Below are 144,179 nucleotides of genomic sequence, written 5' to 3' on the forward strand. Positions count from 1 at the left end.
GCCCTGAGCCTCCTCTTCTCCAGCCCAAACCCCCCCAGTTCCCTCAGCCGCTCCTCACAGGACTTGTGTCCCAGGCCCTTCACCAGCTGTGGGTGCAGAGACAAAGGTATGGGACTAAGCAGGCCAGAGATGCCTTCTGAGAGTTCCTTCTCCTTCCTATGAGGCTGTCATGTATATTTATCCAGCGCTTTGCTCTTGTCCAGAGTGGTAACTGAATGTGTTACAGAGCGAACGCACACCATCTCTGTGGTCTATGGAGTCGGTTTTGCTGGGAATTTGGAAAGGCCAGTAAACCATCGTGCCTTTAAGATCTTCTGCATTTCAAGCTCCAGACCGCTGGATAAATATTTGGTTTACGCTGTGGGCAGCTTCTGGAATGCGGCTGTGAGCTGTGCAGAGATGTGAATGCTTGGGCAGGGTGAGAGGGCACCGCCTCGCTCCGAGGGGGTCTCGTAACCGGAGAATTAACTTCTTGGAACAGCCTTGCCATTGTGGGTTGGCTGTGCTGGGCAGTCCCCAGAGGACGCCCTGGAGGAAATGGCTTTTCTCTAACACAGAAATATGACCGTGCATTCTGGGCTGTGGGTGATGCTCCCTCTGGAAAAAGGGCGATGGGATTTTGAACGAGAAGCTCATGCAAGGAAGGAATATTTTGTCCATTTTCTGGTCATCCGCTCCAGGGTTTGTGGGGCACATCCTGTTTGAAAAGTCCAGTTTTTGTAAGCAAAGAGCTTAATTTCCATTCGAATTGCGGAGGATTTAACGTGTCCCTCCCTGCTTTGCTAGATTTGACAGAAGATTGAGCACGTACTCAGTGTTTTGGTGACTTCAATGAGAAAAAACTTCTGGGGGTCTGCTCAAGTGGTGACTAATTAATTACAGACATACCAATCTAGATGTTTATTCCTGTAGTTTTGAGCCAAAAGCGACTGTCATAATTCTTGCTGCTGACTCTATCTCCACTTCTTTTCCAAATTGATCAAATTAAGTCTGTGAAAGAACAGTTAAAGATTCAAATTTTATTATCTGAAGATAATACCACACCGATTTATTGCATTGCTACATGAAAATTCTAATATTTAGTATTGTGCAACAAACTTTTTAGTGTCAGGGGAAAAAGTGAGTGGCTGAAATGCTCACAAAGTGCTTGGTTTTCTAGCTCTTTATCCAGGGACAGTGTCTGTGTTCGAAGGAACCGGAGCTGCAGGTAGTGCAGGATCTGTATTTAGCAGCTGTATTTCTTTATCTTATCATTTATCACCATCACCTGGTCGATGGTCTAACTTTTATAGGAGTAGACATTTAAAATGAGTTAAATTCATCAGTGATAGAAGAGCACACAGGAATCTGACCACCTAAGTAGGCATTGGGTATCATGCCTTCCCACAAAGTGGTTACCAAATGTGTGACCTATTATTCAAGACTGAAAACAAAAGAGGCAGCAAAAGAGGAAGAGTTGGGGACTTCTCCCTAATGGCAAGACTTTCTCATTGCAACAGTCCTGTTAAAGGGATTGGTATGAGCATCGGAGGAAGCCTATTAATGAAGGAAATTCATCCTATATTGTAGCCCTGGCTCTGAATTGGTATTTATTGTAGCAACTGGTTGCAGACCTCCTCATTTAAGCAATATTCAGTATATACACTGGAATATGGCAAACGAGATGTCTTCTCACAGATTTTGTGGAGCACGCCACAGCTCAGGCTTTCCTCTGAACTTTCTCTTCTCAATTACAGCCTGTGCCACTGCTGATCTAAGTCATCAGATAGGTACATTGTTCAGAACATAGGCTGTGAGAATAAAACAAGATATATTTGTCCCTTTAGTGAACCCAGATTAGAAAAACATACTGGGAATGGCTGAGTGAGCATTATCATGGAACACACATGTTGTTAATTTCCACATATTAGGATGCCATTTAGTTTAGATAAAAGAGCTTAGACCTGTGTAAAAGGCTGCTTATATTTTGTGGTCTGATACCACTTGCTAGAGCCTGCAAGGAAGAAGGGGGATGCCTGTAGGGTGCTCTCTAGGCTGTAGCCTCCTGAGACAGCAGCATGACAGGAGCAGGAGGAGGACAACACACACCAATGTGGAACCTGCATTTTGCATCAGCAAATCTCAAAAACCTGCAAAAAATAAAAATAAAAAATAAAGACTCCTAATCAGCCACCCTTTACAGATGAGCAGGCCAATGAACAAGCACACAAAGAGATGTCCTGAGCATACCTAGCAGAGTACAGCATGGTACCCAATGCACTGTGATGAGCACAAGCCACCCAGCTACCCTGCTCTGCGGTTCTGCAGACAAACAAGTGCTATGATCCCTCTCCCCACCAGCTCAGGACTACGGCCAAAAGCCATAAAAGGCTTTTATTCCATTAAAGGAAATGGACATTTTTAAGGCTGTAAAAAAGCTGAGGTCAGGGTGACCTGAAAGGCTGGACGACATCAGAGTTTTCCCATAGTGCTGTCTTCGGCTTCAGACTTTCTGAGTTTTTCCATCCAGGCTGTACGTCATTTTGCAGATTCTGTGTTACACACATTCACGATATGGCCCCTCCTAACTACCCACACAGGTATGATGCTCTCATTATCTTTGTGCTTCCGTTATTGCAATTTACTCTCACCCTGACAAATACAAAGCAAAGATTTCTTGTCATTCATTAAATCATTTAAAATCATTTTATCCATCTTACCCAACTTTATATTCCTTCATGCATTTCTATTTTTCAGGGTATGCTCAAACACAAGCTGGCTTTCTTACTTTAGATCTCCTCTCAAATTATGCTTATATCTTATATTTTATATCTTCTTCCTTTTGGGGCTAAAAGTTCAGGTCCCATCTACAATAGATCTATTTGCTATGTTTGACCTCTAAAAAAAATGATATTTTTAACTACTTTTACTACTTATGCCTGTTCAGTCCATGTTTGTAGACTGTCTCATACAGCAAAGCCTTCAGATGAAAACCTTAGATGCAGTCTTCAAACACTACTGGAACCTAAAGATAAAGATTTCTCTTGGAAGATCAGTTCTAGATCATCAATAACGTGAGCTATTCTGCTGCAGAAAAGTGTTCAAAGGTACTTTCTGAAATGGAGGTAAGAGTAGATAAACTATAGCAAACAGAGCATGGAGACCCATTCTTGCTGTTGTGTAGGGCTGGAGGAGAGGACCTCAGGCTCCTGAGGTCCTAAGCTTTAAAAGCAAGCTCTGGAAGAAAACAAAATTCCTCGAGCAACAGCAATGGTGTTGCCATTAGCAGTCCAATCACACTGTAGGTGTGGGAGTGTTTTTCATGCCCATTCCAACAACTCAGCAGGAGCAGTTAGCAATTCTGAGCCTGGCGATATTTGGGGTGTATGTATAGTTGTGCTATTTTTTTTTTACTTACATGATTTTTTTCCAGTCATAATCTGATAATCGTAATGTTCTGGGGAAAAAAATAAATAATAGTGGTGCAAACAATTATTGCTCCACGCAGTCAAGATTGTTTTCATTTACTCCATTACAGCACAGACTGGTCGGAAAAGAAGTCTTAGTCATGAATTTAATGCCGCATGAAGGGAAATTCCTGGGGAGTGACTGAAAGCAGCAATCTCTCAATGTCTTTTTCTTTTCTTTTCTTTTCTTTTCTTTTCTTTTCTTTTCTTTTCTTTTCTTTTCTTTTCTTTTCTTTTCTTTTCTTTTCTTTTCTTTTCTTTTCTTTTCTTTTCTTTTCTTTTCTTTTCTTTTCTTTTCTTTTCTTTTCTTTTCTTTTCTTTTCTTTTCTTTTCTTTTCTTCTTTTCTTTTCTTCTTTTCTTTTCTTTTCTTTTCTTTTCTTTTCTTTTCTTTTCTTTTCTTTTCTTTTCTTTTCTTTTCTTTTCTTTTCTTTTCTTTTCTTTTCTTTTCTTTTCTTTTCTTTTCTTTTCTTTTCTTTTCTTTTCTTTTCTTTTCTTTTCTTTTCTTTTCTTTTCTTTTCTTTTCTTTTCTTTTCTTTTCTTTTCTTTTCTTTTTTGGGGGGGGCACTCTATAAGAAATATCTGTTAAACCTTTTTTAATGATTTGTCATAGTTTTAGTCTGAAGTCAGCACTTCACATCCACATTCTGCTCTGCACTGAGTTAGCCTGTACTCACTTTACCTTTCCAGTGTCATGACTAGGTGTATTTTTGCTGGGAGCAGAAAAAGGTCAAGATTTCCTCCCCTACCTAAACAAAGTCAGTATCAGGAGGGAATGTTTCAAAACCTTGTGATGTAGTGATTGCTTTGTAGCTGGACAGGTTCCTGATTTGAGATGGGGGGTGGATTTACCTGTAATAACCTGAATTTACATCTGTTAGCGTGACAGAGAAATTTGGCCAATATAAATAGTGTTAACGAGCCTCAACGTGTCTTATTCCATAGGAAGAAAGGCTTTAAGTTGTTTAAGTAGATCCCAGGAACTTCTGGAAAACACTGCAGGAATTAAATTATCATTAGTGAACTGCAAATAGACCAATGCCCAATCTTTGGTCTTCATTTCCATCTCTGATGCTCAACAAGTGCAAAGGCAGCAAAACACCCCTGGCCAGGTTCTCTGGGGAAACCTGAGAATACGTTTATTGCATGTTTAAGAATAAGAAGTGGGGCTTCCTAAATCTCTCTTGAAGCCTATTTGGAATGATTACAATGGAAACCAGAGTTCAAATACCACTGGAATCTCTTAGATGTGGGCTCCTACAGTTTCATTTTTCATTCTTCTGACTTTTTAAGCACTACCACAAATTGACGAATGCCTAACTGTATGTAACGCATTACATCCCACATTGCATTTCATCACTTCTGAACTCCCCAGGTCCTTCACAGAGAAAAACAACAGCTGCCATTTACAAGTAACGGCTTGCATTCGAGGAACTTGGACATCCACCGAGTGACCACATTGACCCAGGTAAACCCATTTTACAGATATGAAAAAGAGGCACAGACAACAGGACTGGGATCGGTCTGACCAAAATTTTCCCTCTGATTAGGTTTTGAGTCACCCTGGGCTCTCCCTATAACTAAGGGGAGATGCCAGCACTCCTGGGATGCGATTCACCTCCCGTGGAAGCAGACATCTAAAACAAATTACATGAATTGCAACCTAAAAGTGTCTATTTCTCCCTGCTGACTGCAAAGGGAGTCATGGGTGACTGGGTCATATATAGACGGCGACACAGCACACATCTAAAGCTCTGTGTGAGGTATCACATCTAGGGTTTGCCCAAGACCTGACAGCCAGTTAGCTATTGCAGCAAAGTCTGAAGCTCATTTAAAAATGACATTCATTTAATTAGCAAAAAAATAAAATAAGTACTATACTATACTATACTATACTATATTATACTATACTATAATATAATACAATACAATACAGTAAAAAGCTGGTACTCTGGTCTGAGGTCTGATTACTTTAACTGACTCAGAAGTTGTTATTCATCATTTTTAAATCTCTTTAGCAACAGGATGTCAATACATTGTGGACTACAGGATGTGTAGCAACTTTCTGTTGCAATAAGATTGTTGGCCACAATGAAAACTATGGGGGATCTCTGGGGGATGAGCCTCATGCTGTGTGTACAAGGCTTACAGGAGATGCAAGTGATTTCACATCCTACAATGTGTTCCACAAAGCATGGAAGGCTGAAACACCACGACTGGAAAACCTGACCTAAAATATCCTGGAATTTACCTTTTGTGTTACTGTTTATTCTCACAGTTGCTGGTGCACTTCTGAGTTCAAAACAACCGCGGAGCATCTGGACCGCTCTTAGTGCTTCCTCCTGGCAGGAGGAATGGAAATCTGACAAGTCCCCATGGATCTGAGACTTGGGACAAATGTTATCAGCTCCAGGTGCTGAACTCAAAGCACACCCAGCAGTACCAGTGCTACGAGCTGTGGCTTTTAGGAGAAAGTTGGTGGTAACGAAAGCATATTGTCATGTCTAGATGATCCATTGGTCTGTGCTTGGTGGTCTCAGGATATTTCAACAGTGGCCAGGTGCCTGTGGGAAAAATCATCACCCCAGTAGTGTTCATCTTGGGCAGTTGTTTGCACTTGCAAAAGAAAAGAGAAGAACTGCTTGGAGTTGTACCGGTGTCCCTATCTCAGCGACTGGGTTTTAATTCCTTGTTCTAGGGATGGTACCAGCAGGCACTGCATGGAGAGCTGCAAGCAATGAGGGAATTTTCAGTGCCTCTGGAGTGAGACCACCAGAAAGTTTGAAATGGTGGAGCGGTGCCTTCAACTGAAATAAGGTTTCCACCCCAAAGACCCCCAAAGGGTTTTTTTCCTCACCCTAGTACAAGCTCTGTTCTTTGCTGAGTCCCAGCTGAATTCAGACCAGGTTGGGGAGTGGTGCTCCAGTGTTCCCTGTCTTCTGCTATGATTTGTAAAGACTTTATGCCAACCCCCTATGTTACTGGCACACTAAAGAATAAATGAATATAATTCTCCAATATTACTGTCAGTTACCTTTCCTGGAGATGTTTTCGGCACATTTTTTTTTGGTCAAATTCCTTGGTAAACCTTCATTCCTCTATAACGGATCACAACTACCATGCATTTGTTTCACAAGACCCCATAGCATTGCAGTTCACTTCAGTAATTATTTACAGTCTCTGTGTTGGAGACTCAGTTTTACCATGAAATTTTCAGGCAAATGAGTCAAAACTGGGTGCATACAGCCATACTTAGGCTTTCTGAGAAATGTGATCTCATTCAGAGAAGTGTCAAGAATTTTTCTGTGTCAATGGAAAGCAGAGGTGCTCAGCACCTTTGAAATACTTTCAAACTCGAGTGTCTAAATATAGATTTAAAAGCCTAATTTGACAACGTGGTTTTAAAATGTTGGTCTAGAAAATTCTGTGGTTTAAGTTTTCTTCCACTTGCATATCTACAGAATTTAAAAGGTCTGGGGCAATGAACTATGAAATACTTGTGAATATTACATCTCACAAGCAGTTGCATTTCAGTAGGGAATTTGTGGTAAAGACAGTAGAGACTTTTGTTCAAATTAGGTAAGTGTCAGTTAGATGATGGCCCATTTCCCTTGAGGAGGTTCTAAATAATAACAATAAATCATTTTAAATATCCTCTATGTGTAAAAATCCCATGAATTCCTTCAAGACGCAAACTATGTTTTTACTTTTATTGCATAATAAGTCTAGAGTAAACAAATATGTACAAAAATATACACATCCCTTATGCCATTTCCTTTAAAACTAGAGAACATTAATTTGGTTAGAAGTCATTTAACCAAGATTTCTGATGAACTTTCACTGAATTATAGGAATTTACATTATGAATTTGTTTTAACATCTCGTCTGTTTTTGTTGGGAAATATTCAGAAAAGCAGTGGGATCGGATCATCTGGGACAACAAACCCCAAATCTCTCAACGTTGTCACTCTCCTAAAAAGCAACAGATTGAACAAAAGAATGTTTTGCTCACTAAGTTGGTTTTTGATTACAGACTGTGTTTTCTTCTGTATTTGAGTAATAAATCGAAAGAAATGTAGCAAATTTACCAGTTGCTTATTGAAATCTCATTTAAAAGGTTTTACTTGTCATTTATTTCTACTCAATTATTCTTTTATATGGTCATATTACCAGTAGGAAGTTAAAAAGAAAAAAAAATTATCTCATGCATAAATTTAATGATGTCATTTTTAGGATCATCGATACCTTTTAACAAGCAGTTTTAAAAATAACCATGACTTTCATTGCTGGTGTGAGTTTTCACCAGATACCTGCTGAGCTTCTGAGCATCTGCATTATCTTTAGTAAAATGACATGTTTTCCCAGGCTCAGATATTTTAAGACATATTAAGACGTAATTTACAATTTACATCACTCTTTCCAAACAAACTGTCCCATGGAAAGTCCCCAGCTGCAAAGGTTTCACCAAAAAAAAAAAAAAAAAAAAGTGATGAACTGATATTTGGCAACAAACCTGACAGACCATTGTAAAAATTAAACTCAAGAGGAAAAGGGTGGGGGGTGTCCAGTTTAAAAAAAAAAAATAACCAGCTTATATTGCCCCTCCCTGTAAGCCTACGATTTCGCTGCACAACCAGTTCTGTTCTCAAAAGAAAGCTTACTTGGTAACACGGTCCCATACACAAAGACTCACACTGCACATCGCACCTGCGATGATGCATCCTGGGCCCGATCCAGTGCGGGCTGGAGCTGATGGACAGGCTGTGTGTGCCTGGAGACACCAACCCCAACCTCGAAGTCATCCTGAGAAGCACTTTGCAGAGCACCTCTGAACTCCCCAGGGCTCCTAAGGAGACCACAGCCCCCATCTCTGCTCCTCTCCCTAACAGCACGTTGAGTGAAAGTTCAGTTGGTCAGTGAAAGATGTGTTGGTCATCATCTCCAAAGCATCTGGTGGCCTTTCCCAGTGTATCTGAGAGACCTCTGCTCCACAGAGGAAACCCAAGCAGAGCTCTGTGGTTGTGTTTTGGCTGCAGCCGTGCTGTGATTGCATATTACAAGCCAGAGAACAAAACCCAAGGCTGCCTTCCACCCCTTCCTCTCTGGAAAGCCATGCACCCAGTGTTGGCCCAAAACACTTCTGAGATTCCTCATCCACCACCAAGAGATGGTGTGGCTCTTGTAGGAAGGCAGAGGAGGGATCAAACTAAGCACTACACCAAGTCCTGAAGGTCCAAACACCTTTACACCACCAGCAATGCAAACGACTTGCACCTCCAGGGAGTTACAGTGACATCAGAACCGCAAGCAATGAGATGAGTCCTAAGCAACTGAATCTGAAGAATGGAAAGAATTCATGAAAGACTGGAAAAGCAGGAAAAAAATCTAGCTGGAAGTGGTTGGACTTTGTGCAAGAAGTGTGTCTGGCTTGGCTTTCCGTGGTCTTTGCCAATGTGAGGTGAAAGTGTGAGTCAGTGTGGGCTTAGGTGGCCTGCTCTCTTCTGGCCTAGCAGCGGGAGCGCAGCCTAGGGAAGTGTGCTGAGGAGGAACAACTCGGAGAAAGCAAACACTTGCACAAGATGATTTGATTTTTTAATGCTCTGTATTCCCCTATCTGTTAGGCTCTCCCATCAGATGACTCCTACACAGCAGCTGTGTGTCTTTATGTCCAGTTTCAGCTGAATTTGGAACAGCGGCCTAAGAAACCTGAGCTCTCAGCAAAGCCCGATGTGGGTCCATCCCATGCTGGAGGCTGAAAACATCCCTTAGAGATCTTAGGAGTGAAGAACTCAAGTGCTTGTCACCTCCAGGCCTCACCTGTGACCCCATGAGCTTCAGAAGCAGTTAACGGGGTGAGAAGCTGCAGTATTACACTTCAGGCCCTTTTCTGTGAATGAGGACCTAGGCTCCACCAGGCACAGATGTGAGGCGACCTCAGCCATGGTTTGAAACTAGGCGCAGATAAATGTAATTAAAACGAAAGCTGCTCTGCAGACCTGAAGGTTGCCAGATAAGACTGAAAGCAGAATACACCATCAGACCAGAGCAGAGGAAATGAAGAAATGGAAGCAGCCGATGCAATGGGGACCTTACCACTGGAGGAAACATCTTATCATACCTCTCTGACTGCTCGCCTCTAATTTCAGTGCTAGCGTCATTCATCTCGGAGCACAGCAGCAGCAGCACCAGCACCAGCAGGTTTGGGGGATATTTTTTTCCCCCTCCACATCTGCTGGCAGAGGCCATGCCAACCGAGACGGGGTTTGTGAGGCTCGCGATGAACTCTCACTGTGTGCGCAGGCGGCAGCGCGTTGGCAAATACATCCTGCCCTTCTCAGAAATGAATCTCACAAATTGAGTGAAGACATGCTGAAATCCTGCTGAGCTTTCACCAGCTGCAAGTCCTTGTAGTTAACTACAGCTGAGACAACCCCACAGACCTCTGGGCTATAGGAAGACCCATCCTCAGCACTGATGGATGTCCCTCCAGCATTGTTGGAGCTCTTTATAAGCCCAGGTTTTGCCAAGTCCCTACTCTGCCACTCCAACCCTTTTCCACCAAGCCCGCACACCAACAAACAGCAAAACAGTCAACAGCACTGCAGTGATGAGTGAAGTGAAGCCTAAGCATCACAGCTCAGGGACGGTGCTTGGCTCAGGTATGTTCGTGCTTCTCCATCATTCATGGCTCCGTTGACCTGCACAAGAGGGTTTCAGCCCCTGATGTTGTTGCAAGGACCATTGCAGATACCCCTCCAGACACACACCTCATGACTTCAACATGTGCAAGGTGGGGATGTCCCCAGGGGCTGGCTAGGTGGCTGTTTCTGATGAACAGCCTGGAAACCACCACCAACGGAGGTTTCACCTCCGAGGAGGATCTCAGCAGCCTGCCAAGGCAGCAACTCAAGTACGGTGCAGCACAAGGGCACCTCAAAAGGCTGACAGTGGCTGGGCATGGTGCTGAGTCCTTCTGCTCTACAGTCCCCAGGCAGAAGAGGAGCAAGGTCTTTCTGGTACCTTTGGGGTAGAAAATATCAAAATCCGGTCTTTGTGCCCCCCCCTCAGAGGCCTCCTGCTTGTTCCTGTACTTAATGGTACATGAAGTGGTAAATGTGGTGAAAACCAGTGATTTACATACAGCTTTGGAGCCTGAGGCTACTTGCTAAAGGACAAAAAGATCACGTTGACCAGCAACTTTTATGCCTTATTCCCACACACCAGATAAGATTTGTCTTTCAGATTAAAAGACTGTGACATTTACAAACCACCGTGCAGTGTAGGCTTCCGGATAAATAATTATTCAATCCCAATTCACCTGCTGTTCCTGGTCAAAAGTAAACACTCAGAGACAGAGAAAAAGACTCGTGGGACTCTACTACAGTGAGATAGGACTAAAGGGCTGGCAAGAAGAAGGCAATCAATGCACATATATAATTGGGCACAAAGACTTCCATTTACCTTGAGATGTGTGCAGCACTTTAGGTAGAAAGCCAATGAAACAGTGCTAAAAAAAAGAGACAGGTAGCAAAGGTCAGGATTAGCCCTTCCTGCAAAGGTAACACTTAGCTTTGTTCTGCACTGTGCAATAAGAGATAATTAGGTATGGCATTGAACAAAACCCCAAAGCGTGGCTGTTAATAGTCACAGCGATGCTACAAGCAGTTCTCAGATACACTGAAATTGCTCTGGGAAAGAAAACTCCAGGGGCACCGAGATTTCGGTAAATGTCGATGAACCTTGTGTGGCACTGAGTTCCCGGTGAAGTGGAGGAAGAAATCAATTTGCTTAGTCATTAGCGAGGCAGTCATTGCTATCCACAGAGCCACCCCCGTTCATATGTTGAATGACACTGTATCGATTGCATTTTTTTCATGGGGTAACTGGGAGGAGTGGTCAGGGCACCGACTGTCCGTGATTTTCCACCACACTTACTATGATGGAAGTTTTCATCCCTGTGTAATTGTACTGGTGTGAATTTGGGGGAAGGAGGGAAAGAATGACAACCGCTCCGGGAACAAAAGCGCAAAGCACTGAGATTTGACGTGACTTGATAATGGTTTTAATGAATTTCACTGGCATGCAGGATCGGAGCTATGATACATCACTGACTGTATCCCTCTGCTAATTAACAAGAGCCCTGAAGCAATTTTTCCCCGTGTATGTCACTGAAGCACAGCCCGGTCTTTCCTGACTGCCCCAATACACTGATTAATATAATTAACAGTCAGATTTTATGATCACTCCAACCCACTTATTACCAGTCAGCCTGAGCCAAAAATTCACTTCCCTCTTACTGACAAGCCAACTATTTGCATTATTATTTTGTTTCAGACTCTAAACACCCTTCAATTTATACTGGTGAGTCAATCTTCTCTAGCTGTAAACCGCTGGCTGGCAATTTCCCTGGGAAGAAAAAAAAAAAAGAAAAAGAAAAAAAAAAAACAGCTTTCATCTTTCTTAGCATCTTTGTGAGAGGGAATGAAAGCCACCATGCCAAGAGAATCATCCTCTTGATATTTCTCAGCCTCTCTGCCTTGACTCCAAACCTTTATGGGGACAAGAGGTGCCATTGGGGTGTTTCATTGGGATGTTTTGTACACCGAAGTCCCTGGGCAAGTTCCCTCTGCTGTTGGCAAATAGGGGTGAGCATAAAGCTGGGATAAGCGTGAGGCGGTAACATCACAGGGGAGACCCTCCTAGGGACGTCAGGGGGTTTGGGAAAGGAAACCCATGTCCTCCATCAGGGTGGATTCAAGCTGGCTGCAGTCTCCTGGTCCTCTTCCTCCACGTCTGCAGTTCCTGGTAAACCGCCGAGCAACTTGCAGATGGGCTAAAGGCCCAGGAGTATTTTTAAAGCTTTGTTGCCTTTATTTCTTCTGTTTATCTTTCTGTTCCGTGATGACAGCTGAAGTAATCCCAGCCTTTATGAATAAACTCAGCGTTTCACCTGTGTTTAGTTAAAGACCATGAGGTACAACACTTCGCACAAACACAGCCTTGTCAAAGGAGCTATGCATCGCGCATTGTGCTTGAAATTGTATTACCCAATTAATTAATTACCTTATTTCCCATTCTGCCAAGACCTCAGCTGAAAGTTTGCTAAGAGCTGTCCCAGCCCACCTCCTTTCGTTACAGACTAACTGACTCTCAACCTTTTTTTTTTAATTATTATTATTTTCATTAAAAAAAATGCACATGTGACTTGCAAATTGCATTATGGGGTTCTTTGTTTTACTTAAGTTCTGATAATCGATCTAAAAGGCAGAAGCAGATTGTTGCTGGACAACTTTCAACTTGTAAAAAGCAGTAATGCTTCCCCCCCACCCCCTCCAAAAAAAAAAAAAAAGACTCCATAAATTTCCAGTGAAAATGTTACACCTGAGCAAACTACTGGCATCACTTTCTTCTCTGAGATGAATCTTCATCCATCTCCCATTAAGCCCTTTAGCCAAAGCCTTTATTGGCCAAGTACAGTTTCTTCAGTTCAAGCCCTTAACCTCCAGTCCTTCTTTTGCTGGCAGCCCGGAGCCTGAATATTTTGGGACAGATGCTCAGGGCCATGGATCATTAAGAAATAAAGATCATTAAGAAATAGGAGTTTGCTTTCCTCAGAGTTAGTCTGGAACATTTCATTCAACGCTCATTTTCCTGCACGCTGCATTTTTCATTTTCATTTTAATTTTTAACTAAGAGGTCTATTTCCTATTTTCTGGCTGTAAGTGAAATAAACCACAAAGAATCTCTCTTCTCATTAAAAAAAAAAAAAAAAAAGAGAGAGAGAGAGAGAGAAAGAGAGAGACTGTAACAGTGGTCTTCTGTGGATCTCCCAGGAAAAGAGGACATAACAACTACAAAAGGTTCAAGGCAAGAGGAGAGCTCCACACCCTTTGCTCAGGAGACACAGACTGCAGCACTTTGCGTGCCACAATTTGGAGCACCCAGCTGATGCTCTGTGAGGTAGTAGAGATGCACCAAGGTGTTGTTTCTGATAACCTTTTGGGGGATAAAGAGAATAATTTACAGCCTGAATGAAATGGGGGATCCAACAGAAGACTACATTGACTTCATCACTGGATGCCAAAGCTTGATCTCTAATTCCAGGGGAGGTTCAGGTTGGAAATGAGGAGACATTTCTTCTCGGAAAACTTGGCAGGAAAAACTTGGCAAAAAAACAGGCAGAAAACTTGGGTGCGTGTCCTTGGAGGGACCCCAAGTACACTACAGCAGGTCTTGTGGTTGGGGTGATCGGCCCCGAGTTCACATGGAGAGAATCGACTCAGGTAAAGTAACGGATCATCTGCACTTAATGTGACTTTACTTTCCTGTTGTTTCTGAAGTAAACTCAAGTCTTCAGCTTTTCAAATATCTTAGAAGAATTTGCAAGAGGTTTTTGGTTTCTGTCCCAAGCTTGGGTACACCCTGAGATTCCACCTGGGCTGCACCCAACACTCCTGAGTGTCATTAGGAGTTTGTCTCCTGTTTCCACTAAGACCAACAGGAATTAGACTCCCGTTCCACCAGAGGGGCACTTGGGTGGTACAAAATGTGTTGTGATACGTCCCATTGCATGGCCTAAAAGCCAGGAAGCCAGCCTGGGAAGGTTTTGTATTGCCCAGCTGGGCACCCAACTTAGCCATGCATTGCTCCTGAAATGGTGCTTTGTCCGGATCCCCTTCATCAGTCCACTGACACAAGGCAGTTCCATTTCCCCATTGCTCACCCTCCTTACACAAAAAAACATATCCAAGCTCTTCGTGCATTTTATGATGAACCTCCTCTCTGAGGCTCTGGAGCTAGCTTAAACTCACCTTTTCCCAAATGAAAGAGAAACTAGAAGATAAGCACAAGGAGATCAGGCAGAGGAAAACATATAACATGCCGTGAATCCTTTAAAGAAATCTTAGGTCTTTCTCAGCTAGGATGGATGCCTATTTACTCAAGAAAACATCTGAAATGAATATGTGTTTACCTTGTCTACACAGGAAAAAACTAGACCAAATTACTATCATTCTCTGTACATAGTTTTTTGTTTTTCTAGGTTTTTAATGATAATTTTTATATTTGAAAGCTGTAAAAATAAAGCTTTTGTGGTCTCGGAGTATTCTGAGCATCTGCAGAAAAAATAATTTCTCTGGGATTGATTGTCACTCAAACAAGGTAAAATTGATCAAATGCATTCCAGAAAGCCAAAATACTTTGGGGAAAAAAAATATTAACTGAGAGGAACTTCTATCTTACTGAGTGTTGTGCAAGTCGAGGGGGCTTGACCATTCTGGGACGGTAGGTAAGAGAATTGCTGTTCACAATTGCTGATTGTCAGCAGAAATGTACACCTGTCAGAGAACCTAACAGAGATCTGACTTCACAGACAAGTGCCGAAGATTCTGCTTACAAAGTTGTTATCTTCCAGTTTTTGGTAGGAAGTACAGTGTGGTGTGGTGAGGCTGGGTTTCTGACTTGGGTCCATGGGAGAAGAAAGGCAGTAGTCCTCATCTGACTGATGCAGAGCATTATGTGGGCAAATTTGGAAAGAAAAGAAGAAAGAAAGCATGTGAGCTCATTTAATTTTATTAGCTAATTATGGAGTTCACCAAAGAAAATATTGCATAGGTCATTTCTTCCTTCCCTGTCTTCTAGAACTGAAAAATTACATTTTGGAAAGAGCACAACTCTTCTAGGTTGTTTTTATTAGTAAGGGAGCTGTTACAAAGGTAATTGTACACTGAGGGAAAAAGATACTGAGAAATTAGTTAAAATATAGTGGGAAGGGATGATGGTTAATTCTGGAAAGACAAATGGCCCTGTGATCCACCTGACCTTGTAAAAGAGGTTGGGAGCCTAGGAAATGGTTGGTTATGGGTCCAATTTCCATTGGCAGAAATGCTACCACTGGAAGTTTGTGGCTCCCGCAGCACCACAAAACTTCACTTGTCAGCCTTTTATTACCATCATTGGCATTGAAAGGACACAAGGATACCTGCACAAAAAATCACCAAGGGACACGTTCTTTGCCTTACCCTTACAAAAAGCAGGGTTTGCAAGAAAAAAATAAATATGAAAAACAAGTTCCTACACGAGAATATGCCCTGCATCAGAGTTTCTCAAGACATAAAAAGCCACATTCAGTGATGCATAAAAGATCAGGAATTATACCATCTTCATAATATTTTCAGTTTAAAGTTTAATAGAAAGGTGCATCCTGGTCCATATGAAATGTCAAGGACTTTGAAGGTATGTGGTCCAAAATAACTGATGGTCTATTCTCTAGACCAAAATAAACGTGCAAGGACTTTGTGGAATAAAAAAAAAAAAAAAAAAAAAAAAAAAAAGTAGAAAAGTAATATCCAACCCTGCCTAGTCTTTCAGGCATAATCCAGCATAGTAAAATAATCACAAACAGGCTCACAGTCTGCCAGTGTCAGTGCTGCAGAGATATTTCTGCTACACCTCTGTCCTGGACAATCTCTCCCTCTCCTGAAGTGCCACAAAGCACAGTTGGGGAAAATGCACAGAATCTTCTGACACCGTGTTTGGTGGGGACAGTTCTTGTGCAACCTCGACCCCAAAAGAAAGAGAGAGTCCAAATCTATTTCTTGTGTCTTTGGGTAAAGGATTCACAGAAAATGCAACATTTTTAACTAGTTGGGTTGAATATGGAGGTGACATCAGAAGATGTTGAGTAGCTTGCTGCTTCTTACATCAAACAGGATGAATAACATGAGGCCCATCAGCACTCCACTTTTTCCCTGCTTTGCTCTGCAAACACCCCTTTTTGCCGAATTAGAGTTTCAGTTTGGCTGCATAAAGCCAACAGCCAAGGAGGCAAAGGAGTAGTGCTGACATGTTTCAAGCAATTTTGCTTGGGATGAAAAAAAAAACTTGCATGGGCAGAGATGCTACCCCACATATCATGAGTGGAAACTGTTTCCAGCAAAGCCAGCGAGTCGGTGGCAAAGCCAGAAAATAAACTTAGGATTTGAGTCCTAACCTGGTGCCCTGTTGTCTCTACTTGAATACTAAAAGGAAATGAAAAAATCAAGGGAAAAAAATAAAAAGAAAAAAGAAAAGGAAAAGGAAAAGGGAAAAGGAAAAGGAAAAGGAAAAGGAAAAGGAAAAGGAAAAGGAAAAGGAAAAGGAAAAAAAAGGAAAAGGAAAAGGAAAAGGAAAAGGAAAAAGGAAAAGGAAAAGGAAACGGAAAAGGAAAGGGAAAGGGAAAGGGAAAGGGAAAGGGAAAGGGAAAGGGAAAGGGAAAGGGAAAGGGAAAGGGGGAAAAAAAAAAAAACACTAAACAACCAAAAAAGAATAACTCCTGATAACTTTGCATGGAAATGTGGCTGCAGCAGCTATGGATATTTGATAACAATATAGAAACAAAGCAGATGCACTGTGCCGGTATTTGTTGGCAGGAATTGTCCAGCAACTCGACCCAGACTGCTGAAGGCAGGGTGAGATGGGAAGGGAGCCTGCATGTGCTATGCGTCGCTTGTGGTGTTTTTTCCCCCACCTACTCACGCAGTAGGTTTGTGACTTGAATCTGTTTATTTTTAGTGGGAAGCCCGAGTAGGTAAATATGCGCTCTGAGCTGATATTTTAGGCAGGGAGGTTTAATTATGTATGTGTGCTAATTGTTGTTATGTTTCTGAGCGTTATTGATTTTGGACTCACTCCTGCACACCCCTACGCACCAGAAGAGGAGAGGTTGTTTGGCTGCTATCACAAACACTGCTACTGCTGTACAAACTGATCAGGGTGCGGGATTTTTTTTCCCCTGGGTCTTTGCTGGAAAAGTCGGAGCTGTTGGAAGCTGCCAGAAAGGTCTTGGGAAAGAAGCCTCCTGTTTATCTGCAGAGGAGAGGCTCTGGAAAGGCACATCCGCATGTTACACCTGCAAAACACAGCCACCAAGAGGTACAGGTGACACGGGACCGAGACTCTCTTCTTGCTCTGTATTTTCTTCTTTTGCTGCAAGAAGCCATGAGATCAGCTGTGCCAGCACCAAAAATAGCAACGAGCTTTGCCCACCCTGCCAAATTTGTTGATGGCTTACACCTTACCACATCTGATAAGTCAATGAAGCTGATCAGGGATCAGGTCAGTAAGAAATTGAGTCTTTCTCCTGCTCACATGGTAAATCTGCAATCCTTCAAGTGGTTGTGTAAGCGCTTGGCCGTGTTCCAGTCACCCCAAGTCCCACAAGCAGCATGAGATTTCTCTGTTGTGCACAAATATGTCCTAGGGCATCCTTGCATGGGAACTTTTCCTAATGAAAACTTTATAAAATGGAAAATTAACACTGAACATGGGAGCTTCGGGCTAATTTCATTTGGATACCCAATTTCATCCAGACTTTTTGGGTCAAAACCTCTGAGGCCTGTTTTTTCAGAAACACTCCAGTTCAGTCCCAAACCCAATCTACGTTTTTTGGGTAATATCATAAAAATAAAACTTACTATAAACAACCCCAAAAAAACTTAAAGCAGATGGGCAAATAAATTGCAAGGTGTAGTAAAATTACATGATTGTGATTAAAACTGAGCCTGGAAAGGCAAACCAGAGTTTAGACTTTAAATGACCCAGACCAACTTGGACTAGCTGAAGAACTATCTTAATATCACCCATAGCTTTATCTTGTTCCCACTTATTTACTACTCTTTAAACCAAAAAAACTCTAATCACCCTCACCCCAAGCAGATCTCTCTTCTAATCACATTGTCATGACAATACGTCTTTGTAATATTGCAGATGCTCAGGAACATCTTATAAACAGGATGTAAGTGAAATATCTATTAAAAAATTAACTAGATTGCTGCAGTTGCTAAATATTATTAGATGTTTCATAATACTCAGTGTTTTATGGCCAACATATAAACCAGCAGCTGCTGTTAGACAAGTTTATTTTTCCACTCGTAATCAAATTTTGGCTTGTGGAAGGGTGTTATTCTGCTACTCTTATTCTTTTTTTTTTTTTTTTTCTGGGAATTGTTGCACCAAGCACAGACAAACAGAAAAAAAGCTGTTATCTTAACATTTTTTTTCCTGGGTTTCTTCATTTTTGTGTTTAACCCACCCACCTACTCCCCCAACTATTGCTGATAGCTGTCCTGTGTTGCTTTTGTGCTGCTGGGGATGGCTCAGTGTGTCTGCAGCTGCTGCTCGCGGGGTGTTTTCCAGGTCCTACACCTGGGTGGCTGCCCCAAATCCTTCCTGAATCCATGCCATCGCGAAGCTGGGCTGTGTGCTGGCTTTTCCACGTGTGCTGCTTTCCCTACAAAAGAAAACCTGGAGGACACCTGCATGGCAAACATAGCAAACCAGCCTGTGGTTGTATGAGTTTGGAGAGAAGGTTTGGGAGAATCACCGTGTTCGTTACAGGGTATGCACAGAGGAGCGCCTTCCTCCTTCAGCACTCATTGCAAGGGCTCCTCCATCTCATCTTCTCCTGCACGTTGGTGTTCAGCCAAGTCCCAGTTTTGGTCCTCTGTATTTGTTTCCATCCACCTTCTCTCCTGATGTATTTCTACCAGGCTTTGGAATCTCCGCTCCACCCTGGCACTGCTCCTGGCACTCTCTCCACCCCACCGCACACCCAGGACCTGCAACTCAAACACCATTGTTTTTTTTCCAGGAAATAACTCATTTTCCTTCCAGAACCACCTCTCCTCCTCCCATTGACTCCCACACCTTTGACTCTTTTTTCTCCTCTGCTCTCTTTGCTGCAACATGTCACTTGGTCTTTTCTTTGATTCCCAAGTCCACACTTTCCTCCTTGAGACCAAGACCCCACGCAGTATGCAGCCATGCACTTGAAGTTCAACACAGAGCTGTGCAAAGACCTCTTCTTTCCTACCTTCACTGCTCCCTGCCTTTAAAACCTTTGTTTTTCCTGTAAGGGCCAAGATCTAGATAGACCCTCATTTCAAAATGCACTGGCTTATCTCTGTCTTCTCATCTAATTTCTCTTTTCTGTCTCTTCACATTCTTGGCCTTGTGCCTTTGCCCTTTCCCTGTGTTCATCTGTCAAACATTTTCTTTTCTTCAAAGCACTGCTTAAGACTCAGCCCTCCAAGCAGCACTCCTCTTTTCTAATCACTGGTAACCCCAGATAATCCTTACCATGAAATATTTCCCCACGCTCTGTCATGTGTTTAGCTACTTCAAATTTCAAAGTCTCCTAGACAGGGAGTATGTCTTATCTGTAATCTATAAAACACTGTTCACGTCTATGCTACCTTACAAACCTTATCTAACACATGGATTTCACTGCAGTGTGCTGTGATCAGCCACGAAAGGATGAGGAGGACCAACCAAGATGTGAAGTTAACCATTTAGAGCCTAAAACAAAGAACCCAACAACACGAAGAGATTGATTGCACAAGAGATTTTGATTTCTATTGTAAAGAAATTATTATTCACAATTACATTTGAGCAAGGGTTTGCTTTTTTTCCTTTTTTTTTTTTTTTTGGTATGTTTGGGTGTTTTTTGTTTAGTTTGGGTGGTGGTTTTTGTTTGTTGTTTTTTTTTTTTCTTCATTGCTTCCACCCAGGAGGAATTTCCTCTGAACCTGAAGTTTGTGAATAGATACCTCACGTTGCTTTGTTCTGATGGCAACTGCTGTGCTAACACATCAGGTCTGGGCAATCACTGGACCATGCTCAGGACTCTGACCCTGTCTGGCTTATTGGGAGAGTTGTAGACAGTGAAGTGAGGCTGTCGGGAACATGCGTACTGCCAAAAGCCAGGACGGTAGGGAATGAGGCAGAAAAGTTAGAAGTGGTTTTTGAAATCTAAGAAGAACGCAGGGTGACCTTCAGTACTGTTATAGTCCCCAAAGTGGTACCTCCAGACCTCCTACATGCTGAGAAGATCATTTGGGAATAGGGGGAAAGACAACTTTTAACATCGTCCCCCTATTAAATCACCCTTGAGCTCTAAAAACTACCTCACTGCAAACACAGTCAGCAGTTTCCCAGTCACTAGCAGTAGAAGGTTTGGCAGGACACACAGCACCAGCTGCTGTGTCTTGTGTACAAAGTCAACACCTAGATTGCCGTTCCCTTGTAAACTTAAGTTACAACGTGCGGCTGTTGTTAACATTCTCATATTCCACCCAAAGTGAAGTGGCTCAGCAGAAAGACTCTGGCTGACCTGCTGCATTTGTAAGCACGGCCTTGATGCTGAGGCCAGGAGGAAGGAAAATGAATGCTACTGGCAGCTAACAAAGCACAACTGCTGCAAAGCTCCCAGAGCACCTCAGCGTCATCCGTTGCTGACCTGCACAAACCACGGTGGTTCCAGAGGAGAGGAAAGGACGTGCTGTCATTTGCTTTCAGAAAGCAGCACACTTAACCAACCACCAGCTGATGTGTACACCACAAGTATGTTACTCGAAGTTTAGGTTGGATATTAGGAGAAATTTCTTTACCGTAAGGGTTGTGCAGCACTGGGACAGGCTGCCCAAGGAAGTGGTTGAGTCACCAGCCCTGGAGGTCTTCAAGAAACGCGTAGAACTGACTAGCATGGGTTAGTGGTGGACTTTATGACTAGGTTAAAGGTTGGACCAGATGATCTTAAAGGTCTTTTACAACCTGAATGATTCTGCGATTCTAAGCACTGCATACCTAGCTTCTGGCTTCTTGAAAAGTCCAGATTATCCTACAGAGTATATACATGCACAATAAAATTTAAGGCAACAAGTAATTTTCTTCACATTTGAAAAATTAATATCAGCATCTAATTCATCGGAATTGAGGCTTCTAAGCAGGTATGAACTAGTAGTGTAGCTCTCTTGCCATCAGCGTGGGCTGACCGATGTACACACCATTTGAACCCAGCCAAATGCTCTTAATTCAGCCCTGAAAACCACTTTATCTCCTATCAGAACCACAAAAACCTAACCAGCCTCGGACATCACACGTTAATACTTGTATAGTTACAGCCATGACCTCTAAGGATGCATAGGGTACAGGTTCTTTCTGGAAGAAACAATATCTTTCACCGGGTCGGCTATGCAGTCCACAAACGGTAACATTTATGGCACACAGAGCTATCTTCACAGCTGAAACCAGCAGTGGAGAAGGTGAGTTGGATGCTACAGTCCAGAATTTACCCACCTAGCTTAGGCAGTTCATTTTGGCAGCCCCTAAGATATCGTTGATCAAGGGTGCGTAGTTCTCTGCAGCCTGACTCATCATCTTGGCCTGGAATTAGATAGTAAAGATGATATATCTATAACCATATTAGGTAATAAAGATGATATATCTATAACGATTTTAGGTAATAAAGATCATGTATCTATAATAGCAAAATAAGGCTGAAAGTGAGCACTGCTGGTCACTGATGGCACAGGCTTCCTCTGGGGAGCAGATAACACGGGGAGAGCCCTGGATGAGGACAACGGTTGTGTTTTATTGTTCAGGCACCACCCGGGGATGTTGCAGGGAAGAGAGGAAGCAGGCGGGAAGAAAGTGATGAGTTGTCAATTAAAAGTTGCCAATTAAGGAAAGAAGTTGCGGGGCCCTGCAGGGAAGCTGCTGAACGAGGACACCAGATGAGCAGCGAGATCGGCAGCTCAGGATGGCAAACTAGCCCGAGGAAAGACACAGCGGTTGGTTAATTACATGAAGAAGGCTGGGGACCAGAGGGAAGACTCCAGAAGATGCATTTTTCTATTTCTTTTTTTATTTGAGCCAAGGCAAAGAGCAGAACAAGTGATTTATTTGCCTGGGGTCATAGAGACTCTCTAACCCAGATGATGAGAACCCCAGTTCAGCATTTTCACCACAAAGGCGTGCTCCCCCCGAAGGAGGGAAGCTGGTCAGCAACCTGCTGGGGTTTATTTGAGAAGAGAGGCCTGAGGACAAGAAAAACACTAAGAGAGAAGGGACAGAGATTTCTCTCTCACACACGTGCAAATCACCTTATTATTATAGAAGTTTTCCACTGGTAAAAATTATGTGTGTCATTCCCATCTATGCCCACACACTGGAGCAAAACTCACTTTGCACAGCACTGTTGGGTCAGCTCATGAAAGAGATGGGTCCTGGTAAGGGATTATGGACAGCCATGGACCTTTTTTTTTTTTTTTTTTTTCCAAAGTCTGCATAAAAGGGACTTTTGCATCCTTTCTGACATGGAGACTGCAGATTTCCAAGCTGTCCCTTCCACCATCTGAACAGCATGGTGATGGCAGTGCATCTTGCCCAGTGCAGAAGCACTCCCTTGTGGTTTTTAGACTGGTTGTTTAGTACTCAGTACTCATAAAATCACTCAGTGCTGGACGGTTTCCTACTCATTTGGATCCAACATGGTCTTCCTTGCTTCAGCAAACAGCTTTCTTGCTCAGAGGCTCTAATATGAAAGTCCACCTGGATGAGCAGAGTCCAGGAGAGAGGTTACCTCTGCACAAATCAGAATTTATCTTCCTCCACTCCAGGTTTGTGCTCATCTCTGCTGCTCCAGAACTAGGAGCTGTTAATTTTCTCTTCCGTGAGGTTTTTACATTGCCCTCTGAAATGGAAGCTGGGTTGCAGCCCTGGAGATGTAATGAACACCAAGGCACCAACCGTGTCAGCTCCGTGACTCACAGAAAGTTTGTCTTTGGGACCCTGATGGATGCTCCAGTTTTGCCCTTTCCAGGAGTCTCCATTACAGTTTCCACCACCTGTCCCTAGAGACCATTAGAACGTAACAGAAAATGCATTGGACATATCCAGAAATATCATCTTTGCTCAGTTCCATTTCTCAAAGAAAAAAACCATGATGTTCTCCAGGAGAGCTGCCATCCTAAGCAAAGTTTACTTGCATGATGGCTGTATAGAGACAAAATTTAATTATGATTTCAGAGAATAAATTACTGCTCTCATTCTCTCCAACCCTCATTTGTTTCTCTTACACGTGTTTTCCACACAGCCTTCAGTGGTTAACATAAGCACATTATTCCATTACAGGAAACAGCTATCCTTCCTCCTTCTCATAAGGACAAATAACGGAGGATTTCCCACAAATATTTTAATCCATCACAGTTTCTTCAGTTCTGGGCTTCTGAGAACATTCTGTTCAAGATGCTTCTTCTCAAATAATAGCTTTTCTATTCTTATGTAAATTGCTTATATAATGTCACCCATTAAGAGTTGCAGAAAACATATAAAGAACTAAACTGGGCTTGCACCTTTCGTTCACTCTTAGACATCACTTCAAATGTCAAGGAATGAACAGAAGAATAAGAAACTAAATGCAGATTGGTAAAACGCATCACTTCTCTTCCAGCTGAGTCTGGGAAAGAAGTGAAGAATTCATGTCCATAATGCCATGGTACATGGCATGACCAGAGTAGAGGATTTGGGGTTTTTCTGGTAGTAATTTGTTTTGTTTCGTTTTAGAGCCATTTCCTTTGTCAAGTGATCATGAAGGAGACCAGCCTGTTACCAAGCTCAAACTGCAAAATAAAAGAGTGATTAAATATTATTGTTCTTTGCAGGAAACTCTGCATCCCACTGTAAACAGCTTGCGCTGTTCTGGTTTGAGTTCAATGTGAAACATCTGCATAGGGTTGTTTATGCTCCTGCAAAACAGGAGAGAGCTCACAGCATGGCTGGACAAACCTGGCTTCATTCCTACAGGGCTTCATGCAGGTGGCATCTGAGAGAGACAACTATGCCTTTGATTTGTCTTTTACGTCAATAAGTATATGTTCTTAGGGCCATCCTTCCCCCAAAATCATACGTTTAAGACAAAACTCACGTAAGTCATCTGCCAACTCAGCCCTTCAGTATCCAAACACAAGGTCATAAAAAAAAAAAAAGCACATAATATTATGTGCTCATGTTTCAGAATTGAAGTATCCAATTAAACGAGTCAGTCTTTCCCAAGTAGCAACCTTCCTCCTCCTCCATTATAATCAAGTTCTATTATTTTGACAAAACAATTTTATTTTCAATGAAACGATAAATGCTCAGTAGCTGAATCTAAAAGAAAGCAGAGCTTGAAGCAATGTCACAGAAGCCCATGACAATCCAAAATAACACTAGCTTTTAGTTTTGCAGTTTGTCCCATTCATACTACGCACGGCCCTGAGCTCCTCACTGTCATGGACGTCAGAAATCTCATGGACTCCTTGCTTTCATCTTAACACAAGGTAGCAGTATCCTACGTAATTCAGAAGAGAGTGGTATCACCTAAATAGTACTGGAAAATAAAATTGTGTGCTAATACAAGGCTGTAGAGGAGAAGAAACGCGAACAAGTCCCAGAGTCTTCTTCCTTACCCCATCCTATTTCAGCCCTCTACACTGCTCCACCACAACACGGGGTGAGAAGAAAGTAGAACATTCTTTGGTAAACATCCAAAAAGCCTTGATGCTTCGAATCTTGTGAGTCTCCCAGGAATGATGCCACTGATATCCCAGACACCGAGCTTCCTAAAACCAAGCCCTCCTACCAGAAATATCCCATGGTCATTGTCTGAAATCTGCTTATACAGCATACGGGTGCTCACCCCAGTTCTCCTGCAGGGATCTGCCTGACACAGCCAACTTACCCCTAGAGCTGCTTTTTTCCCTGCAACACGGCTTCTAATCATTCCTTGGGTCATTTTGCACCTTCTTTGATTCTTACCAGATATATTCTCTGGACAATTTGCAATCTTGTCCCATCACTGAAGAACTCACCACAGTGAGTCCTCTTTGGTCAGGAAAACCACAGAACTACAGAATAGTTTTGGGTTAGAAGGGACCTTAAAGGTCATGTAATTCCAACCCCCCCTGCCATGGGCAGGGACACCTCCCCCAGCCCAGGCTGCCCCCAGCCCCACCCAGCCTGGCCTTGGGCACTGCCAGGGCTGGGGCACCCCCAGCTCCTCTGGGCAGCCTGGGCCAGGGCCTCAGCGCCCTCAGAGGGAAGAATTTCTTCCCAACGCCTCCCCGAAGCCTCCCCCCTGCCAGGCTCCAGCCGGTGCCCCTCGTCCTGTCCCCCCAGCCCTGACAAAGAGTCCCTCCCCAGCTTCCCTGCCCCCCCTGCAGGCCCTGGCAGGCCGCTGGCAGCTCTCCCCGGGGCCTTCTCTTCCCCAGGCCCACCACCCCCAGCTCTCTCAGCCTGGCCCCACAGCAGAGTCCAGCTTCTCACCCCCCACCACCCCCAGGTCCCTCTCCTCAGGGCTGCTCTCCAGCCATTCCCTGCCCATCCTGGATTTGGGCTTGGCATTGCCCTGGCCCTACTTCAGGACCTTGCACTCGGCCTTGGTGAACCTCATGAGGTTTGATCCATCCATGAAGATGGATCAGCACAAGGCATTAAAAAAAAAAAAAACTTTTCAAAAACAAATAGTGTGTGGAAAGAGAGGATGAATTTGAACACACCGCGACACCACAGTCAGGACACCACAGTCATAAACCGGGAGGAACAAGGCCGTAGCCAAGACACCATACTCAGCATGGAGCTTGTTGCAACAACACAGCTCCGCTGGGTCCCTGCCAAGCCAACCAGAAGGTATCTACACTAAGTCCTCTTGGGTTGGATTATTTATGTTTTGGTATTAAAATCTGACAAATAAACCTAACAATATTTTTGGCAGGACTCCAATGGCAGCAATAGTGTTATGTTAACATAAGTTACTACTTACTGCACTGCAATACGCAACGTGTCTGGCCAAGGGAAGCAGAAGACAAGTCTGCTTGACAAGACACACCAGACAGCATGAATTGCAGGAACAAGACTGCCCCATTTCACTTGACTTTTTTTTTTTTTTTCAGTATTTTCTTCACAATTAGGGATGAACTGTCTAGAACAATGAGTACGATATGGTGAGTGGAACATAATAAATGGAGGACTCAGGTTACAAGCATTTGAATTTTGATAAATCGACCAAAAGAAAAAAAACAGGACAAAGAAATTCTACATCTCCAGGATAAACAATCACCATTTTCCACAGAAACAGAACCTGGGTTACTCAAGTGCATCCCTACTTCCTCACTGCTTTTTATCTTCCAGAGCTCACCAGTGATCTCAAAAACCAACGAAGGAGCTGTCATTACTTAATGGACATTGCCATAGGACATTGTAGCAAATAGGCTGTCCAGGGAAGGTGAATGTTTTTGCATGATGGGCTCATTCATTTACAAAGAACAGTATACTACCGTCAAAGAGCCACAAAAACATGAAGCAAAGAAAGAAGGCATGTTTTGCTCCTTGCAAGTGACTCCATAAGATTTGGAGGAATTTGTATCATTTCTATCCTTGCTATTGTACCATGAAATCTCATTACATCCAGGAGTCTGCTCACATCCCATGAGATAGCGGTAGTAATTGCACAGTTGGTGTCATCACACCTCTCGGTGGCATGATTGACAACCTGCAGTTCCCAAGCCCATGTCTCGGTTCATAATTGACCTGCTGAGCTCACCAGTCCCGGGCTACAAAAGGGGTCCTTAGATGACTCCTCTGTCTCTCACCAGCCCCATCTGGGGGCCTTCATCTACCTGTGGGGTAGTTTATGCGCTCCTCCAAAGATAATGCACATGTGCAACACAACGTCTTGCTTTGTGTCGTGCAAGCAGTGTGCCACGCACACTCCTGCCAGAAGTCCCATCCCACAGCAGCCCCTCTTCTCTGAGGCATGGAGTCCAGGTCTGCTTGGCCTCTGGTGAGGAGGTGGCCTCATGCATTTCTGCAGCTATTTTAATAGTACACGAAACTTCTTGGTGATTTCCAAGGGGAATCTCACCCAGATTCGACCTGAAAACCTCCATTCATTACGTTACAGCCATCCTGCTAATCTCTGTGCTGTAGACATCATTGCAGCATGAACATGACGTCCAGGAAGAAAACGAAGAGAAGAAGGGAAAAGGTAACTGTGAAGTCCCTTGGCAGGCACACAAAGGACATCCTTTCTGCCGGAACCAAGAACCAGGGTGTGATTCAGGATGAAAATAAAGCTCACTCTCTTAAGAAAGTTGTCAGACAGGAAAAGTGATTTTCAGTGGCTTTAAAAACTTCAGAAAATTTATTTTCTAGGGGTGGAAGGTGAGGAGGAATGAGGTAATGGAGTGCTTAGTTCACCTCACTCAGGAATTTGATATCTTTGTTTTACTTTGAGAGCCACTGGAAGCTTTGCAAACAAGCGTGCCACCGCTAAAATCACACATCTGAGTACAAACCAGGACTAACAATGTCTCACCCTAACAGGAGCTGCAGCTCTCCCGGTGGGATTTTAACCATTCCCCTCCAGTTGTCCTGCTGGCATCTGCACTCCATTGCTTCCCACATCCCACTCACCACTTGGCAGGCACCACAAGGCAAGCAAGTGTCCAGATCACTTTTTCTGCTCAACTCTTGTAAGGTAGATAAAGCTTCAGGGTCAGAGTTGTCCATGTGCCTTCTTGTACCTTGCTTGAGAAAATTCAAATGGTCATGGTTATGTTTACCCTCAAGTTCAATGTCTGCAACTGCCTGGCTCCCAGCCCCCCTTTATTTCAGCTTTAGGTTCCTATTTTATTTCCAGACTCGCCTACAATATTGTTCTATAGAGCATCTGTACTAACACTTACGGTAACAGAAGCAACTCTGAGCCCCATGGTACATACAGAGTAGAGCAGCTGATCAGATCAGGAAATTAATCTCCAAATCCATGCACTAGCTAGAATCAGTCTAACTCAATAACAATAATTTGTAATTAAGCCCTATTACATGCTTTCTGTAGTCGGCCATCTCTGTTTTGTAGTTCTTTGTCTTAAGACACTTTTGCAGATCTTCATCGTGATTTTGGTCTCCACAACCCCACCTATTGCAGGAGAACTTGTCCAGCCCTCAGGACAAATTCACAGGAGGTACTGAAGCTGTATCAGCAACCAAATGAGTTTGTATGGCCTCAAGGCAAAGCTAGCCAGGCTCCACCTTGACCAAAATCACTGCTTTACAGGGGAGGCACTCTCTAATTCATACATATGGGCTTGCGTGATGTGCGTTTACATGGTAGGTTAGAGCAAAAGCCATAAATCAGAATAAAACCATATTGTGGTCACCCGTGGATCTATATTTTGTATTTTCACACAAAAAGAGGAAGATGCGTGGTGCTCACTAACAACTATTGCACCCAGTTGTAGATTGATGCAATTGAGAAAACATTTCTGAAGGCCCAAAATCATTGTCCAGACACTTTTTCAATATTAAGGAATACTAGAAAGTAGGAGATCACTACAAAGCTGTGTTAGTTCCTTGCGTCACCGTAGTCCAAATGTGGCTGCAGGGTGTATGCACGAGTAAGAGTCCGGAGAGGAAAACAAATATCCCTATTTCTGGGAACGCTGGAACTACAAAACTTTGTTCTCACTAAACTTGTGCTACTTCCTACTTCTTGTGGTTTGTTCTCAGGCTGTTTTTAACCTCTTCTCAACCCAATATAGTATTTCTATTTCATGTCCAAAACAAACTAAGGAAAAAACAGAAAACACAGCACATATGAAAAACAATTGAACAGAAACCTTTTCATTCCCAAAAGGATTTTGACCACAATTTAGGTCTTTTTTTTTTCTTTCCCCCCTAATGAGTTCACATGTTCCTATTTTAGCTTATTACAAAAGCAGCACTGTAGTGCCTCTAAAAAAAGCGTAGGCTCTATTTTCCTGTTAAATAACAAAATGGACAGTTTTGGAAAAGAAAAAAAAAATCAGCTAAATTTCTCACTGTTTTAAAGGTGACTTTTCCTACCTCTTTACTACAGCCTCATATTAAGAAAAACGGCCAGATGGGATGAGAAGGGGGATGCATCCTACAAGCTCTGAGAACTTGTGAAGCAAGGTATGAAGAGTAAAGATTTTAAGAGCTACTGAGGGGCTTTTCCTTGACCCTTTGTGTTGGATTCTCACATCATCCACAGTGGGATCCTCCATCTGCAGGACCATGAGACGGGTTTAAAATTGAGAAAAGGAGAAGAGGTCCCAAAGGTGCAACTACCACGGGAAGAGCACCTTCTTCAGTCATAGGACAAGCAGAAGGGCAATCCCAACAGCAGCTCCTCACTTTTGGCTCAGGATCCTTATTTCTTTACACAGTCCCGCTGTCCAAAAAGGCACTTCCCTCCCTCACGGTACCCCAAAGTAGCTGTTTATCCTACGGGCTCTGCTTTTACTGCTTATTTCAAAACAAACCTTTGCCATTTCCTGACCAGAAAAGCTGTGCTTTTAATTCTGCGCTAGAGACTTTGAAAGTCGAGGTACTGCTGCTTTCCACTATAAATAGCCCCGGCTCGCTATGACATCTCGCTGTGACATTTAGTTCAAACAAAGAAAGAAATCTTGACAGGAAACAAACAAACAAAAAAGATACAAAAGAAAAAAAAAAAGATACCGGGTTCTGGTATCTCTGGGAGAAATTCATTTCTGGATAAATTCATAGCTTGAACTAGGTTCTGGTTTCCAGCCCTTGGGACACGTACATACCCCATAGAAACTGCCTGAGCCTGCTTCTGGACGAGGCAGACCTTCTCCACGTGACACATGGCAGGAAAAAATTATTCCAACATCTCTCAGTACAATTTCAAAGTATTTCCTGGTATCGTTTTCACACTTCCAAAAACTCATGGTTATTATCCCTCCAAGTTACAACTGCCTTTATTTCCCTGGGCCCTGAGAGCAGTGGATTTTGTACCGTGCAGTTGAAATCCTCCCATCATGTCACGTAAGGGTGGCTGATCACTGGAGCAAGTCATCAAGTTTTGATCCTTGGAAATTTCCAAAAGCCAGCTGGCCGTGGTCCTGAGCAGCCTGCCCCAGCTGGCCCTGCTTTGAGCACAGGGTTGGACGAGATAAACTTGCAAGTTTATCTTCTGAAAAAAAAAGAGGAGCTAGGACAGATCACTGGTGTGAACTAAACTTAGAGGGAAAGCATCTACCTACGAACAAACTCAGAGAATTAGGAAAGCAGAGACCTGAAGCAACCAAAAGCCATCTTGTGTGTTGGCTTGCTTTGCTTTGAAGAAAGGCTGCAGTGCCAAATAGCATTTTAAGGATTAATTATTGACATTTAAGGATTAATTAATCTGCTGGGAAAGCCTGGCCTGATGAAACATCCATCTCAAAGGGTTTACACTGCTGGAGACAGTGGCTATGGTAACAACTACAGGGTGGCAATGACACTCACTGTCATTAATATGTAGAGAAAACCAGCCTGTTCTGCACTGCGTACATGTTAAAAATAAATAATAAATCCTTAATAGCAAATAAACGCCTTTGCACAGAGACTTTCAGAGCCTTCAGTTGGTCTCTGGTAGAGATTGATGTGAAGTCCCAAAGTCCTGGGGTCCTGCGAGCATCCAGGACGGTTCTGGCCAACAGCTGCAAAAAGCTGGTCTTGTTGCAACGAGGCACGGCAGTTCCCGAACAGCATTTGCTGTAACAAGCAGAAAATTAGGCGGGTTCTCCCACTAAGAACTATCAAAGTTTTAGCAAAGGCTCCATCAGAGAGGAGGGTATGTAATTTGGGCAGTTGACTGACAAAACCTCTTCGGAGTTCAAGTCCCACACATTGTCCATGAGGGACTGGCTGATGTGCCCTGCTGCCCTCTGAAGGGTTTCTTGGTAACCCAAGTCCTAATTACCCACCCCAGCTAGGCAATATGAGGTTTTCTTTTGTTTCTTAAACAACAAAACCCACTTAAATGTGGCTACAGAAAATGGGATCCCAGGGAATTCCCGCACTGCTAAGGGAAGTTTACCAACAAATGGAAAGCTGAGAAAAATATTGAGATATTTGTCATTAAATAAAGAAATAATCAGATTTATCAGAAGTGGCCAAATACTGGGCAAAGCCAAAGTTGTATGTAATTTTAAGTAGGAACTGATCTAATATTTATTGACAACTAAGAGTCTCATACTCCAAAAATGATTCAAGTCTACACTATTGTTCTTCAAATAGCCTCCAGTGCTCACATCATTCCAACCCCAAATAATTCAGACTATTTTCTCTAGAAATGCTCTGCTGGAGAACCACCAAGTTCCCAGGTACTCATTTCCAACACCCCATCAACTTTTCACCGCAGCTCAGTGCCACCCAGTGATGGTTTTTCCAGCGTTTAAAGCCTTAAGATGCTCGTGCTGCTGAGCAGAAGGGGTCACTGGATTTCAGCCTGCAGCCCCTGTGCTTGCTGGAGAGCACAAACCCCAAAAAAGTTTTGGGGAGAAAGTGCATGACATCCCCTCGAAGCCCTGGTTCATTTTCCTCAACCTTACTATTCATTGATTTTTGCAGGTTTCCATCTCCATACATGTCTACCAGACTGAAGAGCCACTGCTGACAGTTTCTTCTTGCACGGTAACCCACAAACACATCTGAAAGCACTTCTTTCCTAGCTTTCTCTTTGTTAATTTCATCATATCGACTTCTGAACTTGTCATAAGCTAAGTCTTGCATTCCTACGGGAAGAAACGAGACTCACAAATTGAAGTATTTTAGGACAGATTTTGGTGGAGGGGAAAACAAAGTCCCATGGCCTGGCAGGAAACTGCAGAGGCTGTTTGTTAGCACTCCTGATGGCTTACCTTGAACCTAGGGAAGGGAGTGAGTCCTGAGCCCAGTATGGCCAGACAGGCACTAAACATATGGCCAACGTAGGCAAACCTCTGAGTAGTATGATTCTTCTAGCTCAGTATCCTAAAAATTGTGAACGGCCTTTTCAGTATTGAACACTGCCAAGCTGAAACTGTCTGCCTTTGCTGTGCCCCTATGGTGGATGCAAAACTCGGATGTTTCATCTCTGAAACACGTCTTAGATTTAAGGAGCTGTTCACACACCAGGGGAAAAAAAGTACGGTCTCAAATTTTCCCGACTTTGATTTTTCTAAAGGTCTTTGGTTTTGTTTTTAAATCCTATTTACTCAAGCACTCTGTTCAAAGGGTCCTCCACACATAAGATGACATTCATAACTTCAAGCAGCTTCTGGTTTTCCATTTTGCTCTCAAAAATCCCATTTTGTCAGCAGTAGAAAGACTGAAAATGCATTTATCCCAATGGTCAAATCTTTCCAGGAAACCCTCTGTGACTGCAAGCATCCTTAAACTTCTCCCTTATTTCACTATTTTCTCCAACTTTGTTTCACTGCATCAGATTTTGAGGATTTACATATGTACTATTGCAGTGCCAGAGCACAGTTGTTAAAATGTCGAATTCAAAGCAACTCTTCAATCCTTTTTCACTTGCTCTCCAGCTCAGCCCCAGCTTCCCGCTAAGCTACAAGCCTATTACCTGCCAATTCCCAGGAGCGCAGACTATGATCATCACCACAGCTCACCTTTATTCTGTTCCAAGGACGGTCATCAAATTTATTTCAGGAAGGACGATGCGGCTTATTAGGGATAAGGGATATGCAAATGTTACTGTACGCGCTGATCTTTTATTTTTAGCAGCTCAGTGATATTTATGAGGCTGTGAAGAACGGATGCAGGACTGCAGGGGGATGAAGGAAGGATTTCAGGGACAGGTATGAAAACTCTGCACATCTGCAGGGCAGGACAAGCGCCTGGAATCCATGAAGAGAAGGCCAAATGCCCCAAGCAACATCATGTCTTGTTGCAACTGTTCTCAGAAATCAAGTAACTAGGAAAAAATTAACAACTTGACCCTAACGCTTAGCTCATCTTGTACATTCCTTATTACTAAAGTTATTTATGTGGTTTAAGTGCTAGAACAACAAAGTAAGGGAATCTGAAACATCTCCTTTGTGAAAGAACGGAGAGAGGAATTTCAAGTTAACCTGAATACACTGATTTCAACAGTCCTTTTCCTGAAGGTCTTACACAATCCTTAGATACCCCCCAGCGTGCTTCAATTTGCCAATCTACAAAACAATTACTTCTGGTGGCAACGCTAAAAGCCTACTTGTTTTTCAGGATATTGCTGTCTTCAAGGAAACGTCAAATGTTTCAGTGCAGATCTGCTCATGCCTTTGCTGTAAAGTCATCGTTAAAGGTACAAACGAAATCCTTACATAAAACACGCTCAAAATGCAACAAGGTCCCAGGTGACGATGAAAACTTGATCCAAGCCAGAGGAACTGTGTATGGAAAACTGCAGAGGATGCCTTATGCTGGCACCTGCAAAGCCTAACAGGCTACTTGCCCAGTCTCACTGGCAGCCAAATCTGTATTTAACAGCTTTTCGTCATTCTGTAGTATCGGGGAACTTTCAGGACTTGGATCATAACTTAGTCCCTCTTGTTGGTCGCAGTTATTTCCCTAAAACAAGGGTAACAGCTCCCAAACAGCTACCACAACCTGACCCACCTAGAACGGCATACTGGTAAGGTTATTTTTTTTTTTAACTAGATGAATACCTAAGCTATGTTTCACTTCATATATATCCTCTTCCATCCTAAGTAGCACAGAAATCCAATCGGTACCTATTCCAACATAAAGGTAATGCAAAAAATAAATAGTTTCCTACTCCACCATTTCAGCATGTTGTATTTATCAGGATACCTCTCTACCATAATAAGCTGTATGATTTTAGAACTAATTTTTAGAACTTAAGTTTAGAACTAATCTTTAAAAGGTCTTTAAAAGACGTTTAGATGTAGAACTTAGTGATATGGTTTAGTAGAGGACTTTTTAGTGTTATGTCAGAGATTGGACTAGGTGATCTTGGAGGCCTCTTCCAACCTAGATGATTCTGTGATATTAATGGAAGAGAAAACAGAAGGAAAAAATCTGTATGAAAGTCATAGGAGCTTGCTTTTTCATTTAACTTCGGTTGTTTTATAAAGGAACAGCACCATCTAGGGGATACTGCATGCTCTTATGCACCTGGATACTCAGGACAAGTAAGATGAATATTTTTTTTTTAGGCTTTGTATTTTTTAGTTGGAGAGTTACTCTAGTTGGAATTTAGTCTTAACTACAATATCAACAGTAAAATCACAGCTTAAAAAAAGACTGACGCAAAAAACTGTATTAGACTTTGGATGAAATCTACTTACAGTAGTACTTCAGCACCAAAAAGTGGGCAGTTAGGCTGATAGATGTATATACAATTAAATGATATGTCAAAGTCTTAAAATGCTTAGTTATTTATAATGAAATCTATACAAAACAGTTAAAAACGTGTTTTATATACATTTGAGGAAAAAAAAAAGTATTGTCTTCATTAGCAGAATGTATTAAAACCGGTTCTGTTATCCCATCCGAACCCAAACCTCTCTCTGCGGCTTGTAACTATCACAAAAAACCCAATGTATTGCTTCGACAAGCCAAGTCATAAGGCTAATTTCCGAAACCTACCGCTGTATTACCGATTTAAGCTTTTAAACTCCCAAAAACGGTCACTTTAAAAACAGCATGTAAGAGTAAAATACAGATTTGTAAAAGCCTTAAGCTCACTTCTAAATTCGGAGGTTCAACTTTGAAAGATGCTGAACCGCTTATCCCCCAATTTTGAAAAACTGATTTATAGCAAAATACATCCCCCGCACCTCTTTTGTACTAGAATTTACACACCTGCCTGTTTAACAGGAACTTTTTAAACAACTTGGCCTCACTTTATGTTTCACATTTAAATAAATAATCACAGATTAACTAGAGTAGATGAGCATTTCACGTGCTTATGGCACAGAGAAACACCTCATACACTGTTACCCTAATTCTTGTAAAGCATGAAAACAAAAATCCACTAGCAAAGCCACATTGCTATCAGTTAGTGATTTTGCTTATTTCCAAACATTCACCAACAAGAATTTTAAAAAAATAAACTATATTTTTCGGCTTATGAAAAAATCTTAACTCTAAGTGAGCACAAGTGCAAGAAAGCTAACGAATTCCAAAATTCCTGGGGCTTTTCCAGCACTGTCAGAGACACTTTTTCTCTCACATGCTATTTAAAAATACAAATATTTATTAAACATCTTTTTTTTTGATGGTGTTTTGCTCAACAGCTAACAAAAAGACACAGCAAAATAAAGATCCCTTTTCACTGAAAGCTCTTTCAGTACCTGGGCAAGGGCTTCGATAGCACGAGCTGTAGATTTCGCTGCAGATTTGCTTAACAGGAGTACATTCCACTGTCACAGGTTTCCTATATCTCAGTAACTACATCTTTTTTCTTTTTTTTTTTGGAAACGATTTTTAAGATGCAGCTTTTGCAATACTGTCTTGTTAAAACACACTGATGCTTCAAGGGTCCAATGAACGACTCTAATAGGCAAAGTGCTCTAAGACATCACAATACGAGGGCATCTTGGATACTCAAATCCCAAGATATTTTAAAGTGCACTCCCGTGTCCCAATTCCTTAGGATTGTTCAGCAGAACTTTGCGAGGGGCTGGGCTCGGTGCCGTCCTCGGTGCTACTGTCCACGTCTTGTTCCATCGCCGTCTCCTCATCGTCGAGGCGCTGACTGGTGAAGTTGTTGAGCTCCAGGAGCCCGCTGGGTTCCACTACCACGTTGGAGCTGGAGTGACAAGGGATGGAATATTGTGGGATGGTCTGAAACAAAGAAAGAGATTTAAGTTTTAACTTGCACAGCTTTTGCAGGTAAAGGCGTCTACGCAAGTGCAGGTGCTCATGGAAAGGGGCAATTTGGTTTCCAAGAGCACTCTCCCCTAGCTAAAGCCCGCTGCATCTCACACTATGTTAGCCAAAGCTTCAGAGGACCCTTTCACAGGACTAGGTTGTGAAAGATAAAACCTGAATGCTCTTGCTGGTAAGGCACTGTTCTTGGGCTTAGATCTTCACTACAGGTCTGTGACAGATTTCCAGCAGCTAAACTACCGATATCCACCACCCATCACTCCCCAAATGCAAAGCAGAATACTCTCATCAGCCTTATCTTTCCCTAGCTTTGTTTCAGACTAAGCATTCAGTTTTAAGGACTAGTTATATTTCCTGTACATGATATGACACCAGCTCTGACCCTGTCTCAGAGCTGCAGTAGCACAGAGGCTGAGGAAACAAAATGGATCTAAGCTATTTATTTCTGCTTATGCTTTTGTTGGTTCTAGGATTTAACTCTACATCTTTATACAATTCAAGGTTCTGGGCAGTATTTTGATTTGGAAAAGCTTGTAGCATGCCACAATGATAAACGATACAGATTCTCAAAATACACAGTTTCGAAGTAAAATAGAAATCTACCTTTGTCTATTTAGGGAAATGAGGACTAAGAATTAGTACAAAAACGATTTCTACAAAAGCAAAAAGTTAGCTGCAATAAAGATTTTTACAAAGTAACATGAAAAATTTGAAAGTTCTGTACACAAGTATTTCTTCCCCATCAAAAGCATTTCACTGTAACACGATACACAATAAAACCATTTCAATCCACGCCATTTGTGTAAACACATACAGCGCCAACTTGTCTACAAAGATTCATACTATAACACGGAGTCCTCGGATGACTTAAATACTTCCCCAGTTGACATTTTGACCACGTATTACATCATAAAACATCATATTGAAGACAACAGAATCAATTAAAATATCATTCATCAGGTAGGCAACGATTCAAAGCATTTATAATCATTTTATCTCAAAAGTGGCGAGACTTCAAATGCAAAGTTAACAAACTTTCTTGTGAATCCAGACCTTATTTGCTGAACTCTCCCACCCACATAGCAGAAACCCTCAACTTCATTTTTTGCCCTAATTATTATACTCAGAGGTAACTCTAAAAGGTATCAAAAAATTCTAGATCCAGTTCCACAGTAAGCGGTGATGGTCACACTTTTAACCGTTTCAAAGGGTGGTTTGTAATTGATGAGCTTGTTTTGTTTTCTCAACAGAAAAACAAAGGAAGACACTAGGAACACCGTGAACGACATAGTGCTGGAGAAACTCATTTTAACGAGAGCTACCCACTTTGAAGTAGCAATCCATTGCAAGCATAGGAGTGGAAAAACACAAAAACTGAAGAAAAAAATACTTGAACATCGTTCAGTTGCTATCATCCCATTAGACAAAGCGAGTTTGCTCTGCTCAACCTTTGTCTCATTTGCTCTGGTCTTCTCTTACCTGGATAACAATTTCTGATGAACTCTCTTCAGCTTTCTTTTGTGATATATTCTGAATGTGTATAAACTGCTTTGCTGTAGGCATTCCTTGTGCATCGAGTTTCCTCTCTGTTACAGAAGGACCAACAGCAGGAGGACTTGAACTGGATTCTTTACATGTCTGTTGCTGGGGGGTGGAAGTTGCCGTCATCCCTACTGCAGTCACCCTCGGCACCTGGGTACAAGGTGTCGCCTCTGCTCCGCTAGCGGGTGTACTAGTGGATGTGGCCTTGTTTTGGGGATCCACTATCAGAGTTTCTACGTTTGTATCACCTTCCACCACAGACATTCTCAAAATGTCTGCTACTGCTGTCTTCGTGGATGCCTGCGTGGGAAATAGGCTCGTGACCGGCAGTGCCAGCTGGGGCACAGAACTGCCACCTGCTACCTTTGAAACAGAAGGAGGCTGATGCCCCTCAAAAGTTATCTTTGTAACTGTGGATCCTTGCGTTATAATTGGATGCTGCACCTGAAAATCAAATTTTTGTTGTGCATGTTACAGCTAGACTTTTTTTTTTATTTATTGAAAATCTAATCAATATTTCCAAGGACAGTATGGCACAAACAACATACTTGCTATTAGGAAGACAGTTGAAACTCAGTGTTTTAACAAAGGAATTAGCAAAGATATGGTAACAGTTAATTGAAGCTTGGGGGAAAGCAGCTCTTTGGGCTGCTACGTAAGGATTGTAGCAGTATAATACCACAGCAGCCTCGTTTTCCTTTGGGATTTACATCCCCATGTGATGTTTGTTAACCCTGTTGTTTTCACATGTACTCCTGAAAGGGCCAAAAAAATTTCTGGAGTTAATTTTTTTCTCCATGTTTCTTAGTCTTTTTGTTTTCCCCTCCCAAGGAAAATCAAATTACTCCTGTACATGAAAGACTTTAACTTCAGGAAGATGTAAACTACAAAGGAAGACGTACAATGGAGCCTTAGGAGACTGCAGTGTATTCATCTTTATTTCCACAGAAATAAAAAGTGCTACGGGAACGGAAATTAATAACGTGTCATACCTAAAAAAATAAAAGAAAATAATTAGGGACAAATTCCATGCACCGAAGGTGGCAGAAATTCATAAAAACTGTCCAACAAAACACGTTTGTGAGCTCTATGGATTTTTCCCCTATAACATGTGCTTCTCTTTCCTAGTGTCAACCTTCTGATCGGGTAATTAATACCAGCGGAATGAGGAGTTCTCTCTTGCCAGGACAAAACACTGCTACAGCGACAGGGTTGGTGTTTTGATTTTTCCTTGAATAGCGACGTGTATTTTGCATGCTATCAATATTCCGTTACCTGGCTCGCTGGCTGTTTCTCTGAAGAGGCAGGTAGCTGCATTTGACTCTGGGGGGGTTGGGGTTGCACGTAGATTTTTTGTGCCGTTGGTGCCTGTTGCAGTTTGGGCAGCTGCTGCGTGGTTTTTACTGCAAGCACCTGTACTACAGTTTGCTGTGGCTGTGCCACTAAGGTAGGGAGTTGCCTTTCTTTGGCCATCATGTGGTGGGGGGGGTGCTGTGCATCTGGTTTGGTCTGTGCTTGCTCTTGCGGCAGGGGGGTTAGCTTTTGATGCCTTATGGAAAGCTGGGGCATTTGTGGGAGTTTGTGCTGGATTTGATCGGCCTGCAGGTGGATTGTCTGCTTCTGTTTAGTCTGGAAACACTGCAGAGTTTTCACTTGCAGTTGAGTCTGTTCCAGCTGCGGCTGACTCAGTTTTTGCTGTTTTTGTGCCTGCGATTGTGTCAGGGCAGATCTGTAGAACAGGCCAGTCTGAGGATCTAAGGTGTCCATCTCTTCCACTTCTCCCTCCTCAGTTCCAAGTTGTTCACTGTGTTTGGTAAACGCAGTGTGACTGCTTAAGGCCTTAAGAAGAAGAAGTGAAGAGTGAGTTAGTAAAGAGAAATCCAAATTATAAGGCTGCACAATCTAAAAACAGTTTTAATTCTTCAGCTGTACTACTTCAACTTATTTTACAACTCACGTATGCCCTTATGCAGAATTCATGATTTCTATGCAATCAACAGCTATTTTTAACATCTTAAAATGTGGCAAGTCCCCAGGTGACAACATTAACTACCTGACTAATCCTCAATGGAGATTGGGTAGCCTTTGCTTGCATTAGACAGAGGTTCAAAACCACTAAAACTGCATGGCAGTTGAGTTGGAAGGAGCAGGAATTAGCAGGTGGTTGGATCGGTAGCTACTCAAAACCAGAACATCTTCACAAATTCTTATTGTGCCTCTTGAAAGCCTTGCCACCTACTCTACGATTTCTGCTGCAGCTCCCCATATACCTGTCTATCTATCCATCCTATTTCAGTACAAATCCTGCCTTTTCTTTCCCTCCTCAAAATTTTATTACAATTTTTCTTGGGCATTGCACAAACATTGTTTATTTTTTTGATGGAGCAAGAGATCTATGTTACTGTGCTTTGTATACCATGGTACAGACATACTAACAAGTGACTCTAGCAGGATGAAGCAGCCTACACAAACATCAGTGACAACATCCTCTTTGCAGTGGGTTTATAACCCTAACATGGCACTGCCCTGGTCCACAGCTGAGGCTGCTAGAGGTTAAAGCATCGCAGAGTTGAGCAGCATGCATTCACTGGGTGGTAATCGATTGTACCTGACTGACAAAAACATCAGCTCTTGAATGAAGGCAGCAGCATGGCTTCAGTAATATTTCTCCATAAGCTACCCAGCTTAGGATAAGCTACACAATTGCTTGGGATCCTTACCATAAATGTCTAAATATAATCTTGTTTTTTGATTCAGCAAGAAGAGAAGTTTTCATATAACTCATAAACTAAAGCCCTTGAATCCAAAAGCCACTTGTGCTCTGTGTACTGCTCAGATTCTGCCTCCTCTTTCCCTACACTAACACCAATGTAATCTGAAGAACACAAACCCCTACAAGACAACATATAGAAAAAAATAGCTTACTGCTGTCAAAGAGATGACATACAGAGAGCAAGAACTAATCTAGGAAAATCTTTTCCACAGTGGCTGTGGATAGCTCTTGCTTAACACTCTCAAGTCACCTCATTAACTGTTTCCCTTTTAATAGGGAAAATAACCACCACCCTCCCCATCAAAACAGGCAACATTAAACTGAAGTTACGAATTTGCCCTCATGCTTAGCATTTCCAGTGGCACCAACATGCTCGTTCTGAACAAGCCCTGGTCCCATACAAAATTCACTGTTTATAGACTGCTTGGAAAAGAAAGGGTACAACCTGCTGCATGATATGGGTAATTGCGCCTGTGGAGGATGCGGGGATAGATTTCACCACAACAGAAGTCTGCGTTGCTGTCTGTGACTGCGCCACGTGCTGCAGCAGAGTCCTCTGGGGCTGGGATGACTGCTGGTGGGGCTGGGACCGATGGCTAACTGAAAGTAAAGAGGTCAGTGGCACTTCTCCAGAACTAACTGCAGGAACTTAATTATTTGCTTTGTATCTAACCTTCAGCTGAAAGCATGAGTGAAATAAAAAATCTGCATTTGAAATGCATCTTTTACTGCGTGCTAGCTTCAACCTTTAAGTGCACAGCTATTCTGAGAAGCCTCTTAAAATAGCATCTCAGGGGTTTTGCTTTTGTCTCTGATTCCTAAGTAATTGTGCTTGGTCCAAATCTCCTCTGGTTTCCCTCTCCCAACACAACAACCTCGCATACAGGATCTATATTTTCAGCTGGGTTCGTTTTATGTAACCAGCATACAGCAAATTACAGTGTACAATTACTACAAATTATTCTGTAATCTTTACAGGTGCTTAAAGCACCTGCACAATTGACTGCAATTAAGAACAGCAAGCCTTGCTCACTGAATTTCTATCACTGATAAATCACAATAAATACTCTAGAGCATAGGCTAAATTTGCAAGATTAGCAATTAGAAAATGTTCTGGTATTAAGAAAACAAGCAAGGTTGATAAGAAATCACAGGCAAAAAGTAGAGACCTTGTCTTGGGTCTGTGACTCTTGTTAGAGCAGTTACAACTATGTTCTGGAGCTACAGTTAGGGCTCTGTAATTAAACAGTGGATTGACAGAGAAATGATTTTCTGGTGAGAGAAAAAACCCAAACCATTCTATATTGCAGTCACTGATAAAACATGAATCCAAATTACACGTCTGGCCATACCAATATGTAAATATTTGCTTTAATTAACTTTTTAGTCATACAATACCAAAAAAACAAAGGATAAGAAGTAGTTTATACCCAGTTACAAGATAACTGAAAGTTAGAAGATACTAAAGACCTTGCTGAGAGTTGTAAGAAAGGTCTATTTTTGAATTAATATGACAATTTTACTTTCCCACTCCAGGAGAGGAGTTGGATTATATCAGTACCAGCCTGCATGCTGTGCCAGATCCGTCGTGGATATCCCGCAACAGTTCCTGCACAATTTAAAGCTTCATTTAGAAGTAAAGTTTCTAACCTATATGGTTGTGTAGATATTCTTCCGAATGTGAACCAATACAGTGTTGTCTTCCTGAGTCTGCAGACAGACAAAAATAGTGACACTAAGACGTGTGAACTGCTCCCCTCATCTCACTCGGAAGCACACGTTGAATCCCAGCTCCCAAACAGAATAAAAGGTATCTAAATCCTTTGGTCTAAGCACATGCAGGAGATTTCACACCAGATTATAGCTTGTAGGCTATCTTACGGCTGAATTTTCTAGCAGAAAATACAGCTCCATGGATTACTGATGAATCCTGGGAAGCACAAATTAAAACAAAAGGAAACACTGCATGCCCTGGCAGGTTTTACTTAACCCGAGTGAAAGGGAAGGGGCAAAAACCTGAGAGCAAAATAACCAGTTTTGTGCTCTAACAGAGACTGCTGTTAGTCAACCCACAGTAGCCTGCACTTCCCTGGTAGATTCCTGTAAATCATCTCAAAGTTTAAAAAAATAACACCAAAAAAAAAAAATCAACAACCAGTATTTCAAGCAGTAATCACAGTTTAGGGAAGCATTCAATTTTTGTACTCCATACGGCTTCTAAACTGCAAAAGAGGACCCAAGCCTACAGAGATACTGCCTGTAACTTCCTCTTCTCCCCCCAGCACCCAAAGGGTCCTAATTTGCATCAGCTTTTATAGCAAGATCCAGCAAAAGATGGAACCTTGAATGTCAGTGAACATGACTGACTTGTTAATTGGAGATCAGTTTAACATTATTTATGGTACTTTGGAGTCTCTTTAAACAGGGATCCAAGGGAGCTTGACTCAAACATTCAAAGCTGAAGCCAGATACAGTAAGTGCTATTTAAAAGAATAACACTAGCCCCTCATCCCCAGTTCCACACTACTTAAATTTAGATCATACAAGGGATGAAAGCAAGGGGAGGAGGTGAGAACAGGAAAATGAAAAAAGAAAACATCAGATTGGACATTTAACACTAAGAACACTGAAGTTATGTACAGGCACTTGTTCCTCTTTTCCAATGCTTAGTTTTCAACATTCTTTTCTTCTCCATTTTCCTAACAAACTATGTAGGGAGGCCAATAATGTGGAATTAAGAAATTAAAACAGGAAACACGTAATTTGATCCTCTCATGCATATATGGAAGGTGGCTCCTAACTAGAGTTCTGAGGGTAGAAGAGAGCATCAGAGATGCGTAATACAATTAGAAAGCTGTCCAGTGGAAGGGATTTATTGGGTGAGACAAAAAAGGACAACCAGATAGGAGAAATCAAGAATTAAAAAAAGTTAAGGGTTGATTCCCAACCATAATTCCAGTTTAAATTAGTCATTTGTTTAAAAAGTGCAAATTTAGCAGAACAGATCCTTCCAGCAAACAATGAAGCTGGAATCTACACTACCGTGCTAAATGCCTACCTGGCTGAAAAACCTAGTTAATGCTTGTGATCAAGTAACATTTTGCAAATATGGATGAAACTAACTCAAAATCTGCCTTCTCTCAAAACAATTAGTGCAGTTCCCGTAACTTGGACTCGATGATCCTTATGGGTCCCTTCCAACTTGGGATATTCTATGATTCTATGAACTTCATTCCTACTTTTTCCTTACTAGACATTTTCCCCAATGACAAGCGGAACTACTTTTCCTCACCATCAGATCAGAGGACAGAATATCTGTTCCACTAGGATGTCCTGAAGCAACAACCAGTTGTTTCAGTTAGAAACATTCTCCAGCATGTCCTAATAAGCAGATGCAGGTTCCGCCCCTCTCTGCACAGGTTCTCAGGAATGGAAGAAAACATTCATTTCCTCTATTGAGGATTAGAGTGAAACAAGTAGAAGACAACTCCAGCATAAGAAAACTTCAAATGAAGTCCCCAGACTTCAATTGCAAACCCACAATCATGCTATCTTAAGTCACTTACCAGTTGTGATATATTCGGCAACTAATTCCGACTCTACTACAGCAATTGAAGGGCTTTCTGGAGAATGCCTCTTTTCTTGGGTCATCTGGATTGGGACAGCCATTTGGCTCAAGTCGATGGTTGGCTGCCTTGGCTTCGATTCTAACTTCTCCTTCACTGCTTTAGAAGAAAAGCAGGATGCATTAAAATACATCTCTGACATAAATGCAACGGTTTAATTAAAAATACTGTGAATATTATGTAATTGTTTCAAATGGACTTTTACAGGGTAAAAAGAAAGGAATTAAGGTGATTATAGAATTTATCACAAACTGCTGCTTAAACAGGTGGCAGCTGAGTGCTTTGAAGTGATCTTAAACAACCACATGCGTTTTCACACCTGTTGTCTGCTGAAGTTCTAGCAAAGCTTTTATCGTGGAAGTAGCTGACTGAGACTCATTGGATACATCCTGGTAAATTATTGTAGGGCTTGTGTCCACAGCTATTTCGTGTTCTGACCAATCTTGACTTCTTGAAGCAATCACATGGACTACAGGCTGAGAATCTGTTCACAAGAGAACAAAAGCACATCAGGTTGACATAGAATTGGGTTGGAGGTCTGTCATCCAATCTCTTGCTCAAAGCAGGGGTAAGGTTCAAAAATTAAATCAGGTTAGTCATTATTCATTAGTTCTGAACTTTGACAAGGATGCATCGTCTCATTCTTCATTGCTTTTACATATGCTTTTTTAATTACAAGTGACTCGAAGTAAAACACAGCTAATGTTATCAACAGTTTCCAACAAAAAGATACTGTTTTTTAATTGTTTAAAAAAGGTTTGGTTTGAACAATCAAAGTTCAGTAGGTTTCTTCGTATGTTGAATTCACCTTGAAGCTTTTCAACAAGTTTTAGTGGTTCAGATTATCAACATGTATTCAGCATTCTGAATTTACACATCCTAAGTTTTGTTAAGTTTGTTGAATCCTCAAAAATTTTTAAAAGTTACAGTACAGACCAACAGCTACAGAATTATTAGAAAAAGTGACTGATGGCACATAAATAAGTGCATGTATTTTACTGAGAGTCATTTGCTTTTATTTAATGCAGTGATACACCTTATGGCCACTCCTGACCAAACGCTGGGTGTTAGTTACTTTATAAATAAATCTATTTATTATTTATTCTCCTCTATCACATGAGAAGTTGCACAGAAGAGCAAGTCGGAGGCCAGGAAGAAAACATTATCCCCACTTTTTGCACAGGAAAATGCTGCATGTAGTAAACAGCTCAGAGAAGACAAATAAGTTCATAAGGGCAGCAAATGCTGACACTCACTGCTAAGAGACTGGGTAAAGAACTGTGCTAAAGAGATGCACTGAAACACATGAAACTTGCTGGCATGTTTTGGGAGAAAGTCCATTCATATGTTATGAAACACTAATACATACCTTGAGAGCTCTGGGAGGACTCTGTGGAAGAAGAACTGCTATCAGTGTAGCTTTGTGGTTCTTCTTTCACTTCTGGGAGAGACGAATTTCCTGCGTCTGCTACCCTTGATGCCTGCTGCAACGTTTCAGTTACCAACTGCCTAGTTTGTTCACTCACAACTGTTGCTTGAAACGTCACTGGCTTTGGTTTTATGAGGACCTAGTTAGAAAGACAGATTGCGTACAGTAAGAGCACTCAAGAAAACAGATCTGAGCAATCAGTGAACAGCGTGCCACTAAAACAGATCAAGGTACAAGACTCGTATGATAACTCGCTAAGAGAAATCTACCTGTAAATTCAGCAGCTCTGATTATGAAACCAGTAAATGGCAGTGCACAAGAATGCACTTCTCAGTAATTTGGAGCACTTAACACAACGAAGCATTAAACAGTCATTCTTCATGGCTTGACACAATGGTGTGGACAAGAGAAAGCTACACGAGTGAGCTGGAACATGCACTGCATTGATAAAAACAAGCACCTCTCTTCCTTAGCCCACAACAGTCTCGAATGATCAAGACACGAAATATTATACCTGACATAACTTTAGTTCTTTTATATACAAAGTGCAACCAGAAAAAAAAAGGTTGATACTGTGTCCAGAAACAAGCCAGATTCTCTTTCTACAGCCCCACCAACAATACAAGGCTGCAGGGACAACCTAAACATACATCAGTGATAGAACAGCTTCAATAAAGCTCTCACATTTGACACATGGCCTACGTCCAGTCTCCACATCTTCATTTTTACCAATCTGACCATTAGCTTTAACATTTAAGAGGCATCCAGAGCCATCACCAGATAGCTTAAGTTTCAGCTGTGTAACAGACTTAGCAATTCCTCTCGGCTTGGTCTAGGCCTCCAAGAACAGCTAACGAACGCCAACACTGCGCTCAAGAAGCCAGAATCAAGGCCACCTCAATACTTCCCTAAGTCTCGTTCCCCAGAGACACATTCTGCATATATTCATCTTGCAACAGATGTGGCAACACAGTGAAAAATGATCTATTTCCCGGTAAAATTTAGGGGTACATTTCAAAACAGAAATGGGTCCTCACTGTACCTGCGTTTTCCCTTGCTGACCATAAACAATTTTAGTTGGGATGATTTTGGTGGCTGGCTGGACCGTGGACCCTATTCCTTTTGGCTGTGTAACAATCATTTTTGTGATGGGTCTTGTGGCAGTGATGATAGCAGGTTTTGCTCCTGCTGGCACTGCCTGAATAGTTTTCTCCCCCTGTAGAGAAGCCAAAGTTTACAGGTTAACTGAGTGAAATTGTTCAGAGAGACCCACTTCTCTAAAAAAAATACACAGTTATTGGTGAGTGTGTGTACCACAAAATCAACCTGCCGCTGTTAGAACTAGATGTATTTAATACAAAGAACATTCAAAGACCAAGAACAAAAAACCCTATGGCTTTGAATGGAGAAGCTACCAAAATCCCCTTTTCCATTGCTTTACCTTTTGAGTTGCTCTGAAAGGCTGAGTAAAAAGAGTAACTAAATGACACTGACAAGTTTTTGAAGTTGCTTCAAAGAATTCACCTAAGTTGGAACTTTCTTCAAATCCTTCATAAATGTTTTTTTTAAAACTTCTTGTTTCTATTAACACTGATTTTGGCACAACATCTATGAAACCTGAATTGAGATTCTAAAAATAAATTAAATAGAGATCTTTGTATTATTCTCATGACCAAGACATTAATTATGTCTGGACTTTTTTTTTCCTAAGTAAAATTTCACTTATTAAAAAGAAAAAGCAGATTCACCGCTGTTTCATGGGAAACATTTGATTTTGGAATAGTTCTGACACACGACTAGACTCTTGATAGCTTAAGAAGAGCAAAGAAATTGAGCATGCTTTTTTAGTTCTGCACAGTAACAAACCATACGAGGAACTACGTTAGTTGGCAGTTCTCACAGCACTCCTACTAATTCCCGTCAAGTAGCTGGAAATCCCAAGAGCCATAGATGTTTCAGAAATATCATCACATTCTGGTGTTTCCTACTGTGTAACATCACAGGATTCCCATTTGTGTGAAAACATGGCTTTAGGTTTTGTTCTTATTTAAACTACAAAAGTAGAAATCTTAAAAAAAAAAAAAAAAAAGAGTTTCCTAACAGGTTTAAAAAAAAATCCTACTGAACTCTGCTAGCCAAGTAGATTTTAAAAGATTCCAAGATTAAAGCACTACATCTCACAGTTTTAGCTAGGAATGTAAAAGCAGGTTCATCATTTTTGTTAGCATTTGAAGGAAAACCCAGCTGAAGCTGGAAACTTGATTTTGTTCTTTCTACACATCAGGTTATTCAAAAACTAATTCAGCATTATACAGTACTCTTGAACAGGCAATCAAAGGAGTGAAGGGACAGCTTATTTCTGCCCAAAAGATACACAGGTGGACATGCATGCTTATAACAGGACTGGGGTTCTCATTAGACCACTAACAGGGTAAAATTTTACTTATCTTCTTCTGCTTAAACCCTTCAAGATTACAAAACCATTAACTGTGGAAAAAGGGCAAGCACAAAAGTTTTTATTTTCATTTAACTCTGGAAACAATTCCAGCTTGTTTTAAAGATCTTTCATATCCTATAAAACATACTCACTCTCCAAACACCCCAAACATTAAGGCATGCTGTATCTGTTACTGAGCTCATGCACAATTTGCTTTTAATTGGGATGTTAGCATAAAGAACACAGCAGCTACCACATCCTGTCACTTGGCCAGAGACTTTAGGCTCAAAATTCTTACTTACCCCAGCATTCAACAATGTCGTGACAACATTTTTGCCTGGAAGCCCTTGAATTGTAGTTCCTTTTCCAGTAGTCTTTTGCACGACAATCACATTGGGTTTGGATGTCATTGGAATCGTAGTGATTTTGGTTGTAGTTCCTTAATTTTAAAGGGAAAAGAAGCAGCGTGATGTTTCTCACATGCACATCTCCTTTCATTTTACAAGTTGATAAGCTGCATAGGGGTATTTAAATGTGACAGCACAACAAAACAAAAGACAGCACCTGGAACAGGAATTTATGCCACTCAACTCAACATACAAAGATCAGTTAACCACTCTATGAATCTTTCTTCTAGAGTCAAGATAGGCATGTGCCGGACAAGAGTAATTCATGCTGTGTGAGTACAGTCTGCCCCTTCTCATGAATTACAGAGCAGACTGATGCAAGTTTCTCAGGCTAACATGTCTAACTTTTCAAAGGCTCATGTAAGGGCAACACTAATACTCAAGTCAAGGTCCTATTTGCACAGATAAGTTGACTTAGATGACTTCAGAGCACACAGATAACCTCTGCAGAAGAACTTATGTACCACGAAAGAGAAAAGACATCGCTTTCCAGAACTGAACTGTTGCAATATAAATGACCAATAGTGTACTGGAAAAAAATGCTATTGTTTTAAAAAGCACTTCTTGAAAGTTGAGTTTGTGTTTTTTTCTTATTTATTTTGAAGTGCTGTGTTGAATATTTCTCCTCCTTTCACAATATTTATTAAGTTCCATTCCCCGTATCACGTTACCTACCTACAGCAACAGGTAAATTTAGACAACCTTCCACAATCTACAAGAGTACACACACTCATATTTAAGTCATTAATGTTATCGGACTGCCATTCCAAAGATCTACTCAGACAGCTTTTTACCATCCCTTCCACTTTCTCCCTGCAGAAAGCACCACTCAGTCAGCATAGCTGCAATCCTAAGGATTCCTCTCGCTACCTTCTACCCACTAGACATATCTGCAGATACTTTACTATATATTTCAGATTAATAGTTGTATTAATTCTGAGAAAGGGAAGACTTGCTTGGACAAGACCATCATCTTTTAAGTCTTAGGAATTATCTAGATGGCTAGGAAACTGCACGCACAGCTGAAAAAAAAAAGAATATGAATAACAGCAGTTAAAAAAAAAGCAGACATCCTTTCCAAACTTGTGTTGGAAACTGCCCCAACCACTCACCATACCTGCAACTGGCTCAAGAAGTCCCCTGTTCCCAACAAAGCAATTGTATTAGCCCTAGATACCATTCTGTAGAAATTAGGATCTGAAAAACTGAAGTCTCTCTACCAGACTACGCTCCAGGGTGGGTTTACCAGACAGCCTGTGCCAGGAGCTGGCTGGTGACATGCTAGGTCTCTGCTAAGCACCAACAGTGGGAGCTCTGAGTAATTCGGAGGTATTACTAGACAGGAAGAACAGACCCAGCAAATCCTGCTGCACACCTGCACCCAGCTAGGAAATGAGGCAGATGTTCTCTTCATAAGCACTGTCAAAGTCCAAAGCAGACACTGAGAAATGCAACTAGGGCAAGTGCGCTTGGTCCTGATCCTAAGAAGACCATATGTACTGTGGTTACACTGACAGTGAACGTTGAGGATGGTCAGGAGACTAAAAAAAGACAAGCAACTGGATCTGCACGAAGCTGGGAGGAAAGATGTAAGGATGGTAAGGGAAAGACATTCTGACACTATTAAAAAAGGGAGGGGGGAAGGAAGAGACTGCGTAGCTAACTCTACAAGCTACAAAGTTAATTTTATTCTTTTTTTTCTTTTTTTGGCTGTGCAGTGGAAGAAAAATAGCAGTATCCAGATTACAAAATGTTTTAGACTGGGACTAAGGCAGTTTTCTGATCTTCCAGCCCTCTAACAAGAGACAATATAGCAGTTTTTCTCCACATTTCTCTCTTCTTTCAGGCTTCCCTCACATTAGATGCTTCCACGTTAAATATGAGAATCACTTCAATCCATAGGAGTACTTTTCTTCCATACCTTCCACCTGCTATTTTCATTTTTATCCTTAGCTATTTTTCTTCTGAGTTAACTTCTCCAATAAAGCCCTACAATTTATTTAAGCACATAACCCACAGAAAAGCCCAATTAAAGCAAGTAAAAACTTGCTTGTGACAGAAGTTTTAATATCAAAGAACTCATATGCCTACCAGAAACAATATTACTGCTGATAATCTTGCCTCCCAGCGTAGCCAGTGATTTTGGCACTACCGTAATGATGCTGCCACTTGTGGTTTTCACATACGTTGCAGCCCCTGGAGTTCCAGCCATCCGAGCCCCTATAGAGGGACTAACTGTTGGCCGCGTATATGTTGCTTGAGTTCCTGTTTTGAAGAAAAAACAATAAAGTTTGTTGTTAGAACATGATTCCCCACTAGTATTTATGGGGAAAAATAAGTTAGTCTAAAAGAAAAACACTAGAATTTATTCAGAGAGCTCCTATGCTGAAATTTATCACTACCCTTTACGATCCCACAGGCAGTTTTTAAACCTGCAGAGAAATATTCAAATATATGCCAGCTTTAAAATAGTCTAAGAGTTTCGTAAAATATTATACTGTGTTCTACGACTGCTACATTTTAATTCATATCCTTGTCCCTAAGGTTTTGTTTGTTGTTTTTTTTTTTAAACTGTTCAATAGCTACATAGATTCTACCTGTTGTTTGCCTCTTGCTCTGTCAGATGCTCAAGAATTTTCTGATGAAACTACCAGAATGGATTCCTCTCTCTCTTTACCCATAAGATAAATCATTTAAGAACGCTGACAATGACTGATCTAAATATATCTCTAAGTGAAAAGTGCAATTTAAAACGACAGTGTAATTTTATAGTTTTAGTAGATAGATAAATCCTACCTACTATTTTTCTTACCTACTCCTCAGAATGGAAAGAGATTTGAGTCCACAAAAAAACTTGCTCAAAATAATAGCAGGAATAAATACTTACACTAACACTGCAATTCCACTCTGCTTGTACGTCTGCAGATAACGCTCTACAGACATTAATTGCTACCGATCACACAGTAAAACAACTTGCTTTAATAAGAAAGCTATGTGTTCAAATCCAACTGAGCAGAACACAGGTTTTACCAATTAAATGAACTACAAAACTGCTACAATTTTTATATGGTTGTGGGAAGTATTTCAAGAAGTAAAGTTTAAAAAAGAACGTTAACCGTTTGTTTACGCTACTATTCCCAACTCATGCTAAAAATTCAGCATGCAAATTAATTTGAGTTTTCAGAAAACTAGGATAAAGCTGCCTTGCAATTTTTCCTCATACAAGTTTTATAATCTGCATAGTCTGCATTATTTCTGATCCTCAATCAATAAAACACAAATACAATTAGATCCCCAGAAAAATACTGAGTTTAAAATTCAATTTATAGGCCTTTTTTATAAGTTCACTGCGAGACTATGAGCAAGTCACCTGTCTTATAAACTCCACATATGTAAACTAGGAATGATGATGACCTATCTACTTAAGGCACCTAAAAAAACAGATTAATGTAACTATGTAATACAAGGTGCTACAGAAGTGCAAAGTATTGGTGTAAATTGCAAGAAAACTTCCTTTAAAATAAACCCAATGGGGATGGAATTTTCATGCTTTTGTGAATCAATTTAAAGGGATCATAAGCAAATAGAAGACCACTCAATGCTAAAAATCCTAATCTAGAATAATCATCAAGGTTTGTGAATGCACTGTTGTGCTCACTGTTTATAAGAGAGAAGTGCTTTTTTTTCTTTTTTTACCCTAGTAAAACATGTTTTATTATCTGTACGTCTGGGTTTACCCTCCCTTCCCTTCTCAGAACCATAACTTACCAGTGGGAGTAGTGACCAGTTTAGTTGTCATGATAGTCCCATTACTGCTAACCACCATAATAGGTGAATTGCTACTGCTGGGCAAGGTCGCTGTAACTGGTTTGGGAAGGATTTTACTGGGCTGCACCTGTTGAGTGATTATTTTAACACCTAGGAAAGGAGAAAGGTCACTGTTAAAATACAGGCACGAAAAGTTACTTTCTGAAATGCTTTCTCAGACCAAGCCCTAGTGGGCAAGTAGCCTCACGAGGCTTTTATTCTGAGACCAAATATTCTTGATCCTGAAAAAAGTGTTTTTTTTTTTTTTTTTTTAAGATTGCTTTGAAAATAACAAGACAGTCATCATCTTTGCCTTTCATGTGCCTGTTTCAATTCCTAGCTACTCCCACTGAGGCATGGGATTCCATTCCATCACTGATTTGTTTTATTGATCTTTTCTGGATATTGGCTTTTTTTCATGACTCAGAAAGAAGAACACATTTCCCAGGAACCAACAGGTTACAACCAATACCAAATTGGTTGGTATACAGTGAAGGATCTAAAAATGAAATAGTTCTTCAAGTATTTGGCCTGTAAATTTTAATATGCCTTAAAGAGTATAGTTGAATTTCATCTCTATGAAACAAAAAGCTTCCTGCACATTGAGTACTGACGTGCACAAGGAAGCAACTGTGACACTGGTTACAGAAGGTTGCTTTCAGTAAACTATCATCTCTCCTCTTGAATTACTGGTTATCTTGAAGTTGCAAAGGAATTAGGGTGAAAAACTCTGAGTAGAAGCAGCAAGAACAAAGGCTGGGGACACCTCAGTATGGCAAGGATTCTGCTCGCTTTCTCTCAGTTTGTGTAGAGGAGTAGTGTACGTGTGAGATTCACTTCTCAGTTGCAAACCAAGATTCACATTGTCTTTTCAAAAGTACCTCCAGGCCACTTGCATCTCAAGTGGTGTTTCATGTTGAGATAAATGAAGTCAATTGTGTTGGTCAAATGTCATGAAACACCCGGGCTGAATTAAGCCCATCTAAATGTAGGCATTTATGTTTGTACACTAATATTTCTAGGTGAACAATTTTGTCCATTCAGGACATGAAACATCTTCCAGAGATATTTGCTTCTTTCTACGTTGACTATAAAAGCAGTACAAAGCAAGTAAGCTCCAAACTTAAGTGCCATAATGAAGTTGGGGAGACCAAAGCCTTTGCACCGTCCAGATAAAACTGGATAAAAAGCAAAGTCTCCATGAAAATCTTTCAGGGAGTAGGTATCAGACAGTATTTCCAAAGATACTTTAACTAAAAAACACTCTGAGCCTAAAACTATAGTAGAAGGCACAGAGTAAAGCTCTTATTGCTCAAGTGTTGTCCAGTAACAGGAGGATGGAGGCCTCCTACATTTCTTTATTAGTGAATATTTTTTCCCAAATAATGGTGCTATAATCCAAGAGGAAGTTTATTAAAGGACAGGGGAAGGGTTGCTTGGGTTTTTTTTGTTTGTTTTTTTCATTCTATGGCCTGATAATACAAAATAATAAAATGCTGACCACATGACAAATATAAAAATATGGACATAAAAATACTTTGCACTTTTATAGCACTTCTTGCTTTAGAATTTGGCAACTTTTCAAGCATCAGTTCTTACCACATCTCACTAAGAACTGTGCTTTACAGCAGAGTAAAGCCAAGGCAGAAAGATTATGCGACTTGCCCAAAGTCAAATGAATGAATCAATGTTATAAAAAGAATCAAGTCCAACTCCCAGTCTCAGATCTAATTGTATTTTTGCTTTGACAAATATCTCAGAAACAGATTTCAATTTCTGGACCCAAGAAAATAATTAAAGTGCAGATTAACTTTTTTTTTCCAGTCGATACAGTTGAACAGCTCTTGGATCTTCAGGAAACTGGCGTCTTCAAGTTGCCAACCAAGTTACTTTTCAAGATATTTACGTACCTTTAAGTGTCTAAAGATAAAACATTTATTCCTAAAGCATAGTCTACAATACCTGAGTCAAACAAGAATAATGACGGAACCAAATTCTTCAAGTATTTTTAGCTGAAAACATTAAGACATCCTTTACTATCTATCTGTTTTTGTGTTTAATGCACAATCCAGTACTCAAGCACTTATGCCTTAATGACAGCTCCCCACGTACATTTGCGACAGAATTCAGCCCTGCTTTCTTGAGGTGTGGGGTTAGACCTCATCAATCAGCAATATGAGCGAAGATTAACTCCAACTACCTGATTCCTGCTTGATCTGAATGGTGGGCTTGATGCCAGGTGGCAACTGAGATTGCTGTGGCTGCTGTTGAGCTACAGAAGACTGTGCCAGCTGCTGCTGCTGCTGTTGCTGCTGCTGTTGTTGTTGCTGCTGCTGCTGTTGCTGCTGCTGCTGAGCCTGCTGTATTTGGTGCAGCTGCTGTTTGGGGGACTGCTGATGCTGTTTGGGAAACTGTGCTAAGATCTGTGTTGGATTCCCAACCAAACCTTTTGGGGAAGGTAGTCTGGTAGAGGCAACTTTAATCGCCGATGTAGACACACCTGTAAAAGAGCAAATGGTTTAAGATTGAATAATGTGATATAAAATTACAATTTCTTGTATACTTTTGCATTTAAACTGCCTTTACTACTGAAAGATACAAATAAATATATACATGGGTTAAAAAAAGCTCCTACTTGTATCAGAAATGCTCTGTACAGACTCAAGGGAGCTTTATGCAGATTTTCAGCGTGACAGTAAAACATGTTATGGCAGCTAATGCAAAGACTCAACAGTCTTAGCCTCCCCTTCCTGCACTTTTATTAGTACGCTTTTTGTAGTACAAATAACTCCACTAATCTTTGCAAAGCCAGACTTTAATCTTCAACATAGCAAAATATTTATAGTGAAAAAAAAAAAATCAAGACTGCAACAAGCTAGGGAATTAGGGATGACAAATGTCAAATCTATCAATATAAGGGAGTATCCATTAGTGAACACAATGTCACCATACAAGAATGAATCAAGTAATGGCATGTAATTTAGAAAATTGTGGAACATATTTTTTCTGCTGGTAGGGTAAACAATCTTACAAGTAATAAAGAAAAGCAATAGGATACAAAAACAAGACTCCCAAATACATGAATACTTAGGTCTTGCACTGTTGTCACAACATTTCCAATAAATTTTGTCTTTATCTAAGCTGCATATCCATAAGCACCAAAAAAGACAAAGTCCATGTCTTATACTGGCAAGGGCTTGGTTAAAAACTGTCTAAGTGGAACATTGAAAGAAAATCTTTTACTTCTCCTCTACATTTATAGATGGCAGTGATAGTGCTAACAGTCATAATAAGCTACAATTTTGGCAATCTAAATAAGCAGCCTTCTTCTCACTACATCACCTAAGACAGATTCTCAGTTTTCTTGGTCAGCTGTTTTCATTCACAAATTTCACTTGCTTCACAGGGGAAATGATTATTTATTTGTCACAATGGTTCATCAGTATTTTCTGTAATGACATTGAATCTTTAACTGCATAGGTTACTTTAGAACTGCAGCTGTCTCTTCCAAGATCAAATCCAACTAAAAATCCACACTTCAAATATTATTAAAAGTTCTGTTGTAAGCTTTTGTGCTCTGTAAATTGATGATCTACCTTTCGGACCTAATAAATAAAATAGGGAATGCAGAATACCTCCTGAGCCTGGATTTAATTGCCCAGCTTTTTGTGGAATGGAACAAGAATGGAAAATATGGACCAAGAAAAATTGGTGTGTAACATTTGTCATTTTCAGCCACAGTAAGTGCTGGTCACTGAGGTCCTTTCATTCTTCCACAGCTTCCCAGCCAAACAGTTAGCTAGTGCCTGTACAGTTGAATCAGTCAAGCTAGCACATAGATGGAACTAGAAATCAGAAAACCAGGAATTTTAAATTCGGGCCCACTCAGGTATTAATTTTAAGGACCTGAAATTTAAGATGCTGAGAAAATACACAGATAAAAAAGCGTAAGAACTTCTCTACATTTCAGAATTGTCACCTGGATTGGTTACCACAAGAAGTGTTCTGAAGACTGGGCATGTCAAACACAAATTTCAGTTAGTTGGTGTTAATTTTGCATATGTACAGAAATTAGGTATTAAAGGAAGCGATCACCTACAAATGATATTGGAAATACCCATTCTTTGTCCATCAGATAGAGTTCTCAAAAGCCACTTTTTTGTTTGTTTTCTTATGTTTTAATGCCACAAGAATTTTTTTCCCAAACTAAATAAAAAGCTGTGCCACACTATCTCACCAGATTCTCTTTAAGAACTGGATTTGCACATCGGTTGTTGAAGAGGGAAAGAGCCATGTCCAACAAGACCTTTCGTGGAGTACTTTGGATTAGTTTCCTCAGATTTCTTTCACGTCTCCTGTTCTTTACTCAGCACGTGTGAACACAAAGCACATCTCTACGCTGTTCTCAAAGTCTTACTCAGCAGTGAAAGAGTTTTTACACACACAGAGTTACTGCCATACCTTGTGCTACTGTTGACATAACGACAGACGGCGTTGATGATACTACAGCAGTCACTGCAATAGTATTTGCAGTACAGGAGGGAGTGGAACAGCTACTGCTGCTGCTGCTACTGACCAAAGAGGACTGAGAAGCAGTTATAACCACCGGTTGCTTCTGAGTAGTCGAGGCAATGACTGACGTCGGGACAAGTTTCGTAACCGCTGCATAGTTGTGGGACTTGGACAGGATGTTGGGTACAAAAGTTGAGCTTGGAGAGGTGGTTACTATTATCACCTGAAAGGAGAAAAAAACAACAACAAGAAATTCATTTGTTCTTTGCACTTGTTTCAAAGCATAAAACTGCAGCAACATATTAGTGTATGAGTGTTTAGTTTTACGGATATATGTTTTTCAAGACCATTTGAGACTGGCAAACATTTGCTGGCAATAAAAAAATTCCCTTGGTTTGAAAAAATGCTAATAAAATATTACCATAAAATTACAAGTCTTTTTGAAAAAAATCACAATTGCTATTAAAGTAGAATTATCTTACATTCGAAGACAAACAGACAGAAATGAACTGCTTGGATTCATTTAACTGGGCCAGGTAGTCTGAAGCCCATTTTGAAAACAAAACCAACAGCAACACAGCAGGGATTTCAAGCAAGTTTTAAACACCATTCTCCCAAACCTTGCACTTATATCAAGAAATGGCAATGAAGAGAATTAAGAGATGTCTTTTTCTCTTTAACAAACAGTTGCTGAGTCAGTAATGGGAAATATTTTGGATCCATAATACTGTAAACAACAATATTTCATCACTGAAAAGCCTGGTTTAGTTTCAGAAACAATTTCTGCTTTAATTAGTGCTCTAAGTAACAGAAATTCTTTCGTATCTGTCTGAGAAACATTTGTCTGAAGACAATAAAAGTTACTCCTAGTGCGAGTTACAATTCCAACCCCATGAATCTGATCTGACATTGAAACACATAGAATCCATTATAACATTGGAACAAGTCTGCTCTTACGCAACTGACCTAGAAAGCTAACCATTTCCTACATTTTTAATACAGGGACTGCTTATGTAAGGAGGTTTGCTTTATTCTGTTTACCCGTACCTCCTTGTACTTACAGACACAGTTAAGATAGAAAGACACTGGACAGAAATGCAGCACATTCAGTTTACCACGCAAAAACTTCAAGAAATGGTTTCAATAACGCAATTATCCCAATAAAAGTGTCATTTAGTAAAATCCTAGAACTTCAAAACCTATTCATGATTCCACATAACAAAATCAAATTGAAAAAAAAGGTTACGTAAGGAAGAAAGAAAAGTTTGGTCAGCTCAAATTGAAAATCTTACACTACTACCCCAGGACTACTGAAACGCTGCCTGACACAGAAAAAGAAATAATGTGATAATGGGACCAGAAATAGACTTAAGTGATAAACCAAAGAGGAAGAGATTAAGAGTTTAAATTTTGTTTAAAAAAATTAAAAAAAAAAGATAACCACATGGATGGAATAAAAGCAGCAAATTTCACCCCCCATGGTTGCCTCTGGCTCCCCTTTCTCCCTGCTGTGCCTAGTTTTATGGCCCCTGCTACTTAGCTAAGCCTTTCGCATCTCAGTCTGAGGAAAACCAAAACTTTATTACCTCCATGAGTAATAGCAGGCTGACCACACCTCACCACTGCCTGAAGGACAAGATTTCCATATCTGCTGCTCTACCACTTTATTGCTTACTCCTGGAAGAACGTTTCTGCTGTGTCACTCTTCTTTTTGCCTTCTGCCTAACCTCGATTTAATCAAAACACTTCCGAAATTGCTCTTAGGCTATGGCCAAACACACAAGCTGAGCACTGCACAGCTCCAATCTGGCACTAATCCTGCAGGTGAAAAGATCCTATGATGTGCCTCTGGAGTTTCATGCTGTTTCTTAAATGGTCCCTTAACACTAGAAATACTTCCCAAGTTCTTGAATTTTTGGGCCAGCTCCATTCCACCTAGGATAAGCGATTGAGGAATACAAAGGACAAGTTGCAGTTAACAAAGGCAAGAGTTAACCTTCCTACAAAACTCTGAGTGCAACAGGACAACTTCAGCATCTCCCCGAAGTACAGACATGCAGGATGCCTCCGGGCATAATCACAGCTCCTGAACAGCTTTGTTCTTCATTCAAAGCCAGAGATAAACCACCCAGTCCGAAATTATCGCTTAATAACACTTTGTTTAATCATGTAAGGAGAAAAGCTTGTAAAGTGTTATATATTCAACACTGATTGCTGTCCTGTGACTAAGAAGGTTGGGATCTGTATGTTCTGTTGCTGTCATTTTTAGAGAAGAAATAGAATAAAGATTAGTGATCTTCACGTGTGAACATATCCAGAAAGCAGAATTTTCTGATGAAAAATTTACAAACAGTAAAGCTCGAGTCACAACAAAGACATTTTTGAAATACTATTTTCAAGTCAAAAAATTAAAAGTAAACTAGTCACTGGTACCGAAATTGCATCACATCTTTCCACATTAAAAAGACTGACTAGTGTCTTAACAGCAAGTTGCCTGTTCTGTTGTTGTTGATTTTAACTGTTAAATTAAAAATTAAAAAATAAAATAAAAAAAAAAATCAATTCCTTACATACACTGAGGTTTGTCCCACCAGCTCTATTTTGAGAAATATCAAAACCTAGTTTCTGGAGAAACAAACACACTACATGGCCAGAAGCTTCAATTACTTGTTTCCTTCTGAGTCCTAGACAGAGGACTTTAATTTTAGGAGAATCCAGAAATTGGAGCTGTGACATTATTAGTTGTTACGACAAATCTTCCTCCAACCTACTGAGATGTCAAAACAATTCTGAAAGCTGGCATGCAGAAGCTAAGGATTTCATTCACATCCAAGATCTTCACTCATACCCAACTGCACTTCTTTAAAATAGTACGTTTCCAATTTGAGTCTAACAAGTCTGTCATTTAATTTGAAACTCCTAAGAGGGATCTCTCTCACCAAAATTATCCGGTGACGTATTTTACCATACCCAAACACAACGAAAGAGGGCAGTGTGACAAGCTCAGACAAGCGCTGCTATGGCTCCCTAATGAAACAAACGATTTTCCTATCAGCAGATTAGCAAGAGAGTCAAATAATACTACACAAACCAAAACCTAAAATCTCCATGTCAGAACAAGCAGAGGCACAACTGCAGAAGACCCTATCAACAGTCCGTTCTCTTCCTTTTACAGCTTTAGCACCCTCCACCTTTAACTACCACAATATACAACATGCATATTTAATGCAATACTACAGACATTTAAGGCAAAAAAAAATCTTCTTGCACAGAAGATGAACCTAAGAAGAGCACCAGGACAGACATGTTAAACTCTAACCTAGCTGTGTGTTTGCTGCAGTGAACACAGGACATTTTATCTGATGATGTATACTCCCTGACAAATTTCTATGCATGTCTTCTGAGATGAGTTTTGATTAAGGACGCTGTTAAAGCACAGTGAATCAAATGAAAACAAAGAGCTCCGAAGTGGGAAGAGGCCAGAAAGCAAGCTCTTTGTTCCACAGTACTTCAGGTAAATCCTCTCCTTGTTTTTAAAGTTTCCAAAATCAGGACATGGGAACTCTGCTAATCCAAACAGAGCCATAAAACAATTAACAAGACTAATAGAACAAATAGTGTGTGAAGGTTTGAGCTCAAGAGTCAAACTCTCATGGTTGGAAAAAAATGCTTGTTAGCAGCCAGCCTACAATCAGTCTGTCGGTATCAACGCCAAATTCATTTTTTTTCCTCTCCCAAGTCTGCCTTAATTAATAACTGCCCCAAGAATTAACTTGGTCTGAAGCATTAATCTTTTTTAAACCTCAAGGACAAAAAAGCAGAGACATCTGAAGTGCATTGTAAAGCATGGGAAAACAGCCATGCCATAGATCAGGCACATAAAATCCGAGTCCAGTACAAAATTTCGCTATGGAAAACCTCTTCCACACACTGTACTCTGCATTCTCATGAAGCCTGGGCACACTGAGCTCATGAAATTGCTTTTGACCACAACAATACTGTTAATGTAGAATGAGAAATGGCACACTAGAACTGAAAGGAAAATAAAGCCCACCCCCTGTCTTTGATCAGCTCCAAGAATAAGCCTTACAGACCCCCAGAAAGTAGTCTCTAGACAAAAGGAATGACAAGGGAAAGTCCATGCCACCTCTCCTGGAATTCTACTGCTGCAAAGAATAATTATAAATAAGGAAAATAGAAATAAGAAAGATTACCTTTGACCAATAGTTGTTACCATCTGAAGGCTGTTCAGTGGCCTATGTGATCCAGTTCTCAGTGGACTAGTGTCCATATCACAAAACCCAACACCACAAATGGTACTAACTGGCAACCTTGTTGGCAGTCTCACCAGAGAGGCCAAGAATTGAATGAGCATGGAGACTGAATCCCCTCTCATCCCTAGAAGTGGTCCCTTCAGGTCAGGGTTGAGGCACATTGGTGGGGCAGTCTGGGGGAAGCTTGCACTCCCGCTGCCTGTGCTGTACCTGTTCTGTGGATAAAAAGAGGGCTTCAGTCTCCACGGCTGTCAATCCAGGTCCCTTCACACACAGGTGAACTAAATTCATACAAGAGTTCGGTTTTCTCTTTGTTCTTTTTAAAGAGGGATTACCTTATCCCCAGCGCAATCCTTAAAAAAACAGCTAGACAGTTCACAGAAAGGAAGAGTCAAACATCACATCTTATTCATTGATAAAACCAGAATAAAGGAACATTTGGCAGCTTCCCCCACATACCTTCTGTGTTGTCGTGTTTGTTGTCTGTGTTGAGGGCTTAGTGAAGGTTATTTTCACAGGCGACATGTGCGGTGGTAAGGAGTTGGCAATGCTCTGCATTATATTACTCATCTTGGGGCTGCCACTTACAGGCACTGTGATAGTTTTAGTGACAGGAGTCACTGCCTTCGGGACTTCTTTCAGGAGAACAGGGGAAGAACTAGAAGAATTAGTTCGCCGTCTTTTGCGGGGCTTTTCATCATCATCTGAGCAGCTGACACCTGGAAGAGAAGTGCTTTGCTAAATTATATTTTGCCCATCTGTAGCTCCCAGTGCTTTCTAAAACACTTCAGACTTGCTGAGTCTTGCACACACTTTCAAGTAAGAGAAAAAGAAATATAAATTACATCTTATGGTCACAACTAACCCGTAACACACCGCAGATGGTCTTAGTCCTTAATATAGACCACACTTACAGTGCCAGAAAGCAAAGAATCAACCCCTCAGAACGCGAGCTAGTCAGCCACTGGGTTACTGTGTTCTTTTTAAGATTAAAAGAACACAAGAGCCAGTATACGAGTTTCATTCTGTCTCCAGAAGTTTGTCTAATGAGACTGTACACACACAGCATTTGGCATAACGTCATGCCTGTTTCAGTTTAAAGCTTCACCCTACCTTGAAGTTATTGATTACGTTTTACTGGACAACTAAAGTTTATCCTCCTGCAGTTTTCTCTGATTTCAACCTTTGCACCTACTTCCATGCCGTGCTTATTATTACAGTAACCTTCTTTTCACCTCAACACAGCATCTAATTTTTTTTTTCATAACATACAACTGTGAAGGTCAAACCTCACTTTATAAGCTTCTGCTTTGTTTGGTGCATTGTGTGGAGCAGTAAAACATCACCTAACATGCAATCATGGAAAACAAGACAAGTCTGGCCTCAAAGTAGTTCATTCATCCCCACAATCACTTTCTGCACATGTAGAAACAAATCTGTTGTAACATTCCGCTGAGCAACAGACACCTCTTTAGACAGCATGATCTAGGGATCGTAAACTCATATTCAACTTTTCTAAGTAGGCAAGGGGTTCATAAATTGGTATACATTAGAGAAAGACACAGTTTAACTACCTTGAAAATCTCCTACAGTTATTAGGTAGCATTTATGTTTACCATCACCCAGGAATAAACAATTAAAAAAACATAGATCTGCAGGAAAGACTCAGTCCCCCCTATACAGAACAAGACTGAAGACTTTGTTTTGTATGCCTGTGGCTTACAGACAGAAAATGCTGCCGTGGTAAAAAGCAGTCTTGCTGGTAACCCAAGCAAATTTGGTTGGCAGTCAACTTCTAATTAGGGTCAGGATCTAATTACGGTCAATCTCTAATTAAAATAACTAAATATGCTGGCATTCAGAAAGTAAAAATGCAGGAATTAATGCGGACAAGAAAATGCCTAGCGGCACAGCACGTGAAAAATTAAAGTTTCAAAACATGGCATTCTGTATTAGACTATGAACAGCTCATCTGCAGGTACGCTTCTGAGGCTGAAGGTTGTATCATGAAACTGAACTACAGAAGAGAAGCCAAGGCTCTACTTTGAGCTTGCTTTCAGCTTCAAAAAATAGTTTTAGCGCACTGTAGCAGTATGGATTACGTGCAGACGAGTTAAAGCTCTAATCAACAGTTTCCTTTATGGGGCTAAACAAGCCTAGAGGCAATCCCCATCCACAAAGCAGAGACTCAGCTGCAGGACTAAGGTGTATTAAGGACAGGCTCCAAGTATACTGTGAGTGCACTTGGTAAACTTGTAACCACACGGCCACTGATGGCATTGAAAACGTGCAGGAGCTTCAGCATCCGAGTATCCACCTGAATTAGGAATCCACATGCAGCTTGGCTGTTACTTCGGTGGGTTACAAAGAAATACTAAAGGTAAGAAGTATTTGTACGCATCCTCTCCCACAAAACAGGAGAAGCAGCAAATTAAGCTAGCTGAATATTTATCTTTTGTTCTTAGGTACAGCTCGTTTCATTCCTTGTTTTCACTGCTGGGGTTTTGTAACGATGTTATTCCTGTAATTTCATGGCAGAAATTGTCCTTGAGCCAAATATTCCACAGGCACTTAGCTAAAAAGGTAACAGAGCTGGGCTGTAGCTCACACTGGGCAGGCAAGGAAGCAGAGGCACGGAGGGGTTAATGGCTCAATCAGACTGTGACATGAATGAGGTCAGACAACAACCCTAACCCTAACTCAGGTCTCCTGAGTTTGCTCTTAACCAAATTGGTTAAAATGCGACTGGTAACAACACGCTCTGAAAGATGCACAATTATGTTAAAAAAATAGAATAAAGCACTTCAAGTGTGTGCATGTGTGTGGGGAGGAAATCTAGGAATGGATGGAATAAAAATGAGAACCTTTCATCCCTCTATTGTGCGTCTAGACTGGTTTTATACTCATTACCATGTAATCATTCAATAGAAGTCTAAATTAAATTTTTAAGAGGTTAAGAACATTTTCCCCAGAATCTTCAAACTAAAGCCAAATGATTAGTGCAATAAATCAGAAAAATGAAAAATCTTACTGTAATGGCTTCTGTGGGTTGATACAGCCGACACAGATGATGGTTTGCAGTTAACATTGGGTTTATGTGCAATTTGACACTCCTGGCTAGCTAGAAGTTTATACAAACATGCACATACAGCACTAAGATTAATATTTATAATTTTAAATATTAACTGTCCTCAACATCAACAAAAATAGCAAATAGCACTTCTGATCAACTTCACTATTAATCTCTTTTTCTTTTATCATTTCCATTTTAATAGGCACCAAAATTCAAATAATGACAGGATAATACATTTTTAATTATTAGATAAAACTATCTTGGATGAGCTGAACATATTTATGAGGACGTAATCTGCTTTTGGAACTAGCTGATTTATTAGACAAGAAATTAAAAAAATAAATCAAACAACACAATGTGAAGGAAGACTGATTCTAAACGTTACACCCTGGGTTTCCAAACCCAGTAAATAAAAAGATATGCGAAGATGAGTATCTGATGGGATTTCATATCTAATGGGATTTTCATAATTGCCTAGGTATGCAAACTTCACTAAAATCCGATCCCAAATAAATCACAAAGTGACTTGACTTATAAATATTGTAATTTGCTCAAACACAACACAGAAATCTCTGTATTCTCTCAAGCTTCTAGCTGCATACAGTATGCAAAGAGCCAAATCCTTAACCAGCACAAGGCTAGATTTGGTCACCTGGGGAACAGCCCAATACCTGAATCTCTAACTAAAATAAGGGCACGCATATTTTCCAAACTACTGCGTTCTGAAAAAGTCTAGGTCAACTGTGAAAAGGGGAAGGAGGGACCTTTACTAACTCAACTAAGTGACCACCATGCATTACTTAAGCAGGAGAGGGAAGAAGGGAGTCCTCTGAAGAACATGCAGTGTCACCTTGGAGACAACTTCTGACCAAACTGGATTAGAAATCCACTGAAATATAGCAATGCCTGTATTTCACCTTCAAAACACTTTCCAGTCTTGCTGTCCTTGCCATTACTGCTTCCTGCAACATTTTACAGTCAATGGATTTATCCTGAACACAATTTCTCTGAGAAAGGGAACCAATTTATTCAGTCTTTAGACTGAACTAAGGCATAAAGGCATTAAATGACTTGCCCAAGGCCAGAGTGTCTAACTTGCTCCATGCTTCAGCCACAAGGTTGTCCTTTTCTTTCCCTTTTGTTAATCAGTTACTAGCATCACTTACTTTTGACGTAAAGAGTACTTCCACTTGGCAAGGCGACTACATTGGAGGCTGGACTGGCGGGTCTGGGGGACTTCACTGTTGCTACACTGCCACTTGGAACAGGGGTAGATGTTGGGGTTGAAGTGGTACTTGTGTAGGAATAGCAAACCACCACTGAAGAGGAGAAAAGACACCTTCCATATAACTGAAGTGCAGGATCCTGTAATTCTATCACTAGCTTAGCAACTGAAACGGAAGCCAAAGACTTATTGGGTCATTATCCACATTTTTGCCTCTGCAATCCTGTTACTGTTGAAAAATCCCAGGTTTGACCTAAGCATGGCCATGCAATTAACTGCCTTCGGAGGTAGAAATCTAACCTCCTCTCCTCCCATGCCCAGAAATTTGTGCTGACAATTCTATGGTACGTTTCCTTCTTTTTCTTTACCATAATCAGATGTTTTACATTCCAGCTTGATTTATTTAAATTTTAGTATTAATTCAATATTTGATCTTTGCTTTTCTATAAATGACCTACAATCTAGACTGTTAACTGATAGAAAATAGTTTGTGCCTCTTCTTCAACTGATGTACCATTAAGGAACCAAAACATCCCTTCAATAATGAACAAGTAATGGTTTTGGTAATCGGCTTAAAAAAAAAGTTGCTTGCATGTAATAGTACAGTGGTCCAACAGTTCTCAGAAAAACAGAAAAAAAGCAGCCTATTTCAAGAAGTGTTACACATTCTCTAGTTGCTTTCAAGCCCATCCAGCCAAGTCAGATGGAATGTGTACTAACATTATTTAAAAGGCATAGGGAAAAGCGGAAATCAATCTTTTAACTTGGTCCATTTAAAAAAAAAAAAAAGAAAATCAACAAAATTTTCTTGACTTTCACCAAGACCTACAGATATCTATACCTACCTTCTTAAAATGAAATGTTCTGAACTATTTTTCACCACTTACAGAACTTTACAAAACCTTAAACCATCAATCTAAGGCTTTATACTTTACAGAGCTTAACAAGTTAACCAGTGAATTTCCTCCCCAGTTTGTGGCATTTTTTTAAAATTCCGGTAGTGTGCATTCCAGGAACTAACACAAAGCTGTCAGATTTACACTGCAGATGCTACAAAGGTATATTTAAAAGAAAAAATCATATTTCTACAAATATTGTGCAATAAAAAAGATACATGTTTTTCTTCAACATCTAACACTAAAAAAACAATTTATACTGTGACATTGTTTTTATATTCCCATAGTTTGTGGCAGAATCTCCGCATTCTCTCACCTTCTTTGTTTCCAGTTTCTGCAGGAACTGGAAGAGATGCGTTGTGCTGAACAGCTGCATTGGCAACAGCATTGGCTGTAACAGTAAAAGCTGTTTGCGGAACGAGTCGTGGCATCAGCGGCACCAGTCGACGACCTTCTATAGACCATTCCGAAGAGCTATTTGGTCCAGACATACTGAACAGAAATGCACATTCTTTAAGTATTCTGCTGACCTTCCAAAACGCTCAGTACTCTTATTTAACTTCCTTTTGCAACAGTGAAAATTTAAAAGGCTGTTGCTAAAGACATACCAGAGAAATCACCTAAAACCTTCTTCATTTCTTGAAAGCCCTTACACATTTTTCCCAATTTATGTCAAAATCCTCCCATAGCAAACCTAAGGGTTGCTGCTTCTTTTAATGTTATGTTTTACAAAGCCCTTAATGGGCTAGAGATCTGTGGATGTCACGTTCAAAAACCCCCCAACAGATTATCTACTATTCAGGTAGAATTAATATACTCTCTATTTCTGGACGACAGCAATACCTAGACATCCAATAGATTTCATAAAATTTTACGCAAACTGATCACATTACAGGAGAAAACCCGCAGCTTCTAATGCAAATCTTATTTTACCTCAGCAGAATTTTCTCAGACTTATTAACGTAGTCCCAAAGTAAAAGGACATGAAATGACTTAGGTACCTGTGCATCTTCCTCAACAAAAACCAACCTGCTGCTCTCATTTTCTCTTAACCTTAGTACTTACACACAAACTAGAATGCTTCCCCAAAGTGCTGTTCTTGTCTAGATAGAGAGATGTTTGTTTACGACTGTTTTACACCAGTCATTTGTTAAATCAGCAAAACTCGAATTACAGATTATTTTTCAATGCTGTTATGTCGTTCTTAAACAAACCAACCCGTTTAATGTATTAATATATTCTGAAAACCAGCTTCCCACATGAACTATTGCAAGCAAGTTGCAGCAAAATCTACCACAAATTAGTTCGTAAAATGCAGAGGATCTGCTCCGTGGTTAAATTCTGATACGCTTCAGCATTCTTCATACATATTCACATCGAATAAGCAGAGCTGCATCAGCTGAGGTAAAAATACATTTTTTTAAATCAAAAATAAGACTACAAATGCTGCACATAGCAAAGCTAGCAAAGACTGCTTTCCTAGTGAGTTAGAGAATTATTTAAATCAAATACTATATTACCAACCATCACTTACAAAGAATTTACCAGAGGAAAAATAAAGAGATGCAGCACTTTATAGTTGCACCTTGTCTGGATTATAATATCTCATCCGTTTGAAGTTCGATACATCAGGACAAACTGTACGCTTGTTCTGTAAAATGCTAAAAACAGAACTACTACTTAAAAAGGATACTTGATTCAAGAAAATAATCCAGATTTGACAATTAAGTACTTATTTTTTTATTATTTGTTCTCTTTCGCTAAAGAAGGTGGGATTTTTGTTTGGTAAACAGCAAATTGTAACTCTTTAACCATAAGCATTAAGACACTAAAATGTTAAGTGTCCTTCTGCAGCACTACAGAGGCATGCTGATTCTGGCAAGTCTCAGTTCTGACAACTGCTAACTCCAAGCAGCCTGCTACTTGCCCAATTTCCTTGTTTTCCTCCCCATAACACCTAAGCTACAGGAGTCAAATTCAAAATCGATGGTTATAACACAGAAGAAAATAAGGAAAAACAAACACTCTTAAAATCCCTTGCTTTTCAAGCACGCTTCTTAAAGGTAAGGCTATTAACTACCTATAGAGATATGCAAACTCTTGCCCCCCTTGCTCCTCTCTACCTCTCAAAATCACATGAAGCTTGAGAAAGCAAACGCAAGGAGGAACCAGCCCAGCTGATGCTAGCAGAGCAGCTGCATCAAGCCAGGAGCAGTGGACACTGATGTCATCAGACAGCTTGCTGCAGGGTGTTTTCTTTTTCTCCACTCTGACCATTTTTCCCCCTCTATGCTGATAGATTGTTTTCCACTGCTCTCTCCCACCTCTTCCCCTCCCTTTGTCTTTCTACAGTTAAGTCTCCTTTAACATAACGTTTTCAAATGGATATAAATAAAATCAAATCTAAAAAATAAGTATAAAACAAAGATGAAATTTGCACACAAGAAACTGTTCATGCTATTTGTTTTCACTCTATTCTCTATTCTTCTGGTTTATTTTACAGAAAGCTCCTCATGACAAAGGACTGTCTCCTAAATTGTGCTTGTGCAGCAAATGAGAAGCCTTGAGATCCAAACTGCAAGAGTACTAAATAATCCTTTCCAGCACCCTGATCTCAATCAGATACAGTAATTCCTTTGGCCATATACTGTTCTAACTACTGTTCTTTAAACTACCGTCAATTTTGAAAGTTCTATCATTCAGCTAATAACATAATGGGTACCTTTGGAAATTGTGTATAAAATAACCTAGAACTTACTTGTGTGCAATAGTCGTTAATCGTTCATCATTTACTGCTCTCCGAACTTCGGCACGATGTCTCTCCGTTGAGATACTGTTAAAAAAAAAAAAGCCAATATATTTTAGTCAGAGGGAGACATGAACATTTATCTAAAACTTCCAGCTAAAATGAAACTTATGAATAATCCAGTCAGGGAGACGAAAGGGAACAGGCAGTTACATTTAAGAGATTGTCACTTAATTTTTGCTATCACAGCGAGAAAGAACGAATGCATTATTGTCCAAAAAGTATTACTGAAGAATGAAGAGAACATTACTGTTCACTGGGTACTGCTGCAAAACAGTGCAATAAATTTAAAGCACACGGTACAAAAAAATGCAGCAAACATGCAGCGTTATTCCTTGCTGCAACCTGGGCCTGAAGATCTTCAAATCTTACCTGGAATAAAATCCGAGCCAGCAAGCACTCACGAGCTAGCTGTGATGCTTCTAATGCTAGATATCTCCAAAAGCATTGACAAAACAGTAAATCTTCAACTGGAGAGGAACAGCTGTTTTCCTTACTCACAGCCAAACTGGAATCAAAGCTCCACAAGATGGAGAATTACTTCTCTAAATTAAGATTTGCTTTAGGATGCGAGTGATAAAAAAAGCACGTAATACCTTCAAAGAGAACGGGTCGCTTGTTCTTATTTTAAAAAGGTCAGGATTACCTAAGCACTTTTGAGAGCTCTCCAAGAAGATCCTTCTTCTCTTTCGTAAGGTCTCCTTGTGCACGTAAGGCACTGATGACACCCGCATATGCCTCCAGTTCTGAGGAATTAGAGCAAATAGTATTTCTATTTAATGCTCGCAGCAAAGGAAAAACATTATTTTCAGTATTACTGACAGTTTTCCATTAATTTTCAAAGTCATTAAAAGGAACATGTCTTTCAATTATTTAGTGCTTTTCAAAAGAGATTGATGGTTTAGAACTCTCTCAGTCAATTACTCCGCAGCGGACAGTTTTTCTATGAAACAATTGTATCATCACAGAGGATTATCTAGTTTATACACCCAACCGAACATTTCGAGCTCTGAGTTGGCAGTTCAAGTCAGAAACCTTGAAGAAACAGTCCCCAAACCCGGACAGTACTTTAGAATTCTCTAGAAACAACAGAAGAAGAAACTTAATGAATTAACTTTTAATAATAAGTTTGATGGAAGTGCCTGGCTTGCAGAAGAAATACACTATCAAAAGAGCTAATGAATTTTTCCTAACACTGCTCCTTCATTATCACGAAGAACATACATTCTGCTTTGTTAAATATGCTCACCATTATCTTTTATGCCCATTTATCCGATACGTACAACAGCTTGAATCTGAAAACAACGCACTGCGACTGAATTAAACCTGTCCAGTGCATGAAAGAAACGAGCAGCTACTCTTACACGTAGAAACATTGTGAGGATCAGCAGGCAAAAACATAATTCTGATGGAACAAATCGATTACGCCAGGTGATTCATGGAAATATTCCATCAGTGTTTTCAAAAATTAATAGTTCTAAAGCCCACTGGAATTTCTGGATTTTGTCCTGTTAAGAAGGGTGAAAACACACCTAGTGCAAGTAATGCTGGAGTCTGCCAGATTCCCAGAGAATGACTTGCTGTTCTAAGCTTAGCGTTAACGTTTTAAGAAAATGTTCCTGGGAACCATGCTGTGAACCAGCAGGACAAATTCTTTTACTACGTGACTTTTACCAGATGACTTTCATTCAGCACCCCTTTTCTGCAGCCAACCGACCTAACCCCACAACAGAACCCAGTTAACCAAAAACACAAATCAAAGGGTGCAGGCCACAAGAGCCCGAAAACACATCGGAACTTTCCTGCCGAATAAAGAAGAGGATGCTGCTCTGAAAAGCTTTCAGATTAGGATTCCAAAGAGCTCATTTACAAATCAAATTGAGGAACTGTGTTGAAAAGAAGCCCTGCTCTCCTGTCCCGATTAAGCAGACAGAACCCAAAGCAGTCGCTTTGGCTAACTACGCAGCCTGCACAGGGATGCTGAGTGACCTAGAGAAGCATTTACAGCTTCGGTTATAAAACATTCGCTAATTAATGCAACGGTTATTACTAATATCAACGTTTATTTAGACAACCATGTTACAATATTTAAGATACTAATTATTTTCCTCTATTAACGTAAAGTAATCCCCACATACAACCATATAATTACTTAGCAAGGACAGATTTTTTTTTTCCTCCTTTTTGCAATTTCAATAGAGAGGCTCTGCACAAAATCTTTCAAACGCACGTTCCAGCTTTTGGGAAGTTGTTAAACTAAGTAAATTATAGAGCAGGTATAACCAGCTTCCTCACCCTTCTGTCTTACACAGGGGTCATGAACCGGTGCACTCTCTTTTCAAGATGAGACACATCAAACAGGCAGAAAAAAGCTTCAAAAATTTGCTTTTACAAATAAATACCATTACTTCAGGTGCAAAATTACGAAGTAAGGACACCACTAGGTATTGCACACCTCGGGGATGTATTTCAGCCTCACCTACACCCTGGCATTGAGGAACGGCCAACCAAACAAGATGCTGTGTGGAGCTGGCGAGGCAGCGCTCTGCATCCAGCTCTATCGATCTGCTGCACCGCTGTCAGACAGCTATTCACTCCCACTGCCCGTGCTCCTTCCCCCCTCCTGTCTCCTGGCGTGTCTGGATAAACTGAGAGCTTCCCTACCCTCGAAGAGCCACGGCTGCTACAAGGCTGCGATCCTCTGTTATGCTGGCAGGGCCCCCTTGTGGGGACACAGCTCATGCCAGCAAAGAAAAAAAAAAAGCTTTTTTTTTTATTTTTTTTTTTCCTGTCAGCCTAGGTTATGTCATTGAAGGAGGTGTAGCTGCAGTTCTGTTTGGCTCAGCTGCACCAGCAGGGTTCTGCCAGCACACCGCCATCAGCTGGGGTGGAAGTTGTTTTTTTTTTTTTTCCACGCTTCTAGCCAGCAGATCTACGTGAACATAATTCAGTAGCACAGATCCGGTCTGAATTTTTTGGCATCCTGCACTTTCTCCTAGTTCTCGTACTCCTTGAGCCTTGCTTAAGACGCGGAGCTGTCACCTTAACGGACGTATAGCTTAGTTTTTGGTATCGTGCACAACATCTGTGCCAATGTCTGTTTCAACAGAATGCAAATCCCAAATTCCCAAGAAAAGAAATAAAGGGTAATCAAGAAAAAATAACTTCTAATTTCTCAGAAAATAAACTCAATGGCTTCATAACATCTGAGAACCTTTGCACAGAGAAGGAGTACAGCACACAATCTTTTAACTTCCAAGTAAAATACAAACAAGAAGCTAAGTGACTCAACTGTCACAGGAAGTTTGTGGCAGTCTCAGCTTTCCTCCTGACATCACCTCCTATATTATGCTCCTCAGAAGACAGTCTTCCCTTCTAATCCCATGCATCATTTAACTGGGGAAAAAAAACTAACTAAATACAAAAATCCAGTTCCTTAAGAATGCGAAAAGCACATTGCTGGGTCAAATCATTGATCTAACAAAAGATCTCCTCCCCTGTGACACCCAAAGGTGTGTGTGTGTGTTGGAAACAGCAAATATTTTTATTAGCTTCCAAAATACAGCGGTATATCTCCTCGTACACGTTTATTTACAAGCATGAAGCATGAAAAACCTCACAATATATTTATTTACCTGTTGGGCAAGGTACTCAGATGTTGAGCTAGATTTGAAACAATGCCAAAAGCTCCTGCTGTTTATGACAGTGAAGTGATAACATTGTTTTCACGTTTCCCTGACAATCCATGTACCTGAAGGCTGAAAAATCACAACTTATCACGCAGGTTGTTGGGTTCTTGTTTCAGGTCTTTACACCAGAACCTTTGCTACTTGAAGTCAACCTCACTATATCAACTGAACCAGGATTCCATGATTTTGGGGTACAAATAAAGAATTGAAAAGCAAATGAAGACCTACTCTGAGATGTTAATAGTTATGAAAAATACAGCCCTGCAACATCAACGCAGAGATGGACCAGGACATCCACGAGAGATTCAGCCAAACCAAACTAAATCCGTTCTATTGCTTTTGCTCAGGCAGAGCATCTGCCAACCATCATTTTAAGCCCGGGCTGTCAAACCAATGACACATGCAAAATGCAGGAAATGACTTGTAAGTTGCCTGTAGACGTATTAAAGTATTTCGCGAAAGCAGCGGGCAGGCAAACCTGGAAAGGGCAAACATACAGACCCACAGACTGTATCTTACTGTACCCAGTTTGCGAAGGATCCTCTTGCATTCATCTCTGCTGAGGTCCAGAAGAGTTGGCCACACCACAGGCATCTTTCCCTCACCTCTGTGCTCCCCCAGAGCTCAGCCTCGCTGAAAAGGAATACAAATGCAGTAAACGCGAGTCCACCATTTATCAATTTCCCAAGCTGATTAATGCGAACTCTCCTGCCTGCTCACAACTCCACCAACACATTCGCTGCCATTCCGGCTCCAGCTTTTGTGCTGGCATGTGTTACCGTGCAGGAATCCAGCAGCTCCGCAAGGGCACAGGCTTCTTATCCTCCCTTCCTCAGATCCACCAGCCAAGCCTTTCTCCCGAGTTTCCCCATCTCCTGCTCAAGCCCTTTTTCACGCCGAAACGCTCCCCGAATCGATGCTCCAGTCTCCTCCCTCCCTTTATGCACAGAGCACCTATTATAGGAACTCTTCCAGCTAACCGCACGCCCCCCCCCCCCCCCGCCTTTTCCCCTCGGGAAACACATTTAGCACGAGCCTCTCCTATGCCAGAAAAGCAAAAACACCGTGAAATTCTCCTCCCGCCGACGCCAGCCCCCCCAAAAACGGGAACACCCCCTTTCCCCACGGCATGACAGCGAGGTTTTAGGGGGCACAGGGAAAGAAAGGGGGGCACATCTCCCCGTTATAACGGTGAAAAGAAACGGGGAAAAAAAGGACCGGAGGGGAGCTGGGGGAGCCGCTCGCTGCCTGCCAGCACGGCGGGAGGCGGGCACCGGGAACAAAAGCCCCGGCTCCACCGCAGCTCCCAACGCCTGGCTGGCTCTCCTCAGGGGGCAGCCGCCACCGGGGACCCCCCGCCCGCCTTTCCCCGGTACCGGGGCTCACGGAAGAGGACCGGAGGGGATGGAAAAGGGGCTGGGGGGGGTGCAGGCTGAGCCCTGAAGGCCCCCTCAGGGAGCAACCAGCAGCCTGGGAACGCGGCGCCGCCGCCGGGCCGGGCCCTGAGGTGAGGCGGCGGAGGGAACCGGTAGCCCCGGGCACCGGGGAGCTGCCCCGGAGCCCCGGCGAGCAGGACCCACCTGCCCGGCCGTGCCCGGCACATCGAAGGGGGCTCCTCGGCGGCAGGGCCCGGCCTCGGCCTCCTCCTCCCTTCCCCACCCCCCCTCCCTCCGCCCCCTCCCGCTGCCGCGCTCCGGTTTGTTTGGCGGCGGCGGCGGCAGCGCTTCCACCGGGCCAAGATGGCGGCGCACCGCACTGCCCATGCGCCGCCGCCGCGGGGCACGCTGGGAGTTGTAGTCCCCGCCCCCCCGGCCCCTTGACCGGTTGAGATGGGAGAAGCGGGTGGCAAGATGGAGACAGGGTGCCCGCGCGCGTGCGCGGCGCCGCAGGGTGTTCATGGGAGTTGTAGGCTTCCCCCCCCCGCTGTTGTGGACGCAGTGCTGGCCGTCCCGCCATTGCCCGGCGGCCGGGTACGGGTGGCGAGAGGGGACAAAAAGCCCGCGCGCGTTGCTCGCCGGGCTGAGGTGCTGCGGGATGCTCACCGCCGAGCACCGGGAGCCGCGGCGGCCCCACAGCCGTGCCCTGTGGCGGCGGCAGGCGGGATGGTGCGGGCTGTGGGCTCGTCACACCCCGCAAAGTTCGGGTTTTAACCGCCGACCGCTGTTTGTGCGAGGAAACGTGGCGAGGTGGAGGGTTATCCAGCCGTTTTCTGGCTTAAAATCGCCACCGTTTTGGTGTGGCGACAGCAGTCACCCCTATTCTGTGAAAATAAAGTGATAGTAAAATAATAATAATACGGTGTGTGTCCCAAAACCACCCACAACACGGCTTCGTTTCACCTGCCCTGCAGCCCAAAGCTGTGAGGGATGGATCCGGAGGCCTGAGGCCTGGCAGCACCCCTGGTCATGTCCTCCGTGGTTTTCACAGAAAAATAAATAAATAGGTAAATAAATAAATAAATAAATAATGTCTTCTAAACAGTCCTTAGATCAGATTAGAAATAGGAAAGAAACCATCTCCGGGGTGCAGCTGACGTTTGAAGGCGATGTGGTGTCGGTTTGCAGCTGCCGTGTCACGGCAAGAAAGGAAAAAAAAAAAAAAGCCTCTTTGGAAAACAGCAAGAAAACAAACAAACAACAAAAAAAAGCCTGTTCACAAAACTTTCTGTGAGGTGATCGCTGAAAAAACACACAACTGGGATGAGTTTGGGCCCCCAGGGCTTCGTTTTTGCCACGTGCACTTGTTTTTCCGCCCTTCATCTCGCACGCTTTCTGATTTTACGAAGGAAACGTGCACCCTGGGGCTGGATGAAGAGGAGGGAAGGTGTCCCGCCTCGTGGCATCCATCCCGTGGGTGTTCCTGCTTGCATAAATCTCCTGGTTTCAGGTCCACACCTGCACTAAACACATCCGTGCCCCGATTGCCTTACGGAAATTCGTTACCAGCTGCCTCACCCGCGGCGTCTTTTAACAGGAAATCACGTAAAACGAAAGGAATCGAGCCTTTTTTTTTCTTTTCCCTATATAATTTGAAAGCTCCAGTGTGCGGAGGCTTCTGCTGGAAATGCCAGCAGGAGAAACTCCCTTTGTTCCTGTCTAGACGTTTGACTGGGAAGTCTATAATGCAGTCCTCAGGAAGCTGGTGGCTCGCTCGAGAGAGGAGGGCTCATTGGTATGCTTCACAGCGCTGCAAGGAAGGATTCTCGGTGTCAATGGCCACAAGGTAAATGCTGGCTACGGTGTCTTCCGTAGTTTGCCAGGAAAAAAAAAAAAATCCTAGAAATGAGCAATCTCTGAGGCTCAGCCCAAATCTAGATTTCGCCTGCATTTTGTAGTGAGAAAATAAGAAAATCTTATTTTATAGTTTGCTTTCAGAGGGCCAGAAACAGCTGGAAGCTTTCCGAGGTGAAGACAAGGCGAATGGTGCACTTTGATCAGCAACACCTATTTTCAGATCTGCAAGTGCTATTATTTCCACCTAACTACAGAAAAAAAAAAATGTTTCTTCCCTGTGATCATTGATGAACGTTTTCTCACTTGCAATTTCCTATTGTTCTCCACAGCGGTATAAATCTCAAGTACCTGAAAATAATTATGCTGAATGGTACAGAAGAGCTAGAACAATTTTCTTTCTCCTTTTTTTCTTTTTTTTTTTTTTTTTTAATGCCTTCTTAAACAAGAACTGGCTGAAGGCAAATAGTATCATCCCTGCAGAATATTACCTAACAAAACCAAATGCCATAAGCTTTGCACAAAGCTGAGGAAGACGCAGAGAAGGATGGTGCTGGAACTTGCACCTTTCCTTTGCAGGTCAGAGGCTCCACTGCAAACCTGTCATGAAACGTGACTTTTAGTACAATTATTCTGTTCAGTATGAACAGTGCTTCCCAGAATAATATAGCCCTTTTGAGGTTTACTCATCAGTCATAACTGTGATGCTCTAGCAGAGAATCATTTTTATTGCATAAGGTGTTTAACAGCTGTCCCTTAAGTTTGTAGAGTAAATTGTTCCCTGAGCAAGAAACTACTTAAACTTTTTTTTTTAACAAAATATCTCTACTAAGTTGTAAGATGGATGTTTTCTTGAAGTTTGTGTGTTTATGAATGCACTCTGTCCTCATACACGCTCTACAGTGAAATTTCTGCTAACAACACAGCTCACCCTTTCTCAGAGAAAGCAATAATAATAAGTTTTCTCAGCCTGGATCAGCAGTTTCATTAAACTTAATGAGATTGCTTAGGTAATTTTTTTTTTTAATCTTTAATTTTCTTCCAGATGAGGATTAAACTGGCCAATGGTATCGGGTTATTACAGGTGAGGTAGACAGATGCACAGCAACACTCACATGAATACATATGTATGTGCTCAGGAAAATCATACACGCTTCATTTCCTTCTGTGCACAGAACAAAAGAGATGTAAAACCTGAGCCAGTTATGTATGAACTGTTTGAAGCTGTGACTGCCGTGTTTTCACAGATGTCGTAACACGATTTCCAAGAATACTTCTTATTTTCATTAAGAATAAAGACCCAGACACAGAAGTATGCAGGAGAGGTCCAGAAAGTCTGAAAGCCAAATTCTGCCTGTAGTTACAGCAGCACAGTTGCCATTTACTTCAGACCCACCTACTCAGCTACAATCAATTGTCCATTACCTGTAACAATGGGGGGCTGAGATACTGTGGGCAAGGAAGAAAAGAAAACATAAATAATGAATCCTGAAAAGCATAAGAGGCTACCCTGACTCAGAATAACTGCACGGAGGCAGACAGGGTATTTTAGCAATCCAGGGAGGCCGCCCAAATGAGACCAATACTTGACGGCATTTCTTTACGTCTGATAAACAAAATGTCAAGAGTCTTCCAATTATATACTAAAAAAATGAAAATAAAGACAGGGTGGTTTAGACTTCATTAGCACAGAAACATGGCTAAATGTCTCATGGGTGAAATTTTCTCAGTAAATTCATATGAAATAGACTCATTCATTGTGGGTAAAAGAAGAAAATGCAGAATGTGAAAATGCTAGCATTTTTATATATATATATTCTTAGTTGCCTTCCAAATGTTAATCACAGAACCATTAATTTTGGAAAAGACCTCCAAAATAATCTGGTCCAAATGTCCCCCAACCACCAATGTCACCCATCAAACCATGTCCCCAAGCACCATGTCCAGACTTTTCTTGAACACCCCCAGGGACAGGGACTCCACCACCTCCCTGGGCAACCCGTCCCAATGCCTGACCGCTCTTGCTGAGAAGAAATGTCTCCTCATTTCCAACCCGAACCTCCCCTGGCACAACTTGAGGCCATTCCCTCTGGTCCTATCCCTGGTTACCTGTGAGCAGAGGCCGACCCCCAGCTCCCCACCCCTTCCTTTCAGGCAGTTGCAGAGAGCAATAAGGCCTGCCCTGAGCCTCCTCTTCTCCAGCCCAAACCCCCCCAGGTCCCTCAGCCGCTCCTCACAGGACTTGTGTCCCAGGCCCTTCCCCAGCTTCGGAGCCCTTCTCTGGACACGCTCCAGGGCCTCGATGTTCTTCTGGTAGCGAGGGGCCCAAAGCTGAACCCGGCACTCGAGGTGCGGCCTCACCAGAGCAGAGCCCAGGGGGACGAGCACCTCCCTGGCCCTGCTGGCTGCACTACTCCTGACACAGGCCAGGATGCCGTTGGCCTTCTTGGCCGCCTGGGCACACTGCTGGCTCATGTTCAGGAGAGCATCAATCAGCAGTGCAGGACCCGGCACTTGGCCATGTTGTACCTCATCCCACTTGCCTCTGCCCATCAATCCAACCTCTCCAGGTCCCTCTGCAGGGCCTCCCTACCCTCTGACAGATCGACGCTTCCCCCCAACTTGGTGTCATCTGCAAACTTACTGGGGGTGCAGTCAATTCCCTCATCCAAGTCATCAATAAAGATATTAAAGAGGACGGGCCCCAACACTGACTGGGGAACACCACTGGTGACCGGTCACCAGCTGGATTTCACTCCGTTCACCACCACTCTCTGGGCCCAGCCATCCAGCCAGTTTTTAACCCAGCAAAGCGTGTACCTGTCCAAGCCATGGACTTCCAGCTTCTCCAGGGGATTACTATAGGAGACCGTGTCAAAGGCCTTGCTGAAGTCTAGGTAGACTACGTCAACAGGCTTTCCCTCGTCGTTCATAGAAGAGTCACCCGTTCATAGAAGGAGATGAGGTTGGTCAGGCAGGACTTGCCTTTCACGAACCCCTACTGGCTGGGCCGGATCCCCTGGTTATCTTGCACACGTGTGATTGCACTCAAGATGACCTGTTCCACAAAGATGATCTGTTCTATGAATCACTTTCTTAGTTCTCATTACCTACATCCTCTGTTACTGACTGAGTCACCAGTTAAGGAGACCCAAAATTACAGAGCACTTTCTGATTTTTCCAAAAGGAAACCGACAGAGAAACTTGTTGACAGCAGCTCCATTTCACCTTATTTCCTAATCTTGCAAGACTCATGCAACTGTGCTGCCTGCCAGTTCTGCCCCAGGATAAGCAGTAAATCTACTGACTGTCCAACCAAATTCAACAAGTGACTCAGGAGCTGGTCATACAAAATTGGTTCCTTAGGTATAAATGTGTCAACAACAGCTTGCTGTTAGCTTTCCTATTACAGCCAACTGACACAGATAAAACCGGAGCTCATTAGGACCTGGAGTATTCTTCCTCTGATGGGGACCCACCGACAAGTTGTTTCACCTTTCTGTTTCCCACTTTTATAAAGAATTTAAAAACCTAATGGCAGACTGATATACAAGAGCCATGCATTATCATTGATAACTGCAAACTGCCAGTCTTTTAAAGAAATTGCTCAATTATATGTATTTAAGCATAATTTGTTCCCCCTAAGCAACAGTTCCAGTAAGAAATATAGTGACCATCAAGAACTCCTTTGTTTCATATTCTCCAGGACCTAACAACCTCAGATCCCCTATTAGTTTAAATAATTTGATTCTCATCAATTACAGGCACTGGTCTAATTAATTACAGACTTTCTGGGAGCTTACATAATAATCTGTGTTTCACTGCACTTCCCTCTAGCATGTAAGGCAATGGAAGGGAGAAAACAACGCGTTGTAGTTACGGGGCGCCGGCAGTGAGATGGCACAGCTCAAGGGAGAAATGGTGATTTTCACTTGGAGAATGCAATTTGTATGCAGCCCAGGCCACCAGCAGCAAAGCTGTTCCTCTCAGCTCTTTGGGGGCTCATACGAAACGAGCACAGCAGCCTCACTGCAGCTCTTGCTGGATTATTAACTACACCTCGACTCACGCCGCTACAAACTCCATTCTCATTGTGGCACACAGCTGACAGACTCGCATTGATCCAAGCTAGAACCGGAGTCCTACAAACTCTGAAACACCCTTTTTCTTCAGAGCAGTCTTCCGAGGGTAGAGCAGAAGCAAATCAGCTTGCTACTACAAGACAAACACACACAGCTACTGCAGCTGCTGCTTTTCTGCTGTAAATTGCAAATTTTCAACTTTCAAGTTTCACGCTGGTAAGTTCAAAAGTAAAATTGGAAAACCAAGAAAATAGTTTTATTAGTCTGTTAGCAACCAAAAACCCGCTACACTCTTATATTAAGATAAATGCAACATCATGGAGAATTTAAAATTTTAGGGAATTTAAAGATGTTTTAAAATATCTTCTATATTTTGTATAGGGGAGGAACAGTCAGCCCAGGTTCTAACAAAAGTGAAATCCTTTCTTGGTCAATTTTGTTTCCACATTAAACGGCCTAGCCAACAGTTTGCGCTTCTCCTAAGAGATTATTTAGTGACTTGATACATTTTCCTGACACAAGCATCTCCATTTTAGTTTTATTCCCTCACCCTTAGACTCCTAAACTCTTTCTTCTTCCTTAAACCCTTTCCCGTCACATTTTTCTCCCGGCTAAGATAAGAACAGAAGCCTCAGCAACATTCAGGCACTGGCAGCTTGCCAGAGGAGTCCTTTTATACACAGCCTTGTCAGATGCAGGGACTGTCACTGTGGGCCCAGGACTTGATGTACTTAAATCCGTAACAATATTTCACCTTCTTTCACTGAAGGTAGTTGTGCATTGCCAGTTAATAGAGATTTTTGCTTATTTTAAGTAAGACATGTTGTATTCAATACATATATTTATTTTGCAAATCGTAAGTCTTAAGAACTTCAGTGCTGAAAGCAGCTAAATTCAGCAAGATTTAAATCCATCCAAATGCCACCTTGCATTAAGTTAAGCACCCATTTAAACACTTCGCTACACTGAGCCAAAAACTTGGTTATATAACCTAAAATAACATAAAAAAATAACTTCATTGTGTCACTCTGCAGCATGTCAAAGAGCAGATTAAAGTCAGTGCCCTCTGCAATCTAGAGAGATGGATGCTTATCTCCATTGTTAAGAATGTATAAAGGAGCAAAGGCAATTCTCAAGAGAGAAAGCATGGGAAAAATAGAAGTATTAAAGTTATTGGTACAGTGTAACTTGTGTCCTTACCTATGGCCACATACACCTGCTGCAATCTATGGGTAACACAGCTGCAATTTAGGGAATTTAACCCAGATTAGTATGCAGCAGAATTCAGCCACTATAGCAACTGATCTGCGTTGTATTTTAGGTAAGCTTGCACCTTCTCTCCAGTTGCACTTTTCACCCAGCACACTTGGCATTGCTTCTAAGCTGAAGTCAACTCGTGATTGAATGACTTGTTCCCAGTTTAGACATAAATATTTTTGCAAGGCTAGATGCGCTAAAAATGAATGCTGGAGAAGCAAGGGATTGTATCCACCGTAAAGGATATATTCGATCACGTTACAGAGACTGGACAACAAAAGCAGATCCATTGACAATAGGAGAAATAGTTAAAGAGTGCAAAACCTAATGGCTAATGACACCAGGCATTTCTTTATCTGGACAGCCACTGTCCTTATTTTTCCTAGCAATATGATCGCTTATAAACTGTTTATAAGCAATTTTGAAGGATCCCATGCCAGAACACCTTCCAAGTGAAAGTTTACTTAAACACACGGTATTGTTTCAAGATAAAAACAGCCATGGAAAAGAAATCACGTTGGTGCAGAGTCTGCAAACCAGGATGATACAAAATTTCTCTGTCACTATGTACTCGGCACCGAAATTTTGGGAGAAGCATTTAGTTTTTAAGAGGATGGTCTTAACACCGTCAGATAGCAAGCCTTCTGCACGCAGCTAGACAGACTGCCTGCCGCTCCGGGGCTGGGGCAAGCAAACAGGGAAAATAAAAGATGACTTGCATTATCGCACTGCATGCTGATAGAAATGACGGTGGTATAAACGGAAATGAAATATATATCTAAGTCCTTCATGCTGATATAGAAAAGAACTTGGCCAAATGGCAACATACGTTGTGGTACACATATTAAACACACTTCGAACAGTGCCCGATTAGCTAATATTTGTTTTGGAAGTTTTTCTGTCTCTGTGTACTCATATCAATATATTGTGCAATCAAGACAATGTATTGAGGAAACAAGGGCTGTAAATTAAGGTTAGCATCAACAATTAAAAACGGATGCCTCCGCACAGGGGCAGATGGGCAGGGATTTGCTTGGTTGCTGCTTTGTGCATCTCTGCCAGGAAGCTAGATACGGCTCCGCCAGCGTGCGCTGCCCACAGAGCAGCACAGAACGTTGCAATCATCTGCTTTGGCTGGAGGAGCGCTTCAGAAATTGCAGCAGCTGAGGTGGAAGTGAAGACTGAGCACAGAGCAGCTCATATAACCGAGAAGGCTGCTTCCTACGTGGGGAAGAATAGCCGTAGTGCAGAATACAGGCAGCTTGGAGTAAATAGCTTAGTACAGGTCATCTGGAAAGCTTTGCCAGCACACAAAATCGCATTATTTTGGCAGACCCTTACTGACACAGACTGCACCCTCGCTTAAAAGTTGAGTGGCACAAAGCCAATCACCCTCTGTATTTTCTCATATCAAAGACTTGATACAAAACCCAGCGTTCTTTGAATCAGCCACAACTTCCATGAAATAGATTCCAGTAAAACAGGGAAAATGCAATGGGAGATGGGTCTGATGACCTAAAATGTCATCATAGATATTGTAACTATCATTTGTAAAAAGCTAAGCATGATAATGGGGCCAGGATACTGCATTACTCCAATTTACAGTTGCAGTTATATTGCATGTACGTCACCAGGTTGGTCTCAGAGGTCCTCTTGTATGTAAGAATTGGGTTATTCCCCACCTTTGCCTTCCAGTTCTCCAAAATCATAAGCAAGCCCTAGACACGAGGATCTTGTTTTTCATCCTGCCATTGCAAATTTCAGCGTGTCTCAAAGGGAGCACAGATACATCTATGGGATTGACCCGATGTCTCTTCAGTTCTTACAGACAGGTCATCCCAACAATGCGGCTGTAGGGCTTGTGACAGATTATGTAACAAAGAATCATTAAAGCAAATCAGACCAAAATATTCTGTTGCAAATAATTTTAAAACTTTTATTAACAGGAAGCCTGCAGAACACCACAATCACACTTGAGTGGTATTATTAGAAAATAAAGGCATACTAAGCTTCGCCTTGTCAAAGAGACATCCAGCTCATTTCCAGAAATACATTAAAGAGATTCTTTTGCAACTGCTGTAATGTTACATGGAGTGCTGGATTTAAGACACAGCTGACTTTTAAACAGAGGAGAAACAAAGCAATTAAAAATCAGTATGCACACAATTCCTTTAATAATTTATCCAGATGATACAGATTATCTGCATAACACTACTAATACAGTACATAATTTCTATTCAGTGTGAACAGAATATAGAGACAAGGTTGGAAATGTAATTGCGAACAACACTGGAATAATCTAGAGGTTTAAAAAAATCATCAGCATACAAATTATGTACGTAGTCTTCAAAGGCTACTCAGAAAAGGTCAGTGATGTCTGTACTCTATAACAGAAACTAATTTTTGGAACTTCCAACTAAGTAGTAATGTAAACTAATTTGACTTTAAGAGAATGTACTTTGAGTAATATTTTCTTTTTGAAAACAATTGATTTTTGTTTCCATTCAATGGAAATCACTTAAAAAATTACTCTCCTTATAAAAGCACCATCCAGCAAACTTCAGTAAGTTAACTTTAAGCATAAGCCATTCCATCCATTTAATTAGGAAATCCTATATACATATACATACACATTCAGAACGTAACAGCTACAAGATGCTTCTATGGTGACTGAAATGATAGAATATCAACTGAAGTTTTGATGAGAAGTAGCCATTTAGAAATACATGCCAGGATTAATTTCTTTTTAATGCGGTCACTATAATCTTCTAGTTTGGCTTTTCAGAATCCTCAGGAGGTTCTGCACACAATTCCTTTGTTTGGTAAATCAATTTGAAGGGAAAAAAGCCCTTTGCTCTTGGGTAAAATAAACTAACAATTTTGTTATTAATTAACGGTGAAGAATTATTTTTTCATACTGAAACAAGTATTAAAAGCGTTTTTAAATTAGGGAGCTTCACCTTAACATTATACATTCATGTTCCTAAACTATTACTGCAACCAAAAATGATCCTGCTCTCTCCTGTGCATTTCCCTGCATAAGCAAGAACATTCATGCAACCTACACAGGAAATCAAAGAACAAATTTACCTCAATTAAAACTGACCTATCAAAGATAAATGAGTGTATTTTTAAAAGTTACTTCTCACCTGATTAATTCTCTTACAATGTTCACTGTATATGCATGTTGTGATTGTCTAGAGAAGCGAGAGCAATTAGGTGCAGCTAAATGTATCTTTAGCATCAGCTTAAATTGACTACTCAAAACTACTCAAAACGAACGATCAGAGCTAAGCTAGAATTCTGGCAAAGAATTAACACACCAATAAATTCATGCTACTGAAATTAGTTGGACAAGATATGTTTTTATATTCCTAGTTTGAAGAGTATTTTGAAGGTTTCCTTACCTAAAAGACAATTTTTCTCCTACTCACAGTAACAAAATAAGCTGAAAGGTTTTGAGGCTGTCCAAAAGGAATCAAATGTTTTTTTCTTTTTTTTGTCTTTTTAACTTCATTCGCTGTTTTGAAAGACACATTCTTTGCCAATTTCATATATTTAGATTATGCTTCCATAATCCCACTAAGTCTCCTTGCCAGGATTCTTCTTACGTGACTTTAAAGGTATGTAAGAGACGTCTACATCGAACTGAACTCTTGCAGAACAGTACTACTGTGTCTGAAAACAACTCATGTTTGACATCACCATTTATACATTTCAGAGCTTCTGGGTCTACTTCCTCAAATTACCAGCAGGCTATACTTGGTGAATGAGTCTCTTCTAACTGTCTAGTTTTCTATTTCCTGTTTTTTTTTTTTTCCTCTCAGCTGTTTCATTTTTGCCTGAGAGAGAGCTGATGAAGCATTCACAGTAGGTATACTCCCTGTTTTATATACTTTATTACTTATAACACTCTTTGTCAGCTCTTGGCTCCTCTCAATATCCGTCCAGGCTGTGGATTAACACCTCCCTAAAAGACAAAACAGGATACACAAGAGAAAAAGGTTATGAGCTCATTCTGCAACTTAAGTTCATTTTTCAGGGTAAACTTACTCAATATTACACATAAACAATATTTATGTTAACTGAGTATTACTTACATTGTCTGTACAGTTTGTGTTTGTAAACTATAAACTAGCTAAAACTATAATAAAGTAGCTTGTTTATCTAGTATCAAGTGCAGATTTCTTGATTTTAAGCGTTGTGATTCTTGAAGGCACCGGAGTTAAGTGAGTGCAGGAGTTAATTAATTAAATTGCCTCCCACGGAAAGCAGGCTGTGCCAGCCAATGGAAGGGGCTTGGAAGCAAGAGTAACCAGGATTAGCTAACTGACCACCACCAACTCTTTCAGTGTTAAAAGTCACTTTTATGACTTTAATGGATGAATTCCGTTAGTGAGATAAACCTCAGGAGCCCAACTTTATTGTTAATGAGAAATTAACCCACTAGAGCCCGTTGTTCCTCAGCAGTCCGGTTAGTTTTAGGTCCTCCTCAGCCTACACACTCTCGGAGCAGCAAGATGTGGTACGCAAGCCAGCCTACGGCGTTAATTAATGACAGATGAAGCGTTAATTAGCGCTTTAACCCCTTCCCGCGCACCGCCACACTAGCCTTGCCCTCACCCTGCCCTCCCCTTGCCTTCACCCGCGCTCTCTGCGCATGCGCCGCGCCCCTTCCGCGCAACGTCCCCCCCGCGCAGGCGCGCGGCGCGGCGGGAAGCGCCCCGCCGGCGCGGGGCCTTGTGGGAAGGAGGCGGCCCCGTCGCGCCCCGTCCCGGCGGTGAATCCTCCCGGCCGCTCACAGCAGTGTGGAGCCGCTACCCCCCCCCCCCTCCTCCTCCCCCCCCCGCCCCCCTCCTCCACCTCCTCCTCCGCCCCCCCCCCCCCGGATTTAAAGGGGCCGCCGCCCCTCCTCTATCGCCGTGGGGTTGTTTGGTTTTTTTTTGTTTGTTTTTGTTTTATTTTATTTATTTTTTGCCATGCCGAACTTCTGCGCGGCCCCCAACTGCACCCGCAAGAGCACGCAGTCCGACCTCGCCTTCTTCCGCTTCCCCCGGGACCCCGTCAGGTGAGGGGATGGGGAGCGGGGGGCGGCCTCGCCTCCTTTTCCCCCCTCACGGCCCGGCCTCCTCCTCCTTCTCCTCCTCTTCACCTCAGCGGGAGGAAAAGGGGGGGGGGGTTAAAGAAATAAAAAGGGGGCTGTGAGGGGCCGTGGGCTCCCGGCGGAGGCCGCCCGCGGTGTGGTGCCCGGGGCGGGGCGCTGCGGGACCCCCCTGGCCTGGGGAGGGAGGGGGAGGGCGGCTGCGCATGCGCCGGGGCGGCCGCTGTACCCCCCCCCCCCCCCCCCCCCGACGTGAGGGGAGAGGGGGTGAGGGGATCTGAGGGGGGGGGTCTGGGATTTGGGGGGCGCTGAGGGTGTGGGGGAGGCTGAGGGTGTATGGGGGGGTCTGGGGGGAGCTGAAGGTGCGAGGGGGGGGGTCTGGGGGGAGCTCAGGCTTGGGGGGGGGAGCTGAGGGTGTGAAGGGGGGTCTGAGGGGCGATGAGGGTGTTGGGGGGGGGGTCCTGGGGGGAGTTAAGGCTCTGTGGGGCGTTGTAGGGGGAGTTGAGGTTTGGGGGGGAAACTGAGAATGTGAGGGGGGGGCCTGGGGCGAGCTGAGGCTGTGGGGGGGGGTGTAGGGGGAGCTGAGGGTACGGGAGGGGGGCTGAGGGTGGTGGGGGGCCTAGGGGGTGCTGAGGCTGTGTGGGGGGGGGGTCTGTGAAGGGGGTGTTTGGGTGTCAGGGGGTGCCTGGACATGGGGTCTGAGGGGACAGACGTGTGGGTGCGATGGGGTGCAGGAACAGGGCCAGCACTGCGCCAGGTGGTGGAAGCCCCTCGGTGCCCTGAGGTGGCGGCACGTGGTGAGGATGGTCCACATGAGGTGGGCTGGTACGGTGTGTGAGAGGAGTGGGGCACGTGCAGGAAATAAATCCTGCATTTAGGTGTAGAAATTCCGAGGCAGAAGCTCACCATGTCTAGCTGACACCTCTTGACTTCGCTTGCTTCTCACGCTTTCAGAAGGTGCGTCCTCCTAAAACAGCGTCAGTTCTCTCTAACAGCAGGCAATTAAGGCTGAACTTCCCAGTGACTGATACGTGACACTCGCTGGTTTCCTCGAGGTGCTTGACACGTGTGAAGCACTTCAGAAGTTGTGAGCTGTGGGTACATAACTGCTCTGAAACTGTCCCCTATTTAAGTGATTTCACAAGAAGGCACAAAAAGTCATACAGGTAGTAGCTGGTTATAAAACCTGTGGGTTCGAAGACATTGTCAAGCTCTCCTGAGTGGATTCAGTGCCTTGTGCTAAACCTCTTATGATGCCTGTACGCTGCAAGGCTTCATAGTACAATCCACATTGCACATGTTTATGCTTTTAATGAAAACTGAAATCAACATGGTTGATTGCCTACTCTTAACCTTTCACTTGTATGGTTTACTCCTAGCATTTTCTGTTTCAACTCTCCATCCTTTAAGAGCCACAGGTTCTTACACAGTCAAAGGAATGACTACAGGCTGTGCAGAACTGAAGAGTTTTGGTGCTGTCTGAACTCCAGGCTTAATTTGCAAGGAGTCCTTCCTGCAAAATCTGAGGAATGTCAAGTTGGGCAAAATTGGCTGATAAATAAGTTTATTGTATGAAGAAAATATCTCCTGCAGCTCATAATATTTGTACTGAAAGGCACTTAGAACGTTTTCTGTGGTAGTGTGACAGAAATATATCCAAAAGTGTGCATCACCTACATTGAGTTGAACAACATAAATTAATGAAGTGGATAGAAGTGGATCACAGACGTGGTTTTAGGAAGGATGTGCTGGCATACGTTTCTACAATGGCATTGGTACGGGTAGGCATGCTTTCTGTTTTCAGGACTACTTTATAATCCCCATGAAGTAGTTCAGGCTAAAAAGATTAACATTCCTGTAAGGGAGTAGTAGAAAATAGATAAAATCGACGCTGAAGGACGATCTAGACCATTTCTTTCCAAAGGAAGGAGAAGCTATATCTAAGCTCTTTCCAGCATTTTTTGTCTGCTGTGCTCTTAAAAACATGCAGTGGCACAGGTGATGCTCTTTCAATGCTATCTACAGTTTTTTCCCTAATATCTTATACTTTTCTCATTCAAACCTGTAGTAAAATGTCCAAAATGATCATATATTGGATTTACTAACTATTACCATTGAAAGACTGATAAACCCTGTTAACATTCTGTCTTTGTAGGCTGGAGGAAGGCAGTGGTTTATTTGCCTACGTGAACTACAGCACTGCTCTGCAATTAACTGTAAATGTCAGGCGATGTTACTGCTGTGGCCTTCCAGTGCTGCTTGCTGTCGTGGAGACCTCTTATCCTTGTAGGTCAAACTGGAAGGGGGAGCAAAGTAGTTCGTGCCAAAAATGTGTTGTTTGCTCTTGGCAGCTTACAGCGAGAATGGTGGGCATAACAGAATTAAAATACATCTTTGAAACTTTTAATTAAAAAAAATCATGGATAAGAAATACATAATCCTAGGTGAATCGTCTGTACTACCTTACTGCTTTCATTTTTTTTTGTTACAGTAACTGAGTAATTGCCTTTACTTCTTTCCAATTCAGTGCTAAGCAGCTCTAATCATAGAATCATTAGGGTTGGAAAAGCCCTCCAGGATCACCTGGTCCAACCACCCCCCTACCACCAATGTCACCCACCAAACCATGTCCCCAAGCACCACGTCCAACCTTGCCTTGAACACCCCCAGGGACGGTGACTCCACCACCTTCCTGGGCAACCCGTCCCAATGCCTGACCGCTCTTGCTGAGAAGAAATGTCTCCTCATTTCTAACCAGGTCAGATCTCTGGAGCATTAGCAGGTCTGTGAGAGCTAGCCAGTCATTTAAGACTGGCTTCACTGATTGTGGCTGTCTGAGAAAAGCAAGAGCAGGTGCACAGGCTAGGCTTTGGAAAGGAACCAACTGCATTTAATGGATTGTGTGTAGCATTTTCACATCAAACATGAATGTAAGTAAGTAAGTAGCCTCTGTTATGCCAATAAGGATGGGTATTTTATCATTTCATGCAGCCCAGGCAGACAGTAGGATCTGTGTTTAACCGCCACCTGTGATTCTGAGTCTTCATGGTGGCAGGTTGAGGTGAGGTATATTTGGAACAAAATGTAAGATACTTTCTAACACAGCAGAGATACTGTTCTGCTGTCGTTGACCGATGCCAGGGTAATATAAGTGAATTACTCTATCTGCACCTAAATAAAATGCCATTTGAGCTTCTACCAGGTGTCAGCAGATCTCTGAATATAATGTTAAATTTATTTAAATTTGTAATTGAAGGAAACCTCCTTAAATTTGTGATTGAAGGAAACCTCCATAAAACTGATGAATGGTATCTAAGCAGTGGTGCAAAATATTGCATTGAAATGCATCTTAATTTTTGCCAAAATATTTTGCAACTAAAGCGTTCACACCCCAGCGTACAACGTGCGTTAGTTGAACGCTTAAACAGTGAAGAAAGTTTTGTACCTAATTTTATTCTCAAATCTTTCTAAGTGCTGTTTGGATAATACCATGCACAGCTACGCTGCGTCTTTTCAGGCATCTGACCTCCTTTTTCTTTGTTCTTCTGCTCCTTATTCTTCGGAGAGAATTTGCTGAGGAGCCAAATACGTAATGTGACTGAGGTGCCAAATTCTTGGGTCCAGTCATATATCCTCCACCATCTCCTTTTCGTCCTGTGGCTACCTGAGAAAACATCAGCACTCCAGCCTTTGCCAGTAAAGTTTCCTGGACATCTGGAGCTCCATTTACTGATCTTCTGCTCCAGTGGGGTGAGGAGCCTGGTGCCTGTGCCTGACCAGGATCCGCAGGCTCAGGCTGTACGTGCCGAGGCTTCTTTGGGACTCTGTGCTCGGAGTTGACTTCAGCCCAGAAGGCAGCAGCCACAGCTGCTCTAATGTCACTGGAGAAGTCAGGAAGGGAGAGGTGTATTTGGAGGTTGATTTTATCTTTGCGAAACTCATTTCCTGAGACCCCTTTGAGGAGTTTTTGGTATCTTTTACCATCGGTCACGAGCCTGATCTGGTGCCTAGCTGCTACTAGCAGCTACTTAACTTGTTTTCTGAATAGCAGTGACATTGGAGGCGAAGGGATTCGGGCTGACTTTGTCCACAACAACTACGTGTCAGTTCTGGTATGCGTGCTGTAGACACACTGTCGCTGCCACCAGTTTGTTGCCGTGGGTTTGCCAGGAGGTGATTCAGAGGAGTAGTTGTAACGTGAGGAGCTTTGACTTTGCTCCCTGGTGGTCTTCCACGGCTTCCCTGAGTCCGTGGAGAGAGGCAGGTAAAAGATCTGCCAAGGTGAAGCTCTTGTTCTGGACACCAACCGCTCTGGACTGAAGCCTTCACCACTGACTATAGGAAGGTTCATCAGCCTGTGTGGCAGCCCAGTGTGATTACTTTTAATTACCTGGCTCGTAATTGGAGCAACTGCTCAGAAAGTACTAGAGCCAGATTCGGTATAACCTGCACTTTAAAGGTGTCCCATGTGAGAGGACCGTGGTTATGCTGCTTGGTGAAAAGAAGAATGCAAGAGTGCAAGGTCTGTGCTGCCAAAAGGCTGAGCAAGAAAATATATTTTCCTTTTAAGCCATAATTCAGGATATTATGTGTAGATCTAATAACAATCTATTAAAAGTTATCCCTGTTTTATGGTACTTGTACAGTATTATTTTTATGTTTTGCATGAACTAAAGTTACAATGCACAAACAGTGCAGGGATCAGGATCCAAGATTCCTTTTTCACTTGCACAGTTGTCCTTTAGTTACTCAGTTAAAGTAGATGTGATCGTGAATCCACGCAGAGCTATGGGTTTCTTCATTTGGGCCGCCCAGCAAAACACCTGGAGAAACATCCTTCATCCCTAAACTGTTGAAAAATCACTTATTACTGTTCCCCTTCCTTGCTCCTGTGAGCAATAATTCCAAGTTTGCAGCGGAAAAGGGTAACAGATTTACTTTCTCATAGCTTCTATTAATTTCTTAGCTAAGAACCCTTCTTTTTAAGAGTAATTTTTTGTTTTTAAGTGGATTAAATAACTTAAATACCTTGTGCAGTTTCATGAATTTCAGCGATGACTGGGTTATAGGAAGATCTCCCCCACTTTGCCCTGCTGAAATAGCACTGTTTGTGTGACTTCTCTGAGCGGGTTCCTGGAACTTTGTGGACATTGCCAATGTGTACCAATTAAAAATATATAAAATATGGGAAATTTGAGTTGAAAAGCTGAAAAGTATGTAGCCAAGAGATGTGTTGTAAAGTACAGTAAGAATATAATGAAAATTCCTCGCTTTTACTGTAGCGTTATTGTGATAGCATCATGATTCTTTACAATGTAGCTGTCCCTGGCCTTCCTGAGTTTGACTGAGGGGAGATTTAGCCTAGAAGGAAAAGGAGCTTGTGCGACCTCATTACACAGTTAGAACAATGGGCAAATCATCAGTTACATTCATGTGAAGGTTTTAATCATCTGTGTTTTCAGCTTTGTTTCCTTATGTGCTGTCGCGGTCGATCTGTGATGCCACAAGGTCTGTAACGTGACAATAACGCCCCTTCAGAGAATGATTTTTGCAGGATGGAAATGAGTGGGTTTATCTTTTAAATACCAAGATATTAATGGCTGCTGGAATCTTGTTAATTTATGTGTGTATGTATGCTGCACAGATAAAATAGATGAGTTGTACTGGAGTAGCTGTACAGAGTCAGTTTGTGCATGGTGTTGCTCAGAGGTAACTGTGCAGACCCCCTTGGGGGCAATATAAACTGGTTAATACACTTGCATCAATTACTGAAAGTCGTTTACTCACCAGAGGAAATATTATCTTGCATATCTAAAAGGAGCCCTATTACTTGGTAAAATGTTCCTTTAGCTTTGTGTTGTATCTCAGAGAACTAATCTAAAGCAGAAATAAACGTCATAAAAATCTAATGAAAACTTACTTCAGACTTTGCTGTCTGTAGAATGGTTGCTTTTGAATTTTTATTATTTCACCTTTTGAAAATCACCTCTAAATTCCCAGATGATCAGGATAGAAAAGGAAAAAATCATTTTTTTGAAAGGTAGGTAGAGAAGGTAACTTTTCATAGTGGTATTAAAAAGCTATGGCTGTATCTATCTAGTCTAAAAGCTTTTTTTGAATATAATTCTTGTCAAGAATTAGATGGCTGGTTTTCGTGAGCAATTGCATTGCAATGTTGTATGTATGAGGCAAAGGCAAGAGGGAAAAGATTCATGACTTTGTTGGGTGGTGTTAAATGGTGAATAAAAGGAGAAAAGCAGATTTTTAAAAAGATGTCATGGTACTTTCCAGGGGAAGGTGCACAAAGCTTTCCTCAGCCCTGCGTGAAGGGCAGGGATCGCTGCACTCCAGTTGTGAGTAAGGTTTGAAATTGTAGGGCGTTCTGTTTAAACTAAAAACTTTTTTCTTTTTGCTTACTTGCAGATGTCAAAGATGGGTGGAGAACTGTCGAAGGGCAGATTTGGAAGATAAAACGCCAGATCAACTCAACAAGCACTACAGACTGTGCGCTAAACATTTTGAGACTTCTATGATATGTAGAAGTGTAAGTAAAACCAAGCATTTGTTTATTGCACCTTGCAAAATGTAATTAGGGTTTTTAATCAGAATGCTGCGTTTTATCTTTGATCCCTTGGGTAAGTGGTCCCTGGGAAAATGAATCTCCTAGTCTTAATTGACATCGTTGTCATGGTCCAGGGCACCGCACAGACTCACAGATGTTTGTACTGGCCCAAAGGATGAGGTGGAAATGAGCAGTTTGGGAAGAGAAACTGTTTGTGCTGGTTTAATGTGTTTGTGGCCTTTATTGCAGTTCTTTCCTCTTGCAAAACCATGCTCATTTTGTTTACTGTCACTAGATGTTACAACATTATATAATGTATTCAGTGCAAGAATGTATGTTTGCATACCCCTAATTATTTAAAATCACTAATGTGCTGTTACTGAAGTGTGTATGTGGTGTAATTCAGTTAAATTGCACTCGGTTTTGGCCAAGAGGTTTAGACACACCGTATGTTTGTCAAGCTTCTGGTTCCTGCTATATTTTATCCAGTTAAGTCATGTTGCTGTTTCCTGTTAATGAAATAATAGCTTCCAATTCTTCTTGTTAAAATGATGCTGATTTTAATAGCTTGCTTAGCAGTAGGAAACGATGGATTTGTGGCTTTGTACCAAGTCTTGATTTCTAGGCTGAAAGACACAAAGTCAGTTCTGTGGGGTAATTAAAATACGTAAGTCAAACTTGGAGCTCCTGTCGGTATTACACATGACAGGGTCTCTGGTTAGCCAGCTTCCCAGAAACAAACCAACAGATGAATATTGGAAGAAATTCCGAATCTGAAATGAAGCTTTGTGAAACTCTGTTTGAAATCTACTTCAGTCTAATGACATGTAGAAACACGATCAGTCAAAGGTCTGTACTTGATGGAAATGGTCCAGTTTAGACGACGCAAGTTCACAGCATATTCAAATACATTTTATTTAAAACACTTTTAACTGTTAGAAACGTTTACATGACCACCTGGAAGCCTTCCTGCTACTCATTTGACAGATGTGTTTTCCTTCAATATGGTCATTCACTGTAGTTTTTTGTGGATATGCATAATTTGACGTAAAGAAGCAGTTGAATGTTTTCATTGGTGAAATGCTTGTGTGATTGTTTCTAGAACTGTGAATCAAGTAATGATAAACAAAGCGCTAGTAATAAAATGTTTCCTTTCTGATGCATAGGTGCCTGTATATCCCGAATATTTATTTTTTAGAAAATCATAATATTCAAGTAAATTGAAATTATGGCATTGGGGATCTGTGATATGAATACAAAGGGGAAGAAAAAGTAGTAGTGCTTTGGTTTTTTTTTTTTTTTAATCTCTTCTCATTTTCAGTGTTCTCTTTAAATCCCTGAAATGTGAATTGCATAGCACAACTTCCTGTTTGTTCTGATGCATCAGCAAGTAAAAATAATAAACAGGAAAAAAATTCTGTGTACCCACAGAATTTCATAGGCCATGCTCTTTGTACGCACTGCACAAAAAACATGAAATTACACAGCGGCCTAGTTTTTTTTTTTTGCACATGCTGTCTGAAAAACACAGAATTTCAGAGGCCATGCTCATTTCCTAAAGGCATCGCTAATCTAGATGTCTCTTCACAGAGCCCTTACAGAACAGTTTTACGGGATAATGCCGTGCCAACTATATTTGATCTTACAAGTCACCTGAACAATCCCCACAGCAGACATAGAAAAAGGATAAAAGAGCTGGTAAGTTTTTAATGTACGATTTTTATGTTAAAACAGTGAAGGCAAGTAAGTTCATATGAACCTACATAATGTCTAATAATACGTAGCACTTGGGTGTTTGCAGTTTCTGTGCTGCTGTTCTAGTATAATTTTGCTGATAGTAAGTTAAATACCCAAATATTACACTGGTAGAACTCTTATCTACTCAGAAAAGTTTAATGAAATAATCTGGAAAATGAGAGCTAATCCTGTCTTTGAAAGTAAGCGTATAACTTCCTTTTACTTGCTAATGCAGTGCTAACTGAATACAACTTAGGCATGCTACCCTGAAATTCTTGCTATATGTTGACTCTGATCTTCAGTTTGCCTGATTCTCTTCTGAAGTCTGCAGTAATTCAGACATACATGTTTTAGCTTATTGTTCTCAAAAGATGATCCATGTATAAAACCAAGATCAAGCAGTTTCTCGTGGAATTGTGACTTGTCAATGGCTGTTTTGTGTCATTTACACAAAACGTCTGTAGATCTCTGGATTTAAGTGTATTGAAAATTAAGAGGAATTCAGTTCCTAAACTCAGCTTGTATGTCGGAGAAATGCAATTTCTAAATATTACTTCATGAATGTAATAAGTCTGTTGTTTAACTGAATCTTAGGAAACATTTAAGACAGTTCTTTCTGTTGGCATAGTGTGTGTTCCTACTGAAATAGAATTCTCTAATGAAATTGATTTGCTCATAATGCAGATTCAACAAACTCCTAATGCAAGTATGGGAAGCTTAGTAGTAGCAACAAAGTATTCCCATGTATTTAGTAGTTATGTTGTGACAGCAATAAACTAGCTAAAGAGCCTCCTTCTCTTAGACCTTCTAGCACTTTTAAAATAAGTATTAAAAACCTGAAAATGGTCTCATCTACAATGTTTGTATCTGACCTTGATGTGTTTTAGTATCTTAAGGTCATGTGGTAGACATTGACATCAATTTTATCTTTTTTTTAAGAGTGAAGATGAAATAAGAACACTGAAGCAGCAAAAGAGTAAGTGAGCAAAATAACTGTTTGAAAAACTTTATGTTGAAAAACTTAAGGCTGATAAGGTAACGTAGAATATGTAACCGTAAGTTTATGTATAGCAGGAGGATAATTGAGTTGCTGCTTGATTCAAGTAGCCAGTCTAAACTTATTCCAAGTTACTCACTTTTAAACTGGAAACATACTCTGAACTCCAGTAACTTAATGGTAATGTGGATAGTAGGGAAAAGCAAATATGATGTTATAGTGATGTTATCTTAACACTTACGGTATTTTACGTTTTGTAGTTGATGAAGCTTTTGAACGGGAGCAGGCAACCCAAGAACTGAATGAAAGCAATGCACAAAACACTGTCTCAGAGGAAGGCGGGGAAGAGCAAGAAGAAGAAGCCACTCCTTTAACACTGGAAGAAAGAGAAAACAAAGACTACCTTAAGTCTTTGTTTGAAATTTTGATCCTAATGGGTAAACAAAATATTCCCCTGGATGGCCATAATGCTGATGAGCTTCCAGAAGGTATTTTTGCCTCAGATAACTTTCAGGCTCTGCTGGAATGTAGAATAAATGCTGGAGATGAAGTTCTGAGGAAACGGTTTGAGATGACCGCAGTCAATCTGGAGTATTGTTCAAAAACTCAGCAGAAACAAATGCTTGAGATCTGTGAGAGCTGTATTAGAGAAGAGACACTGAGGGAAGTAAGAGACTCGCACTTCTTTTCTATTGTTACTGACGAAGTGGTAGACATAGCAGGAGAGGAACACTTGCCAGTCTTGGTGAGATTTGTTGATGATTCTCATAATCTACGAGAAGAATTCATTGGGTTTTTACCTTATGAGGCTGATCCTGACATTTTAGCTGTTAAGTTCCATACGACTATTACTGAAAAGTGGGGACTAAACATGGAGTACTGTCGAGGTCAAGCCTACATTGTCTCCAGCGGGTTTGCTTCTAAAATGAAAGTTGTGGCTACAAGACTCTTGGAGAAGTATCCGCAAGCTGTGTATACGCTGTGTTCTTCTTGTGCCTTAAACATCTGGTTGGCAAAATCCGTTCCTGTTGTTGGAGTTTCCGCGGCACTGGGAACAATCGAGGAAGTTTGTTGTCTTTTTCGTCAGTCCCCGCAATTGCTGGAAGAACTGGACAATACAATTTCTGTTCTTTTTCAGAACAATAAGGAGAAGAGCAATGAGCTGAAAGAGATCTGCCGTTCTCAGTGGACAGGCAGGCACGATACTTTTGAGGTTTTAGTGGACCTCATACAAGCGTTGGTGCTGTGTTTGGATGCGATAAACAGTGACTCGTCTGTCAGGTGGAACAACTTTATTGCTGGTCGAGCATTTGTACTTTCAAGCGCAATAACGGATTTTGACTTCATTGTGACTATTGTAATTCTGAAAAATGCTCTGTCTTTTACGAGAGCATTTGGAAGAAATCTCCAGGGGCAAACGTCAGATGTGTTCTTTGCAGCTAGCAGCTTGACAGCCGTGTTGCATTCGCTGAATGAAGTGGTGGAGAATATTGACGTTTATCATGAATTTTGGTTTGAGGAAGCAACAAATTTGGCTGCAAAACTGGACGTACAAATTAAACTCCCAGGAAAATTTCGCAGAGCACAACAAGGTAACTTGGACTCTGAGATAACATCAGAGAATTACTACAAGGAGATCCTTAGTATCCCCACATTGGAACATATAATTCAAGAATTAAAAGATATATTCTCAGAACAGCATTTAAAAGCTCTTAAATGTTTATCGTTAGTGCCCTCAGTCATGGGTCAGCTCAAATTCAATACGTCTGAGGAGCATCACGCTGACATGTACAAAAATGACTTACCTAATCCGGACACTCTTTCTGCTGAACTTCATTGTTGGAGAATCAAGTGGAAGCACCGAGGGAAAGATATTGAACTTCCATCTACTATTTATGAAGCACTTCACCTGCCTGACATAAAGTTTTTCCCTAACGTATACGCGTTGCTTAAAGTCTTGTCCATACTTCCAGTGATGAAGGTGGAGAATGAGAAATACGAAGTAGGACGGAAGCGCTTAAAGGCATACCTGAAAAACACCTTGACAGAGCAAAGGTCAAGCAACCTAGCTTTGTTAAACATAAACTTTGATATAAAACATGACCTAGATTTAATGGTGGACACCTACATTAAACTCTATCCAGATAAAGTTGAATTTCAAGAAGACTTTATTCCCTCAAACAACTCCGAAGTAACAAAAGATGCTTAATTTTTTAAGCTCTAACCAGTCTGGTGAAACAGCTTTTTGCTCATTGAGTTTCAAGGCTGAAGAAAAAAAGACTTTGAAATCCCAATAAATAAACACACAAATAAATAAATTACTGCAAATGTATTTCCATTTTAGGTCTCAGATTTAAGAAGGTGTGGTCTGTGACCCAAATTATGTTTTGTTAGTCTGCATTAAATATGTGATGTGAACAAACAAGCCTGAGAATAAGCCCATGCTCTTAGCAGAAGTGCTTTCTGCATTTGATTGACTTAACTAGGTACTTACTTCGTTGCATCTTGGCAGAAGTACGTTGTGGTGATTGTAGGTCCGATGGGGCTGTTACGTATTTGCTCATGAATTAGGGTAAGAAAAAACTGAAAATGTTAAAAGTATAATCCATTTCACTTCTGTTACTTAGAATTATTATTATTTTTTTTTTTTTGGTAAACTCGTCTTTAACTGATGTGTATTCAGTTGGCATTTTGGAGAGTGAATTCAGCAACCGCACAAGCCTCGTGCTGTGGACTGTTCTTTGCGTAAAGTGAATGTTGGTGGTACAGAGGTACGTTTAAGGTTTCACTGGAAGAGTCAACCTCTTTAATCTCTTGACTGTTTACATTCCTTTGTGTGAGACACACAACCTTTTTCTTTAGGCTTTTAACAGGCATGGCAAGAGTAATGAAATTCCTTAAAGACACTAAAAATCAAGATTATTCCAAAAAAAAAATCATTGAAGTCTGTTTGTTCAATGCAAAAAATGTGCATCTTATTGTTTGTTTAATTGTAAACTCACCCAGGAAAGAATAAAATAAGAGTTTGCTGTTTGTCTAGAAGTAAGATTGAAAATATTGCTGTTATTTTTGGCAAGAATAAAACATTTTTGTACAGTTTAATGCAATTTAAATAAAATGTGAATTGCTTTTTACGTAGTATTGAATTTATTAGTGAAGTAGTGCCTTTTTAAGAATGCCTATGCTTTTGTAAGGTACCTTTTAGTTTTGACTGTTTTTGCAATCCTAGTGAGTGACATTATCTTAAGACACAGGAAAAAATGTGTAATAGTGCTTATGATCTGTTTGTTCTGCTGAAGGTTTTTTTGAACTGTTTTGAGATGGTTCTAAATACAGAGCTTTTAATTGTGGAAATTTTGTCCAACTGAAACACTGACAGGTGGAAATGGCTTACATTTGAAATGGCTGAGCAGTTAGCAGTTTTGCAGCTATCCTGATGCGTGCCAATTTTATAACTTAGTTGTCCTTTTATGTACTTTCTTTCCCGTTACAGTGGAGAAAAACCCCAGCAACAGGAAACTGATTGTAGAGGCTTGGATAAAATGCAACTCTTAGGCTATTAGCGCAGTCAAACAATAAGAATAAATTTAAAGAAAAGAAAACAAAACACTTCAGTTACAGTAAACTTAGATATTAAAGTGGCTGCGTACATCTTAAGAAATGCTTTCAGGAGCTTTTATTTACATGGCAGTAGTTAAAAATTACTCTTTAAAAGCGTTATCTTTTCTCCCCCTGCTATTTGTATTTGCTTTCTAACTACCATGCTTTCCTGTTAATGCAACTGTTGCCTCAACCAGTAAAAAGTGTCCTAACTAATAGCTCGTCCTTTTCCTTTGACTATATGAAAATAGACAAAATCTGTCACTTCTATTAAAAAGAGAATTTTAAATTAGAATTCAGACAGAAGATTGTGTTGTTTTTTAAAAAAGAACATCTCAATTACAATTTTAATTAAAATAATAATAACAAAAAAAAAAAGCTTTTCCATCCTGGGAGTGTTTGAGTTCCTCTGCTGAATGAACACCGCAGTGTGAGATGGTCGTGGCCTCTGAGATACGAGATGGTGAGCCTCACCGGTCCTCTCCAAGGGTGATCTCTGGTTTGTTCTGATTGTGTTTGTTCCAGTTTGTCTACTTTTCATCACTGATGATGCAGAGACAACAAATATTGCAGTGCAGCTGGTAAGGTCAGGCTGGATGAGTCCGGACTTAGGGGGTGTAGTCAGAGAAGGCAAATTGATACCCAGTGCAATCTACTTGGCCAAAGGAGCTGAAGACTCTGTGTAAATGAGACCTTTTTGACTGATGCATTGAGACAAATTAAAGAAGAGAAATGCTGTACAACGCCCCTTTTATCTACCAAAATCTTCTGGAGCCAAATTGTGGCTAGCTTTGCTAATTAGCTGGCTCCAAGTGCCCCGATTGCTTGCTGCGCTTGATCATTGCGCTGCCTTTCACAGAGATGTTTAGGCTGCTGTAATCAATCAAAAGCTCCTTACTTAGGCCTCTTGAATTGTCCTTTTGCTGTTGAATGCCTTTTTTTTTTTTTTTCATGCATTTCTGTGCATCACTTAACCTGTAGCAGGAAGTCTGAATAGTGGTGGCTTTGCATGATGCAAAGGACTAGCAGATTGCAATGGTAGGTACCCCTCTAACTTAGGAGAACTGTGTGGAAGAAAACCATTCACCAAAAATATAGTGGCTCCCACCTTATTGCTGAGGGTGCAAATAAAGGTTGTGACTCAAGGAGAATCCAATAATACGATTTGAAAGAGAACATGAATGCCAGAAGAGGCCAGAGATTGATAGAGAAGTATCTGCAAATGGGACAAATAATCACTGAAAATAATTTTTGGTTCCATTTTATAACAGATTCTTGAGACAGATGGAATTGTCCTCTTAAATATCCAACCAATACAGGGCAGTGTCTATTTCCAAGATGCATCTGAGGTATTTACTTTGCTTTGACCTTGCTTTTTGGACTATTCCATGTGATGAAGCAATATATCTGCTTTAAATTATTTTAAGTATCCTTGCCGAGAGACTGATAGATTTTAGTGAAAGTGGATAGTGGATTTTCCTCAGCTGATGGTGTTTTGTGAAAACAATGCTTGTCTTAAAACTACACAAATTCTTTCCTTTTCCCATGCACAAAATTCCTGTACTACTGCTTTGAAAAGTAGCCTGTAGCTTTGTCTCCTGCAGTGCTTTTTCTATCACTGGCTGTAGAAATCCTATAACTTCTTGTCTGGCTGCCAAGGTTTTGCTGTGAGGAAGCAGAGGACCAGAACCGCTTAATGATTCTGGATGCAGCTATCCTGTTCCCCCTGCACCCTGTTTCTGTGAAACACTGCAAATCTCAGCGTTGCCAGAAACATCCAAATTACCCTGAAAAGATGAAAATGAATCTCTTTGCTGGATCGGTTTCAGGAAACAGTTCCTAACCTTAGCATAACAATAGGTGTTATCCCAAAGTAGGCTTAGCATTCAATAATATCCAGACCTCTAATGCTCCCTAGCTTCCCTAAGAAAAAAAACCTTACAGAATAGTATTCTCCCCACTGTTGTGCATGTATATATGTAGTGAGGCATCAGCACAAATAACAGAGCTGGAAATTACTGTAGACACCTACAGCAGTTACAAAATATGTGCGTGTTCCTTGTAAGCTGCCCTTGTTGTGCACAATAATGTTGTGTTAATCAAATGGAAGTCTATGGGCTTGTTCCGTAGCACAGTAATTGTTTGCTGCTTTATTGCCCTAGTTGTCCGTTTCTTCTATTATTTATTTTCATGTAGCAAGCTTGTGTGTCTTCTGTTTTAGCTGATAACACGGTTACCTCTGGAAGTGCCTTTGTAGGAAGGTGCTAGTAGGATTTATTGGGTGATAGTGCCCTATTCCTCTCTTTTGCAGTTAAAAAAAATCAAAGTTAAAAGTGTCATCGAGTAAGCCAGCCATGTGAATGCCCAAGTGGTCTTACAGTAAATGTCAATGCTCTTGTGCTGCAGAGGCAACTGTTCTGCAAAAGGTTCCCAACCACTTCGTGGTGCTTGGGGTACAGACTACAGGATGGTCTCAAAGCTGCCTTCACGGCCATATGCTCCATGAGCCACCCTATAACAAAAATTTGCAGGGATGGCAAAGGATCGATCCTTCTTACTAAAAAGCCATGCCGCGAGCCCCAAGGCGTGCCCGAAAATCCAGCTTCTGTCACTGCTGCTTCAGCCAGCAAACATCTCTGGATCTGGGAAAGGACTTCATTTCCTTACTCCTGGAAGAACACCAGGAAGGTCGGCTGGGTGAGATGAGACCTCTGGCACGGCCCCAGAACCTCAGTGAGATTTTCTGGTAGGTAGATTCTGGCTGGTAGGAGGCCTCAGCATCTACCATCAATGGGATGTCGTGTTTGAGGGGGAAGAACTTAACATCAGCAGCTTGCTTTTTTGTCCCCTCTGATTTCCAGAACCAAGGAATTTCAAGCTTCATGGCTGGTTCCTAGTGGAGCAACAGGACGCTTCCGTATGGTGAGAATTTACATCGTTGTCTTTCTCACTAACAGCTACTTGTGGTGCTTTGTGTCATGACTGTGGACTGCAGTTCACCTCCAGCTGAATTTCATCCTCGTCAGGCACATGTAGCCATTAAGAACACATCTCAGAGCCTTCTATACCTTTTCCTGAGTTCTTTCCCAAAATCTGTGAGATGGAGAGTGCCTACTTCTCGGCATAAAGTTGGCTGCAACAAGGACAACGTGCCAGTGCTGCAGATGGAGGACAGTCCCACGGAGGTCTCTCAAGAATCCCTGGAGTTGTTGTTCACCACCTACGTGATACAAAGCCTACAGAGCACAGAGTACAGAGTGAAATATCTTTCGCAGCAGGTCCAGCACAGCTCTGGACCAGTGAAGGTAGCCTGTAATGGCTTAATGCATCCAAGACTAGTCTATCCTGCTGGCCCATCTCCCTTAGTATTGTGCTTGAACTGATAAGGATGTTTGAGGGGGGCTGGAGGAACAAAGAAACATCTTTATTTGTGTGTAGAAAAGATTTCCTAGATGATCCCTTCACAGTCACAGAATGGTTGGGATTGGAAGGCGCCTCTGGGTCCCTCTGGTCCAACCCCTGCCCAGAGCAGGTTGTCCAGGACCACATCCAGGTGGCTCTCCAATATCTCCAAGGAGGCGTTTATTTCTGAGAAATAAAGATGCGAGGCACCAGTACAAGGTCACCCCCCAGTGGCCTCTTCCCAGCACGTGCCTTCATCTCCGTGTGGATGCACAGCTGATAGGAAATGCTCCTTGTTGTATTACAAGACTCACCTCAATTTTACCCTGCATCCTTCAGCTCCTGCGTCAGATGCTTGTAGGATGTGTCCAGGAGCTGGTTCCTATCAAAAACCTCTTTAGGCCAGTGGTCTGAAGGTACATTTCTTCTGCTGGACTTCTGTTATGTTGATTGTGTCTCTTTGGGAACAGCTGGTTTGAGGAGTGAGGAGGAAGCCAGGTTTGGGGAACAGGGCAGTATGCGGTATGTCTCGAGGCTCCAGGCAGAACTGACCCTTATCTTTTCTTCCACAGTTAAACCCGGTGGGAAGAGCCCAGCTCTGGCTGCTCGGAGGCTGACTGCAGCGCTCACCAGACCCCGAAGCAGCAGGCTGCCTGGCTAAGGTCTGTAACGACACCCAAGGGGGATTAAGGAAGAGCTCTTGGCCAAAGTGGGCAGGCCTGAGAGACATCCTTAGGGAGATCCAGGGGTGGGAGGGATCAGGGATGAGTTGGCTTAAGCCCTCATTTTTTGGTTATTTGGTCAAATTCCCAATCTGGAGCCTCTCAGACAGCAACCAAGGCCGTGAGTAGTGTAACGATGGGTGGGAATACATAATGAGGAGGGAAACAGGGAAAACGCATTTGCAGGATCCTCTTTCTTGCATCCCACCAGGCAAATGTTCTTGCAGGCATCCTTATTAACTTCTCTTTATGCCTTCTTTACATTTACCAAGTTTGGGAGACGGGGGTGGCAAAACTCCTTGCCCTGTTCATGCTGGAAGCTCTGATTTGTATCTTCGAGGCTTGTTGTGGCTTTTTCTGCTTTCTCTCCCCTAACCAACAGCCGTACACCTGGAACAACAACATGCATGGGCAAAATTCAGCCAGGATCCAGCATGCATGGGCATCCTCAGGAGAGCACGTCTGGAGGGGAGAGGGCAGGAGGAAGGGACCACAGCTAAACAGGCAGTGCCTTCAGGAAAGAAGCTGCTTGGGAAACTGGCTTTGCAGTCCCTTAACTTCTAGTGTAAAGGGAGGTGGACTGGTGGTGGTGAGGAAGGATGTTTATGAGCTGCTGGGGAGGAGGGAGCATGGGTTTGGGTCATGGAGAAAGCAGGAGAAGGGTTGGTACATGAGAGAACTGATTGAGGGCATTGGTTAGCTGGTGTATGGCATGCAGGCTTGGAGCACCACACAAGTCCGGATGGGGTCCTGGACTTCTCCACCCCATCCACCAGCCTGGCAGTGGTGTCAGGCAGCTCAGAACTGGGCTGGAGAGCTTTGGAAAGCTCCCTCACACAAAGCATCTTAGAGGCAAACGGCTGCGACGAGGCTGACGGTGCTGGAGCAGTTAAACCCGGAGTAGTTAAACCCTTATTCCTTCCCCATGGATCCACCGTCGAGCAGGCAGCCAACCGAAGGCACACTTGACCTAAGCTGGGGGACTTAACAAGCTGAAGGTGAATCATCTCTTTTATTAAATCGGAGGCCACTTCAAGGACCGCAGCCCAATTATGCCACATGTTGTACATATCCTGAAAAGAATATTCGTGGAGAAATGGGATCCATATGGGCTGATCCTTACTGGTAAGCACGTCCCGCTGAAGAACAGCCTTGGGTATCTGCCCGCACAGATCAGCTTAACAGGATTCAGGCCTTAACTCTTAATTTATAGCGTTGAACAGCTCTCAAGAAGAGGGAGGGATCTCTAGGAGGCACGGTATTAAGTGGACGGCGCTGTGACATGCATTTCCCCTCCAAGGATTGAGGCTTGCTGCCTTCACTTTGGTGTAAGGCTCTGTGCTCCAGAAATAAGCAGGAATATCACGGTCTGGCCTGAATTCCTCTCTTGAGGAAAGAGACAGATGATATCATTGTTGGAGTTGCTTGGACATCATAAAGGTACTTATCGAAATGAGAAAAATATGGTTTTAATTCCTTTTTTTTTAATAATAAAAAAGTAACAGAAAGCTACGAGTGCCAGGAACCTCGCTGAGAAAAGAGTCTTTGCACCCTGGAGAACTTTGCCTAATGAATAAGCACTTCTAAGTCACTTCTTAGTTCATTTTTGTCTGTATACATATATATATATATATATATCTAAAATATACAAAGCCAGATGTAAAGAAGTTACTCGTTTATCTTGCAGATGTCAACGTTGTTGAGCTGCTATGATTAAGAAGAAGCAAGCCCGCAGTGAAGTGCTCACAGCTCATTCCTGCAAGGCTTTGTCCACGCTATGCACAGCTCCTCCTGAACCCTGCACCCTGAGATCCAAGCAGACAACAATTAGCAAAGCACGTGAGCCTAAACATTAATTATCACATAGTTTCCGCTCTGATGGAAGAGACGAAGTGAGCAATGAGTACGTTTTCAGGTACGCCATGCAGAACTACACCTTCCAAATGTCACGCATAAGGCAGGGTGCCCTGTTCAATGTCAGCAGAGAAGCTGTCAGTGTCAAGCAGTAAGCTTGAAGGAATTACTCCTTGGCAGGTGAGCAGAGCTTTCCCCATTTAGCTGTTGGTATAAACTTTAATCCTGTAAGTGTATCATCATTGTAGAAGATGTGATTATTGAGAGACCCGTGGTTTCAGTATGGTTTTTAGTGTATGTAAAAGTGCCCTTCTGAATTACTACACAAGTTGGATTTGGAAAGTACTTGTAGTATGTACAATTTGACTTCAGGTATTCCCACGCTTTCCAGACTGTTTCACATTCTCATTGTAACAAAGGGAATAACGGAGCAGGTTTGCAGCTCTGATCCCGAGTCTTTGCACCTTTCAGGCAGGACAAAAAAGAGAGAGCCTGGACGTAATGGCCCAGCTGGGAGCACACCACTGCTCCTGCGAAGCTCTTCAAGGGCAAGAAGAATGCTGACCCAGCCATTTCCTGCACTATTTGCTTCTGCAAGGAATGCTTAAGGTACCACTCTTCTTTCCTCCCAACGCTGACATGCAAAGAGCTGCAAGGAGGACAGGTCTCTCCAGAGCCAGGTGCAATTTTTCTGCCCATGTAGCCTGTGGTTTTAGGCCTAAACTGCTATCCTTTAAAGTCATGCTTTTTCAAAAGTGTGTTCCTGCATGCCTGAACTTTAGATTTCTCAACTGGAGGCTGTGATTTTTAGAAAGTGGTTAGCATTACTCTGCTCTGCGAAAAGAAGCTTTAAAACAATGTCAGGCTGGCCACACACAGTTCACGGCACTGAAATGCACAGATTTTGAGAATCTTGGTATAGGAAGAAAATTCAGCATCTGAGTGGAGCGCTGGGTCTGTATTTGTTTTGCTACCTTGGTATTATGTTGCATTCCCCAGGTGGTTTTCAGTAGATGCTGTGACAACAAAATCTTTCCCCCAAAATTCAAAATTTGCATTTTTTTAATACATCTTCTCATTTTAATTATGGTTTGGAGAATAGAAGAACTTCACTGAATTCCATTTTTGCTGTTAAATATTGCATGTACTATTCTTTGCTTCATTTACTACATTTTACTTTACTTTTCTTCACTTACTCCTTTTATTTATTACACTTACTTCATTTACTTTCTCCTTCCCAAATCTTCTCCTTTCCTTCATGCTTTTCGTTCATGAAGTTGCATTCTCTTCTCAGTTCTAATTCAAGTTAGTTGTTGCTTCTGATCTTTACTGAACCTTTTATTCTAACCATGATAAAATTGCGAGTTGATGAGCAATACATAAGTTTTTTTTGTACAAAGGTAATTTCCTTTTAGAGGGTGTATTTACTTTATGATGGTTGCTAGATGAGCTGCTAACAACTAAAGAGATATAAACACATTTCTTGGATCTCTTGGATATGGCTAGTAACTAGGAAGGGAGATGAAAAAGTAGCTGAATCTCCAACAAATTGTATCCTTAAAAATGTATATGCAACTTCAAGAGGAAGCGATATGACCAAAATCTACAAGAAAATTCCCTTGCTCCAGATCCTGTTGTGTCTCTCTCCACAGCAACCACGTTCAGCCCTGTCAGAGCAAGTCTTGTGCTCAACTCTTAAGTTGTGTAGCTGGGAATTTGCACTGCCTGTTGAAAACACTACATATTTCTAGTGCTGGCTTTTACTAAGTGCTATTCACTCCTTTCAGCTTGGTTTTATGAGACGTTATAGACTTCACAGAAGAGGCAGACATTAAGTACTCCTCATCTTTAGTGCTTGAATGTGCTCTCATTTCTTCCCAGCTCTGAAAATTCTGGTTAGAGTCACCTTTTAAACAAACAAAATCACCCATTTTCTCACCTAGCCTCCTGTTTTTCCCACATCCTAAACCACTGCTTTTACAGATCACACTTTTAGAAAAGCAGCAAGTTCCCCTTCATTTTTCTTCCAGTACCAGCCATAAAGATTTGTGCTTTCCTTCTGTACCTTGGCTGTGTAGCGAGGCCAGCCAAGAGACTGACTCTTACACTTCTCTGGGAAAAGGTGCCCTTCAGACAACTAGGACTGGTGAATAAAGCTTCTAGGCTTTACACTGGAATGTCTCCTATGTGAATCCTCCACTGTGAGTACAGCAAAGTATTACGTATTAATCAGTAAACTACAATCCTAAATAGCATAAACCCCAAGGGATGCTTTGCCCACTGACTGTGGCAACCTGTTCAGCCTGGATTTACTTGGAGCACTTAGTTATTTTGTTTGCTTCTTCTTGGGTTTACCACCATGTTGTTTGTAATTACCTGTTGTTTAAATTAAAGACATAGCAAGCCCTCACAAATGGCCTTTTAGCAATTTAGCAGCTTTTTAGTTGCTCCATTTCTCTGCTTCTTTGCTCAAAGATCAAGAATGTTATGAGGTGTTGCAGAGTATTGACCACTCTGGTTACACAGTCAACATGCGGAGGGGAAGGTATTATAGCAATGAGGTTTGGGGTTAGATATCACATCCTATGGATCCATACACTTTGCTGTTTGCGCTTTATCATCTCCATGCTGACTCTCAACTTCTAAAATGTTGATTTGTGTCATCATGTTCCACATCCTACTCCTCTGCATAAATCGTGAATCTCGCTGTGCTTGGCCTGCACTCTTGTGCAGGTCTCTGGTCTTTGTGGGCAGGTTTCATTCACCCCGTGCTCTGCCCACACTCCAGGCAAACTAGAAATCAGGAAGCTCCAGGACTGCTGGTTGGCTGGAGACACAGTTGAACTCATTTTCTTTCGTATACAAAAAACCATATACATATAATCATGGACATTCATACGACTTCCATTCCTGGGATGTTTTCCATGTCATTGAACTATTTATTTGCATAAAATTCCTGGGATATAAGGCCCAGTTATCAGATATCTGAAGTTATTATTGTCTACATCGTTGTCACATGAAAAAATGTCAGTGAATCAGGACACTAAATTAAGGTTTCCCTAAATCTTGACTAGTGCTATAATACAATGTCTCTAGTCCAGGAGGCTTACAGATACGACACGATGAGAGACGGTGAAAACAAGACGAAGTATAAAGCAGAAGGCGCAGCAGGGAAATTAGTTTGGGGTAAATGAACGTACAATCCATGTTATTCATAGAAGATGACAATCCCTCCTAACACTGGTATCATTTTGGATTCAAGCTCAGTGCTGGACAAGGAAGGATCACCAGCAGAGGGTGAATATTTGAATCTTTCTCCATGTGGTTTTGGTTATGTAGGCATCTTTGCCTCCCATGGCAGCACCGTCTCCTCTTACAGTGACAGCGGTTTATGAATGGTTCCACTTCACATCTTCCTCACTGCACTGACGCTCTCGTCCTAATACTGAGCATCTCTGCCAAAGTGAAGGTGGGAACAGGTTAGAGACAGGAACGTGAGTGTAGGAAAGGAGCACGGGTTGGTAACATCCATTCAAAACATTAAATACCCACAGCTGCCTCAGAAACCTACCTCCTGTGTTTATCTAATTACAAAAAAATTAATATGGTCATTTCTTCATTTTCAGCAAATCAGCATTTCCTGAAGTATTGTGATACTTTCCCTGAGCTCAGCGTAACTCCGCTGGGATTTTCATTTACAGACATGCTGGTAATATCTTATTACATGTAAGAGTTGTGCTAGGTCAGATAAAAATGTGTCTTGCATTCCTTGCTTGTCCCAGAGCTGCTGCATGGTCAATGTTTGAATGTGCTAAAGACACAAAGAGTTACAAGTCTGAAGTTTTTCTCTCTTTCTTTTTTTATTTAGGGGTATCTGACTTTATCATAGCCATCACAGAGTGATGACTTTTGGCCTGGGAGAAAGTTTAGGAACCGAGTTATAAAATAGTCCATATTTTTGATTCAACAATAACCATGAATAATTAAAAATGGTGTCTTTTAAATAAACAGTCATAATCTGGTGTGAAACATCATTTTATAATTTTTAGTTCTATCAAGATTAAATTGAAGGCATATTAGAACAAACTTGTGTGGTTGGATATAATCAAAATAAAATAATTCAGCTCAAAAGCATTGAGTTTCATTTATACGTGAACTGTTCAGGAAAACAGAGCAATTCACGGATCATTTTCTAAGTTCACTGAAAGTTTCAGCTGAAAACCTGGGATAATTGCTGTGTAAAATCACGTCTGTGCTGCCCAAATCCACCTCATTTTCATAATGAGTGAAGAATCACAGAATCATTAAGGTTGGAAAAGCCCTCCAAGATCATCTGGTCCAACCACCCCCCTACCACCAATGTCACCCACCAAACCATGTCCCCAAGCACCACGTCCAACCTGTCCTTGAACACCCCGAGGGACGGGGACTCCACCACCTCCCTGGGCAACCCGTCCCAACACCTGACCGCTCTTTCTGAGAAGAAATGTCTCCTCGTTTCCAACCTGAACCTCCCCTGGCACAACTTGAGGCCGTTCCCTCTGGTCCTGTCCCTGGTTACCTGTGAGCAGAGGCCGACCCCCAGCTCCCCACCCCTTCCTTTCAGGCAGTTGCAGAGAGCAATAAGGCCTGCCCTGAGCCTCCTCTTCTCCAGCCCAAACCCCCCCAGGTCCCTCAGCCGCTCCTCACAGGACTTGTGTCCCAGGCCCTTCCCCAGCTTCGGAGCCCTTCTCTGGACACGCTCCAGGGCCTCGATGTCCTTCTGGTAGTGAGGGGCCCAAAAAAGATTAAAGATATTTGTAAAGACAAATGTAATCTTCCTTTTGTGTTGTTTTGCTTTTCAATTTATTAGACTGCTCATCTCGTTAGAGGGAGCGCATGGCAGAGCAGTGAGCAAATCTTTTGTCTGAGGTTGGGTTTTTCTTTTCTTTTGACATAGTTTATTCATAAATATGTTACAAGTGATGGATGGGGCACTCGTTGGATAAGGAATTGGCTGGATGGGTGCACTCAAAGAGTCAATGGCTTGATGTCGAAGTGGAGACCATTGACAAGTGCTGATCCTCAGGGGTTGGTGTTGGGACTGGTGCTGTTATATATCTTTGTCAGAGAGATGGGCGGTGGGATTGAGGGACTCTGTCAGGGCTGGGGGGGGCAGGACGAGGGGCACCGGCTGGAGCCTGGCAGGGGGGAGGCTTCGGGGAGGCGTTGGGAAGAAATTCTTCCCTCTGAGGGCGCTGAGGCCCTGGCCCAGGCTGCCCAGAGGAGCTGGGGGTGCCCCAGCCCAAGGCCAGGCTGGGTGGGGCTGGGGGCAGCCTGGGCTGGGGGCAGGGGGCCCTGACCATGGCAGGGGGTTAGAATCAGGTTGAAGATCCCTTCTTTAAGGTCCCTTCTAACCCAAACCTTTTTGTGATCCTACGATTCTGAGTGTTACTGCATCAGGGTGGGGGGAAAGACCATTTGTTGGTATTTGTACAGCTTGGCCTTCCATTTCCACGTGGAATGAAAACACGTGTTTTATTACAGAACAGCCACCTTAGACCTGACATTCTTATGCTTCATTCCTATATTAAAAAAGCAAAGAAGGAAAATTGTATATTAGGAAAAAAGACGGCAACAACAATTTCTCAGTAGGAATGCAATGGGCAAATTAGCTTTGCTTCCCACGCAGGTGAGATCCAAGGTAAATACGAAGTGGTTGTGTGTGCAGATTTCCTGGAGTCCTTGAAACGAGCGCGTTTCAGCACAGACTTTCCAGATGCTGCAATTAAATCCTGAAAGTCGTTCTGTAAAGTTATACCACGTTTCTGGTTCTGTACAAGGGGGTGCAAATCAGCAGAACCGAGTGGCAAACGGCAGCTTTTTCCTGTGCTCTCAGCACTTTGCTACGCTCGTGTCTACTGCATAAAAACGATGTGCGTATCTTCACTGTGTGGCGTTATTTCATTGCCACTTCCTAATACACGATTCAGCTCAAAGATTTGGCTGTTCCTGAACGTGCCAACTCACATTGCAGTGTAGGGAATTATTAAAATAAAGCCCTCGCTGCGTTACAAAAGACGTTTTAGTGATCAAGACCAGTTGCTTCTACAAACGTTTCAAAAGGACATGTATTTTGCAGCAACTTTTAAAGTTTTGCAGTGCTTTAAAGTACCCCAGGCACTACACAACTGTGGCAATCGAAGGCAAAGCAAGCAGCACTGTGTTCAACAGGACCCTTTCCAGCTCTTTCTTGGATCTGTTTGCTTTTACTTCATGGAGTAAGTGTGCCCATATCCCCCTGTGGATAAGAATTACTGGCGAGTCCCTTTGTTCTTTGCAAAGTGTCATCACAAGGGGCCAGGGGAAGAAATGGGAAGGGAGATAGGGCCTTAGTTAGTTGGGTAAGGGCAGGATTTTGCTGTGGTAGTGATCACAGGGAACGTCAGCAGAGCCCTTCCCTGTTTTCCTTTTTTCTGTCTCCTAAACCTCCAGGATCCCATTTTATGTGTGGCTTTTCCATCAGGCACTCCAACAGAGTCACTTTCATCCTGCCTACTGGGAAGATGACCCACGGATCTTAAAACCTGTTTGCTCAGGTGTGTCCCCTTTTATTTTTTCCACAAAACGCTTCTTTTCTCAGACTTCTTCTTAAGGAGAAAGATTCGTCAAATGAATTTCCACAGCGGGTTTTATTTGGCTCCAATATTGACTCAATTGTGGTGCTGCCGATGCTATTTTTTTCCTCCTGCAGGGTAGTTGTGACAGGTTGGAGCACCTCATTTGTGCAAGCAGGCTGCCCAGAAAACGAGGAAAATGCAGCAGCTGGAGACAGCCAGCTCCAACAGCTGGAACGGTTTCCTTCTGCAGATTTCCCCCAAATCGCAGCTAAGAAGGGGCACAGCTCGCGGGGAAAATGTGTGCCCTGTAAAATAAAAGGATTAGGAAACCACTTTATGGCTTGTTAGATTTATGGATTCAGAACAAACGCCTGTAGCTCGCTTGGCCTGCGGCTCTTGAGGAGGCCAAAACAAACTGCTTTTAAAGCTTTGGTTCAAAAGGGAGGCTCAGGTCCCCCCTTAGGTGGGTTTTGTGAACGATGGGAACACTGGAAAGAGCCTCATGTGTCCTGTGGCACCTCCAAGCCACCCCTTCATGTTGCCTGAATGCAGCAATATTGGAAGGCAAATTCATTCCCAGTGTTCCAACACGGTGGAAACGTCGACCTGGAAACCCAGCGGTGAAGTAGAGATCAAAAAAATGTCATTTACCAGGGGAGAGAGTGAAGAGAAAATGTGTGACGGGAGTTTTTTTCTCTCTCTCAGAGAAACGCAAGCACAAGCCACGGCATCACCTCGCTCTGCGGAAAAGAACTGAAGTTCTGGGATTAGCAGAGCCAAAGCAGCCTCATTTCGCCTTGACTTGTGTTTCTGAGTGGAGCATGGCTTTGTGGATTCTCTGCTGTCTTATAAAGGGTGAGCCCACATCCAGCTGTTTCCTATAGTGAAGGGAAATTTAGGATCCCTGTGCTCTCCCTTGTGGCTCTGCAGGACCTGTCTTCTCTCACTATATTTGTCTGAAAGTAGCCATTATTTGGAACAAGCAGCTCAAGTTAAATATATTCTAACATACTCAGTCTTCCAACCCAGTTACACGAGGACTCGCTGTAGCATGACCAGAGGTACAGGGCTCTTTGTCCCTGCCTGCTTGTTCCAAATTCATTCTCGATGCTGGGAGCCCAACAGGACTCCCAGGCTGCTGACAACGTGTATCAAGCCCAGCTGCTGGAAGGATGCTGATCGTAGGCAGCCCCTAGTATGTCACGGGGAAAACATTTCCTTCTGCTACGCTTTCCAAGTCACTGATGGCCTTCTGTGCAAACAGAGACAACTCCGAATTCCTCCTTGGCAGCCTTCAGCGTGGCTCCACGGAGCTGTCTGCCTACCACAGAGAGCCACCTGCAGTTAAACACATTCACCTTCTTTGCATTAATCGAAATGTGCTCAGCAGCAGCGGGGATGCTCTAGGCAAGCCAGGAAGAATAGCATCTGCCACGGGCAAACGCATCCAGACTTCCTAATGAGACTGGTGACCGTGGATACCTCGGATTTAAGCTGCTTGTTTTGCAGCCCTTGCTGAAAGGTTTTCTCTCTGTATGTTTGTGGCTACTGCTTTTGACATTGGGTGCCATCAAAATACGTTTTTTTTTTTCATGTGTGTTCAGATTTCTGAGGATTCCAGCCATTCTGAGAAGTCACAGCACTGGGACACCACCAAAGGGACTTACAGATAGTAGTAGTGGGGTTTACTGGGTTAGAAATTAGAATAAAATTCTTGCTTACTCACTGTTCAATGAGTGATTGTATGCTTTGGTACCCAAATCTAAATCCTTAGAGAAATGGCCTGATTTTGAGGGTTCAGAGATTGTCTGCCAGCTCTCTCTTTGCCTGTCTTTAGGGACTGATTGCTAAAACTGGTTCGAGATTAATGCATTAGAAATAACATCAAATTTCTCTAAATTTGTCTCTGAATGGCAATTTTACAGCTTAGCATTAGGAAATGTTGTGACACTGTTTTTTTGTTTATATTTTTGGCACGTGCCTAAATGAAAGGTAGCTTAACAAACCAAACCAAACAAACAAAAGACCCACAATAACAAACCAACCCTTGGCTGTGCTGTGCAAACAGTCTCTAAACGTAAAGTAATACAGCAAGCAGCTGGAGACAGGCTGGCATAACGAGGTGCAAGCAGTCTCAGAATGGGAAAAAACTTGTACAAGCAGGGTCCCTGCTCCTGGGATGGAGGGCAGCATGGTTTTGTCCTTGCTTTCTGACACTTTCCAGGCTGGCGTGGTTGAAACCACTGTGTTTTGGTGAGTATTCGGGTGCTTGGATGTGGGCTGTGCTGTGCAAATGCTCTTCCAAGCCAGAAAACAGTTGCTGAACCATCTCAGCTACTAGAAGAGGTGTAGGCACCAATAATATGTGGCTCTGAGCTTCAGAGACCCTATTCTAGGATTACTACCTACAGAGAAATCCTGCTGGAATTAGCAGGCTTGGGGACAAGGACTCGGTGGGGAAGGCAGCAGCGTTCATGCAGTGGTTTACTAGATCAGAATATTCGATAGAATACCTGTGAGCATGGCTGAAAGCTTTCAAGTGATTTTAAAACGGTCTTCATCATTTGCTTAGTGGATTTGATGTGGATGCTACTCATAAAAGTGATGCTTTTCTTTGAAAATTAACGTCAGCAATCACTACCAAAAATACCCACCGAGCCTCCAAAGAAATTGCTACCAAAGTTGAAGGGGTAACTCAAAAAATAAATCACATTTTGCCTTCATTTTCCACTGAATCCTCCAAACCTTTTAATGTTTCACAGCTGGTATGGAATCAAATCAAATATCTGGTCTCAACTGCTTTGGAGATCCCTAACTCTCTCTTTGGCCCAACCAGCAGGAGATTAGGTGTTACAGAGTCTGACTTCGCAATGCCTAATTGACTTCAGAGCCTGAATTTGGTTTTCAAAACTGATTTACTCATGGGAGAGCCTGCAGGTGATTGGCATTCGATGAGCTAAGACCTGAAACTCTGTACGTGGGTCGGGGAAGGACCACACGCGCAGTTGGGTGCTGGAGCCCAGGTGATGAACAGAGGTTTGCTAAGCAGGCTGCTCGGTCAATTCCTTTAGCTTGTGGTTGCTTACGATCATATCTTCACTCCCTGATGTTCCCAAATCCTCCAGGCACTGCAGAAACGTGGCTACGTATCCATAAACATCAGGGTCTTGATTTTCTCTTGCCTTGTCTTACTGTCACAGCAATGATCTCCCATCATTGGCCAAATGTCTTTCATGAGCTGTACCTGAAATATGCAAATTCATCATAAAATTTATACCTAGACTGGCAGGTTACGTTCACGTGTTTCATCATTTGCAGCCTTATGTTTTAATCCGTTTTCTGTGACTGTAAAATAAATTTAGACTAAGGACCACAGGCTTTAATGAAGATTGGCCACATTTTCAGTGCAGGTAAATTGGCTGTAATACCTGTTCCACTAAGAAGTTGAATTTTGCCATTGCTTATTACACTCATAATGTTCCTTTTTGTTCTTTTTTTTCCTTTTTTTTTTAAAAAAAAAAAAGAAAAAAAGTTGCCATAGCTGAATAGTGGCTGGTTTGTGTCCAGTGCAGAACAGACTGGGACTAAATGGAACAGCTGCACAAAGATGTTCAACATAATAGGTAATGTGAGTCTTTAAACAAAACCCAGTGCCATCAAAGCCAAAATCTGAAAAGCTCTTAACAAAAAACATATTTGTGAAGAACAGATGGAAAAAAAATTGTTCTGCGAGGGATAACAAGATCACATCAATCAGCCCAGCAGCAATGGCATACAGAAACCTTCACACATGAGCAAAGAACATAACCAGAACCAGACACAATAGCTCCAAGCTCCTCCAAAAGCAAGAGAGGATCGGGGCGAGCAACGTTCTGGGAGACTGAGGATAGACAGGAAGCACAGTAGTTGTAGAGGTGTTTTATCTCCATAAAGTTGGGGTTTGGGAGAATTAGGAAAGCATCGTTCCAATACATTTTTCAACAGATCAGTTAAAAATACAGCCTCGAGCCCTCAGCCGGTCTTTTTTATGTGTCCTGGAAAGCTGGTGATAATCGAGCTGTCGGTGAGATGAAGCAAGCACTCCCGTATTTTCCCCTGCACATCTTCATGTTATTTTTGCCACTAGATGTCCCTGCTGGCTTCACAGTGCACTGCATGAGTCAGAGAGAGACCAAAGTGGAAATCAAGCCGTGACCAAACCTACTTGTCACTACAGTTTGTAGGGTTTTGGTTCTCATTAATAATATCTCCTGTTGAAGACAGAGATAGCCCTTGCCTTGTAAGTCCAGGTGAACTTTCTCAGCTACCTCCCTTTTTTTCAGCTGTCACAGTGGGAATAAAATTCTCGCTGTCATCCATCCTTGCTCCAGTTTTGGAGCGTTAGTTGACTATTCTGACGTTTTGACTCTCATCCCCATCCCATCTCCCTGATGGTCTCTTGTTTTTTTTTTTTTTCCAGGGGGTTGTTCTCCTCGGATCTCATGCACACTCAACGTGTGCTGCGGATTAAGAGCAGCAAGTCTTTCAAAGCACCTTGCGGCCAGCACAAAGGGCTGTGGGATGTCGTATAGAGCTCAGGGTGTCCGAGCAAGGCACCGTTTTGATAGGTGCTAACAGACTTGGGAATGAGGAATATCGTAGAAACAGCTCGTATGATTGAGGAAGGTGTTGGCTCAAAGCTCCCGTACTCAGGATTTGAAACCTGGTCCAAAATGGCTTTTTTTTCCCCCCCATTGATATCACTATAGGGACTGGTCCCTACCCTAAGAGTCCGTCTCCCCTCTAGGACAGGCAGGAGCATGCCCCACATAGGCTTTGTGGGGGAACTTGAATTCTCAGGGTTACAATCTCTTCGCCATTACAATAAGCTCAGCAAAGGGCTTCAACAAATCCTCACCACTTTTCGTTTTTTTTCAGCTCACTGCTCTGCGTTTCCATTCCTTCCCGACCAAGCTGGGAAGCTTTCCACCCAAACGACACCTTCCCAATTTCACCCTGTTCCCACGACAGCTCAGGGCAGTGGCCAAGTGCAGGGAAATTCCAAGGATGCTCTGAGGCATATCTCAGGGGAGGAGCTTGGAAGAAAATATCAGCGAGCTCCTGTTTTGACAGGCTGCCCTCGAGATAACGGTGAGAATTAAGGAGCTTTGCCCCCTTTCCATTATTTCGCTCCGTGTATCTGCAGCTGTTATCAGAAGGGAAGTGCTGCACGGGATAGGTGGGGCTTTGCCAAACAACTGTGGGATATCAGCTCTGGGGCTGGCAGATGTGGTCGGTGTATCTCCTGAGCTCACACAGCACATTCAATCTGAGTTTAAAACCCGTGACTGCAGGAAGAGAAGGTGGGATCCAGAGCTTGGGCTGGTCCCCGAGTCTGATATCGCAGCTCCGAATAACAGACCTGAGAAAGGGAGCCAGCGCGCCTCTTCCTTCTCTTCATCTACTCCCACTAACAGACAAGCTGCACCTAAAACTGGTGTGGTTTTAAGACCAAATTCCCTTTCTCCTTTCGCCATTTATGATTAGGGTCAGCAAAAAAATTGGTATAATACTGAGTGCAGTTCTGGCTTGCAAAAGGGTTCACTCCTGCTCTGCTGTCAAGCTGCTGTGTGATGCAGGGAACCCACTTAGCATCCCTGTTCCTCCATTTGTCCATCTTAAAACAGAGAATAGCAATATTGACTGAAAGGGATTGGGATATTTAAACGTGTGGTAAGTCCTGGGGGACGGGATGCTGAGCTGCATGAGCTCCCGTGGCACACTGAAGAAGAAAATTAGTAAGGTTATGGGTGCAGATCATGCTCCAGCAAGGAGACTATTTCCAGGAATTACATAATCAATCTCATAACAAAGAAAAAAGGAAAAAAAAAGAAAAAAGGAAAAAAGAAAAAAAAAAGAAAAAAGGAAAAAAGGAAAAAAAAAAGAAAAAAGGAAAAAGAAAAAAAAAAAGAAAAAAGGAAACAAAGAAGAAAAGGAAAAAAGAAAAAAGAAAAAAGAAAAAAGAAAAAAGAAAAAAGAAAAAAGAAAAAAGAAAAAAGAAAAAAGAAAAAAGAAAAAAGAAAAAAGAAAAAAGAAAAAAGAAAAAAGAAAGAAAAAAGAAAAAAGAAAAAAGAAAAGAAAAAGGAAAAAAGGAAAAAAATAAAAAAGAAAAAAATAAAAATGAAAGAAAAAATGGAAAAAGAAAAAAAGAAAAAAGAAAAAAGAAAGAAGAAAGAAGAAAGAAGAAAGGAAAAAAGAAAAAAGATAAATGAAAGAAAAAAAGAAAAAAGGAAAAAGAAAAAAGAAAAAAAGAAAAAATAAAAAAGAAAAGAAGAGAAAGAAAGAGAAAGAAAAAAGAAAAAAGGAAAAAAGAAAAAAGAAAAAGAAAAAAAAAGAAAAAAGAAAGAAAAAGAAAAAAGAAAAAGGAAAAAGAAAAAAAGAAAAGGAAAAAAGAAAAGAAAAAAAAGAAAAAAGAAACAAGAAACAAGAAAAAAGAGGAAAAAAAGAAAAAAGAAAAAAGACAACTTGTGTTTGTAACTACTAGCATTAGTGGCATTATCTGGGATTTGCCATAGTGAGCTGATAATTACCCTAGAATTTAAAAGGTGTTATGTAGGGACTTTTTCCTTTTGAAGGCTAGATGTGTCTGGCTTAATTAGCTAGCCTGATTAATTCATCATGCAGATCGCTGGCTTTCATTCCATGGTTCTTACAACACGCTCCAAATCCCGCAGTGCCTGGACCACTTGGATCACGGATGGAGCCAGGGTGTTAAAGCCACAGGTATGAAGAAGCCAAATTAGCTCATTACTTCATTAAATTAAGGCAGGGGGGAACGCTGGGACCCAAATGGGGATGTGTCACAGCCTTTTACTTGTCCCTGTTGGTCATCCACCCAGCAGCTGCCACCTCTCCCACCGACAGCAGCAGACTCCGTGCAGGATGGTCTGATGCCTGGTTATTGACAGCAGTAATTGCTCAAAAAAAGGCCAATAATAGCAGTGTAAAGGGAAAAAGGGGAGCGACCAAGCTGGTTTTGTGGGTTTGGTTGTTTTTTTTTGCTTGTTTTGTGTGCTGTTGTTGTTTGGCACAGACCCTTCCTTCTCACCTGGCCATGGAGCCAGGGAAGAGGCATCGGTGGTGCTCATTCTGCTGGCACAGGAACAACTGAGATACTTCAGTGTCTGCTCTAGGTGTTCTGGTACAATGAGCCACACAGATCACAACATTTCAGCTTTCTATGGGTTCGTTCAGCGCTGTCCCTCGTCACATATGAAGTGCATTCGGGAGCTTGATCCTCGGGCTGGCAGGGGAAGAGATGGGGAGGGTGCGGAGCAGCTTTTGCTGGATCACTTTCACCCAGGCGGATGTCTGCAGCTTTCCAAGGAAGCCCTGCATCTCACGGCTTCGCCGAAGCATGAAGTCAAGCAGCTTGGCAGCAGCCAAGCAATCAGCCACTCCTGTCTGCCTCCAATTTTTCCCAAATTCTTTGTTCCGGGCAGAACCACTGAACTCAAAGCAGAAGATCCTACCCAGGGTGCATGCTGAAGGCGAGGATGCAAAAGAGATTTTTCCTAAATGGCACGAAATAAGTTCCCTTGGCTGCATTGCAGTTGTTTCCCCGACTCATCCATCCATTTCCTTGTACACCGTTTGTACAGAAGGAAAGCTACTTTGTTAGCTAGGATTTTGTCCTGGTTCTGTACCACATTTTGGGGCAAGCCAGAGATCAGATTTCCGGACCACAAATAAATCACATCTTTTAATATTTTGCCCTGTTAGGAAGAGCTTCTTACCTGCTGATTACTGGGGCAGCATTTCCAGACAAAACAGGAAAAAATCCCTTTCCCTGAGCCGAATCCCCTGTGTCGAAGAGCTGCCTCCACCCCTGGGCAGCTGCAGCATCACATCTGAGCCCAGCATCCAGCTCCCACCGAGATGCGGTGCTCCCTGAAAGCAGGCAGGCACCAGCAGAAAAAGGGGAGATGGGGAAAGGGGATGGGGAAAACGAGGCAGAAAGATAATAAAGGGCTCCGAGTCCATTGCAAAATTGCTTCTGGTGCAAATCCCAGCTTCTCCCCAAAGTCCTTCTTTTAAGAACAGATGCTGGAGGGGAAGGTTTAAAAAAAAATAATAGCCGTATCTAGATTTAGGACGCAGTAAATCTCCAAAACGTTTGCTATTCTGCCTGCACTTTAAATTAAATGGGTTTTACAGTGCCAGGCTCTACCCATGCCAGCAAGAGCCAGCCATGGGCACACAGCGTGTGTAACTTTGTCATAAATAACCAGTGACCTTTATGGTTATCTCCCTGCAGACAAGGACTGCTCCTGCATCAGCTTGGCAAGTGGAAGCTGTCTCCGCAGCATGAATAAAGCACCAGAAAGATGCAGACGAGTGGAAAAGGTGCAGGTGCTCATTACTGAGGATACCAGGAGGCAGATAGGATGCATTTAATCTGGGATTCAGGTCTGCTTTAGCTATCTAAGGGCTTCAAATAGGCATAGGGACAGGCCCCTCTCTGTCCTAAATGGCAAGCAAGGTATTTCCAGAGGGCAGTTATCCATCCAGGGGCTTGCTTAGCCCCTGTGATGCCCCTCTCTCCCTTTTCACTGTGGGAGAGCAGTAGGTGACTATCTTGTGCTTGTCTCAAGTCAGTGAAAAAAAAAAAAAAAAAACACCCAACCCTCCAATGGAGGAAAAAACAGAGGAAAATCCAGGCGTGACTGCCCGAGTGACAGCTCATAAGGGACACAATCAGCTGCGAGTGTGAGCAGGACGAGAACAGGAGGCTGAAAGAAGGGCTGCCTGGGGTGCCAAGCGAGAGAGAGATTACGTGGAGTGGATCAAAGGAAACGGAAGCAGGACGTGATAATGTGGGACAGCCCTTCTCCAGGATGGGATGTAATGGGATGTAAGCTCACGTCTGCGGGGGAGCAGCAGGAATCCCAGGGAGCAGGACTCTGAAAGCAGGACCAGAGGAAGAAGCAGTGCGTACCCTCCAGGGAACAATCCCAGCGTTTGTATCGAAAGACATCCCTAGCTCTTATTTTTTGTCATCGTTTTAGAAGGAACAGTGGTTAATTTGGAGACTACAGGGGCTACTGTCAAAATAAGGCAGTAATCCAAAGAGCAAATCCCCACCTGGCTTTACTAAAGGAGGTGAATAAAGCTGCTGCAGCTCTTGAAGGATGCTTTCTGGTGAAGCCCACACCACTTCTGCAAGTCCCAGTCCCATTTCTGCACTGTTTGGCTCTGGGGACCATGAGGTGGCGCAGTTACCCCGAATATCAGCCCACAGCTGGCTGCACCCCGGCCAGGTATCCTCCCCAAATACATGTCCTCTCCCCAGCTGCATGCCTACTACCGTGTGTTAAGGAGCTGCTGCTTTATACGCTGTAGCTGCATCACCTAACCTCCTTCTTTTTCCCCTTCCCGGGGAATAACTGAGGTTCTGCGGGACGAAAATGAGCAATCAAGCACAGTGTGCGCTGCTATCACCAAGTGTGTTGCTTGCAGACATCCCTTTCCTCTCCTTTTTTTTCGTACAGGGCTTAAAAAAAAAAAATAAACCCACATCAAATGCATTTTCTGTTTCCCCCTGGAAAGCACTACAAGGACATCAGTTGTTTTACTGGAGGGGTGGCAGGATCCAAAATACCAGACCCAGACCGCATGGCAGAGGGTGGTGGTGGTAGCATCACGTTCCCCATCCCCAGGAGAGGGAAAAAAAGGTCTGAGAGCTGTGCCCTGTTTGCAGACAGTGCTCAGTGCCAGCTGTTTTAGGGTCCTTTGGGGGCATGTGAAGGGGTGCCAGCGCCAGTTTCATGGCTGTTTTTGAGGCAGAGGGATTGTGTTGAACCTCCCTCAGGTTCTCCCTCGGTTTGCACAGGATCCCGGATTTTTTCCTGCTTCCCCTGCCGAGCAGCTGGGTCGTCTAGCTGTGTGCTCGCAGACTGCCCCCCCCCCCAAAAAAAAACTTGCGGCAGAAACTGCAGCTGCTCCTGAACTGAGACACTTATCCCTGTGCAGAGAGGCCAGCTGGAGTCCTGAGCTTCACACGGGCTCCATCCTGAGGATAAAGCTTTGGAATACGAAAAGCATTTCATCCCCTGGAGACTTTTTGCTCGTGCAATGGCAGCAGCAGCTTCACCCAGCCTGGAGTTTGCCTTCGATGCTCTGGTGAAGCTAAGGCAGGTAGGTCCTGCTGGCCAGCAGCTCGCTGGGGAGCACGGCCATGGTGTGTAAGCACCCCTGTGGGCACACTCCCCGCCAGGAGGTTTTTGGTATTCGTTCCCTAGAGCATCGCCGATCCCCGGCGCGATACGGTGCGAACTCACCCTCCTGCTCCACAGGGGCGTTTCGCTCTGTCTGTAAATGCCCTCCCCATGGGTCAGGCCCTGATTCTTATCACCTGCAAGCTTGAGGGATCAAAAGAGCCATGGGAAAGGTTTCTTCCAGTGCAGGAGAGGTGCCCCGTGCTGCTCCGTGCTGGCACCCACTACTCCCCTGGCAAAAAGTGCAGACCACCACTGCCCCGAAAGCCCAGCGGGTACAGACACTGCCTTTGAAGAGAAGGGACAAATACACTATGTACAGCATGCCTACCTCTTCCAAACTGCTTTTGCAATCTCTTTCCAAGCTCAGCACAGCTTCTACCACATCCCACCTCAAACAGGACCAGCATTTGGGCAAGGGAAAGCACAGAAAAGCCCTTCAGCAGCATAGCTTCACCCTACAAGTGCTGTGCTAAATAGGAACCTACTTAAAGCTCCATGAGACCCAAATCTCCCTTCAGGGGTGCCCTTCTCCATCCTCCGGGTGCCCAAGACTCCTGACTGAACACCCTTCAGATAGCAATTAACAGTATTTAATATCTTTGCCTCCCAATGTTGCCTGCCAGCTTCCCCCAGCGGTTTGTGTGATGCTGATTCCTGGACCAGCTCCCCTGAACCCGCTGGGTGCTGAGACCTGGAGACACAATGGTATCGCCCATTGGGATCAAGGGCGGGCCAAGTGCTACAGCAGGGCCCTGGGCACCTTTGGGATCTCCAGTTGGGTTGCTCTTGAGTTCTCCCCATGCTCCTTCCCCGTTGCCCGATGGAGGCGACGCAGCCACGCCTGCTGCCAACTCCTGGTTGCGAGCCGAGCCCTGCAAACCTCCACATTCCTCCTTGCTTACACACCACAAGCTTTATTTGTTTTAATCAAAGGGGCCCCTGATAATTATTAACATATTTAATTATTTTTACTCTGAGTCACTCGGCTTGGGTGGGGAGTGATCCCAAGGATTGCTCTACCACTAAGCCCGGAGCATTCGCAGCACCGAGCTCCCGCTGATGCCTGCCCCGAGCCCACCTTCCCTCCCACTTTGAGCTGCTTTTCTCTAAATCCTGACGTGGAAAGGAGCAAAACCGGGCACATCCAGACAATTTGCAGGGCTCTGGGTTTGCACAAAGAGGTAGGAGCCCGGGGCAGAGCTGGTAGGGAGTTAGGTTCATCCGAGCTGTCCAGCTCCTGGCCGGTGGTTAGTCTGTCTGTCCCCATGAACAGTGTCCCTTCGCCATGCTCTGGGCTTGACAACATCTAAACACGTTACGTGGCCTCTCAGCAGCAATCAGAGCTCTGCAATTAGCCCTGTTCGTCCCAGGAAACTCCTTACTCCTCATTTCCACATGATTTATGAGGTTCCCGGGCTGCGATCGTTCCTAGCCCTGGCGGTTCACGGTGAGGCTGCCCGGGGTTTTCCATCCCCATGGTCCATCACGACTTAGCAGGGCCAGAACCATTTCTCCAGGGCAGCTTAGTGCCCCCCACCCCATCACTGTGATGTCCTTCTGCCACCCAGGCTGCACCCCAAACCTGTGGGGGGACACGGGATGGAGTCTGCAAAAGTATTAACGCAACCCTCACCGTGCAGAGCCAAACGACCTCCATCTGCTCCATCCTGGGTGGGCTTGGTTCCTCCTCCGTGCCCAAGGGATTTCCCCAAAATAAGACGGGACCAGGATCATGGTTCCTACAGGACTGACTCGTCCTGAGCTGCCAACATCCAGACAGTTGCTGTGGCTGGTGGGCAGCAATTGCTGCAACTCTGTCCTGCCAACGGAGCGGGGTTGCGACAGCCAAATCTGTAAAACTGAGAATGAGAAATGCAAGGATGCACAAATGAGGCCTTGGCAGGGCTGGGAATTGAGCAAAAATCTTCAGACACCTTAAGAAAATGTTGGCTCTTTTTGAAATCCGTATTTGAGAATAAGTTTTTGGTTAAATGCACATATAAATATTTATACAGCGAGAGAGAGCGAAAGAGGTGGAAAGCAAGAAGCTTCACAAAGCAAAAACTGCACAATTTTAAACAAATCAAATCTTTTAATAAAAACCAGAACACTGATGCTACTTTAAAAAGACATAAGATAAGGGCTGCTCTGTGCTTTTCCGGGAGGGGAAAGGTTGGAAAATAGTGATCAGGCTGTTCCTACTAAGGTTGGGCTCTTGCTCAGAAAGCCCTTTTTTGTGTGTGTGTATGTGTGTCTGAAGCATTTTATCAGCATTTTTATTCACTCTAATAATAGCAGCACTTCTTTTGTCTTGGCTGTTTTCACTGCAGACTCTGGGAAGCAGAACTGGTGTCCCAGCATGGAAAGGCTTGTGCTCACCAAAGCCAATTTCCAGTCCCACGGAGGACCCCAAAGTTCTTGTAATTTTGGTGTTTTGGTCTCATCCCTCTGAAGCCTTTGTGTGTGTGCAAGCAGCCCCCAGTGCAGGGAGGAGCTGGCTTTGGGAATGAAGAATAATTGTGCAATGTGGCTTCCTCCTCTTGCTTAGAGATGCTGCAAGCTGGGGTGAGTGATGAAGGGGAGAGTGGTGCCCAGCCCTACATGCTGATGCTGCCACGAGGAAAAGGGACTGCCCCAAAGCAGCAGGGGCCAGAAAATGCCACAGGATGCTGCAGAGAAGCAAGGGCAGGAAAGAAAAGCAGGAGGTGGAATGAAGCATCTCTCCTGCTTGCTCCCATCAGACAAACTCCTGTTGAAATGTAAGTGTGCGGGAAGCAGAGCATCATCTCAGGGCATCTCGGGATCTTGAAATCTCTGTGTTACCCGAGCCTGGGTTATTTTTGATCCAGTTGGGCTGTCTGAGCTAATCCCTAGGTTTCACAAGCAACTGTTCTGGGAAAATGGAGAGGGGAGGATGAAAGGCCCGGGGCAGTGACTGATCGCTGCTGCTGCTGCTGGGAGCAGGTTTGTGCCATCGCAGCCTCGTCCCAGCCCCTCCACAAGGCACCAGACAAAGCTCCTTTATTGCAAGGCCAGAGCAGGGAGGGGAAACACAGGACCATTAAAGACGAGACTATATTAAGCCATGGAAAACCACAAAAATAAGTGCCTGCAATCCCAGCCGCGCTCAACCTGTCCGCTGACTTCCTCCCCGAAACCGATCTCAACCTGACCCAGGTGGGAAAACGCCTGTGGTCGTGACCATCCCCCTCCGAAAACACAAAGCCAGGCATTTATCTGAGTGTTTGATTGCAAAGCTCTGCGCTGCAATTTGCTCCGCTCTGCAAAATAACAAAGCCAAGACGCTGCAGGTAACAGCCAGGCCAAGAAGTCTGCGAGTTTCATTCCCTACAAGTGAGTTTTGGCACAGTAGCTACTTCACACCCAATTAATTACTTCAGCACCAGATTATACTTGCAGGCTCCAATAGAAGTGATAATAGGAACCAATTAAATTAATTTATATTTACTTTGTAAGCATATTTTCCTTTGGTAAATCTTTGCTTTAATTTGACAGATTGGACTCCAGCATTTTGTTTTTGTTACGAGATACGGTCCTAAATCCAGAGGAACAAATCCAAACCTGTAAAGCCAAGAAGTCTTTCCCTTTCAGGTTCAAAAACATGTAGGACAGGGATCTTTTTTTTTTTTTTTTAAAAAAAAAAAGAATGTATGCACGTGCCTGGACTAATAAAAACATACCATGAAATGTGCGGGGAGGTGCTGGCACAAGTGTCTTCCTAGGAGAACAAAATCATCATTAAATCGGTGCAGATGAGAGATGAGGAGCCTGGGTTATGCTGAGATCCTTTTCCTGAGTCCTCGACATGCACCTGGGGACTGGTTCACAGGATCCCAGGATCACGGAGTGGCTGGTGGTGTCGGGCAGCTGAAGGTCCCTGTGGTGTCAGCCCTGCCCCAGCAGGGCCACCCCAAGCAGATGGCCCAGCCCCACGTCCAGGCAGCTGCTGGAGATCTTCATTCTCGTGCTATCACATCCTGGAGTCTTTCCTTATCCTAGGAAAGTCTCCAGGACTGGAGAAAATGCTGTCCCCAGGCGGTTCGGTAGGAAGGGGTGTGCTGAGATGCTCCTGCTTCCAGGGGTGGGCACTTTTAGCCTCCACTAGCGGAGGGAAAGCTGGGTTGGGTGGTGGTTGTTTGGTGAGATGGCTGTGGCAGCGCTTGGAATGGATAAAACTTCCATTTCACAGCAGTGAGGCTCACTAAACAGCTGGCATGGGAGGGATCTGTGTCCCACTGTCAGGGAAATGACTTGCTAACTGCAAATGGTTAAACTGGGATGGTCCCAGGGACACTGTATGGGATGGTCTCAGGGACTTTTGGCAGAAGCCTGAAGAAGTTAAATGCCTTTGTGTCACAGTAGCGTATGAAAAAGTTGCTGAAGAAATGTCTGCTCCCTTTGTACCCAGTTTGGATGTCTCTACAGCACATTCTTCGAGAATAGTTTAAGGCCTTCGTTTCTTTAGTGAACTCCATCTAGGATGACCCAGAAGTGAACAATTTACAAACCTTTGCAATATCTCATCCATATCTCAGGGATCAACCCCAGTAAAGCAGGGTTTCTTCCTCTCCTTCATACCTCTGGCCAGCATCCAAGTGTTCACAAAGTGAAGAAGTTCTTGTCACTCCAGTGAAACCACTCCTGAAGTGTTTAGGCACGTTCTAACCTTTCTTGTCTATTCTCTCTTGAGCTCCAGCCCCAGGAAAGTGCAGCTCTAGCAAGAGCATCCTAGTAAAGCAAAATCTGGGGATCTATCAGAGCACTCTGCTGCTGGTCCTCTATTAGAGAGGCTGGTCTTCTGTTCTCCCACAAGCTTCATGCAACAGACTGGGAATTGCAATGTGAACCACGTTGTCCCTTGTTAAAAAACTGAATCAAGGTTGGTAAAGTATTGTGGTTTCCACTGATGGTATTAAAATATGGACCCTTATTAAATTAAGGATGTGATTGGTGACAGCCAGCATGGCTTCACTGAGGGCAGATAATGCCTGACAAATTCGATGGGGACAAATTCTACAGTGGGGTTACAGTACTGGTGGATAGAGGAAGAGCAACTGATGCCATCTACCTGGACTTGTGCAAAGCATTTGACACTGTCCTGCATGATATCCTTGTCTCTAAATTGGAGAGACGTGGATTTGACAGATGGATCACTCACTCAGTGTGTAAAGAATTGGCTGGATGACCGCCAAGCCAAGCGTGCCCTGGGCTGCAGCAGCAGCAGCGTGGCAGCAGGGCGAGGGAGGGGATTGTCCCCCTGGGCCCCGCTCTCGGGAGGCCCCCCCTGCAGCGCCGCGTTCAGCTCTGGGCCCAGCACAAGGACACGGAGCTGCTGGAGCGGGCCCGGAGGAGGCCGCGAGGACGCTCAGGGGCTGGAGCAGCTCTGCTGTGGGGCCAGGCTGAGAGAGCTGGGGGTGCTGGGCCTGGGGAAGAGAAGGCCCCGGGGAGAGCTGCCAGCGGCCTGCCAGGGCCTGCAGGGGGGGCAGGGAAGCTGGGGAGGGACTCTTTGTCAGGGCTGGGGGGACAGGACGAGGGGCACCGGCTGGAGCCTGGCAGGGGGGAGGCTTCGGGGAGGCGTTGGGAAGAAATTCTTCCCTCTGAGGGCGCTGAGGCCCTGGCCCAGGCTGCCCAGAGGAGCTGGGGGTGCCCCAGCCCTGGCAGTGCCCAAGGCCAGGCTGGGTGGGGCTGGGGGCAGCCTGCACGGGAGGACATGTCCCTGATCATGGCAGGGGTTAGAGTGAGATGACTTCTGAGGTCCCTTCCAACCCAAACCATTCTGTGATTCTTTGATAAAGGTAGCAGAGCTAGAGACACCCAAGATGACAGCATGGTCTTGCAACTAAGGATCAAGAGAGAAACCTCTAGCTGAGCTCTGAATAAGGGGCCATTGTGCCGGTCACAGTGGGCTGGATGTCTTCAGGGTGGGTGTAAATACACGGCCCTCCTGGCCCCTCAGTTTGTCTGCATGGAGAGGATCTGGGCTAAAGCCTCCGCCTTCCCCTGTGCTCGCAGCAATAGGGACACGATGGGGAAAACCTATGGGACAAAATTCAGGCAGCTCACCAAAGTTGCCAAAGAGGCTTTGGGGACACTTTAATGCCTTTGGAAAGCAGTTGAGCTCCTTTCGGGCTCTGGAAATTTGCTACTTCCAATGTTGCTATTTCCTCAGCCTAGCATAGCACGTGGATTTTACGGCCATAGAGTTGCTACTCATTTTTCACCCTCTGGATGGTGATTTATGGCTTCTGGAACAAAGGTTAAACCCTCTTCCTCTCCTTGTTAGTGCTGTTTCACACACTTCACACAGCTCAGGGCCATTGCACACAGAAGTGTTCCTTGGCCAAAGTCCCATAAAATCCAATTTTCTCTTCGTTTTGGATCTCCCATGCTTTAAGTCTGGGAGATGTGTGGGTATCTCATCTCAGCAGACCCATGACCACAAAATCTCTGGTTCGATGAAGTGGAGAAGGATCCAAAAAAAAAAAATGTCTACAGCACAAGTACTCCTACCTCCTCTGGCATATGCTAGTGAGGCAATAATATCTGGCTGCCACAAAGTGCTGGCCAGATCCCTCTTTGCTCTGCACATGAAAAGGTACGTTGCCCACTCAACAACATGCTCGTGAAGATAGACATGCACTTGGCAGGTCAGCAACATTGTTTGCCTCCCTTCAACTCTCCTGGAAAATAAAAAAATCAAAACAGGGAAATAAAACCATTGTGTTAAGTGAAGGGCATTCTACATACTTGTAGATTGCAACTAGAAGTAATTTTAGCTAATTTCCCTTTTCTGACTCACATTTTTCCATTTTAAGGTTCAGCTTGCTTTCTGTTGATGACTGCAATGGATAACTACATGCGCATTAGCTGCTGCATTCCCACAGGGCTGAGCTGAAGATCGCCGGATATCACATGCTGGTCGTGAGCTGAAGGCACCAGTACTGGCTTGTGCAGTCCAGGACCCATCCACTGATGGCCCATGACGAGGAGGCGGCTGCGGGTGGTCAATGTCCTGAACCCAGAGGAAGGTGCGGTTCTTCATCCACAGTGAGACACTTTGCTTTACCACCACGCCCCAAGAGCCATTGTTGTACTTGGCTTATTCTTCCACCAGATGCAAGTTTTCTGTTTTAAAGGAAAACTTAAGAATGAAAACTATGCAAGCAGAGATTTATGGGCTGAGTTACCATTGAGCTCAGCACTGAGAGCCTTCAGAGCTGAAATAAGTCTGCACAGATATGCAAGTTCTGCTTTTCACCCTCTGTGAACTCACAGGTTGACTGAACATCATCCATACTCACCTGTCTACTGCAGTTATATTTGGACATTCTTTAGAACAAGAGATGAGACCTGGCCAGGCTGTTCTGGAAGAACCCCAGAAGGGAAACTGCATGAGCCACCATTTACATGGGTGCCCGTGCACATGTGGAAACACACATCTACACATCCTTTCCTTCTAGGTATTGGATAATGCAGCAATGGCAATGGACAAGTTGCTCCTGCAGCTTGGAGAAGAGTGAACTATGCATTGCGTGCTCTTGCCCACCTGAAGAAAAGGGAAACAGATATGCTCTCTTGCTCCTCATGCTGATCCCCCTCTACCTGACTCCATCTGGGACCTTGTAAGAGAAACGTTCACACTCCCCAAACAATCACCTGAAACTTCAAAGCAGGTTCATGCCTGATCATGCCTTGCCCTGAAGTCTTGTTGCCTGCTTGGTCTGTGTGGCATCACCCATGAGGTGTCTCTGAGACACGTGCAGCAAGCCATGAGGATATCACATTCTCAGTTCTGTGCCTTCACCAGCACTTCCCCATCCTCAGTGGAAGCCTCTTATGAGTCCTGAATATGTCCCTGCTTATTCCTCTGACTTCCTCTGGAAAGCTAGTTTCTACCTTAACAGTTTTAGGAGATGAGATGATGTTATCAAAAATCACGAACATTTTAACACTGTCAAGGGCCCACATCAGACTCAGAAACAAGACTCTTGGGTTGTTTGAATTCTTGCCTCTTCACCCTTCTCCCTGCTTAGGTCCCCTCATGTGCATTGACTGTACCAATAAAAAATGGTTTGTGTGTTGTCCAAACTATTGTTATGTCATCATATTTTGAAAAGCTCCCCCCAAGAAATGTGAAAAGTTAAAAAAGTTCAAAAGTCAAGGAAAAACATGGCTCATGATAGATCTCCACCTGCTTCCTTTACCAGGAGAAGGTCAAAAGAAAGCTCAAGAGGGTCAGAAGTTCTTTCTCAGGAGAAAACACCCAGAGGTAACAGAGCCTTGTAGTCTACCAGAGGTCCAAGGCTGGAACCTAAAAGCAGACATATTTCATTTCAAAATGAGGCCCAGTGCTTTAACAGTGGGAATGATTAAGTGTTGAGACAAAATACCAATGAAAGTAGTAGATTCTTCCTCTTCAGATATTTTCAAATTGTGAGCAGATGCCTGCTGGAACAGAGGTTTTAGCCAAGCACAAGTTATTGGGTTCCTGATTGGAGTATGCAATTTTATGGTCCATATTATATGGAGCTCAGAATAGATGATCTTATGGCCCACTGTGACTTTAAAATCTATGTAACAGGTAGTTCTGGATTGAAAGGAGCCAGGTTTCCTCTGGATTTGTGTCTTGAGGCTAACTGACTTTGCTGCCTAAGAAGACATGAAATATGATTGAAGTTTTTCTCATTTAACAGGCGTGCTGTTAAAAACACAGACTTTATTTCCAAGCCGAATTTGTCTGGCTTTGGTGTGGTTATGGGTCTGCCTCTCTTTTCTTGACTGGCTAGAAAGTCTTGCTCTCATGGGGATGCCAAGCAAAGTCTCTTCGGCCTCTACTTTCCAACAAGCGTGGTTGAGTTTGGCCAACGCAGTCAGATGCTCCAGTGGAGGGAATGGACAGATGAGCACACCACACCCACATTCTGACAGAGAGGACATTGCAATAGCTTCGTTTTCTTCAGGCTAAAAATAGAGGATAGTAAAGGTTAGCATTAAATGAAATGAAAATGTATTTCTTAAGATGGAGGTGGATATGCTGAATAACATCCTTAGTCAAAGCCTCTGATAGTGGGGCATTGAGTTAGATGGCTCCAAAGATCTTGTCATGTCTTTCGGAGTTACAGACTAAATATTCGTGTCAGTCTGACTCTATTTATTCTTGGATTTCTAAAATGTGAGAGTCATTCAGTGCAGAAATCTGGTCCCTGCTCAGTTTTCATGAGGGATTGGCAGCTCACCTTCTAAAAATAAAAGCTCAAGACGTGTTCACTGCCCACATCATCTGAACTGGTTAGGATTCAATTAAGAGCATTTCTAGGCTGTATTTTAGGAGTTAGTGTCTGTCAAGATTTTACCTTGGGGTTCTTGGGTTAAACCTTCCTGTCTCGGTGTCATGCTGGGTGGAATAGCTTTGCTCTCTGAAGGAATCCATCTCCTTGTCTTCTCACCCCCCACCCTCCCACAGGCATGAGGAATAGCTGATTTTTGCTATGGAGTAATAACAATTTGTCAGGATGCCAAGTTCAAAGCCTCTAACCTGCTGCCAGTGCGGAGCCCAAGAGTGAGGTCACGACTAATCTCAGCCTCCTGACCTCCCAGTCACATCCACCATTACTGGATCAGAGGAGAGAAGTGCAAGGGCTTATTTTGAAAGGTTTTAGATTTCAGGTGAGGTCAACAAAAGATTTGCCCAGATGGAAGAAATCAAGGGGATAGTATGGAGCATATTAGGAAAGATGAAAGGCATCATGTAAAGCAATCTCCTCCATAGCCTAGAAAAAGAAATTCTAACTACCAGGGTAACCTTCTGGTAATGACAAATAGGTTTTAGCCATCAGAAATTGTAGCAGAAACCAGGCTTTGTCCTGGAGAAAGTAAAGCAAGCTGAAAGATTCAGAGTGATGCTGCTGGGATTTTCTAAAGCTCCCAGAGAAGGCTTCAACCTGTTAATCCAAAGCCTAGACACTTCTGAAAATCCTGCGAGGCCTCTCTGCGCTTTGAGGAACCTGCATAACATGGTAAACCCATCCTGTGGGCTCGATGTGCCAAAACGTTTTGCAAAATATGAGCCACATTGAAATAAAAAAGTATTTGCAGACTCTGCCTAGAAGAACCAGGTCATTCATGCAGCATCCAGACCCGTGTCCAGCCCAGTAGACACCTAATGGCCAGGCATTGCTGGTCACAGAGGTTTGCTCACAGCTGTACTGGGAGCTTTTGATAGACTTGGGAATGGAAAAAAGTTTCCTGCCTGCAGCTGTGAGCCGTCGATAAAATGGAAGAGGGACCAACAGAATAGATCTCAATTTCTGGAGCTGCTCTTTGCTTCCATATACTTTCCTGCAGCCCACTTCCACCCAGGTTTGCCCCAGTCCCAGTGTCCTGGAGGTGCTGGAGCACCAGTGAGACCAGCACTGGGGACAGGGCACTCTGATTAGAGGTGGGTTCTGTTGGTGTTCATGTCTATTTTTCATCTGTTAACAAGATTACGTTAATAGAAGATTACTTTTGGGGCTAATAAGATAAATTGCACAGAAAACAAAACATAACCATAGCACATTTGTTATAAGAGTAAGACAGGAGTTTTGTTAATCCAAGGTAGCTGAGATGTGTGAGCACTGGTGCACATGCAGATCTCTGGGTTCATTGGAAGGGGATCCCAGCCCTGAACTCCATTTGTTGCTCTATCCAAGGCACTCTGAAAGGACTTCTATGAGAGGTCCATTTTCCATTCCTTGGACACATTTGTTAGTGTTTTAGACACAGACAAATAAGGGGAGATGGTGCTGTCACTTTGAACGTGGTCTTATCTGGGGTTCTCTGGTCCATTTTCAGAGCAGAGCCAGATAACTGCTCTTTATGGGCAGTTATCATATATGTTTTCCCTTTATTACTATAAACACGAGTGTTGTTACAGGCATAAATCAAATTACAGTTTAGACTTTTCCATGCAAGTTCAAACGCGTATCATAGTCAGCCTCATAACTAACTCAGTTGTTTCCTGGAGTTTTCACAGGTCTGGGCTAGAAAATAAATCAAACCTTGTAACAGACAGAACAGGGCACGCGAAGACTGCAGACATCTCCCAGCTCATCCCCGTGAAAGCTGCTTTTAGCACCTCTTCCTTGACTCGTTGTGGAGCAGCCTCCAGAGGGGCGAAGGCTGGGATGCCTCCTGCATGAAAATAGTCATTCATCAGCAAAGAGCATCGCAGTTTCTCTGCTGAACAACGCGCTCTCCCCGATAGATGAGCCTCCTGCACCTCAGGCAGGTGACCACTGGACCTCCACCAGCAAGATAAGCATTTTTGCTATTGCAGTCCAAGGAACCTTCAACCCATTGTAGAAACAGGGCTATAAATTATCATGGCAATGAGTTTTAGCAGGAAATGTGGGTTGCTGTGTCCAAATATAACAGTAACAGCGCTGTAAAAACAGAGAGCTTGATAGGAGGGGAGTATTATTCAAGCTGTGGATTTTTGAATCCCATTTTACTCATCTTATTGGATTTCAGTGGGAACATTAGCTGTGTGAGGCACAGTTTGTCTTCAGGAACAGCCTGAAGAGCCATCTGAGCCTCAAAGGTTTTCCCTCCCAACGGCACACAGTCATCCTTCTTACATATCTAGTATTAGCAATGAAAAAGGCACATTTTTTCATGGAAGAGTTCAACTGCTTTGTCTGAATACATTTCTGAGGAAGAAATTGTGTATCGCACTTACATGAAGTGCAGTAAAAGGATGGTCCCTTCCATCACTAAGTCTTGGCATCCTATTGCATATGAATTCACTCTTCATTAAAAAGACAACAGCTAGTCTTTATACTCTCCCCACTGCCAAACTGATGTTTGCTAAAATATTGTTGGCCTCTGAAATGATAATCATAACAGCATAATGGCAGATGGGGGAAAAAGTCCAGTTACAGATAATAATCCAACTAAAATCCCAGCATAGAGAAAGATCAGCAGTTGATATTCCCCTGAAGTTATGACCCAAATCTTCAGTGGTCATTCTCCTTTTCTTCCTGCTTTAATCACTTAAACCATTTAACATATTAATATTTCTTTTACCATTTAAGATTAAGAGGAAAATATAAGATCTTCTCCATCCCAGCTGTGTATGCCTGAATTGATTTTGCTCAGGAAAATTTATTTTTCTCAGTGATTTTGCACTGTTTTTAGAACTGCAAGCAGGGAGAGATTTAGGTTTTCCCATTAAGAAAATCGAGGCGTATTACTGAGTTGTAATAAACGCCTAACTTGAGTTTTAAGCAGAACAGAGCAGAAATTAGGAGCTGTCTGTTTTCTTCTGCCTCAGATCTGATGAAAGATGGAACTGACAAAGTAGATGTAAAAAAGATCTGATACGATACAATAGAAATGCTTTTGGAACCAATCCTCAGTCATGCTGGTTACTTTGCAAACATCTTTAACGCTATGAAAAAAAAAAAAAAAAGACTCCCACTTTTTCACGTTCTAAAATGTTAATAGAAAAAGTTAACCATAAGTGCCATTATTCAACCAATTCATCTCCGTGGGAAACTTGAGCAACTCAATTGACTTTGTCAAGTACCAGTTTTGGAATCCATAAAATCACATTTCTCCACCTCAGAGCAAAGAGCTGGGCTGAAAAACAAAATAATTTCCAACTCTTGAAAAACACAATTTAGGGACTATTGTTGAATCCAGATCCATCTTTAAAATGAAAGTGCTTGGAGCAATACTACTAAGCTCAGATCGCTCCAGAGATACCAGGGTGGGAAGGACTGTGAGAAGTGTGCTCAGTTCTGCGTTACCATCTGTCTGCCCCCAGTGACGGCTCAATTTATAAAGGTAAAATTACTCATCCAGTAGCAATATATTTGGCACGAGCACGAGAAACTCACGCTTCTGTAACCAAATGCCCTGGCAGGCAGCAAAGGCATTGGGAAGGCTCGGCTGAGTGATTTTTGCTTGGCTTCACTTTGGCACCCATCTCCAGCTCATGCTGAGCCCGCATTAAATGGAGCACAAAATCAAACTGTTTCGTACCCGTGGCGTGTTTCAAAGGAGGCAAGTTTTCACAGCTCCCGGGTCATTTCTAACAAGCTGTGCCTACATCTAGCTCCCTTCTGAGCCTGGCACAATTGCCTGTCAGCTCCTCTACCGAAACCCAGTAGCCCATGACTGATGGTGTCTAAAATGAAAGGTTGCTCACTCTTTTCCTTGGTTCTCCTTGCTGAATGTGAGGCTGGCTGTAGGTCCTTTTGTTGGGAAAGAATAGAGATTAATAATTTTTAAAACGAAAGGAAGAGGTTCAGCAGAATTTGAAAGTCACCCTTGGAGATAGCAAAGATGATTGTGGGGTGGGCTGCAGGAGTGGTGGGCAAACGGTCTGATGATTTTTTCTTCTTTTTTTTTTTTTTTTTTGTCTTTTCCCATGGCTATTTGCTTTTAGTCTATGAAGCAGACACTAGGGACCGTACATCTCAGCCAGGCTGAAATTTTCACCAACTGAATATGATGTTGTGTCTGCTGAGGGTCAGTGTACAGCATTGCCACCATGCATTTCACAGCACATTAATTAATCTGGAGATCCAATCAATACACCTTGCCATCCTGACAGTGCTGCGGTATCATGCTCTGGCCATCTGAACATTAACTTGCCAGAATAAACTGCATGATGCTTTAGCTCCCTGCATCATTTCAGGCTTTCCAGTAAGTGTTTGTGCTTCACAAGTGCAGTGGTTTGATACCTCAAGTGACTTCTTCATATAAAACACTAGGTCATGGGAGGAGTATTTTAGAAGTAGAACACCACAAGCAAAGCACAGAGCCACACTGATTTCCCAACTGATGAGCAGGTCCAATGCAATCTGACATTTAATGCAATCCATTTAATGCAACGTAGATAAAATAGACAGTGGTGAAGTCTGTCATGACTGACACAGCTCCAAGGAACCCCAAAATATCTTCATAGCTGAGATCTGCATTTCCTGCCAGTCTTTATATCTGCTGCTGCCTGGTTGGCCTTACCTGCAGCTTGGGCAGAGCATCCAGCAGCCTGTCCCTGTATTGTGGAAGGTATTTCCCATTCCCACTGTGCATCCGTGTTACCTCAGGTTAATACCAACAGATCAAATCCTTCCTTTCTTTTTGCTTGGTCCCTCCGAGGAGTGGATGAACCGATGTGGCTGACCCATCTGGTGACCATAATAATCACTGTCTTATTATTTCTTCTTAGCCCCCAGTTTGTGGAAGGAAAAAAGCTTCAATAAACCAAATTTGTTTCTCCTCCCGCTCATCTTTTGGATTTTTCATACATGAAGCTCCGTCCCCTGCTGGGGTGGGACCAATTCGTGGGAAGTTTTGGACTTCACCCCGAAGAGTGATTCAGCCTTTCCAATCCCAGACCAAACAGCTGCAGCCTTCTGTGCCAGCAGTGTTAGCTCCCCTCAACCAACCTCCCACCTCCAACGACCAGCAATGAAAAACAATGGAAGTTCCTGATAAAAAAAAAAAAAAGTATTAAAATATCTCTCAGAACTATAAAGAGCTGTGTTATCATCCTTTAAAAGCAGTGATGGGAGCTGCAAGCTTTTTAAACACTTCCCCATATGCAAAAGTCAAAACCTTTCACAGCCTACAGCTATTGTGAAAGCCAAATATCGGGCAGCTAACTATACAAATAATGCCATTTAAATCATAGTTTATGCCATTTAAATCATAGTTTAAGATTTTCCTAGACCTCAGTACTGTGGTGGTGATGCCAAGGTGTCCACGTTGGCCGTGGCTATATTTGTACCAGCCGTGGGTGTTATGTTCATGGAGAGTTCAGAGGTTAATGGCACAGACACAGGGCACAGAGTTCCGTGGGAATTTGATGAAATCTGAAAACTATTACACATATTTGGGCTCTACACCATTTGGCCACACACAGGCCTATTTAATGCCTTCATGGACCAGTCTGCTGTGGGGACAACCCCGCAGAGACGGCTGGCGTGGCTCGAGGTCTACGGTTGCATAACCAAGATCCAAGCCTGGAGGCAGTGATCTAATCTTTCACATTTTGGGTGTAAATGACCTTAAGAAATGTGAAGTAACAGCTAAGTGTGGCCATTGGAGGTTTTTATGTGAAAATAAGGAAGACAAAAAAAGTACAGGAGGAGCAAAATTATTGCTCTGAAATGGCCTACCTCGAGTGTTGGCTGAGCGCACACATCCATACTCTGCAGTGCCAACTCCTTCCCTTCGTGCAGTTGTATTTCACTTTGGCCTTGTTCCCCCACGTAAATCAGGCCACAGTCTGGCTTAGTCCTGGTGTCAGGTATCTGCCCGGTGCTTGGTTTCAGCCCAGCTCCTGGAAGTTTACCATAAATAAAGATGGAGTGGTGTGGGGAAGCAGCAGGTGGATGGTATTTCTCTCCCAGACCTTTGGCAGCTACCTGGGATTCATGTGATAAGTCCTTCAAATGCTGTTAAAAGAAATCCCTTCTGACTATGTTAATTTTAATAGAGAAACTAGCTGGGAGAGTATCAGAAAGCACACAGTTAAGATAGCAATGCTTAAAGTTAATTTAAGACCCAATTAAAATGCATTCAGGTTCCTGTGTTTTGGCTGCTGTTCTGTTGTGCACCAGTCTGAGATTGGATGGGAGGTTCAGGTTGGAAAAGACCTCTAAGATCATCTGGTCCAACCTTTATCTAGTCCTAAAGTCCACCACTAAACCATGTCACTAAGTTCTACATCTACACATTTCTTGAAGAGCTCCAGAGATAGTGACTCAACCACTTCCCTGGGCAGCCCATTCCAATGCCACACAACCCTTTCAGTAAAGAAATTTCTCCTAAAACCCAACCTAAACCTCCCCTGGTGCAACTTGAGGCCACTTCCCTTTGTCTCATCACTTGGTGCTTGGGAGAAGAGCCCAATCCCCACCTCACTACAACCTCCTTCCTCAGCTGCTCCTCTCAAGACTTGCTCTCTAGAGCCTTCACCAGCTTTGTTGCTCATCTTTGAACATCTTACTTCCTTTCCCTACTAAACAGCTAACACTCCCCCCCACACCCTTTTGGATGATCAACACACCTAATTCAACACCAAACACTTGCTAGCAGAGTGTAACCACCACTTCATTTTGTTGCTCCTATTTCAGACCTGCAGAAGGCCTGGTGTGATGGAAACCTTGTCTACTAAAGAGTACCAGATTGGTGTGATAGCAGATAAGCTCCCTAGCACAAACCTCAGCCCCCCCAGCAGGAGACAACCTTACAGCAAAGCTGGGTGTGAAGGCTTTTATCCTGCTTTGTACTCTGTACAAAATGTGTATAAAAAATATGTATATGTACAAAAAAGTATACAAAATATATATAAAATACGTATAAAGATGACATCTTTATATGTATAAAATATCTATAAAGATGACCTCTTTATATGTATAAAAATATCTATATGTATAAATAGATATCTATATCTCTCTCTCTCTCTCTATATATATATATCTATATATATGTATAAAAATATCTATAAAGATCTATAAAGATCTATAAAGATGATATCTTTATACAAAAATGTCATCTGCAGGGTTGTATGACTGCCCATGTGTGGGTGTCACACTTACGGTCTCTGGCACGTCACCCTGTCTGTCCTGTCACCCCGCCAGCTCTGCAGGTGCAATCCAGTAGCCCATGAGCACATCTGGAAGCAGGATTTGTTTGGGAACTGGCAGCTAACCTGTATGGGGTCTGTTACATGAAGGGAGTTGAGGCATGGGTGATATCATCCAAAAAGATCTTGAACTGGGCTTTTCTGGGACTGGGATCTTTGATCTTCACAGAGTGGAGAGGAAAACTTACATCTTTGAGAAGGTGAGGATCTAGAAAAGATGACCAAAACCAGTGCCAAACTTATCTAGGACTGGAGACATTGCTGTGCTACGCTGACCCACACTCAACATATTGTCTTTGACAGTGGTCACCACTGAATAATCCTAAGGAACATGTAAAAAACCCTACAGCTATGGGACTCACCCACTCCATGAAGACCCAGCAAGTCTGAGATGGTTTGTAGCTCCCAGGCATGAAGAGCTCTATCTGTTTCAAAACCTTGACGATCTCTTTGAGGAGGCAACCACTCACCTCTGAACTTTGCTGAGATCTTGGAATTAGAGGGGAAGGGAAAAAAAGAGGCGGAATTTAAATGTTTGAAATATCTGTGGAAATTCCTTCCCCCAGGCTGGTGCTCAGAGACACGTCTCTGTGGCTACTTGTCAATTAGATTCTTACTTGGATTATTTAGGATATTGTGACTGAAGTTCGATTCCATAGGTTAAATCCTCTTGAGGCTTTTAGTGTTTAGAGGATTGGGAAGAGGGTCCCACAGAAGTGGCCTGTGCTGGTGAAGAAGGGAATGAGGCAGCAGAGCATGAGCAAGGGGTGAGGAGGTTTGGTAAGAGGAGAGTAGGAAAGGAGAAGGAGTAGATGTTCTGAACTGGAACAGGCTGACATGGTGGGGTTTCACAAAGTGCAAATCAGTTAAATGGTCCCAAGTCCTGACAGGTAGGCACCTGAGAAACACCAGGGCCATGTTGTTAGTTGTGAGCAGTGGCTATTTAATAGGAGAAAGTGAACTCCATAGAGTCTGGGTTCAGGAGCTGCTTTTCCACAGGGATTATCTGGGATCTGTCCCTGCTGCTCTGTAAAAAGGTAGGGGTGGAGACAGACAACCATAGTACCAGTTCCCTCCAGTAGCCCTGGAGCCTTTCTCCAGCCACCACCAGCAGCACCCAGTAAGCCATTAACTTCATCTCCCCTGTGACCCAGAGACCTCCTGCCTGATGGAGCTGCAGGGACTCGCTGCAGGGGAAGGGAGTTAAGGGTTGGACTAGATGATCTTAGAGGCCTTTTACAACCTGAATGATCCTATGGTTCTACAAACACATATGCACTTGCATTCCTGCGTACAGGGCCTGACTTCTCTCATTGAAGTCTTCAAGAGTTTGGCTATCAAATTCAACAAGACATACGCAGGTCAGTAATCTTCAGTTTATGCCACCAGACTAACGCTCACATCACAACATCCTGCAGAGGGAAATTTGCTTAAAGGAGAGAGAAGGCACATTATGGAGCAGGGAATGGGGAAGAAAACGGCATACCCACGTGGAGCTGAGCATACCCACAATAGATGCAGGCAAGTTAAAGACCAGGCTATACTCATTTCCTAGCAGTAGCCCAGGGATAGGAGAACTGAATAGCCGTGAGATGATGGCTTTGCCAGCCTCAGCTTTGCATTGTTATAGCACTTTTGCAGTTGGACAATCTGGTGTTACAGGTAGTTGTCACAGATGTAAAAGTTATCGGTTGAAACCTCGTCCCAGCCCCTCTCTCTGTTTCAGCCTTTTCCTTGTTGCACTTAAAGAAGTTTTTGCTTTGCTCTGTTTATTCAGCTAGCTTTGGTGTTGGATGTGTTTCAGTTTCTTGCCACGAATAACTCCCTGCTTAAATGTCAAGACTGGCTATTTGGGAGATTATCAGCCTCGGGAAGAAATTAAAAACACTGTAATAATGTCCATGACTCTGGCACATTCTTCCCATGATAGTGGCTAAAGCATCAAAAAATAAAATAATAAGTTTTTGTGTTACAAATAAAATTAGAATTTCTTAAGGGAGGTAAATCTTCTTTCGCCAGTACAACTCTGATGTAATTCTCCAATTTCTTTCTGCAGGGAATGTTGATTTCCTTTTAATGTTTCAGGGTGTTTTTTCTTAGAGAATGGTGGGAGTATTTCTGAACACAGAGTCCAAAAAATTAAAATACTTGAGCTTTCTTTTCAGAAGAAAAAAATAAAAAAAGGAGAACATTCAAATAAAACCAAACAAAAACAGTGCAGATTTTCTTTTCCCATTGAAAAGACACTTTTAATCTCCTGAAAAGGTTTGATGAGACAATATTTGTCCATGTCTGCTCTGGGGGTTTAAATCAATATTTGCTGGAAGTTAGAAAGAGATTCCTGCTATTGATCCACGTTTGCTTATTCTGGATTTTTCTTGCAGTTCTTCTGACACATTTATTCCTTGCCAGAGTCTGAGACAGGACACGGGATTGCTCAGGGGTCTGGTCCAAGCTGGCAGCCCCCCCTGCTTAAACAGACTTTGCACGGCACGGAGAGGAGGCCAAAACAGGGTCCTGCTAGGCTGAGGTGGGTAGAAATGTGAAGGAGAGCTCTGGCTGTGCTCAGTCCACAGAGCTCGTGGGTGGATTGCGAGGTCTTGTCCCCATTTGCTTCGTGCCAGACCACCTGGCTGGTCCCAGTGGCTGGACTGGGCACCACCTCATCCCATCTGCATGCTCTCAAGTCTACAGAGCAGAACCTCGAGGCGATCATTTATAAACAGTTGCCAGAAAGGAATTCAGCATTTCTAACACCCAGGTTCATGGGCTATTTCTTTTACCTGCCACATCTTTCAGCACCATCCTCTTCCATCCTGTTGGTTCTCCAGAGCAGAAACACATGTGTAATCGCAAAGTTAAGTTGGAAAAAGAAGTGGACTGGACACCCTGAGAGCTCGCTGCAGAGGATGAGCTTGAGACACCCACCTTGAAATTCTTCTGAGAAAAATATCCGCTGCCTATGCCCCTTACTTAATGCTCTTCATCTGGAGAAAGCTAAACAAAAGACCCTCTGACAGTTTTGCAGAAGGTCAACGCTAATTTCTCTGTGAGGAAATAGCATGTCCCACACATATGAGTGATTTGTTTCCTATCGTTTGAGTGCTGGTTGGAGCTTAGCTGTGGGCTGCAGCTCATTCCTGTGTTTGCATGCAAATGGAGCCTTACTGAAACATATCCACGGAGCTCTTTGTGTCCCTGGACTGGACATAAAAGAAAGCTCCTGCTCCTCAGACCACGAAGAAAGGTAATTGGTAAATAGCAGCTGTGGGAGGTTGAATACAGCCTTGGTATGGAGAGATGAATGTAGGCCAAGGTTTGAGGCCATATGTACAAGGCAATGTGTCCACCACGTTGAGATGTGGGGTATTAATTAGGGTCCTACAGTTGAACACTTGTAACTTTTAGCGTCCCTGTGCTCACTGGTAATGAAATACGCAGTTTGACCTGGTGACCCAGAGAAGACTTCGGATTTGAGGACCTTGATAAGAAATAACTGCTCAATCTGGCATGGGTAAGGACAGGTCACAGAGCTCCTTGAGATGGGGCCTCAGACTGCATTGTGGTATCTCAAATAAAAGTGTAAGCACACGAGCCCTTCCTCCTTTGGCTGCATTCAGGATAGCTTTGTGCCATTTGAATCAGGCCAAGTGCCCTCTTTGGTACAGGCCCTGTATTTGATTGATTTAGGTTCTCAAGCTTGGGTGGTGTCTCAGAAGATCCTGGTAATAACCTTCATCTCTGTGTCCCTCAGCAACCCCATATAAAGCAAGACTTGTCTCCTTTGAAATATCCAAGAAAGGTGAAGAGCTAATGAGCCCTGCTGAGACAGAAATCAGGGGAAATCTGAGCAAAGACACGAGTGAAGAAAGGTATTTGAGAGTTAAGGCTCTAAAGGAGGCCAGCTGGAGCACCTTGTTTGAGGATGCACCTCGAATACATCTGGTTTGGCAAGCTTGAGAACCTCCTTCATCATTATCACTGTCTTGAAGCACGTCTTGAGTCTTGCTTCAATGACTGCATTTGGAGGTGACATTTAGGGTTTGCCCATGGGGTGAATGATGGGATGGGATGGGATGGGATGGGATGGGATGGGATGGGATGGGATGGGATGGGATGGGATGGGATGGGATGGGATGGGATGGGATGGGATGGGATGGGATGGGATGGGATGGGTTGGGATGGGATGGGTTGGGATGGGATGGCAGGGCACACCTCATCCTAGAGCAGATAGGCTCACACTCACAGGACTGGTGAAATGCTTAGGGGGGCAATGTCTGGCTCCAGAAGGAATCAAGAGCAAAGGTAGGAAGAGCAAGGATCACATGCACCACAATTGGTTGCATAGTACCTGTACCACATGCACCTTTTTTGGTTGGCGATGGTCTCAAAAACTCTACTTTGTTCCATTTCCTCATAAAAAGGAGGGTTGTAGCCCACATTTATGCAATAAATTTTCACAAATCAAATCACAGATTATGGGATGGCCAAGGTGTCGTGACTGTTGCTTACTCATTGCTTTTCACATTTAGTTTGCCCATCTCTTCAACTTTGGAGATTGCCAATGAAATCCCCACTGCAGGTGACTGCACAAGGTGCAGTATCCTTCCTCCTTCCAGTGTGGTGGGGCTGGTATATGCATAATCAACACATTGCAGGAAGGAAATGAGACTCAGAAAGATTTTACTGAGGACAGTAAATGTCAGGTGGAGATGGAGCTCACCATCCCAAAGACAAAGGCTGTCCCAAACCCATGACACAAACGAGTTGTGAGTTGCTTTAGAAAGGGACACAGAAACTCAATGGGCCTGAAGCAAATCTTCCCTCTGGTGGGGCACGTCAGGATTGGTTCAGCCTCACAGCCTCACATTGATACAGAAGGCAACCAGATGAAGAGAGACACAAATCTGAAGTTCCCTGTTTGCATCAGAATCACAGAATCACAGGACGGTTTGGGTTGGAAGGCACCTTAAAGATCACCTAATTCCAAATCCCCCACGAAGTCAGGTTGCTCAAAGCCCCATCCAAACTGGCCTTGAACACTTCCAGAGGAGGGGCATCCACAGCTTCCCTGTGCAACCTATTCTAGTGCCTCACCACCCTCATAGTACAGAATTTCTTCCTTATATCTTTAAAATCCTTAACATGTTCCTTGAATTGGAGACAAGAGCAGTGGAAATCACGCAGGACATGACCCATAAGGGTCAAGGTACAGTTTTGCTGGCATTTGGCTGTGTATCTCCTGTGATAGTCACTCCCCTCCTCCTGGCTCACAACAGTGAAACTCAGGATCAATGAGCTCACCCCAGGCTCTGTGTAAATAAACGCAATCAGCCGTCTGCAAGGAGCTGCACTTGCTCCTCTCTGGCTCCAACATGAGGCTCAAAATCTTCAACCAGAATAGACCTATGTGTCTCCATGGCATGGAATACATCGAGAGCTATAAAGCATCTGGGGTCTAGGCTCGAGTTTCTCCGCAGTGAGAGCTGAAAAGAACTTATGAGAATTTTGTTTCATTTATCTTGCAGAGGCAGGATTGCTCCTTACGGTATATTTCTCTTCCTCTGCCATGACTTCTTTTAAAAACAAAGGGACGTTCCCCGAGGTGCTTTTGAGGGAATTCTTTTCAGCTTACCTTGTCATGCATGGCTTTTGAAACAGACGAA

The 144,179-nt window shown here is 42.8% G+C and overlaps 2 protein-coding genes and 3 long non-coding RNA genes across 20 annotated transcripts; 3 read left to right on the top strand and 2 right to left on the bottom strand.

Annotated features, from left to right (window-relative positions):
• The first annotated feature begins 1,840 nt into the window (after positions 1-1,840).
• Positions 1,841-8,708, top strand: LOC308194449. The gene is made up of 3 exons (XR_013950531.1): positions 1,841-2,579; positions 4,820-4,912; positions 5,723-8,708. It is a non-coding gene; the product is annotated as an uncharacterized lncRNA (long non-coding RNA).
• A 26,589-nt stretch (positions 8,709-35,297) lies between these two features.
• EMSY (EMSY transcriptional repressor, BRCA2 interacting) lies at positions 35,298-74,207 on the bottom strand. Of its 11 annotated transcripts, none has more exons than XM_080564403.1 (21): positions 74,029-74,175; positions 72,973-73,081; positions 69,406-69,505; positions 68,712-68,786; positions 66,270-66,445; positions 64,999-65,151; positions 61,219-61,478; positions 56,435-56,708; positions 54,174-54,473; positions 51,935-52,084; positions 50,258-50,431; positions 48,062-48,198; positions 46,365-46,538; positions 45,263-45,461; positions 44,213-44,377; positions 43,834-43,989; positions 41,918-41,977; positions 40,713-40,867; positions 38,770-39,333; positions 37,432-37,938; positions 35,298-35,907 (listed from the first exon to the last, which is right to left on the bottom strand). In XM_080564403.1, the coding sequence occupies exons 2-21, from the start codon at positions 73,040-73,042 to the stop codon at positions 35,713-35,715; spliced, it is 4,044 nt and encodes a 1,347-aa protein (XP_080420529.1). In that variant the 5' UTR covers positions 73,043-73,081; positions 74,029-74,175; the 3' UTR covers positions 35,298-35,712. The 11 variants fall into 11 exon arrangements, with proteins under 11 accessions (XP_080420529.1, XP_080420526.1, XP_080420530.1 ...); XM_080564400.1 differs by having other exon boundaries at positions 43,834-43,992; XM_080564404.1 differs by having other exon boundaries at positions 43,834-43,992; positions 72,968-73,081.
• An 895-nt stretch (positions 74,208-75,102) lies between these two features.
• LOC308181355 lies at positions 75,103-76,996 on the top strand. The gene is made up of 2 exons (XR_013941432.1): positions 75,103-75,670; positions 75,812-76,996. It is a non-coding gene; the product is annotated as an uncharacterized lncRNA (long non-coding RNA).
• An 8,671-nt stretch (positions 76,997-85,667) lies between these two features.
• On the top strand, positions 85,668-113,324 carry THAP12 (THAP domain containing 12). 6 transcript variants are annotated; one of them, XM_080564518.1, is made up of 14 exons: positions 85,668-86,085; positions 92,542-92,662; positions 94,271-94,378; positions 95,357-95,393; positions 95,675-97,986; positions 101,421-101,760; positions 101,876-102,319; positions 102,756-102,832; positions 102,989-103,078; positions 104,826-105,053; positions 105,464-105,601; positions 111,467-111,570; positions 112,297-112,446; positions 113,196-113,324. In XM_080564518.1, the coding sequence occupies exons 1-5, from the start codon at positions 85,997-85,999 to the stop codon at positions 97,621-97,623; spliced, it is 2,304 nt and encodes a 767-aa protein (XP_080420644.1). In that variant the 5' UTR covers positions 85,668-85,996; the 3' UTR covers positions 97,624-97,986; positions 101,421-101,760; positions 101,876-102,319; positions 102,756-102,832; positions 102,989-103,078; positions 104,826-105,053; positions 105,464-105,601; positions 111,467-111,570; positions 112,297-112,446; positions 113,196-113,324. The 6 variants fall into 6 exon arrangements, with proteins under 6 accessions (XP_080420644.1, XP_080420640.1, XP_080420641.1 ...); XM_080564514.1 differs by having other exon boundaries at positions 95,675-105,601; XM_080564515.1 differs by having other exon boundaries at positions 95,675-105,601; positions 111,498-111,570.
• Positions 113,325-125,547: 12,223 nt separating this feature from the next.
• On the bottom strand, positions 125,548-136,310 carry LOC308187922. Its single transcript, XR_013945011.1, has 3 exons — positions 135,882-136,310; positions 132,911-133,043; positions 125,548-130,832 (listed from the first exon to the last, which is right to left on the bottom strand). It is a non-coding gene; the product is annotated as an uncharacterized lncRNA (long non-coding RNA).
• Positions 136,311-144,179: the final 7,869 nt, after the last annotated feature.

Source organism: Anser brachyrhynchus (assembly GCF_964034855.1).
Source record: "Anser brachyrhynchus genome assembly, chromosome: 1".
Classification (NCBI taxonomy): domain Eukaryota; kingdom Metazoa; phylum Chordata; class Aves; order Anseriformes; family Anatidae; genus Anser; species Anser brachyrhynchus.

Coding starts and splice junctions, on each gene's coding strand:
- EMSY (XM_080564400.1), bottom strand. CDS start 73,042: ATGCCTGTGGTGTGGCCAACTCTTCTGGACCTCAGCAGAGATGAATGC. Junction 43,993..44,212: donor AGAACTTCAGCAGACAACAG/GTGTGAAAACGC, acceptor TTTCTTCTAAAG/CAGTGAAGGAGAAGTTAGAA. Junction 37,939..38,769: donor AGAAACAGCCAGCGAGCCAG/GTAACGGAATAT, acceptor TTTGATTTTCAG/GTGCAGCATCCAATTATAAC.
- THAP12 (XM_080564514.1), top strand. CDS start 85,997: ATGCCGAACTTCTGCGCGGCCCCCAACTGCACCCGCAAGAGCACGCAG. Junction 86,086..92,541: donor TTCCCCCGGGACCCCGTCAG/GTGAGGGGATGG, acceptor GCTTACTTGCAG/ATGTCAAAGATGGGTGGAGA. Junction 92,663..94,270: donor CTTCTATGATATGTAGAAGT/GTAAGTAAAACC, acceptor GTCTCTTCACAG/AGCCCTTACAGAACAGTTTT.